This window comes from Sturnira hondurensis, unplaced genomic scaffold (genome assembly GCF_014824575.4).
Source record: "Sturnira hondurensis isolate 20B ecotype Veracruz unplaced genomic scaffold, ASM1482457v3 Scaffold0022215, whole genome shotgun sequence".
Taxonomy (NCBI): domain Eukaryota; kingdom Metazoa; phylum Chordata; class Mammalia; order Chiroptera; family Phyllostomidae; genus Sturnira; species Sturnira hondurensis.
This window is the reverse complement of record NW_028094846.1, coordinates 1654196-1790603: the sequence shown is the minus strand read 5'-3', so window position 1 is coordinate 1790603 and position 136408 is coordinate 1654196. Positions and strand designations below refer to the sequence as shown.

Below are 136408 nucleotides of genomic sequence, written 5' to 3'. Positions count from 1 at the left end.
GGATCGGCACTCGGTCGTCCTGCAGAATCGTGTCCGACGTGAGCAGATGTTTTAGCCTGGGGTCCGCGCTGAGCTCCAGGGGCCTGGGACGTGCGTGAGTGAGAGGCTGGGCTCACTCGATAGATTGGGGGGCAGCGGAATCCCGCTGGCGAGTGGGAGTCATTGTCCAGTGCTTCTTCCTGAGCATGTCCACCACACCGTGGACCGGATGCAAGACACGGAGGATGCCTTCGGGGGGTGTCTGGGGCACGTCCAGGCACGGCGGCCTCACAGCCAGTGGCTTCGTGTGAACGACGTGCAGACAGCCCCTGCAGCCCCGAAAGTTCTGCCCTCCTGCTCATGGTTCCAGGCTGTGTGCTGACAGATCGTCACAGCCTGAACCTCCAAATGACCGCCCCCCCCAGCCCCCTCCTTCTCCAGGGCCGTGGGAAACCCCGTTTCTGTGAGTGGCAGGACAGCAGCCTCGCCCAGGGGACGGGGACCGGCCCAGGCTGGAAGGCGGCGGTGCTCACGCAGAAATGGCCCGGTGGGGAGCCCGCCTGGGCCTCGCTGCACACAGATGCAGGTGACCGCGAGGCTGTCGTGGGGTGTGGCCCAGGCTGGATGAGAAGCAGCTCCATGCCGGGAAGGTCAGGGGCACACTTCACACAGATGTGCCTTGGACGGAGAGCTGGAAACTCACGCCAGCGGGTGCGGTGACCGCTGTCCCCCACACCCGGGCGAGGAGTTCGGCTAACCGGTGTAGGGAGACTCGAGCGGACCGCTCGGGAGTTTTGGGGGGCCGGGGACTGACTTACGGAGTCAGTGCAGTCCTGCCTTGCAGAACAGGGGCCCTGCCCTCACGGAGGGTCCCCACACTGATTCCCCCACGGGGATGGATGGGTGGGTCCTCCCCCTCAGCCACCTCCGTTTGCCATTGTCACATCCTTCGCTCGACGGACGGTGTGTTTCCAACGTCAGCTGTCATCTCGCCGCCTGCAGTTGGCGGAGCTCTCTAAACCGGGGCTCCTGACTTTGGTTTTGCCCTTCACGCTGTGCTCCCTGCACCCCAGGGCTCTCAGCTGTAAAATGGGGACACCCCTGGTTCCTCCCCGGCTGGGTCACTCGAGGGGTCACCTAGGTCAGGCACACGCGTCATGGAGGAAGTGCCCAGTGAATGCTGGTTGCTGACGCCGTGTGGTAGTATCACGGATATTATCACGAAAATGATCGTGCCCTCCTGCGCTTCCGAACGTGCCCTCCTGTGCTTCCGAACGTGGGGGCTGGCGGTCTGCCGCCTCTGGGCCTGGCTGTCTGTCTGCGTCCCACCGACTTTCGGTTGGCAAATAACTGGATCGCAGCACATTTCCTGCTTGGGGCTCTTCTGGCTACTTTCACTGCTGTCGACGCTTGAAGGACTCTGATTGCTCCCCAGTTTGCGGCCTTTCCTGGCAGGGGAGTGGAATTAAATTGAGCCAGGATTTTAAGTGTCTGAGTGCTGAGTTAGAAGGGCCCCCGGATCTGAAAATAATAAAAGCGCATTTGATGAACCATTTGAATAGCCCGGACTTCCCAGTAATTTCCTTTCGCCCGATTTCCACACAGTTGGGGTTGGAGGAGGCGTTTTACGCGCATTGGTGGTCTGTGTTTTTTGATGTTTGTGTGGATATTGTCCGTCTCCGTGTTTATATCAGGAAAACAAACGAGAATGTTTATGTTCATGATCAAGGTACGACGATGAACCTTGCTTGCCGGGACTGAGAATGTTGTGCGGGGAAGACACGCTGTCCACCTTCCATCACACGGCACTTGGTACAGAGCTGCTGGTTACTTTTCGGGGTGCAGACGAGCAGCCCCTTCCAGGTCCCTTCCTTGCTGGCCTTCCTTGTGTGGACGTGTCTGTCCGTTCCCAAAGTGCGTGTTCCTCGATGGCTCACTGTGGGCATTGTGGCAACAGCGATGAGCAGCGTAACCCCTGGTCTCACGGGCCTTTCCTTCTAGAAGGAAACAGGACATCAACTTGAAGATGACCAAAGAGCAGCCCCGACGGTGACAACGCTGTGAAGAAAAACCGGGCACAGGGGCAGAGCGGACGGCGAGGTAGAGGGAGCCGCTGTCTGGAGAGGGCCCGGCTGCCCCCCGGACGGAGAAATAGCAGCACAGAGGGACTGAAGACCCAGGTGGGAGGCGCAGACTCCTGGGGCCTGGGACAGGCAGAAGGGGCGCTGGTGCAAAGGCCCCGAGTTGTGATCCTGTGCTAGGGCCTGCTGAAGGACCCAGGACACCCACATTTTAAAAAGGGGGAGGCTTTGAGGCACTCAAATGGCAGTCAGTGACCGGGCACCGAGACCTGGAGCAGTGAGCATGCCCACGGGCGACTCACATCTGTGTTTTGTTTCAGACTAGCCCAGGCTCGGCAAGAAGGCTGGGCCTACTGTGTCCCATCCAGCTGATGTGAGCGGCTGCTTGGGGCTCGAGGCAGGGCAGGACGGAGCCGCATCTCGGTCCTTGGCTGGGGTTGGCGTGTACGGGTGTGTGGGGTGAGCACTAGTCTCACATTCAGTCCTCTGGGGAGCCCGCACTGGCACGGGGCTGGGGGAGCTCTGTCCCCCACTTCCCCCCGCCTGCCCCCCCCACCAGCCATGCCTGCGTGCACTGTGCGGGGGTCTGGCCTCCTCGCACACCTGCTGCCTGTGCTCTGACAGCTACAGTGAGCGAGGCGGGGGGGAGGGGGTGGGAGAGAAGGTTGGAGAGGTGCCGAGTGACTACCTGCACCTCCCCAAGTTCCTGGGAAGGAGACGACAGCAAGGACGTCAAATTCTTATTGTCCACTTGGAAACCAGATGAGTTCTTAAAACTGGGACCCAAACCTGAGCCAGCGTGGGCTGGGTTGGGGTGACCCAGCCTCGGTCCGCTGTCCCCGGGAAGAAAGTCGTTGACTGGTCGGCCTCTCTGGTCCCAGGGTCTGGTGGCGGAGGTCGGCGGCAGGACCCATGTTGTTTCGGGGTTCTGATCTCCAAGGGTGGCTCTCTTCTGACAGGCCTCTGACACCAGAAAGTCAGAGACTTGGAAGGGGCTCCCCTTCCTCATCTCCACTGCACCCTGGTAATAAATACTGTCACTCTGTCCATGACCTGAGTAGGCGAGCTGGAGGGAGAAATCAGGGAGCAGAGGGGCACGAGGATGTTGGCATTTGTTTAACCTTGTAGGAATGTGTGATGAAAACGAAGATTTGGGTAACCTTGAACTCAGGAAGGCGGGGAGGCTGGGAGATGGCCCCATCGTGCCTTTGCAGGCAGTGGCCACCAGGGGGTGCTCGAGTTCGCAGCACCGTTGGAACCTCCGGGTCGGTGGTCGTTGGTGGCGTTCTGGGCGAAGGGACCGAGGCTTCCTGAGTAGCAACCCCAGGGAAGTCATCAGGCGACTCGGTGCTCTCCAGGGATGACAGCTGTGGCCTCAACGCCAAAGATGGCACGCTGAGTCACTGCAGAGAGGGCCTTCACCGGGGGCTTCGTGTTAACCGGTGGCACGCAGGGATAGAGGGATCGCCCCCCCCCCACATCTGCCACCCAGCATTTGGCATTTCTACTTTCAAATTTCCCCCCCCGGGAATTAACGTCTGCTCCGGACACAGAGCGCCTTCTTCCCGGGCAGCTCCTTCCTCCAGCAGGACCGGCAGGTGCTCCCGTCACGGATCGGCACGTCTGGGCGTGGCCTCTCCCTCTTCTCCCGGGTGTGGTGCTCCTGGAAGGACTGGTGTCCCACAGGCAGGTTCCTGCTGGACCAGACGTGGCCGCACACTGGGAGTGTCCTCGTGGGGCTCTCTGGGTCCCTCTGTCTGGATGGTGGGGGGCTGGGGGAGCCAGGTGAGGTGGGCAAGGGGGACGGACGCTGGCCAGCCCACCATCTCCACAGGCACAGCCACGAGGCTGAACTGCTGAGCGGGGCCGGGGACTAGGGTGGGGCCCAGCAGGGGCCCAAGAGTCTGACACCTGAGGCAGGTGGGTACCCATCAGGCATTTGTGGACTTAAATTTTCAGGTGGGCGCCAGGAGGGCCTGGGGTCCAGCATTTCACAGCGAAGTCCTGTGGGAGTTTGAGAGCCGAGGAAGGTGACAGAGCAGCCAGAGCCGGGTTAGGAAAGAGCAAGACTGTCCTATAAGGAACGGTGAACGGGGCATGACCCCATTGTTCAGGCCACTGGGAGACAGGAGGTGGACAGTTGGTCATCATGAATGTAGCGGCAGCGGGCGGGCTCGGTATCGGAGGGCTCGGGGGTCCAAGGGAAGAGGTTGGAATTATCAGAATTGGGGCCTTGGAGGAGAGGCCTATGGACCTGGGAGCCAGGGCTCTGGGGATGGGGCACAGCCAGGGGGTGCATGTGTCCTAGGGTGGACCCCAGGCAGCCTGCTCTGCTGTGGGTGGGGTGCACACTGGGACAGCGGTGAGCAAAGAAAAGTGAGAGAGACCCAACCTGTGTTTTCTTCCCTTTCCTTTTTTTTTGTGGCTGATGCTTCCAGACAAACAGGTTTGATGACCAGCCCCCAAGATGGTGGATTGGCTTCCTGGGCTCCTGCACAGTGAGATGGCCCCATTCCTGACCTTGGAGCTGGAGACAGTTCTTTGTGGGTGGCAAGACAGATGTATCTGGGCTGCTCTCCTAAACTTGGAGGTCTGGGAGAAATACTGGGAATTGGGCGGGGGCTGCTGCCCCCTTGTGGACATCTGTGGTTCTGCATGAGGGTAATGTGACCTACTGTTGGCTGGCTAGTGACTTCGAGTGCCCTCAGCCTTGACCTCCAGGGATGACCAGTATGTTCCCTGATGCAGACAAGGGAGTGCTCAGCACCGGTTCCTGGGAACGATGTCTTTCTTCAGAAGGAATGACAGTCTCATCACTGAGCTCTCCACCCGCTGCATGGAGATCCTAATGACCTATGCGGCCAGCTACGGACACTGGCCTGGGGCCTCGGAGGACCCTTTTAAACTGGGGTCAGCACGCGTCTCCTGTGAAGAGTCAGGTAGTAAACACTTTGGGCTGTGACCGTACCGTCTCCCCCTCCGTCACTCAACCTGGCCACTGCAGCTGGGGAGTGGCCGCACATGGGAGCCAATCCAAAGAGCAGAGGGTGTTTTGATACGACCTTATAATCTGCATTTTGTATAATTTTCAGATGGTGCCACCAAACATCCTCCTTTTGACTTTATAAAATTATTTAAAAAGGTAAAAACTGTCCTTCGCTTGCCAGTGTCATAAAACCAGGCGACGAGCTAGGTTGGGCCCATGGCCGAGTCACTGGTTTATGGTTGAAGCCATTAGGTGGGTCTCACCGAGGGTTGAGACCGTTGGAGCGCCTCCGGCCCCACCTCGCTGTTCCCAGGAAGAAGCTGCACCCGAGGGACTGGGTTGTGGGGTCGGTCCGAGCTCTCGGACTGCACTTTTACAGGGGTCGGGACGTTTTGGGGGAGAGGCTGTTGCTCAAAATGTCACCCATTTTCTACTAGACAGGGAACCTCACTGTCGTTGAAATCTGCATGGCTGGCTCTCACAAACCGAGGCGCTCACAAGCCCGAGCCTACGATGCGGTTTGAAGGGCAGCCCCGCCTGCCAGCTCCTCGGAGAGAACCCCTCTGCACGCACCGAGGGCAGGCCGGGGGGTGGCGGTGGGGTTTTGGTGGGTGTCCCAGGAACTCGGTCCTTTTCAAAGCCAGCTGCGCCTATCCTGTGACTTCTCTGTTCCCTGGACACTTCAAGCCCGAAACTGGAGATTTATATAAAAACAGGGTGAATATGAGGAGCTATGAAGACTTCAGAAGGGCTTCCTGGTTAGAGCAGCGGTATTTTGGGGTTGCCACGTGGGAACTGAAGGCTTGGTCTTGGTGTTTTGTTAGATGTGGGTGAATAAGGACACCTGGTTGGTGTTGGGGGACTGGAACGGGGCAGGCCGAGGCCACTGCGTCTGTCTTTATTCCCTGGGTTCGAACCCTGTCGGCTTCTGCTCTTGCCTTCCTCCCCCGCCACTTACCGGCAGGTTTGACTTGGCCAGGCTGGAGGCCAGGGCCCCGTGCACAGGTGTGCGCACTGGAAGACAGGTGTGGAGAGGTAACATCCTGTGACCGAGGAAGGGACCCCCAGGAGGTCCCCAGGACCTGCCTGAGGGCGTAGGAGGCAGGCAGTCAGCAGGGTGGGGACAGGGCAGGGGGACACGCAGGGTATGCCAGGAGGGGTCTGGGTTGGTCCCCGCCGTGTGGGGGCAGGGATAGGGTTTGGGAGGAGTGGGCGAGGGGGAGGCTGGAGCAGCCCCTGCGGCCAGTGGTGAGGAGACATTTGGACTTTTGTGGGGACGGGGCTCTGACCCAGCGTGCACGTGTGGGAGCCAGCAGTGACTGAGTGGAGCAGCAGGGGCTGAGCCAGCTGAGCCCGTGGGGCCTCTGGCTGCCTTTCTGTTCTGGAGGCCAGGCTGGCCTGTCCAGGGAGGTCCAGCCCCGTGTCCACCCTGTCGCTGCAGGGAGAGGACACAGCCCGGCCCGGCGGGCGAGACCCTGCTTACGGCTGTGAGTGAGTCAGCGGGCTGGGGCCAGGCCGGAGCCAGCGCCCCTGTGGGGAGAAAGCTGAGCCTGAGGAACTCTGAGGGACGCCCTCCTCCCTCCCCACCCAGCCCAGATGTTCTGGGAGGTTCTGGCTGCAGTCTGGGGCACACCCGCCGTGCACGGGCCAGCAGGGCCGGGGCTGCTCCGCTACCTGGCTCTCAGCAGCTGTTGGCGCAGGACCAGGCCCGGTGGCCCCGTCGTGGTGGGGGCTCTGGGCTGCTGGCGGGGGCGCCCTGCGGTTGAGGGGACAGACCGGAGGCACAGCCTTGGCCGTGGGCACTTGGCAGCTCCAGCCAGGGGCAGAGCGCGTCCAGGCTGAGGCTCAGGGTGGACCTCACTCCACTGCGTGCGAAATCAATGAGGTAATGAGTGTGGAAACTTTTGGAGAAGTCGCTGAGCGTTCGCTGTACCCCATCCCTCTTCTCTTCCTGCTCTACCCTGTCCTGCCTTGTCCCTGAACTCCTCGGGGCCTTCCTCCTCCCTCACCACCCACAGGCACTGGGCCTTGATGACTGGGTTTCTGAGGTGACTTCCCTTCCTGCCCTGAGAATGCATGGCTGCTGTCCCCCCCACCCTCCGGGCCTGGAGGTTCTTGCTTATACTAGAGTGGTAATGTCTGTCTGCTCCACCACCTCCCCTTTCTTCTCTTGCCTTGTCACACACTGCGGCCAGGGGCGGTCACCCCAGACCACACGGCTGTTGTACCTTCCTCCCCAGCCCCGACCAGCAAAGGCTCTCTTGTTGCCTACAGACGAATGAACTCTGAGGCCCAGGATTCGAACTCCTGGCTTGCCCACCTCTCTGTGTTCACAGAGATCCTTGGCCCTGGGTGCGTTCACCTGGCCACCTGCCCAGCAAGCCTCATGATCAATAACGTCCCAGTGAATCCCCCCCATCCCCCGCTTTTCTTCAAGGTTCAAAAAGGGGTAATTATGGATGGGATAAGAAAGGTGGGAATGAATGGGCTTGCGAACCAGAAGATTGCGGTTCGATTCCCAGTCAGGGCACATGCCTGGGTTGCAGGCCAGTTCCCAGCAGGGGCCAGTTCCCAGCAGGGGATGCACCAAAAGCAACCATACATTGATATTTCTCTCCTTCTCTCCTTCCCTCCCCTTCTAAAGATAAATAAATAAATAAATTAAAAAAAAAAGAAAAGTGGGAATGATTATATTTTAGGTACAGCAAAGAATCCTTCTTTCTCCCTGTCCCCCGGTCTTCTTAATGTTGCAGGTGCTCATTTGGTGGCAGACACGGGGCTGAGGACCGGACGGAAGGTCCAGGACACCCACCTGGGCATAGGACTCTGGAACTACGGGGATTAAGGCCCCACTTTTTTTTTTTTTTTTGCTCACTCAACCAAATCCACCCTCATGACTCCAGTAAGTGGCCATTCTCCCTTTTTGCCCCATCTACCAGGAAGCTCAGAGGCAACTCTCACTCTCGGTCCTGGTGCACGCCTTCAGTTTGATGTCAAAGGAAACTCTTTCCAGAAGAGATGAGACGCTGTCATTATCCACAGGGCGGACCAAAGGGGGTTTACTGTGGTGAGTGCGTGAAACAGACCTTTTCCTCCTCCTCCTCCTCCTTGTTTTAATCCTCACCTGAGGACACGTTTTTCATTGATTGTAGAGAGAGAGGAAGGGAGAGAGAGCAACATTGGTCGGTTGCCTCCCGTACAAGCCTGGACTGGGAATCGAACCTGCAACCGTTTGGTGATGGGACTCCAACACTCCAAGCAGCTGGGCCACACGGGCCGGGCCACAGACTCTGTTCTCGTATTATTTTTATTAATCACTGTATTATGTTGCAGACCGACAGCTGTACGCCTACTTGTGCCCCACCCCTAAGAGCAGCCATGTCCCAACCCTGGTCGTGAGGTCACAGGCTTGCCCTCTGTGGTCACGAGGTAGGCATTCTTGTTCCTCCTTTGCAGGCTCGCCCCTAAAGCCGCTTGGACGTGCAAATGCAGCCGGTCCCGTGTGATGGGACCTGGCGGCTCTGCAGGGCTTCCCTTTTCTGTTCCACCCGGTAAACTCAGGCCGACGGTCAGCCTCCCGCCGCAATTACAATAGCAGCCTCGGGCCACTGTTCTGAGGGGTGACTTGCTTTCCCGTCCCCACTACGCAATTTTAACTTTAAAAATCCACAGCAGTGTTGACAGTCTTCGCATGTCGCCTGGACCCTTTTTGGGAAGTCGGCAAGCTGCCGCGTGTAAATGAGTTAACTGAGTGGACAGGGTCCACTCAGAGGAAGTGAGAGGGTGTGTGGGTTCAGGGCCGAGTGGTGTCCCCCAGTGTCCTTTCAGCAGCCACTGGTGTCTCACTGTCCCTGGTGGGACCCTTCCTTCCTGGAAATAGGAAGACCCCGTAAGTGGCCGGGGTCTCCATACAGGGCTGCTGGGACTGCTCTCTGCATGCGCTCAGCGGAATGCTGCCTCTGTGCTGGGCCCTGTCCGTGGTGGGGGGCTTGTGCAGAGCTGCTGAACCCCGGCCCTGGACACCCCAGTGCCGCCAAGGGCCCCAGACTGCTCCACGAGGCCTCGCCCACCGCCCCGAGGCACGGGGGGCGGGGCCAGTGGGTCAGTGCCTCAGGCCCAGGGCGGGAGACCTCACCTCTTCACACGCCCCTCTCTGTATGGGGGCCAGGGAGTGCGCTCTTCGGGGCCCCATGATTTCCAGGTTCCTGGCATCTGCTGTGAAATGTCACCTGTAGGCATCAAAGGCAGGGCCTATGGGAGTCCGGGAGGGAGAGGGTCACGGGGAAGCCAGCAGTTTGGGGACTTGCTACAGAACAGGTGGGGTTGTCCCAGAGAAACACCTTCCCAAGGAAAGATGGTCCTCAGTTCAGTCCGGCCTGATGCAGGTCCCGCCGACGCCCATGCCCCAGGGCTGGGGGCTGGGCGACACTTATCAATAAAACACGGCCTACAGGCACTCGTGGACCACGAGGAGGATGAAGATGTCGACAGCCAGACTCTGACTCTGTGCCCATTCCCGGGTGTGCTGGGTGTGTCGTTTGTATTATTTCCTCTGATACAGGCAGAGACATCCTCCGTCTCAGTGGGGCAACGGGCTTGGGAAGGTTAAGGAACAGCCAGGCCCGTGGGTGTGACCCAGGACCCCACCTCTACCCTGCAGGGCCTGGCCCAGCTGAGACGACTTTCCTGTGAAACCAGGTCCACTCACTTGTCGGGAGACCCCCGGAACCCCCCACCCCCGCCATGTATTTAAGCACTAACACACCCAGAGAGACTGCTGGGTGTTTCACGTCCTCACCTCTGTAAGCTCTTGAGGACAAGGGTCCTCTTCTCCTGGCACAGATAAGCAACCCAGGACCCCGAGTGGCTGAGCGGTTCAAGGTTAAACCCATCACAAACGTCACCACTGGGACTGGGACTCAGACCTCTGTCCTTCTGTCATAGCCCCTGACCTGGAACATGGACTCAAATCCAGGGCACTCTCTACTTAGTCGCCAAGAAGTCCTTGTGTCCCTGGTGTGCTGGGCACAGGGGAGACCCAGGGGGACGTAATGTGGGTTCTTCTCTCCGTCCCACAGAGGGATAAGTGGGTAGGTGGATGACTCTCTTACAAAACCCAAATAATACGGGACTTTAGATGGTGCCCCAAGTGGCTGGGACCAGTGTCCTCCGTGTCTGGGGCTGTCCTTGCCCTGCTGGTGGGAGAGCCACACTTGCGTGGCCCTTCCTTCCCTTCTGGAAGTCGCTGTGGGGGGCCCCTTCATCCCAGAAAGTGCGGTGGCACCTAGTCCCCAGCTCCCCGGAGCAACGTGACTGTCCCCAGGACCAGGGCTGTCCCTGAGAAGAATCCAGCAGCCAGGAAGTTCTGCAGCTCCTGTGTGCCCCCCGTGTGCCGGGCCAGGCTCTCGCCGCCCCCCTGGGAGGGCCACCTTCCCCGCCTGGGCAGTAACGTGTCTGCTTTTTCTCCTCTCTCTGGAAATGCACTTCGACTTTTTTTTTTTTTAACAAATAACACAATTTTCCCTTTGTGTTTCCCTTAATAAAACGCAGCAATGAAAGGGAAAGTAGAACAGCATGCTGCTGCCGTCTCCACTCTGCGGCGGGACGGCCCTCTCCCTGCCCCCACCCAGCCCGTGCCTCCCCCCAGAGCTCAGCTACAGTGATCCTCGATCCTCGGGTCTCCTCGTGCTGCTCCGTGTCTACCGCCCCAGAGAGGCTGCTCCAAGGTGGGCCTGCACGCCTCGCCCCGTCTTCCACCACTGAACTTGACTGAGGACGGGTGATAGGAGGGGATGGAATGCGATCCCCCCATCTCTGGAAGATGTTTGCTCAGGTCACAGGTCCATGCACGGCCTCTGGGACCCTATGGTGGCCCCTCGTGCGTTGGCCCTTGTCTCTCTTTTCCAAGTGATGACGTCTCCCGGGGCCGGCCTGGCAAGGACCCCCGTTCCTGCTCAGAGCAAAGCACTCAGCTTAAGACAGAGACGCCGGGTGTCTTGGAATCCTCTCGAAGTTGAGTGATTCCCGGTGTTTGGGTCAGCAGCCGGTCTCTCATCAGGGTTGTGTGCAAGTTGCCACGCGTGGGGCCAATGGTCCCCATGGAGACAAGGACACGGGCTCGGGAATAACACCTGCAGGACGTCAGCAGTGGCCGCGCTGACAGGAGGTGGGCCGTGAACGCACCATGGTGGGAAGCGACACAGGCCTGGGGGCCGCAGCGTGTGAGAGGCAGATGAGGAGCCGGTGGGAGCAGGTTCGGAGGAAGGGGAACGGGACGGGGCGGGCAGCTCTGCCCACTGGACCCTGGAAGGAGCAGCTGTTCCGGCGTGTGGCCGCCCCGAAAGTCAAGGGGCCAGAGGTGGAAGCTTCGAGAAAGGGCACCTTGACCTAATTTAAGCCGAAGTTGCACTGGAAGAGCTTCCAGGTTACGCCGAGCTCGACGCGTCCTCAGGGGTCGTGTCGTGTCTGGCTCTCGTCCTCCAACCCTCACGACTTCTTTCTGTGGAAAGCGGGGAATGTGGTGCGTGCTCTCATTAAGAAGAGAAAATGGTCGACCCTGAGTTTACGGTGGGGAACCACGGGGCCCAAGCAGGGGGGCCTAACGGGATGGTGCCTGTCCCCTCACCCACGTCACAGAGTCGGGCTGGCGGTACCCAGTGCCCCTAATGGGGCCTGGGAGGGGCCCAATGACCCACAGAAGAGAGATCCCCCACTACACAAGGTGACTCCTTACTGGCTCAGACGGCCCCAGCCAGCCCGCGCCTGGGCAGGTTCTGGGAAGCAGGTGACAAGGACCTGTGGGTTCCGCTGCCCCCCTCCCCCTCCCCCACCCCTCTGTCTCAGCCTGATTTCACCAGCTTCAGACGGCGAGGGCCTTTCCAACCATGACCATTGGGTGCAGCCCCTTCATTCCACGGAGGAGGGGCTGCTTGCTGCCCAGGTGACTCGATGGCCCCGCCCACTCAGGAGCAGAGCAGGGACGGCACCCAGGCCCTGGGAACGGGGACCCTGAGTGTTCTCGCCCCTTTGATGGATCCCACTGCAGACAACACAGCCTTCATCGTCAGCCCAGCAAACAGTGGGCGTCTGTCCATCCTGCCCACGTGCCTGGCTTGGGGTGAGGCCCTGGGGCTGATGCTGTGAGGAGGGGACATGGTCTTTCTCCTGAAGGTGCCCCAGAGCCCCCAGCAGGGGAGTGACATCACCACCAAGCACTCTCGAGACTCCACGAGGAACATTCTCTTGCTTGCTCTACATATTTCCCAAGTTCAAGGCCCTTAGTGAAACCCAGACTCTGCTGGGCATTGAAAAGTATTCCTTGATTCCCTGACAGGTGTGACTCAGTGGATTGAGCGCTGGCCTGCGAACCAAAGGGTCACCGGTTGGATTCCCAGTCAGGGCCCCTGGTGAGGGGCCCGCGAGAAGCAACTGCACGCGGATGTTTCTCTCCCTCTCCTCCTACCCCCTTCTCCTGTCTGTAAAACTAAATAAATAAAATCTTCAAGAACACTTTTCCTTGTGATGGTGTTTGTCCTACCCCATTTTCCCCCTGGTCTCACTTCTCATTTATGCACTCTCTGACGAGTGTTTGCAATTCATATTTTCCCCTACTCTTTTTGGGGTGGCAGGCCTCACCAAGGACAGGGGTCGGGAGACATGCCACTCGCCATGCGGGTGACCTCAGAGACCTCCCCCAGTGTCCTGCGCCCCAACGACTCACGGGAGAAGACGGCCAAACCTGTTTGTTCTGCCTGCCTCCTAGGCTCCTGGTAAAGACCGAGCAGAGCCAGGTCTGCGCAAGGGCCCAGCAGGACGAAGCGGCCTTCCAATGCCGAGCGTGGGACCCTTCACTCTTCCCCACGATTCCCGGAAGCCACAGGCAGAGTTTGGCTTGTGCCTGCTGGTGAGGCCACTGTCACCACCCCCGAGCCCAGTGGAGCGAGGGCTGCCTGCAACTTTCTCCTAGAAATAAGGACCTGGTCCCGTCCAGGGAGAAGGTGATAGCTCTTGCTCTGCGGCCTCTGGCCGGCTCAGGTGCAGTTTGCTGTGGCGCCTGGTGACTAATTCGGTCCCCTGCAGTCTGGTCACTAAGAGCAGAGGAGGGTCCCTGGGAACGGGGGCCTTCCTGGGGTGCTCAGGTGCACCCCAGGCTCTGCTTTCGTCACCTGTGGTTATTGGGGTGATGACTGTGCCTCCATCTCGTAGGGTTGTGGTAAAGAGGAAATGAGTTAACCAAGCCTGGCACAGAAGAGATGTTGGATAACTGTTAGCTGGCCTTGTGATTTATTGAGTGTCCACTTGGGGCCAGCCACAGAGCTGGCCTCCTGGTTACACTGCGGATTAAGACCCTGTCCCTGCTCCTGGAGGGGCCAAAAGTCTAGCGCTGCAAGCCAAGGTTCGGGTGCAGTGTGCTGACATTGCCCCCAGACACTTCGCTCCCCTGGGAATGCCCCCTCAGCAGGGGCTCTGGGTCTGGGGTCACACCCCACCAGGTCTGCAGCAGGACCCTGATTCAGGCATCGCCGGGGCAGGGGGTCCCGTTGAATCTGCACACCCCATCGATGAGCAGGTTTCGAGCCCAACATGGGAGCTCCGGGGGGCCTCTGGATGACCAGACGGGGCTTGGAGAACTCGGAGGTGCAGGGGCCTCACCCATTCGCCGCAGGCGGCCTTTGCGCGCGCCTCCCGGCCGGGCGAGGGCCGCCCGACTCCCTCACTTGCAGCGGCTTGCGGACGCCGCGGTCGGGGCCGCGCTGGGAGCGCGGTGCAGGCCCCTGCGCCCTGAGGTGGCGGTTACCCGTGGAGGGAGGAAGCTTGGCGCGTCCGGGAGGTCGCTGCGGCCGCGGGGCGCGCTCGGAACGGGAGCGCGGCGGCCCCTCCGCGGGACGCGCTCCAGCCCCCTCCCCGAGCTCTCCACCCCTCCCTGCGCCGCTCACGCAGCCGTCGCCCCGGCCCAGCTGCCGGACTCGCCCCGGCCCACAGGGCCCGACTCGCACCCAGGACCCCGGCCGCCGCCGTCCCTGTCTGCCTCGGAGAAGCGTCGGCCCTCCCCTCGCCCGGAGGAGCAACCCGGCGGGCAGGACGTCCCGAGAAGGCCGGCGCCCGCGGCCACGTCCGGGTCCGGCCCGCGCGCCGAGGAACCAGAGGAGCGGGCTCCTTCCCGAGCGCGCCGGAGCCGGGCGGGCGCTCCCTGCAGCCTCGGGGACCTACGCCTCCCGGGCCCCAGCTGGTCCGGCTCCGGCCGCGCAGCGAGCTCCTCCGTCAGGTAAGGGAGGCAGCCCGCTCTGGGCTCCGACTCGGCCGGCGCTTCTGAAAGTTGATTTGAAATGCAGCCAGGAGTGCGCAGGGCCGGCGCGGCTCCGCCCCGAGGCGACTCCGCTGCTCCCGCAGACCTTCCCGGCACCAGCGGGCGGCAGGAAGACGCCCGGCGCCCCGGGTCCGGAGGGCTCGCACTGCCCTCTCCGCGCGGGGCAGGTGAGGGATCGGCCGGGCGCGGGCTGCGGAGCTGGTGGTCCCGCGTGCCCGGGCCTTTCACCCCATCCCACCCGGGAGCTGGGTTCCAGTGGGGACGTCCCCAGGGCCCACCACAGTGGAGGTTGGGCGGAGCCAGGCCAGCACGGGAGCCCTGGGCTGGGACAGGGTGGGGACGTGGGGGCAGGGAAGGAGAAGCGCAGTTGGGGGGCGGAGGCCTAAGTACATAACGCGCTGACTTCGAGTGAAGTCAGATCAGTTGGAGCGGCTGGCGGTGACTCGTCTCTCCGCCCACCCCACGTTCCTCTTGGCTGGCCTCTACCCTGCGGCTCCTTCTGGTCACCCTGGCCACTCCCTCCGGCCTTTCTCAGGAGTGCGGCGGCCGCGTCCCGGAGGGCACGACGCCAGAAGCGTCGTTTCCTCTCCTCCGCAGGTCCTCGCGGCCCGGCCCAAACATGCTGGACGGGCTGAAGATGGAGGAAAACTTCCCAAGCGCCATCGAGACCTCGACCTCCTTCTCCTCGCTGCTGGGTGAGTCCTCCGGCCACACGCCCCCGGCGCCCGCCAGGTCCAGATCTGGAGCCCAGTTCGCTGGGACGCGCTGGGCAACAGGGGAGCTGGCGCCCCGCAGCCTGCACTCAGCTGAGACCCCGCCAGTCCCTCGGTCCCTCCTGCCCCAAACAGAGCAGCCGACAGGCCTCCTGCGCGGGGCATCGAATTCCCCAAAGCCATGAGGGCTGGGCAAGCTGGCTCGCAGGCGACCGATTTGCAAGTGATTAAAAACACCCACGGCAGGATTTTTAATCATAGAGCTGATCGACAGCTTTCAAATGCCTTCCTGTCTTCGGGGGCCCACAGGCGAGCGTGGAGGAGGCTCCTCGCGCCCACCGACCCCAGGCTTGTCTCAGCCGAGGGGCTTTTCCAGGCCGGTGGGCAGCGAAGCGCGAGGATTAGCCTGCGCGGCGGGGCCCTCGCCTAGGCTTAATTAACTGGAGCCCGAGCTCCGGCCGGAGGCCCTCCACCTCTCCAGCCTCTTCGCAGCGACCGCAGGGGAGCAACGAGCCCAGGGCCTCGACAGAACGTGCTCGCGCGGGCCCCCGGAGCCAGGCCAGGACCTCACCACACCCAGCTCGCCCTCGGCACCTTTCAAGTTTGGGGAGCGGGTGTTTCGATTGTTTTAACGGGAGGGGTTTTCGTTTTGTCCTTTACTGTGGCCTCCCTGCATCGCCAGAGCCGGTAGAGCGGGGTGAAGGCGGCGGGGAGACAGTTCGGAGGGAGAAACCGCGTGGAGAGAAGCCCCCGACTCCCCAACTGACGCGCAATCGCGTGCGCTGCGATCCCTTCTTCCAGCCGCGGTTCGGGAAACTCCCCGACTCCCCCGCCTGGGAGGAACTCGGGGCCCCGGGCTGGCCGCGTCCTGGCGCGCAGCGCGCGAGCACCTCCGCTTGAAGCGGGCATCTGGGTTCGTCCTGGGCTCCGAGGGGCAAGTCCCCACCAGGAGACGGGGCAGAGAGAGTAGAGAACCTGAGAAGCATCTTGCTGCTCTTCCTGGCCTCCATGCCTCTGCCCTATGTCGGTGACCGCCACCCTGGGGAGCTGGTGGCCAGGTCCCCGACGGAGTGTAACTGCGAAGCAACGGAGAGACAGGCCCTTTGGGGCTCCGGGCACAAGGCTACTGTTACCCCAGGGGCAAGGCTTCGTTTAAATAACTGTGAAATGTGCCAACAAAGGTGGCCAAGCGTCCCTCAGCCCCGCAAAAGCACTTCATCCCGCAAAGGGAAAAACCAGGGGTCAGGGGGTAGGGCCGAAAAGAGTGCCCCGTTTTGGGAATCGGTCTGGGGTCCGTGTGGCTCTCCCCCGCGGCAGCTGAGCCGAAGGCTTCCCGGAGTCCTGGCCAGACAGGGTGCAGGGTGTCTTCACCCCGGATTCTCCCCTATGTTTTCTTCTTCTCTTTATTTCGATGCCTGTTAATGATGAAAAGCACATTTGCAATTTGCAGCCGAGACTCAGCAAATGGGGGTTCGTTGGTTTGAGCACCCCGAGTTTGCCTGAGGCGAGATGGCATTTTCCTGTACACATGGGACTTTTTAGAAAGCAAAGAGAAAAAAAAATGTAGTCTTCCCTCAAAGAAATAAACATAAAAAATTCAGAACTTCGTTTTTAGCAAAAGACGAACCCAAACAAAATTCTTTGTACACACTCAGCTTTACCAAGGGTCAGCAGAGGTGAGCACAGTGAGCGGCTTCATGACTGCGGTAGACCCGGGAGAACGGATTTATTGGAAGTCTAATTTTGCAGGATGCGCGCGGGCCCGGGTAGGTTTGATAATTAAAGGCTACTTAGGGATTTCCTCTCCCTCCTCTGGTGGAATTTAAACCTTGCCTGTGTGTGGAAGCGCCGCTCAATTTGATTTTTCTCTGTCTCCAAACCTCGGCCGCCTGGTTGAGCCGGGGTTTTCCACTGGAGGGGACTCGGGGCGTCCGCGGTGCTGAGCGCCGGGAGCGGCGGCGGGTCGCGGACCGCCGTGGCTCACCCCCGCGCTTCTGTCGCTGCTGCAGGCCGAGCGGTGAGCCCCAAGTCCGTCTGCGAGGGCTGTCAGCGGGTCATCTCGGACAGGTTCTTGCTGCGGCTCAACGACAGCTTCTGGCACGAGCAGTGCGTGCAGTGCGCCTCCTGCAAAGAACCCCTGGAGACCACCTGCTTCTACCGGGACAAGAAGCTGTATTGCAAGTACGACTATGAGAAGTGAGTGTCCGCGCCCCCCCCCCACGCCCGCGATCGCCGGCGGCCCCCTTGCGGGCTTTCGTTCTGGGAGGCGCAGGGGCACCGGAATGCCCAGAGGCACATGGCGTCCTTTCCCCCAACCGGAGCACTTCTCTGGAGGCAGAGAAATGCCCGGCCCCGGGGACAGACGCGCGCCAGGGCTGCCCTCTGTAATCCGCTTGCCCGGTTTTCAGTCCTCTGGGGTCCCTATCCTGACTTGGGGTGTCCATCAAGTTTGCTCTCCCCAGCCCGCCTTCCCTGAGGTGCCCTGCGGGGTGCCGGTGGCCCCTGTCTCCTCGCTGGTCCCTAGCCCACCTTACCCACGTGTCTGTGCCGCTGGTTCCCTGCACCCTGCCCCTCGAGGAGGCCCAGCGGTGAGGCTGTAGGGGGAATCCCGAGGCGGCGGGTCCCCTGCGTGCTTTTCTCAGTCTGCTTTGTCTGCTGGGGTCCTGACAGACTGCGTGCGCTTAGAAATGGCGCTGCGGCCCCTCTGAGCTCAGGGCCCACACCCCCGGTTTGTCGTTTCTCTCCTTGTCCTCTGCCCCTCCCTTCCCCATTTCTACAAATGGGGTGCAGGGCCACCGGCCTGCATGGAGGCCGGCTGAAGCCCTGGGCCGCTGCCCCACGGGTGCCTCTTCGGAGACCCTCCGGGTGTGCGTTGGGGTGGCCACCGCGGGGGCGATCCCCCCGCCAACGTGAGCGCCGCCCGGAGTGTTTCGAGGAGCACTTGGGGGCAGGTAGTTCAGAAAGTGGATTACTTCGAATCTCGACTTCTTTGGTGCCTAAAGCCTCCCTCCGTGAGGCTGGGGAGTGGGTTAGGGTCCCCAGGGGGCTGGAGTGGCTTTGAGGAGCTGAGGAGAGGGGGCTGCTCTCCTTGTCAAAGTGGCTAATTAACGGGGACAGCGACTTTAGCAGAGCCCCAGAGGGCATTGAAGGACCGGAAGGTGGCTGAGAAAGAGGCCTCTGTTTTTTGTGCACTGGGACTGGTCTGCATGACCCAGCGGGCGAGCCCGCGGGTGAGGTCCGCATTTGTCACCGCTGAAGGGGGGGGGACAGCCCTCGGTGCCGAAAATCAAGGGCGGGTCAGTGTGCGTGCCAAGCGGTTTTCTCCCCGTTATCAAAGCCACACAATGACCGGGGCAGGGGTGTGTGCAGAAGTCTCCAGGTAACAAAAGCACCGAGGAAAAACAAACACGCGTGTATCCTTCTCCGCCTCTCCTAGTCGCCCTGTTTGCGGCGGCTGACACGGGTCAGGGCTCTGAGACGTGTGACCACAGGCAGAATATTCTTTCTGCCACTCAGTGCTGCTTTGCCAGGATATACTTGAACTTAACCCCCTGTGCGTAGCGTACTGGGCATTTTGTGATTTATTTTGAAATGCTGACTCCATTTTCAGCACAAAAAAAATATGCATGTTTGACTTGGGACGAGCTGGACACCACAGAGCGATAGAACGGAACACTCGCTGCCACTTCCCAGAGTGGCGATCGTGGCGAGTGTTGGAAGGCAAACAGACCTGCATCTGCCTGTTTATTGCCACCGTGTCTGGGTGGAGAGTGCAGTTTTGAGAAAATTCAGCCAGTCTTGCCCACACAGCCCCCAGTTCCACCGCTGGATCAAGCATCTGGTTGGTGGCTCCCACCCCCCGCCCCGGCTTGTGTGGGGGGGTGGTCTGTGCAGGCCCAGTCTTTATCTTGCTGCTTACAGACCATCGCTGCGATGCCCACCCCCCCTCGGGCAGAACACTGGCGAATTCACGAGGATTGGAGGATTTGGGTTGTGGATTTTCTGTTCTGTTTGTTAACGGCAACGACAAAAAAATCGCAACTCCGAACAGGCCGCAGGGTCAACACAGCTGTCCTGCCAGCCGAGCCCGCCCTAAGGAAGCCGGGCTGTGTCAAGAGGAGGAACAGTTGTCGGAGGCCCTTCCCACAACAATGCCCTTCCCACTCCAGCCCCTCCGATGAGCCCGCTTCCAGTCACTTCTCCCCCGACAAAGCTCTTTCTGTGGAGGGAAAATTGCAGGGATCAACTTCGCAGCTGTTGACCAGAACCCGGAGGGTTTTAGAGAGGCGTGTGAGCTGTGCCGTTCGGAGACGTGCGGACGGTGGTGCGGGGAGGGCTTCCCTTTCGATTTCAGCGAAGGTTCCGGAGACACAGATGTCCGAAATGGGGTTGCGGGGACTCCGAAGCTTGTGGCACGCTCTCGGCACTTGTCTGTGCCAGCCCATTGGTTGTCTTTTTTTTTTTTTTTTAGCTTACTTTTATTTCTTTCCCCCCTCCTCCTCAATCTCCCAGCCCAGTCCCCGCTCCTTCCAACAACACAGGGTTTGAATAGACTCGACTGACTGCGTGGTGTGAGGGGAGGCTTGTTTCTTTGTTTTAAAACTGGGCTCAGGACAAACTCCTTCATTCTTTATTATTGGCTGGAGCTGCTTCGGCACACCGGGCGAGGGCTGGGCGACAGGAGAGCACAGAGGAAGGGGCGCAGCCTGCCTTCAGGGGGCGTGTGGCCCGGCCCTGGCCCCGTCCGCGTGGTCCCGGCCAGCAAGCCTCTCTCACAAAGCCCCTTTGCTTAGAGTGGGGGGCTTGGGATGGGACAGAGGCTGTCCGGAGTGGCCAGGTGTCTGCCCCCTAGAGGGGCCCGATCCAGTTTCAGATAACACTTTCGACACAGACAGCACGCTCCCTCTTTAACAAGTGTGTTTGTGAACCTGAGCGTGCCTTTCTCGTGGGATCCGGTTAAGATGTGGGGCCCAGCGAAGGCATACGGAGAGGAAAATCCGGCTGAGTGCGGGGCGCTGGGACAGTGATGGTGGCAGAGTGCAGGGCGCTTATTTCCAAAGGCACTTACTGGTCACTCCGCCGAAACCCATGAAATTCAAACGCTGCTCCTGGGCACGAAAATGGAAGAGCAGGTAGCCCGTGCGCATTCTTTAGGGCAGGCCAGGAACTCCGCAGGAACGAGGCAGGTTTATCCTCTCTGTGTTGGCCGTCCATCCATCGTGTGTGCGGTCTGGCCGCTGGGCTGTTTTGCATGTGAATTATTAGCTGCCTGTTCACGGTGCCAGGCAGCCTGTGACAAAGCGGAATTTCTGCTCCATCAACTCATTGCGACACCTTCTCGATGTCAAGCCCTGAATTTGACTAATTAAAAAAAACCTGGGATTGACAAGAGAGGCATCGTAGGCACCCAGCCATCCATTTGACAGCCGCAGAATGTCTGGTTAAACATTTCTGTCCTGCACTATGACACCCTGAGGAGAAATTTATCTTCTGCTCATCCAAAACAAATAAGCATTTAAGGCCGGAGTGGAGAACGCTGATTTATGAAGGTCCAGACATGAGGAAGTGGACGTGACTTTTATTGCTCTCGACATGTCATCTGAGAAAAATGGTCGGTCAGGTGGGGTGATGTGTGTACAGGATCGCAGAAGGATGCTGGAGGTGGGGACGTTGGGAAAACTGGGCACAGCCCTCTTCCACGCTCCCGAAAGTCCGCAGGCAACCAAAATATTCTCCAGCCGAGGGGGCTTCTATTTATGTAACTGCTGGTCCCAATTTCACTGAGTCCCGTGATCTGTTTACTTGGGAGTTTTCCCTAAATTGGTTCCCAATAGATACTGCAGTTGGACGGCAGTCAGGGATGGAAGAGGCTGCTGAGTAACGGGAATGCGGTGACGGGGTAGAGGGGAGCCTGCCGGAAGTGCTCCCGCCGTTAACTCAAGTCGATGCTGTGTCCTTCTCGGGCCTGGAGGCTTCACCCAGGCAGGGCCCGCCCCCTCATATGGGAGGTTTATTATCGTCCCTCTGGTGGCTGTGGACAGCGTGGGGGCGGTCTGGGATCTGATGGCTGTCATCGGGGCCGCTGTCCTCACATCGTCACTCCCCGAATGACAGCAGGCCTCGGGAAACCTTTCTTCCAGGGCCCGGCCTTGGTTGCCCCCTTCCCCCCACCGCCGCCTTGCTTTTGGATCAGAAGGATTTCCTGCAGAGAAGGACCGACTGGGTCTCGGCGCACGGTGCTCTCAGAGCGTCCTCTGTGGCATCTTTTTTTTGACCTGCTGATTGGCAGCTCCTCGGAGAGAGAATGGCGGAGCTAATGGCCTCTGTCGGGACCCGTGATGAACCAATTCTGCATCCGGTCAAAGTCCTGCAGGAAGCGAGTGGAGGGAAGGCAGTTAGTTTGCTTTTGTTACTGGGAGATTAAAAGTGGGCACCCAGGTCCCCCAAAGAGCGGCCGCAGAGGACCTGACAGAGGCCATTGTCCCATTTTCGCTCCGCTTTGTGTTGCCGGCCCGGCTCCCGGCAGAACAAAAGGGACAGAACGTGAAAACTCAAACACAGCCGGGCAATAAACGGAGGTCGGTGCTCAGGTGCTGGGGGGCTTAGCCCGGAACACGCATCGCCGTCCGCAGCCGTGGCTGTGTGTTTTATTTGGGGGGCGATTGGAAATGGTCCTCGCTCAGGGGCGCTTTCTTTGTTATTATATGTGTTGGTCGCTGAGCGGGACTTTCTTGGGATCGAAGACTTAAAATTCTGCAACAAAACCAGATGGCGGGAGCGGAGAGTGACGGAATCCTGGGACTTGGAGACGGGCATCGCCTCCCAGAGCCGGCTCGTGGGGCTCCTTGGGTTCTTCCACAAACGGTGCACACACCGTGCCCATCTGGGACCCTTATCACTCACGGGGCTGGGGCTATTGGGGTCCCGATGTCTGTGGCCAGAGCGTTCCCGACAGTTCCTTGTTTGTCCTGCTTTGTAGTTGGGTGTTTCTTATGTGTGACTCTTGTGTTCCCCCAAACACTGTGAGTGGTGTGAGAGGGGGTTCTGGGGGATGTTTAGGCGACGCTGAAGAGGTGCGGAGTCTCCAAGGGGAGCAATTCCACTTATTAAATCATCAGCTAATTAGTGCGCCCGGCCAGAGGAACTTTGGGGGCCTAGTGTTCAGAAGTGAGAAAGTGAACAAGGATTTAGAATGCATGGCGGTCCCGGAACCTTATGAAAGCTTCTTAGTCGCCTACACAAAACGGCGCCGTTGAGTTATGTCAAGTTCCGACGACCCCCGACTGAATCACATTCACTGGGTTATTAAGCCCAGTTGTACGACCGAGGGACATGAATCGTGGGGGGTGGGGGACGTGCCGTCACTACCTGCCCAGAAAGACTTAAAAATGATTTCTGCCGTCACCACGGACTCTTGGCTGCACCAGCCCCTCAGGTTTTTTTTTTTTCCATCTCTCACATGGGTTTCTAAAGGCCTCTCACATCTTCGGAGGGGAGTTCCCGATGAGCAGGTGCGCTGAGAGGTGGGGGAGCCAGGCGGCAGCATGCCTGCCGCCCCCCCCCCCCCCCAGAGCCTTCTGGATCTGGTCTGGGGCACTCGGTAATCTCAGGAGCCAAGTGCAGAGAAGGTTCTGGAGGAAATACCACCGCAGGACAGAGGACAGAGGCCCCACCTCTGTGCCCTGCTTTTGGAACCACAGAGAGCCTGGCTGGGCGTTCTCCGGGTTGACGTCTGCCCCTTCTTGTCTTGGACACGTGGGACGCGGGACGCCTCCGTCAGGGGGCCACACGCAGAAGCAGCCGAGTCGCCAGCGACCACTGTCGGTCACGGCTTTGTGTCTCTGTTTCACAAGTGAGAGGAGCCTGGGCCACTGTCCTGCTGACGCAAAGTAAACGCCTTCCAAATGCCACAGTGTTATTTCAGGCCAGCACACTCATCCGTCTGTGTTTTTAGCCACGATGAAGTTAATGAAACAGCCCCGGCCCCGGCCCCGGCATTCATTAGGGGCAGAACTGGGGCTCTGCGGGCTGATGGAGGCATAAGTGCTCCAATCTTGTCTGCTTTCGCACTCTGGGAAAGAAAGAAAATGTGGCTTAGGGCAGGGACTGCCTTTTCTCCGGGGTCAGACTGCCGTCGGAGTGCCCCGGAAGCGCGGGGTGCTGGTGACGATGCTGCTCGAGTGATCGCCTGGGGTCCCTCCGGTGGGTGTCCCTGGCCCCATCGCAATTGGCCTCGTCAGGGCCGTTAAACACGGGTTTCTAAAACCCGCCTGTGTGCTGGGCTTGGCAGCGGTGACCCGCGGTGGCCCAGCCGTCCCCAGAGCTTGTCACCCGCTGCCAGGCGTGCTCGGCTGAGCTAGAATTTAGTGAAACCTCCGCCGCGGCTGCCGCCTCAGTGCACCGTCACGTCCTAACAGCTAAAAATGCCACAGGGGCCGAGCTGTTCCCGGGCAGCCCTTGGAAGTTGAGCGAAGGGGCGTGGTCTCTTCCAGCCGTGCAGGCAGCCGGTTGGGGGACCCTGCGTTTGGACCACAGGAAGCCTGCTCGCCTTTTCCGCCTCCCCAGGCTCCCTCGGCTCTGCACCCTCTTAGAGAGGTGTTTTGTCATCGTCCCCGTGGAACAGACGAGCCCCGGCAGACGCCGGCCACTGTGGGCCGGACGGCCTGGTCTGACCGGCCCAGTGAGCATCACCGGGCACATGCCACACCGGGTGGGGAGCAAGCAGCTTTATGGTCGTTCCTGTGGACAGTGATACAACAATCAATCAGTAATAATAATAATAATACGAGGACAAATTGTGTGTCTCCCGTACACACAGTGGTCGACCTACTGTGTGCCCGGCCTGTGTAGGCAGCGGTCGCATCTGGTCCCATCCCGTTCTGCCCCTGCCCCCACTGCACCCCTGTGTCTGCTGGAACTCTGTTTACGTGACTCACGCAGGCATCAGAGGTCACCAAGACCACGTCTGGGGGACTGCCTCATGTCCTGCCTCACCCGTCCTCACGGACTGCTGGTCATCCCGGTCGTTCTCTCCTGGAGGGAGCACATGAGGCTTTTCGACGCACAGAATGCTGGTACCTGGGCCCCGGAGCAGGGCTCAGCTCTGTGATGCTGAGCTGAGCGCCACCTTGTGGCTGTGACCCTGTGGGGGACCATTCGGGGCCCCTAGACATCTCTCTGAGCGCCCCCCTGCCCCCTGCACCTTGGAGGATAGGGGTTATGTGCTGCCCCTGGCGGTGGGTGATTTTTGGCGGGTCAGAGTGGTGCCGGGCCTTGATGCCGTCCCCAGAGAACCAAGGGGCCTCGTCTTTTGCTGCAAAGCCTGGCTGGTTTCCGATGATATGAAACCCATCCCTCGCTCCCGGCCTGTTGCTGCGTCTCTGGGCAAGTGCTTCTCCGGCCTGGGACGCACCATCCTCTCGAGCCCCAGGCCCGGCTGCCGCGAGGAGAGGCGGTCTCTGGAGCCGCCACCGCCTCCAGTGACCTGGCACTCAGGATCCCGCTGCTCCCCCTGCCCCCCCCACTGTCAGGCCTCAGGAGCCTTTAAAAGGATTGTTCAAAGCAAAGCAAAACAAAACACCCCTCCTGAACTCTGGATTAGCCTCTTAATCGCTTAAAAGTTCCTTTAAATGCCAGACGCTGGGCTCCTGGGGACTGTCCCCTGAACCATATTTTCGTTCTTTGCATTGTTCTCATGCACTGTGCAGCAGATGAAGGCCGGCCCCCCCTCCCCCGGCCTGGAACTGTCCCCTCTCTGTGAGCAGGAGGGTCCCCATGCATCATTGTTGGGGGGACCTTGCCAGCAGCTCCAGGTGAGGAGGGGTTGATGTCTTTGGGGACAGGATGGGGCCCAGACAACGGTGCAGGCAGTGGAGAGGGGATGGTGTGGCTTGCACAGTTTTGGGGAGTTTGGTTGTTACCAGCCCTCTTCCAGGTGCTGGGGAGAACCAGGTGTGGGGGGGAGGGGCCCCAATGGCCTGGATTTGAAGGCCCTTCCTTGCCCTGGGACTCAGGTGGTTTTGGGGGTCCTCTGTCTGGGACCCAGTTTTTATTCATGCCCTAGGCATCACTGTCCCATCACGGTCCAGAGGTGGATTTTACGGCCACTTGGGCCTTTTGCCTGGTGCTCTAACCTGTGTTTCAGCCTCCTCTGCAAACAGCCTTGTCCACGCATCCCACCCCTGGTCCTTTCAGGCTTCCTGCCCCCAGGCCAGCTCCTAGGGCGGCTTTCTGGTTTCCACCGTGGAACAAATCCTTTTTAACTGGCCCACGGAGCACTGCCGTGTCCTCTGCCGCCTCCCCTCACCCGCTTCCCTCCCGCCCCCCTCGCACCACGATGGTGTGACCCTGGTCATGGGGACACAGCACGGCGTGCCAGAGACACCTGCCACCGTCAGGACCATGGGGAGGGCTTTGGAAGCCCAGAGGTGGGAGCATCCCAGGAGGGCCTCCCCGCTCGTTTCCGGGTGGACTGTGCCGGGGTCCCCCCGTCCCTGTCTTCCCTGGGACTCTGAGCCCCTGCATCCTTGGGTTCCGCTGCAGCACAGGTCGTCCCACCCCACCCTGAGGACCCCCGCTCAGCCTCAGCTCTCATTGTCTTATGCTCTGACCCCCTTTTCTGAGCTTTTACATTTCAAAGTGCCCTGGGCGCAGACGGGAGCGTGCCCGCAGCAGCGCACCACAGGCCGCCCGGTTGGGGGCTCACGTCATGAAATGATTCGCACTGGGATGTCCGTGACTGTTTGGTTTTCTTCCAGGGACACTTCCAGCCGGGAGGGTGTTCACACGAAGGAATGGCTATCCTCCGAGAGAACTCTGGGCCCAGGAGTGGGCCCGTGAGGGAGGCACTTGGGGGCAGAATGCAGACAGCCCCGGGCAGGGTGCGTGCCCGATTGTGTGAGGCCGGCAGTTCCCCACCCTCATTATGTCTTTGGGTGTTATTTTGTTTCTGCTTTGTATTGCTTGAGATCTCCCATTTCTTTCCCTTTTCATTGATACTGATATTTTATTTATTATTGTTATTTTTAATCCTCACCCAAGGGTATATTTACTGATTTGAGAGAGAGGGGTGGGAGAAGGAGAGAGAAACATTGATTGGTTGCCTCCTGCACGCACCCTGACCAGGGATTGAACCTGCAACCTTTTGGTGGTAGGGAAATGCTTCAACCCACCTTGCCACCCAGCCAGGGCGGTATCTGCCATTTCAAACGTCAAGTCCATCGATGGAAGGGGGTTAGCCAGGTGGATGTGGGTAATGGGGGCCCTGCACTGCACTCTCTATTCCTAGAAAAATAATTTGAAATACATGCCCAGAGATGTCCAAGCCACAGTGTCCTCGTTTATACAGCGGAATAGAACAGTAATCCCCTTATAGGGTTCTGCCGAGAATTACGTGAGATAATGAAGGTAAGAAGCCTTCTGGGGAGATATGCAGAACTATGCAGAGTTGGGTATTCTCATTGTTTTTTTAAAAAAAGATTTTACTTATTTATTTTTAGAGAGAGGGCAAGGCCCAGAGAAAGAGAGGGAGAGAAACATCCGTGTGTGGTTGACTCTCGCACGACCCCTACTGGGGACCTGGCCCGCAACCCAGGCATGTGCCCTGACTGGGAATTGAACTGGTGACCCTTTGAGGGTTAATTTTCTAAGATCTATCACATGTAGTGTCTGTATGGGACCTCACGATAAAGTTACATATTATGCAGGAGCAGTTATTTCCTTGCGTTTTGTCGTGGGGGAGACCGCCACTCAGAGAGGTGACCGCCGCCCCCCCCTGCCCCGCGCCCCGCCCCACTGCTGGTGGTGGGAGGAGCCTCGGGCGGTCCCCAGCCGCGGGCTCTGGGCCCAGCGGCCTTCCCGCTAACTCACACCATCTGCTGCTCGAATTCTGGTGTCACACCCGGTGAGGTCACAGTTCTCGGTTTGTCCCGTTGAACCAGCTCTCGGAAAACACGTCCCCACACCTGCTGGATGCTCGAGCGGTCAGCGGCTCCCGCACGATGTGATTTTAAAGGACGCTTTTTGGATGTGGGGGTCACCTGTGTGTTTGTGTGTGAACCCTGCCCTGTGTGCGCATCTCTCCCACTTGTCCGGCCCCCTCTTGTCCCCGCCCGTTCCGTCCTCGCCTGTCCCCACGGTCCCTCCAGGGCGGCTGCTCTTCCCACCAGCAGACTGACAAGAAGGCCGCGAGAGCCGGCGTGCCTCCAGTCTGGCTCCCAGAGTTGCTAACGGTGACCTCTTTCCTGTGTGCGTCTTGGGCGGCAGGGCCGTTAAACCTCAGAGCCAAGCCTTCCGGCTGTAGCTCCCCTTGGGACCACCCGCAGCTGTTCATAGCCCCTCTCCAGGCACTACCCGGTGAAGGGGCCTATGTTTTCAGACGTCCGGGCCCAGCAAGAAAGCGTCCCACTGTGCCCGCGGGAGGCCCGTGGCCGGCACTGTCCCTTTCCTCGTGTTGATTGCTCGGCCAGCTGCCCTGGAAAAGGGACAATGGAATCTTGGTTTTTAAGGACATCAAGTATTCCTGAATGGTTTCTCTCCCCTGTACCAGCCCTGGGTTCTCTTCAGTGCGGTCGCTTTCAGAGAGAGGGAATGTCCGTCTGCCTTGAATCTCTACGGGAGGGGAGATTGGGGGTAACACGCCGGAAACCTGGGATGCCCTTGCCTGGCTGACTGTGGATCTCTCAAACCTATAATCCAGGGGAACCTCACAAACAGCGGGTTCCGTAGTTAAATCGCTCACTCGCCTGTGGCGTCGTCCCACAGACGTGGAATTCCTGTGTGTGCCGGGCGTGCGGAAATGCATCAAAGCGCATCGACGATCTCGGGGAGGCTGCGGAGAGACGCAACGAAGCAGGAACTCCAAAGTCGAGGGCGATTGTTTTGTGATGAGTGCGGCCTGCGGGGTGGAGGCCCGGGCCGGCTCCGTGTGGCGCTGCACCCGTTGTGGTTTGCACGGCACTTGCCAGGCTCTGAGGCGCACGTTTGCTTGTTGGGTCGTTGCCTGTGTGTGTCACCAGATCGCAAGCTCTGTGAGGACAGGGACTGGCCTGTTTTGGTAACATTCGGCTTTCTTTGCCTCTCTTACCCCTAGCATCTTGTACGGCACTTAATGCATGGTGGGCCTCAGGCGAAGGCATGCTGGTGCAATGGGTGAATTAACCAGAGAATGACAGGCCACAGAAACCGCCTGACAGAGGAGGCGGCAGACCATGAACCAACACACACGCGTGCATTTCAAATTGCGGTCCGTGCTGTGAAGATGAAGTACATGTAGCAAAGCAGAACCCAAGTCACTTGCTCCCTGGGACCTCAGGACAACTCTGAGAGGGGCTCCCGGACTGGGACGCTGTCTCCTTGTTCACCAGGCCACTCGGTTGGTGGCCACTCCGTTTTGCAGTCTCATCCACATGGTTGGCTCCTCTGTGTGCTCCTCCACGCTGGAGGCTAGAGTGACCTCGTGGGTAACCGTGGGCATCTGGAGCCCTTGACCTTCCCTCCCACCTTTCCCTCCACTTTGGCCGCTCAGACCTGGGCAGATTCTTTGACCTCGAAGATGATCCCATCTGCCCCTGGTGCCTTGATCTTGAGCCCCGGGATGTGGAGTGGAATCACAGTGGGTACAGGGAGCAGGGAGCACTTCCCTAGGTCAGGTCTGTGGCTGCCAGACCCAGGTGGCCCTGGGAGAGCCAGGGCCCCGTGGCAGGGGACAGGGTCACAAGGGGCCGGACCTCTTCACTGCGCAGGGAAGGAGCCTGGGGCTGGTGTTACCAAAGAAGCCGAATCCCAGTGGCCCTGCTGCTGTGACGATGGCTTATTCAGTACCATAGACAGACACCCGGCTGACTCGTGGAATGGATGTCTCTACTTGTGGACTGGTGTGGACCAAGTTCAAGGGCAGTAGGAGGGAGACCTAGCAGAAAAGCCGCAACACAAAGGGCAACACTGAGCACTGCGTTACCTTGAGGTCCCCTGTGGGTAGAGGGAAGAGTGAGGCCAAGCGGACTGCGCCCTTTCAAAGGGCAGCACGGCCACGGGGTCGGCTGGAAGGCGTCCGGAGCCACACTGAGTTCCTATCAGCTCAGTTAAACATCCATCCCTGGCCCCTGCCCCCACTTAATTATTAAGGGATTAGACAACTCCCCCAGGGAACGCCCTTAGAAATTTAATGATGTGCGTGTGGCAGCGGCCCAGCCCCTAGGACGGGGTGACTTCAGCTTCGCCTGGACGTGCTGCTTTGTCAGAGGGGGGCGCAGGTTTGAGGCTCCCTTGACCTGAAATAGGGGAGGGCCCCCCGTCTGCCAAGTCCCGGGCCAGGAATGCAGGGGCTCCCATTCCTGACGATGCTGAACCAGGTGGAGCTCGTGGCCGGGAAGAGATGCAGGGAGGACTTGCCCTGCCTGTGGCCCCACAGCTGGCTGTGGCTCTGTCCGGCGGTCCCACTCTTGGTCAGAATGGACAGTGTTTGCAGGAGGGGCGAGTGGACAGCCAGTCGCCCGGGGCCTTGCTTGGTCTCTAACTGTGTGTGAGGGGGTCAGTCCCTTACAGCTTCTGAAACCCGACACGTGGGCTTTTAATGGCCCCTTTTTGGGTGGAACACACACACACACACACACACACACACACACGGGCACGCTCTCTTTCCCCGGGAAAATGAGGGTATGTCCATGTGACGTCACCAAGAGAGGTCGGGGTGTAACCTGTGGCTGGAGAGCCAAGTCAGTGCCTCTTGGTTTCCATGGGGACCCAACCCCTGTCCTTGGACTCACCAGCACCAAGAAGGGGGCAGTAACTGTGCCGGTCAGCCACGACCAAGCTCAAAGGCCCAGGTCATCGTCCAGTGTTCCGGATGAGCAGGTCTGCACTGGGGACTGCAGTGGGTGGGGGTGGGGGCATCCATAGATTTTATCAGACCCTGGAAGCTGCCTGTGACCCCAAAGTGGCTAAGAGTTTGTGGCCCAGAAGAAAGGGAAAGGATTAGGTACCCGTGGCGTAGAGATGACAACAGCGTCTGAAAGAATGACAGAAGACAGGCCTGCCCCCCACTCCATCCCCCACACGGGTAGGGGTTCAAATCCCAGCCCCGTTCCTTGGCCGGTTATCCTCCGAGATGCCTGCCTCCCTATTTCAAAAGGGCAGAAACAGCACCTTTACGCACCGGACAGGGATGGGAGGTGGTGCGTGTTTCCACAGCATCGAGTGAAGATCCCCCATAGTCTCCAGCTAATTACACTGACCACTTACCCGCTAATGGGTAGCGATGCCCGCCAGTTGTCCTCGGTGCCCACGTGGGCAAGTGTGTTCTCGCACCAGCGGCTGGCTCCTCGCATTGCTTTTAAACCCCAGCACTAGCTTCGTGTGAGTTCTCAGTGGACGTCCCTGACGTGTGAGAAGGGCGTGGCAGCCGACAGATTGCCCTGGAAAGTGAGAACCCGTGTCAGACGCAAGAAAGGAAAATCCAGGCGCAGAAGTTCTTGCTCTGGGAAGGGGCTTGACGAAACAGGTGAGATCTACTGCGTCGTCGTTCATGCGAACGGACTGATAAACTCAAGCCGCGGGCCAGCGGTCTCGTTGCTTACGTGAATCCTAAACTGAAGAATAATTAGCAGATTTGTTAAGTAGGCTAATGTTTGGTCACCTTTCTTTGCCAACAATTGCGATCATTTGTCGGCAGCTGAAGGGCTCAGGTGAGTTCTTCCGACTTGATTCTCTCGATGCGGCTGTCGGGAGAAAATCACGCGATTCAGTGTCACGGAGACGTGAGCATCGCAGGTCTCGTGGTAGGTTTCGAGGAGGCTCCGCCTCCCACAGATGGTGCCCACGGCTTCAGTTGTGATCACAGAATGGCTCCTCGTTTATTGGTTTGCTCACAGTAATCTATGGGCGGGCACATGCACCGATTTTCAAATATATCCATTGTACTAATTAATGTATGCGTACCCTGTGTGAGTATGTTGGCTTTTATGAGAGTTCAAAGTCTTAGAGTTAGTGTTGTTTTAAAAAAAAAAAAAATCACGTATCGCTTCTCACCATGGCTGGGTAGCTCAGTTGGTTAGAGCATCACCCCCTGGTAGGCCAAGGTTGCGGTTTCGGTCCCCGGTCAGGGCACGCACACGAGCCAGCCAGTGGCCCTGGAGGATGTGGCTCAGTTGGTTGTATGTCGTCCCGCAAAGCCAAAGGTCGTGGGTTTGATTCCTGGTCAGGGCACATGCTGGGGTTGCGGGTTTGGCCCCTGGTTGGGGCACGTGCACGAGGTGACCAATCAGTGTTTCTCTCTTTCTTTCTCCCTCCCTTTCCCTCTCTCTTAGAAATAAATAAACAAAAATTTAAAAAAGTTATTAAGCGACAGATTCAACCAACGAATGTAAAAATAGGTGGAATAGAAAATTGCTGTCTCTCTTTCTCAATGTCTCTCTCTCTCCCTCCTTTTCCTCTCTCTGTCTAAAATCAATCAATAAAATATGTTAAAAAATCACGTACAGTTTCTCTGGATCCTTCTAACATTTCCTCTGAGGCCGCTGCACCATCACTGGCTGAGGGTGTGCAGAGCCTCCAGGAGCGTGTAGTCTGGAGAGTGGGTAAGGACAGAGGCTGCGTTAGGTGGTCACCCCCAGCCCCTCCCAGAGAGGAACTCGTGGCTCGAAGGGGCTGCCGGCTGGGCCCCATGTCACACAGCCCCTTAGTGTCATGGATAGGAACCATGCTCAGGCTCAAGTGTCAAAGCCGGTGTGCGTGCTCTGCGTCCCCATGGCCTTGTCTGGGCGGCAAAGCCGGGAGCTGCTGCCTGCCCTGGGCCCCGGGCTGCGTGGGGAGGCCCTGCCAGCAGCTTCCAAGAGAAAGTAAATTCAGGATGTTCCAGGGCCGTCCTGCTGCCGAGAAGGGGGGTGGAAGTCACTCTCCAAGATGCAATGACACAGCTGGGTCACTGGGGCCCGGTGAACCCGGCTGGAGAAGCTGAGTCGGCCTCGGCGGACGCGTCAGCTTCGTAAACTGGCCCCGCCAAGCCCATCTTGGGGTTTGAGCACACCTCGATCTGACCAGGAGTTACCATCATTGTACCACCATTGTACATATAACATGTAATCTTTACATATGTGTTTGTGTGTATATGCATATACATACATACAGGTGGAATCGTTAGATTTTAAAGAGGGAAGGTACTTCATGGGTCACGCATAGTATAATCATTAAAAACGGGAGGTGGGTTGCCTGATTTCTACCCCTTATTTTTAAAGTACGTGTCCTGTTGACGACGTATAGCTGAGTCTTGCTTTTCCTTCTTCTTCTTCAAGATTTTATTTATTTGTTTTTAGGTAGAGGGGAAATGAGGGAGAAAGAGAGGGAGGGAAGCATCAATGTGTGGTTGTCTCTCATGCGCCACCTACTGGGGACCTGGCCCACAACCCAGGCGTGTGCCCTGAGTGGGAATCGAACCCGTGACCCTTTGGTTCACAGGCCAGCACTCAACCCACTGAGCCACACCAGCCAGGCTTCGTCTTAATCCATCTGACAATCTCTTTCTTTTAATTGAAGTGTTTGGCCCATTAACATTTACTGTGATTACTGGTACACTTGCATTTCAGACTCCCATGTTGCCATTTTTATGCTGGTTTTATTTTTCCCTTCTATGACTGTGCTGTTTTCTGTTCTCCATTTTCCCTTTTATGCCTTTTTTTTGGCTAAGTGGGAACTTTTTTTAGCATTGAATATGTTTTTTGGCTTTTTAACTGTATCTCTTAGACTCTTAATGGTTTTAGTGGTTACCCCAGGGTAACTGTTTGAGTTAATATCGTGCCCCCACGTGTGACACGGGAGAACTTGGAGTAGACGCATCTTACTTGGTCTCTCCCTCTGTTCGTCCGTTCTTTCTTTCTTTCTTTCTTTCTTTCTTTCTTTCTTTCTTTCTTTCTTTCTTTCTTTCTTTCTTTCTTTCTTTCTTTCTTTCACTAGTTTCAGCTGTTTCCCCTTCTGTTCTTCAGATTGGATCATTTCTGTATTGAAAGTCATCGGTACTTTATCGCCTCCAAGCGGCTATTACACCAGTCCAGTGAATGTTTTCTTTTCTTTTTTCATTTCGTGATTGTATTTCTCAGTGCTAGTGTATGGAGTGGCCACTAGCCACCCGTGACCATTTAAACTGGAGTTAAAACCGACAACAATTCGACATCTGGGCCTTCAGGTGCAGTAGCCACACTGTGCTCGCCCGGTGGCCACGTGGGGCAGGTGGCCCTGCCTGCCCTGGGCAGCCAGCAGTGTGGCGTTTCCATCATCGCGGGGAGTCGTATCCGACGGGGCTGCCACGCAGTCTCCGTCGGATCCGGTTTCACAGTCTGAACGTCTCCGGCGGCGTCCCCATCTTTTCACTCCTTTGGAGCATGTTTTCCTTCACGTCGTTGAGCGTCGGTACCGTGGCTGCTTTGACATTTTGGCCAGCTCATTCCTGTATCTGGGTGACTGGGGGGGTGCCCTTCGCTGATTCCCTTTTCTCTCACGGACGGGTCATGCTAAGGTGTTATGATCGTATTCTGCACACGATCTGTTGTAGACAACCTGGATTCTTCTGTTTTTTTTCAAGGAATGCTCGTATTCTAAGAAACTTCCAGTGGCCAGTGAACTTGGCTGAACTCAAACTGTAGCTCTGCCTTCTCGGGGAGGGGGGGGCAGAGCTGGCGTCTGCATTTGATTCCCGGGTCCGTAATGGGTCTGTGGGACCCCTCTGCCCCCTGTGTGGGGTTGGGGCCCTTTCTCCCTGAGTTTTCCTGGGTTCCTGCGCTCACTTTAAAGTCTGTTGTCTGGTCCTCCCGGCCAGCGAGACTGTGGCTTTTTCCATCTGCGTTTCCTAGTTACTCGGTTTGAGCAAAAGCTGCAAAAGCAGGACAATCACCCACTTCTAGTCCTTTCTTCCACGTGCCGACTCGCCTCTCCCGTCTGCCCGCCCTTGGCCATCGTCTGGGATCTTCACCTGGGTGTCGTTCATGTTCCGCCTAGAGTTCTAGTTGTCCGCGGGAGGGTCGGTCGGGACTCGGGGGCTGCCGGCAGAGGGGCCTCGTCTCCGATCCCGACTCGGCCCCCGGCGGGCACCCAGCTGCTGCGTCCCGGGCCTCCGGCGCTTCCGCGGGGCGCTGGGCGCGATGTTGCCTCCCGTCCGCGTTCGTGGTGAGGAGGGCGTAGGCTCACTTCTGGCAGGGGCGTTGCGCGGTGTTCGGAGGTGGTGACACGACTGTGAACACCTCGTCTCACTTTGCACAAGTGGAAGTCACAAGGCTGATTGGTGGCGGAGCCAACGCTGGGTCCCTAGGCCCCAGCTGGGCTGCACACACACGCACGTGTGTGTGTGCACACACAAGAAATAGGCCTGTCTTCGAGATAGCCCTTGCTTCACTGACATTCTAGTTACTTGGTGTGACTCTGTAAGTTGTTTTGTGTGTCCGTAGGACAGGATTTGTCCGCGAGGTGGGGCAGAGGGCTGCCTGACAGATTCCACTGAGAACAGCCTCTCTGCCTGACTCTGCCAAAATGTTGGTTTCCGCCGTGGGTTCGCCGTTCTGCACCCCCTCACCTGTCGGGCTTCGGGGGGTATTTGAACTTGGGGGGATGGCTGCTTCCCCAGTGTTGCTGTTCTCTGGCCCCGCTCGGCGGGCCCCGCGGCCTCACTTCCTTTACTCAGCGGGCGAGGTGGCCCTCCGGCCCACGGCCTGCTGGTCGGTTGCCCTTTACTGAATGGCAGCCGTGTCCAGTTGTTGACACGGATGGGGGACGGGGAGGCCCAGCCTGGCCTAGAGATGAAGCCAGGTGCCTCAGCTCTTGCACCCCTCAGTCCAGGGTGTTCTAAGCGGGGGGCCAGTGTGCCCCAACGCACCGAGACGTGGTTGCGTGCGCTGTTCTGTGTTCGGGGATTTCTGCCCCAGGGAGACCGGTCGCTGCTTCTCTCCTGACCAGGGCATCGTGAGCCGGGATTGCCTCGGGAGCCCGTGTTCTCTCCACGTGGGTTTGAGATAGAATGGGAGCCCCGAGTGAGGGAGGGGGTGGGGCACCGGTTCCCCTGTGCTGTTCAGCAGGAAGCCCGGAGCCCACTTTTCCCAGTGGGTCTGCCTTCCTTGTCTACCTCCTTGTCTCTGGGAGCACGGCTGCACTGGCTGGAGCGGGGTCCCGTTGCCGGAGCACTTCACGGGGCTCGTCCGCACAGGATGGCTCCCCTAGGACGCTGGCCATCGTGGGCACAGGCGCACCAGCCCTGATGGTGGCCCTGCCGGGGGACCCATCTGTCTCAGCCTGGGCTGGGTGGCTGGCAGGTGACAGGAGCTCGGCAGAGGTATCTCGGGGGGTGGGGAGGGCTGGGTTTCTAGACCTGAGGGCTGTGTTGGGCTGGCTTGTACCCATGTGCCAACCGTGCACAGTGGGCATTACACTGTGCCTCTGCGCCCAGGGAGAATGAGAAACGTGTGCCCGGCCTCAGCCCCACGCCGACGGGCTGCTCTGGGACTGACGTACTGAGGGGTGTCCTCTGTCCCCAGGGCTAATTGCAGGAGCAGGCCCTTGGCCCAGGGGCTGCCGCCGCTCCAACACACCGGTGTCCGTGTGAAGTCATGGGAGCCAGGGGGACGAGGGCCCAGCGTGGGGCTCTGATTAATGAGTTTTCCTTTCTCCCGGTCTGCGTTGTGTTCTCCGCCTCTTCTCTCCCTCCGCACTCCCCGGGTCCCGACCCTGGAGCCGGAGGGAATGAGGCCTCACGGTGCCCAGGCTCCCGTCAGAGGGAAATATTTTCCCATTAAAGCCCCTTGCTGGGCTCCAGCGGTGGCGGTGGGGGCCTTTGAGAATTCCCAGGAAAGGCTCTTAGTGAGAAGGATTTAGGGCTGAGACAACGCCGCTTTCACAACCTTTAATTACACTTGACTCCTTCCAAAGGCTCCTGCTGGCAGGGGCCACCTTGTGGACAAGGGCCTGGCTTGGGGCTGAGAGCAAGGTGGGGGGCGGGAGGTGCTCCCCCTTCGTGTGGTGCCTCCAGACCCCAGGGCTCCCGTGGTCCAGCTGGTGTCCCTGCAGGAGGCAGGTGTAGGGACCAGGCTGCTCCCTGGGGCGGGGACCCCTCAGGGCGGACCTGGAGCACCAGAGGGAGGGCACCTGCCCAGGTCTGGTGTCTTTGCTGGTGGCTTCGGAGTTCAGCCTCGGCTCCAGGACTCTGCAGAGCCCGCCCTTGCCTCCAGTGGTCCGGTCCACTCCAGTGGCTCCTTCTCTGAAGTCAACCTTGACCCTGGTGAGGCCAGGGTGACCTGGGGCTCTTTCCAGTGCCCCAGCTGCTGCAGCCGCCCCTTGGAACACAGCCTGGGCCTGGGGTGGCTCTGGGTGGGGTGGAGGGTAGGGTTGGGCTTCTTCCCTCCTTGGGGACCCTTGATTGTCCTCCTGTTCGCCCCTCCATGGCCTTTTCCCACAGTCCTCTCCTTACCTCTCTGTTGCCTGCCATCTCCCACCAAGGAGGCGTCTGCTCCCCCAAATCCAGGGGCACCCCTAGACCGTGGCTTTTGGTCCCAAGCCTACCAAGCCCACTGTTACCCCCCTGTCTAAATCCGTGTCTCCTGCTGCCGGGCAAGGACATCTGAAGCCTGTGGAGTCCGTGACAGAGGGGGTGTCGTAGGGTTTTTCCGGCTCAGCATCGCCGGTAACGGGGAGAGGAACCACAAGGAACTGAGCGAGTTGGGGAGAAAACCGTCAAGTCAGGGTTTGGAGATTTGATCCCAGAGGAAACCGGGGGAGGAGGCGGGGAGGAGGCACAGCAGAGAGACCCAGAGGCCGAGGGCCCGTGCACAGTTCCCTCTGAACTCACCGGCCCACTCATGTGACTCGGCTGGGCCTCTGGGTCCGCATCCACGAAATGGGAAGCTGGCCCGGGTGGCTGGCTGGCCAAGCTCTGCTGTCTGGGGGCCGCCTTCCCCACCGGTTCCAGATCCAGACCAGTCCTGCAGGCCTCCTGCCCCCTTCCCCGCACAGGGGAGCCGCCCACTCCGGGAGAGGGTGTGGGAGGAGTCCGGGAAGCACTGTGAGTTGCCGCCCCAGCTCGAAGCTCCTTCCCCGCTAGCACCATGCCATGCCCAGAGGGCACGGGCCAGTCCGGAGCCTCAGCAGCCATGCTGTGGCCTGTGCAAGGCCAAACGTCCTCCTGCCCAGCTCGTCTGCGGCTCCCCGCCTCCCTCCCTCCAGCCCCTTGCAGCCTATTGGAAAGACCAGGGCGGGGGGTGTGTGTGTGTGATGGATTTGACTGAAGACTGTGTAATATAGAAGGGCAGAGCTGAGCCTGCGGGGACCGGGGGCTGCGTGAGCTCCAATATTGCTTCTTCCACCGGGGCTGGGCCGAGGGCCCCGTGGGACCCCTCTCAATATTGCTGCCACCGGAGGGGGGCAGGCAGGCGGGGAGGGGTGTCTCTGGACAGCTGCGCCGGGGCCTGGCAGGACAGTAACAACAGTGGCCGTGTTTTCATAATAGTAAAAACAGTCATCATTGCGCGGTCCAGGTTTATTAACTGGGGGCGGTCGGGTTTATTAACTCTCCGGCTTATTAAGTGGAGAAGTCTGCCTGTGGCAGCGTCTGCCTGAGGCTTGCTGCTGGGGCTGAGTCCCCCCGTCTCTGGCTTTCCGGCAGGAAGGGGGGGCAGGGAGGCGGCCGTGATATCCGAAGTAATTAGAGAGACTTTATTGAAATCAAACGCACAGGCAAGAAGTGGTAATTAACGGAGAGACGAGGACACTTCAGATGGCGAGTCTGTCACAGAGAGCCCTCGTCTGGGGGCGCCTGGAAGAGGCAGTGTCGGGAAGAACGTGTGTATTCTATATTATTTTTAAAAGATTCTATTCCTTTTTAGAAAGAGGGGAAAGGAGGGAGAAAGAGGGAGAGAAACATGGATGTGCGAGAGAAACAATCAGCTGTCTCTCACACACCCCCAACTGGGGACCTGCAACCCAGGCGTGGGCCCCGACTGGCGACCTTTCTGTTCGCTGGCTGGCGCTCAACCCACTGAGCCACACCAGCCAGGGCAGAATGTGGGGATTTGGAAATAGAGGTCTGAACTGAACAGTGAGGGAAGGAAGCAGCTCTCCCCTCCTCTCATCACCATTTCTGCACAATACAAAAGAGGAAACAATAAAGAAAAAAAACAGCAGACAGAACAGGCTCGTTGGAGATTGGAGTCCGTCCCTGAAGTTACTCCCGGGTATGGGTAGCCCCGGAATCTCCGGGCGGGGGGAGGACCGAACTGCGCCGACCACGCCCAGAACTCCGGACGAGAATCCCGGGGAGGGGCAGGCGCCTGGGAGAGAGTTCAGGGTTGTGAGGCTCACCTGGTGGTTTTGGGAATGTGGATTCGGAATTGCCTGGTTCCCTCACCTTCATTCTGAGGCCGTGCAGTCTCCTGGAAGCTTTCGGAGACGAAGGCTGGTGGCCACCTGGGCTGAGGAGGGGGACCCGGTGTGGAGGGACGGCCAGCTTGCTGCAACGTAGCAGGTTTTCTTCTAGGACTGCTCTGGACCGAGAGCGCGTCCTTTATTCGATGGTGGCCTGGGAGACATTTTAAAATCCTTCTGTGAAACATTTATTCGCTCTCTGCTGTGGTTCGGTACCGAGAAGAAAAGTGGCCTATGTAGCTGACTTTGCCGTTAAAAGAGCCTTGGATTTGGGGTCAGAAAACCCAGGTTTAAGACGCACGGACCTCCGTTTTTTGTGTGAGAAGGGGTCACGCGTGTGATGTCTTGGACCGGGGACTCTAAAGGGCCATGCACCTGAAGGTCACAGATGTCGTCATCATTAGTGACACTTATCGCCGCTCTATGAACCCGGGTTCTTTGAACTCGGCAGCTGCTCCCGGCTCCCCTGCTGGAGGGGCTTTCCGGTCTCCTCCTGGAGCTGGGTGTCAACACTGACACAGGGATTGCTCCGTGTCTGACGTGTCCAGTCAGTCACCTCGAAGGCGGCTTCTGTTCTCGGGGCCACGCTGTGCGGTGGCCAAGCCACAGCCCTCCGGGATCACAGGGATTTACTTCTGATTAGGAGAGCCGCGAGCTGGGCCCTCTTTGGGGGAGGGCCTCCTTCCGCCGGGCCCGGGGGGTCTGAGCCTGGGGCCCTGGGCCGAGCTGGGAGGCCCAGTCCCCACGCAGCCCACCTGTCTGCCTCAGGTGGCCTTCGTCCTTCTGCACCCGGTGCCGGGCACCTGTCTGTCACCTGTGGGGGCAGGGTATCTGGTCTGTTGGAGAAGCCAGTGCCTTCTGCGGAGTCTTCCATTATTCTCATCACTCATTCCCCCAAACCCACTGAACGCAGGCTCTGCGCCCCCAGGCCGAGTCTGATGTTACCAGAGCGCCCTTCTCACTGATTGGTGTCTGAAGCGTGTGTTGGTGGGGCCCCAGGATTGGGGAGGAGAGGCCTCCGGCGAACTTCTCTCCATCTTTCGAAGGGGCAGCTACGAACATGCAGTGGGCGCCTTCCGTCCCGTAAACTTTCACCCGCTCAGCAACTATTTGCTGCGTGGCGGTTGGGCCCGTGGCAGGGGATGAGGGTGACGAGAGGAGGCCCTTGCCTTCCGGGGTTTTGTGTAGGAGTTCGAAGCTCCTTGAGGGCAGTGAAGCCAATGAGTGCTGAGTGCTGGAGGGTCAATTTAACATCCCGGGCCTGTCCTGAAGGAGCAGAGGGGTCTCTCAAAAGGGCTGCTGGGGAAATCTGGGAAGGCTTCCTGGAGGAGGCAAGCTTTGCTTTGGGGGCACATGAGGCAGAGGTCAGTGTTGCCCAGGTGTGTAGCCAGGTGTGGTGCAGGTGGTGACGGCCCCGCGCGTAGGTGTGTGTCTTACATTGTGACAGTGGCATCTCTACTTCTAACACGTATCGAAAAATGGGAACATCAAACCCACATGGTCATGGTACCGATACAAAGTTTCTGTTTTAAAACAAATCTGTTGAAGTGGAGTGAGTCAGTCGCTACATGCAGCAAGGTCCCAGCTGCCCGGGTGGGGAGATGCAAGGCACAGGTGCGTTTGAGCCGTGGGAAGCCCCGCAGGTTAGGGGTGCGGGCCCAGTGATCTTCTTGCTTCACCTGGTTTGGGGCTGCGCAGTTCACAAGGTGTTGTCGTATAGTTTACGTGGTCGTGCGTTTTACTCGCTCCGAGGAGGAGTTGGGGAGGTATTCCAGGTACAGAGAATGGCACTTGAGGAAACGAAGTTAGAATTGGGAACCTGTTCCCGTGCAAGAGGCACAGCGTGACGCCGGCGTGCTGACTTGGGACACGGTTACCTGTGAGTTGAAAAACGAGGAAAGAACGAGGGTGGGCACCATCAGAGAAGGGCTTCCAAAGTCCAGATGTTAAGGACGCACAGTGGGTGATTATGTCGTCATCATCATTGTCACGTGACACCGCTTTTTACCATTTGAAAGCGTACCCTTCAGTGGCTTGCAGCCCATCTGCAATGCCGTGACACCCTGACCACCACTAATCCCAGAGCACTTTGTCATCCCCACAGGCGACCCTGTACCGGGGAAACAGGTGCTCCTCGTCCCGTTCCCCAGCCCCTGGGAAACACTTCTCTGCTTTCCGCCCCTGTGGAGATGCCTGTTCTGGGGACATTATGGAAACGGCCACACCATGTGTGGCTTCTGCGTTTGGCTCCTTTTCCGCGGCAGGGTGTTTTCAAGGCTCACACATTCTGTGGTAGATAGCAGCCCTCCCTCCCTTTTTATGGGTGCATACTCTTCTGCGCCACTTCCCGTTGGTTCCACATTTTGTTTTTGTTCATCCGTGGATGGACATTCGGGTCGTTTCCAGCTTTTGGCTGTTCGGAATAATGCTGCTTTGACTCTTCACGGGCATGGTTGGTCTCGACTCCTGTTTGTAATTCCCTTGGGCACACGCCTAGGAGCGGAACTGCTAGGTCACGTGGCGATTCCACGTTTCTCCTGGAGGAACTGTGAAGCTCCCCCCAGCAGCTGCAGCCCTGCTGCGCCCCACCAGCCGCAGGCGAAGGTGCCGATTTCCACCCCCCGCCCGCTCGCCCACGCGTGGTGCCCTGCTGTGTCTTTCGGGTGCAGCCAAACTCGCTGTGTTTTCATCTGCATTTTCCTGTCCAGGGACCCGGTTGGGAATCTTTTCACTTGCTTGGTGGCCACTTGTCTGTCTTCTCTGGAGAAATGTGGACTCCAGCTCTTTGCCAGTTTTTCACTGTGCGTTTTGCCTTTTGGGGGTTGAATCAGTTGTAAGAGCCTTTGTGTATTCTCGGGCAGTGTAGCCCTTTATCAATGATAGGATTGGCCGATATTCTCTCCCCTTCTGTAAGTTGTCTTTCTGTTTTCTCGATCCTGTCTTTTGATGCACAAAAGTTTTTAGTTTTGATGAAGTTCAAACCAGTTACCTGCTTTTTAACTTTAACACAAGGGGTCTCCGTGACCGAGTGTCAGGATGCTGTAATGGTCAGGGATACTGGATCGGGGGGTAATTAGGTGCTTGTTGGGGAACACTCAGAAGGTGTTAAAATACGAAGATGATGGGAGTTACCCAGGATGCCACTGCTCACGGATTACCCCCTCGGTGTTCTGCTGTCTTTCTGGACATTTTCCCCTTTATTCAGGCAAGTTTATGTCTGTCTGCCTGTGTAAGATTCCCTTTTGTCTGTTTATTTATGCTTTATTTATTCTCAGAGCTATTCTCATTGACATTATGTTGGGAACTTTGTTCCATATTAGAGTTTGAAAGTACATATGGTTTTGCCCTGACTGGGGTGGCTCAGTTGGTTGGGCGTCATCCCGCAGGCGGAAGGGTCTCTGGTTCGATTCCTGGTCGAGGCACACGCCTGGGTTGCAGGACCAGGTCCCCAGTTGGGGCGCCTGCAAGAGGCAACTGATCAATGTTTCTCTCGTACAAGGATGTTTCTCTCCCTCTCCTTCTCCTTTCCTTCCCCCTCTCTAAATAAATAAATAAAATCTTTTAAAAAAATTAAAAAAATAAAGTGTGTATGGGTTTTATTTGTTGTGAAACTTAATTATAGCCTACTTTATTTAACCATTTATATGATTGTAATTAACACTTAGGTGACTTTGCTGATAATACACACTTTATTACATCTTGGATTATATTCTTAGATTGTGGAAGGGCAGGATTATAGCACAAAACATATTAACATTTTTGGGGGTTCTCAAGCTTTCTTTTTTCTCTTTCTTCCCTCCCTCCCTCCCTCCCTCCTTTCTTCCCTCCCTCCCTCCCTCCCTCTCTCCTTTCTTTCTTTCTCTCTTTCTGGTTTTCACCTCGAAAGAGGCCCACACCGACTCTGGTATCAGTCAATTTCTGTTTGGAAATCGCCCTCGGCTGGGGCAGGGCCAGGGCATTGGGTAAGCCAGGGTAAGCATTCAGGTGCGTGGAAAGCGGCCATGGCTCTGACTCCCTTCTCCGCCCGACTCCTGCTGACCTGGCCCACTGCTTCTGACTGTTCTCTCTACTTCTTCCTGAACTTGACCTGTTCTGACTAGTTATAGCCTTGAAACTAGTCTGGTCTACCCACTGGTTCAACACCCCCGTCCTGCCTCTTGGCTGCTTTCCAGGTGAAGTGTCTTGTGCACAAGCAGATGTCACAGTCTGGTTTCTGTGGGCACTTCAGGGTAGAGTCTATATCACCGTATTTTGCCGCGTGTAATGCACAGTATTTTTGGCCCAAAACTTTGAGGGAAAAATAAGGATGCACGTTATACATGGGTATAATGATTACATTCCATCGGTACAATAATCCTGTGTATAATACACACAAAATCATGGGCGTGCATTATATATGCAAGATACAGTATATGTATTTCGATGTCGGGATGCCATGGATATTAAGTTACCTCATGGAATAAATGCAACTTTTTCAAGGAGAAACGATAAACAAAAAAGCAGGCTTTTGGGGGTTTTGTTTTGTTTTTGAAACAGATGTTTGTGAGTTCCTTTCCAGAGAAGGTCTCCCCGTATGCCCTGCATTCAGCGGTGAGGTCGGGATGTGCTCGTTGCCCCTCATTCACCTTTTAAAGAACATATTTCACGTTTTAGAGCAGTTTTAGGTTTCACTGGCAACTTGAGAGGGAGGTACAGAGATTTCCCATGTACCCCGGCCCCCCCTCGCTGCCAACACCCCCTGCTCCCCCGCAGAGGGGCCGTTTGTCAGAAGTGATGTGCCTACAAGGACACGCCATCAGCCCCCTGAGTCCGTGGTCTGCATGGGGTCTACTGTGGGTTGTACGTTCCGTGGGCTCAGGCACATGTGTGATGATGTGAGATGTGTGTGATGTGCATGATGACGTGTGATGATGTGATGACTGTAATATCACCCCCGAAAACCTGTGGTGTCCACTCCTGCCTCCGCCCCGAGAACCTCGGGCCACCACTGACCTTTCTACTGTCTCCACGGCTTTGCTTCGTCCCGAACGGCATCTCAGCGGAATGACACCGCGGGGAGTTTCTTCAGCTTGGCTCCTGTCACTTAGTCAAAGGCAGTGCGCTTTCTGCCGAGTCTCTTGGTGGCTCGAGGCCACATTTCTTTCTGGCTTCGGACACTGTGGTGTCATGTGGGTGGAGCCCAGTTTTTTCATCTGCTCACTGCCTGAGGTCCACCCTGCCGCTCCCAAGTTTCGGCGATTGGGGGTAAATCTGCTGTAACCATCTCTGCATTTATTCAAACCTCTGTATCTCTCAGGGAAGTCGCACTTTCATCCTCACGGTTCCACACGTTCCTTGTAAGGATATTCCTAGATACTGCAGGTTTTCCTGCTGCGGTGACTGAAATCCCTCTGAAATCTACCCTAAATTTTGTTTGTCGCTGACATCATAGAAAAACTGTTAATTTTTTACATATGGTTTTGTGGCTTGTACTTTATGGAACCTATTAATTTTAGATTTTTGTTGCTCTCTTGGTTTTATTCATTTTCAAATAATCACAGTTTGTGTCTCCTTCCCGACAGTTGAGTGTCTGCCTGTTATATCCGATTTTCTTTTCTTTCTTTCTTTTTTTTAGACAGGACTCTTCAGGATTTACAGAGTGGAAGTGACAGGGGTTCTCTTTACCTTCTTCCTGGATTTTAAGGAGAAATGGATGCCTTTGGATTTTTTAAGTATGGTGTTGGCTGTAGGTTTAAGGGTAACATTTTTTATCATGTGAAGCGATATTTCTATTTCCTCCTAAGAGGTTGGTGGGCACTGGTGTGTGTGTGTGTGTGTGTGTGTGAGCAAGAGAGAGCAAGAGAGATCTCAGTTGCTTTCCACTCAGCTTCCAAGAACAAAGCCCAGTGAACCTGCGTGAACGGTTAAACGGGAGGGCCTGTTTTTTCCACACTGCAGACGGCCGGGGTGGGCGGTAGGAATGGAGGGGGGCTCCTCGATGCCATCAGCTCTCTGTGTTCTTTCTCTGGCTCCTTGGGGGGCCCCCATCCTCCCTGCAGTTCCCCCTCTCCACCCTCAGCCCTGGGGGCTTGCATTCTCACGGCCCGAGCACGGTGCAGGCCAGCCTTCCAAGCCCATTCCAGTGGGAGGAAGCTGGCGGAGCCGACGGGTAAAAGGCCAGAGAGCCCCGGTGGTGGAGTGTGCTCTCTAGGGGGCTCCCAGTTCCACCTCATTAAAGGGCTGGGCAGCCCCGAGGGTGGAGGTGGTGGGGTCAGGGTCCTGCAGTGCTGTCTGGCCTGGGGAGGCAAAGGGCTCGGACCCCTGGGCAGGGAGACGGCGTAACGCCCAAGCCCACGCTCCCAGTGGGGAGGTGGCTGGTTTTCCGTGAGTCCGGACTCCCCTTCCCACCCTCGGAGCTGGCCGCCTGGCTCCCCGGAAGGGTGCCTGGCAGCAGGACCCCGAAAACGCTCTGGTTCCCACCGTGCGTTCTGCAACGGGATGCTTCTTCTTTTGGTTAATGAGTAAACTGCTCTTTTGCCCTGATTTTTATGGGGCTGTTATTAAATCACCTCTGCTTGAACGGGCCTGTCAGGTGGACAGGGTGTCGACAAGGCAGCGTGTGGACAGTGGGTTAGCAACAGGGAAGGTGCCTTGCGAGGAAGGAGAGGCAGGGGAATGAAGAGGAGAGGCGGGAAGTCACGGCCACCTCCCAGGGCGGGAGGGAGGACAGGGAGTGTGGGTTCAGGGCACCCCCAGTCCGCTTTGCTTATCCTCTCGGCCTTGAGAGAAATGTCTCATGTTGCAGTTTTACTGGGAAAAGCCCCCTCCATCACGCTGCTTTTGTGGCAACTATTAATTGCTTCCTGCATTTCTGCCCCGTAAATACAGCAGGTTGCCGGGGAGCGAATGCCCCGGCGGGTAAGCGGCAGGTCGTTAGCGTGGTGTTGACCCTGAACCCCGAGGATGACGTGAGGTCCACTAGAGTGCTCGGGAAATTTACCAGAACCCACTTCAGCTGGAGGTGATGTGTTTTAAATCCCCCATAATGTGCCGAGGGAATCAAATTAGATAATAGTTTGCAGAGATCTGGGCCTGGGGCCCCACTCGGCGGGACTGGATCCTGCGTGTTACCCTGTTCGTGCTTCAGGGAGACCCTGGGCCCCGTGGGGCCCAGATGGGTCTGTCTTCCCAGGTGGTGACCCAGCACACCTGTGACCCCGAGGTGCTTCGGGGTGCGGGTATTTCTCCGTGTCCCGATTGTTTGTAGTTCTTTTGTGTCAAGAAGTGAACTCCAAGTCCGCCTTGTTCTGAAGCCAGCGATTGTGGTCCTAAGAGAGGGATCCCCCTCATGGGCAGGCTCATGGCCACTGCCACCCCCTTTCCGGCTTTCCCCTCTGGGGCGTCATCCCCGGCCTCTCCCGGCGCCAAGGGCGGGAGTGTGTGTGCCCGCTGGTTTGTGGGTTGTTGCGTCTCTTTGGGGGTGGCATTTAGAGTTGGGAAATATTTGGGGGTGCATCTCCCCTCTGTCTCCGTCGGAGCGGATTCCACAGTTCAGAGCGGCTCTGGATGAACAGAATGAGGAGCTGGGTGAGGGCTCCCTGTGCATCGTGGGGGTGGGGGGCACTGTGGTGGGTGGGGGTCGGGGTGGCATTCTGAAATATACGAAAAGCCCACTTCTCCCCTGGCTCAGCACCGGTTTCACAAATGCTCCTATCAGGTTAGGTTTCCTCCCTCCCTTCCTCCCTCCCTCCCTCCCTTGCCCACCTGTCTCTCTTTCTCTCATGCCTATGACCTATGTTCTCACTCTTCTCACACTTGTGCACACACACATATACACTTGTATACACACAAATGGTTTGCACGTATACACATACAGACTTGTACACACACAAGACACAGAAACCACGGTAACTGACTGAGCCCCACAACTAGAAAAGAAAGACCTTCCTTCCTTCCGTGAAGAAATGAAAGGCCCCGGCCACCACGTCACCCACCGAGGGGGCGAGGGGTGTCTGTTCTCTGATGGCCGGACTCCGATCCTGCTGCCCTGCCGCAGGGGCGGCCAGTAGGTCCGCACCAGGCCTCGGCCATCTGCCTCCCAGGACAGTGTCCGAGGCCGTCTGTGGAGAGCAGGCCCTCGCGGCCTTCAGGACCGCAGTGCCCAGAACCCTGGATGGGTGTAAAGTGGGGGCTGCTGGGCGGCCCCCCCCCCCAGAGCCATGCTCTGAGAGACCACCGGGTGTGGAGGCCTCTCAGCCGTACAAGGTAAGGCGTTCCAGGGGATGGCGGGGTGTTTGGTCCTCTCACGTGTCAGGAGTGTGTCAGGCCGGTGGCCAGGCATGTGAGGGACCCTCCAGACCCGTCTCTACCTCTGCAGTGGCTTTGAGGTTCGGCCAAGGGCCTCCGTGGCGGGAGGGCTAGACCTCAGGGCTGCTGGTCCGCAGGAGCCCGGGGTTGAGCTGGACCGGCACGGAGTCAGGTGACAAGGATTTAGTTTTACTGGGTTGGATTAAGGACCAAATGCAAGATGACTTGGATAATTTTCTCTCTGCTGGCTCCTTAGCTACAGGCAATTTACCCCAACCTCCCCGGTAATGCCGGTTACACCGTTAGCACGCACTTCAAAGCCCGGGCTGCGGTTGGGGTTTCCCGTGCTGATGTCCCAGGGGCTTTGACCCGAGGTTGGAGCCGGGGAGACAGGAGGAAGTGGGGGTTTCCTGCGTGCTCTTGGCTAGTGTGGATGCTGGGGAGCTTGGGGAGGGCGGGTGGGGCCCGCCCAGAGCGGGGGGTGGGGGGACAGTCAGGAGTGGAGGAGGCGGCCCCTGGTGGTGTGGCCTTCATCGGCAGAAAGGCCGTGGCGTCCCAGACGTCCTTGAGTGGGGAGGGAGGAGGACAGAGGGAAGAAAACAGGCCAAAGAGATGGGACTATCTGAGGGATGATTCCGGCTGGACTTGTCCCGAACAGTGGGGCAAACAGCAGAATGCCAGAGTGGCCTCTCCCATGTGGGTATCTGATTCGTCACTTCACCAGGGGTGGGGGGACAGACCAGGGGCTGTGACCACAGCCCCACCAGCAGCCCCTGGGTGTGGACCTCTGAGGCATCTGCCTGTGGCCTTGAACCTCTAACTGGTGGGAAGCAGGTGCCCCCAACCATCACCCGTGGGCCGAGCCCTTAGCTGGTCTAGTAATTGTCACAGTTACGGGGAGCTGGCTGCCAGGACAGGTCACATGCGGGGCTACGGGAGGGGGGGGGGATGTGGCATTGCTTAGAGGAAGGTGCTCCCAGAAATCCGGTCCAAAACCACGGACCTGTGAGCTGTGTTTTCAAGCAGAGACTTAAGGAAAAGGGAGCGAGTCCTCAGAACGAGAGGCAGAGGAGGGCAGAGGCACTGGAGGAAGTAAGACGAGGAGAAGGCGACCCTGAGACGCAAGGCGGTGGGCAGCATTGCGGGGACCAGTGGGACAAGGGGGTGGCCCGCTCCCTAACACACAGTCCCTGCGCCCGCCTCCCATCAGAGCTGCAGACCAGAAGAGGGGGACACACAGAAATGCCCTGCGGGCCCACCCATGCCCCTACAAAACGCCAGCCTGAAACGAGGGCTCCTGAGTCCATGGGGGGCACCCGGGGGCCACTTAGAGGCCCTTTGCCCCCGGCCTCGGCTTCCCAGGGACGAGCTAGCTGTTCGGAGGCTCAGAGCCTCTTCCCCACCCTTGGTGACTGTCCCCTCACACCAGGCAGTTGCTTCACCAGGAGGTGTCATTTTGTGGAGGTGCCTGTCACCTCTTAGACGGATACTGAATCTGCTCTGTTTACTGTGAGCCCCCTGCTCTGTGGGGCCAGGGCTGGCCCTGGGTTCTGGCTCCTCCACTTGCTGCCTCTGTCCCCTCCGCTGCCCTGTCCTGTCCTAGTTTTCGAGGGCAGCTGGGACAGGGCCACCGAGGGATCCTCCTGAGAGGCTAGGCTTGTCTTCAACGGTTTCCAAAGACAGGTTTTCCAGGGTCCCCGCTGTGGGTGAGCCAAGGGCAGAAGGGGAGTGGGTCTGGGCGTTCGCATCCCCGGCTCCTTCTCCGCATGGTCCCCACCCGTGGGCTCTGCCCTTGCCTTGAAAGCCTTAGCTGCTGTCGGCTGTCCTTTCCACGGTGGTGGCTCTCTACCCCGTCTCCTCAGAGGGGACAGCTGCCCGAAGTCCCCAGCCCTGTTTGGGGCTTCTTCAGGCTCCTTTGTAAACACCTTTTAAAACTTAACCATCCAACCCAGCCCCAGCCACAGGAGAGGACATGAGTGTGGTCATTGATGGGAAGAGAGTCGAAGCATTTACTGTGAGATATGTTTAATCAGTCCCAATAAGCGTACCTGTCGTGTGCGTGAACAATCAAAGGCGAGAACGCAGGGAGGTCTTTCTCGGAACGACAGCTAGCGTGGCGCAGAGGCGGCCGCCCTCCCAGCCCGCGCTCTGTCCAGCGCCGCACAGTGTGGCTCTTGTTCTGCGTCGCCTGGCGAAGAGTGTGAGTCTTCTCTGTCCCCGCGGCCCTGGTTCTCGACCTCGAAGCACGTTAGAACCGCAGGAAGGGAGGTGCTCCGGTGCTTTCTATAAGGACCGCTGGCGTGGAGCCTGGGCACTTGGAACACGGAGGGCACACGCGTGCCCCGCAGCAGAAGCTGTGCTCGCTTGTCGGGCTGATTCGGAATGAGGGGGCGTAACAGAGCCTGCCGCCTCTTGTTCCAGAGGTCCAGTGGGCAGTGCGGGGCCATCTGCACGAATGGCCGCGACGGCCCCCGGAGTCCTCTCCTGGGTCTTTTGGGGGCTGTGAGTTGAGGGTGGAGGCTGTGGGGAGCTCTCAGCCCTCATGGTTGGCATGCACGCCCCGGGGTCCACGAGAAGCTCCGAGGGGACCTGGGTTTCGCAGCAACGGTGTCCCATCCTCCTTCCAGGAGCCCGAGGCCCGTGTGTGGAGAGTGAGCGGGGGTGGGGGGGCAGAGATGAAGGGTTCCTGCGGGTGGCATGCTCTTCTCTCCCTCCCTCAGTGCAGGGTCCATGGGAGGGAGTCGTCCAACACAGTGCGCCCGCCCTAGGGTGCTGGCCCTTACGCTGGGACACCGGTGCCGGGGAATAGGCTGGCTGGTCCTGAAGTCTGGGGCGTCCGGGTGTCCTGTCTCCAGGCCCGTCCGGGCCAGCGGACCTCCTACATGCCCGAGACGCCTGTCAGTCCCCTTGCCCCCTGAGGGGTTCTGAGGACAGGCACTCCTGGGCTTGGGGACGTCCTGCAGGTGGTCCCAGAATCCGATTCAGAGGAGACGTGTTGCTGCATGGACCCCTGTGAGGCTGGGGGTGTGCTCCAAAGGTGAGGGCACCCGAGACGGCTTTCACGCCCGGGACCTCACTTGTCACGGGATCGGGAACCTCTGACCATCGCGTGTGGCTTCCGGCCTGCGTGCTTGAGGTTCGGAGAACTCAGCTGAGCGGATGCAGTTTGTTCCGACCACTCAGGTCCCAGCCAGGCTTTCCCGGGACGGGGAAAAGGCCCCAGGGAAAGGGAAAAAAATGCAGATCTTGTGGACGAAAATGCTTAGCTTTTGGGATTCTGTTATATCTGCCAAATCAGCCCATCCCGTGAGAAAGCTGAGCGCCGGTGCTCTGGCTGTGTGGCTCGTCTGTCTGGAGTGTTGTCCATACACCAGAGGTTGCAGGTTCGATGCCCGGTCAGGGCACATGCCTGGGCTGTAGGTTCAGTCCTTGGTTGGGGTGCATGTCAGAGGCAATCCATCAGTGTGTCTCTCTCTTCTCCTTACTCTCTCTCTAAAATCACTGGAAATACGTCGTTGGTGAGGATTAAGCAAAACAAAACAAAACAAAACAAAAGAGAAACAACCAAAGTGAGAAAGGTGGGAAGAGCCCAAGCCCGGGTTGGTGGCAAGTGCCAGAGTCACCTGTGCCGGAGGGAGAACTCGGGTTCAGCCCGAGTGAAGCCAGGACGACTGGGAAGTGGGGTGTCAGGTGTCTCTGCCTTCAAGGAAGGGACAAGGGTCCAGAGTGCCCCACACCCAGAGACATGGGTCAGACAGCAGTCGCCGTAGGTCACCACCCTGGCTCCCCGTGAGGACTGGCACTTACGGGCAGCAGAGCATTGGGCAGCCTCTTGTCCTCGAGAGGCTTTGGTCGCCTGTCCCATGGGAGGGACCTGGCTGGGTAGGTGAGGGGCGTTTTTCTCATGTCCGTTTCCTCTCAGGGAGGCAGGTGGTGGGGTGGGAGAGTCCTTCGGGCTGGGCTCACCCACGAGGTGACTCTGCAAGGTGGCTTGTGTGTCTTTTTGAGCACCTACCTGTCCATGTCAGGTCCCCACCGGCTGGGGGCTCCTCTCTTGGGAAGCTGCTGAGAGCTGAGCAGGGGGCACACGTGACCCTGAGCGCCTGAGCTGGAAGGATGGGCTGGAGCTGGGCTGGAGGCAGTGGGGATCGGGGGGGAGGGACCCTTCGGGAAGAGGGGGGTGGCCCTGGAGCAGGCGGTGGCTGCTGCGGTGGGCGGCGGAGGCCTGGGGGCTGCAGGTGCCCCTGCCTCTCCAGTGAGAGGTAACAAATGAGCTGACAGCCTGCCCCACAGCCCCCGCCCCTCCCCAGGACGCCCTCGGTTTTGCCACTGGGGGCTCTTGCTAGACAGAGCTACCTTCCCCACCAGGTTTTTGTTATTAGAGTTGATCCCACGTATCAGAACACAACCCCTGGAATCGGCACCCGCGGGGGGTTCGGGGCTCCACGTGGAGGCCGGTGCCAAGGGCTGGGGGCGGGGCCGCGCAGCGGCGGGGCCCCGAGTCGGGCCCTGCACATCACTCAGGCTGTCGGGGCATTGCCGTGGTAATCACTTCCAAATGGCTCCCCACGGCGGCAGCGGGCGGGGAGGGGCCCCTCTCCGGTTGTCCGAGGAATGTCTTGCCTCACACGGAAAGGGGGGCTTTTCCACGGGCGGCTCCTCTTTCCAGAGGGGACCGATGGCAGAATGTGAAACGCGTGACCCTCTCTGGGCATCATCTATAATGACAGCCACGTCCACAGAGTGGGGGAGGGAGCAGGACTGGGGGGCTGCGTCCGGTCCCCTCAGCTGACCGGGAGGTGCTTCCGGGACCTGTCCCCCTCCAGAACTGACACGTGGCTTCTCTGGTGTGTTCTGAGGCCGTGGTGGCCGGAGAGTGCGCACGGGTGTAGATGTGGCTTCCACGCAGTGGACAGGCAGCGACCTCACCTTTCACGCCCACAGATCCACACTGTGTGCCACTGACATGCTACATGACTGTGATCGATCCTCCCCGGTCCCGTGGCGATCACAAGGAGCGCTTTGTAGAACTGCGGGGAGGACTCAGAGATACAGCTTTAGAGGGGGTGGGAACCACGTCCGCGGGGGCTTAGTGCAGTTCTTAGAAACAGCACTGAATCGACTCAGTGTCTTTCCTGATCTGTGACCTTGGAGGGAAGTCGGGTTTTCTCCGGTTCTGACCAGACGCAGGGCAGCCACCCAGGACCGCTGTGCCCACGCGTGCCCGCCCAAGCTTTGTGGCCTGTGTCACTGTTTCCCTGCTCCCCGCCATCCCTCTCACGCTGCCTTTGCTGTCGGGGGCCCTGGACGAGAGCGGAGGTGACGTGGCCATGGGGCCCGTGGGCCCGGCATCCTGGGCGTTCTCGGCTCTCAGCCTGGCGTCCAGTTCTCGGGTGCTGACTGCAGGTTCCCCACACCCTTCTCTGGCTGCTCAACCCCTGGAACTGGTTCTGCGTCCCGACCTTTACAGCGGGGACCGAGGTCGAGGGGCAGTAGCATTTGTAACCGCGGTTGGTGGCCTTCACCGTCTTTTCATTATGTGACAATGTGCTGTGCTCAGAGACCGTGTCCGTGGGACACCAAGTCCGCTGGTCAGTTCAGAGACAGGTGGGCCGGTCGGTCCCATGAGGGGCGTGTGCAGGAGTCAGGCTCCTTCTCTGTCCTGCTCCCATGGGCGGGCGTCCCTGGAGATGAGCAGAGTGTGGGGGCGGCGGCAGACTCAGGGGGCGGTGTTGTAAGGCCGTGGCGGCGGTCTGGGGGTTCCAGGAGAGGCAGCTGGCACCGGACAACATCTTTACTCCACGGGTGCGTACTGTGCGCCCCGAATTCCTCCTGGAAGAGTGGGTCCTGGGTGGGGGCGGCGCGAAGGTCCCGAAGGTCTTCTTTACATTATCTGGGGCTCAGGCACGTTGGTGACTAACGCCTGTCTCAAGTTGCACTCTGGTCTTGGGCTCGGCCAAGCCGCCCCTCCTCATTTTTTATTTCTGTCTGGCGCTTCGGCGATCCAGAATTCTTGTGGACTGGCAATCCGTCTTCTGGATCGCAGGAATCGCTAAGATTTGAGCTTTTCTGGAACCGGGTCTGGCCGGGTTTGGACATACGGGGCTGCGCGGCCCATGGTGGAGCCGGGAGGGATTTTCACGCGCCCGTCGGAACCCCTCTCTCATGCCCTTCGTCTCTTGCTCCCTCTTAGCGGTCCTCCCGCTCTCTCCCCGCTTCCAGAGCAGGGCCTGGCACCACTTCCCAAACGTCAGCAGAATGCATTTCCTGCCATTTGTTTCACTGCCGTTTCTGGAAGGAGGAGGGAAGTCTGGCCCGGTTCCCCCCCCACGAAGCCTCGGGGAGTTCTCATCAGCTCTGCCTGTATGCGCAGACATGACGTCCCGGCCCCGTGCGGGTGGACCCTGGCCGATCTGGGTCGGGCCCCTCTCCTGCTGACGGGTTCCCACGGGTGCTGCTCGGTCGGGGGAAGGGCGGGGGTGGCACACAGCTTCGGTTGGGGACTGGAGGGGAAGTCCTGCCGAGGGTGGCAAGTTCGGGCAAAGGCTGCCAAACCACCAGCCGTGTCCCGTGAGCTGGGTGCCATCACTGTTCCCATTCTGCAGACGAGGAGACTGAGGCCCAGAGTGACCCCGTCAGTAAAGAGAGTGGAACCTGTCTTCACTGACCAAGTGAAGGTCAGGTCTGACCAGGTCACCTCCATCCTGACCAAGCCTCAGCCCAGAGGGGAACGTGGCATCAGCCCATGGCCTCCACCCCCTCCAGGGTCTGCACACCTGGGAGGGGGGCAGGGGTGACCTCTGCATTTGAGGAAAAGGATGACATCTGGACGGGGGGAGTCCCTCCTGTACACCAGGCAGGGATCCCATGGAGGAGATATCACATGCATGGTTTCCTGCTCTCAAAATCTCCCTTGAGCTCCACAGCTCAGACCAGAGCTATGAGGATAACCGTGAGGTGGAGGGTCTTAGAATCTGGCGGGCCACGGAGCCCGGGAAGTGGCTTCCTTCTCGGTCCCACCCTGGCCCCTCCCATCCCCGTCCCTACCTGCCTGCTGCCCACCCTCTGCGGCCTCCGACCTGGAGGGCTGGTGGTCCGAGGGGAGTGAGGCCTGGGCACCGTCTGGGGGAACAAGTCCTCGGGCTGCTGAGGCTGAGGCTGGGGCTGAGGCTGAGGCTAGTAGGATCCCGGGAGGCCCGTGGCGTGTGGTCACGTGGCCACCCTTCTGGCCGAGGAGTACTGTCTTGTGCTTTTGTGAATTTTGTCGAGGATCCGTAAGCAGCCCAGAGCCCCAGAGGGAGCGCCTGGCGGGCCACCCACAGAGTCGGCCAAGGGCAAAGCGTCTGCAGCCCCGGCGCCCTGGGGGAAATTAGGTGCCAGCTGTGGCCACGAAGGAGTTGGTGGCTTTCGTGGATGAGGTGGCAGGACCATCATGGGCCGTGGGAAGGGCGCCTGTCCAAGGCCTGCCTTCACATCTGGGGCCACTGGGAGCTGTCTGTCTGTCTGTCTGTCTGGTGTCATAACTTTGGCACCAAAGGTGTGTTTGTGTTGTCTCTCTCCTCTCAACCCCCTTCCCTTGCCCTGGCCAAAATGAGCAAAATCTACCTATCACTTCCCAAAGCTGGAAAAGTTATCATCGTTATTATTTGCACTCTACCCTTCCAAGGAAGACCTGAGACCACTTACAATGACAACAAATGCTGTGGACTGAATTCTCTGTCCCCCAAGTTCCCATGTGGAATCCTACCCCCAGTGTGGTGGCAACTGGAGATAACATATTTTGGGGAGGTACCATCTTTTCCGATGTATAAAGTGCATCCTGATTTTTTCCTAAAAAGTTGAGCAAAAATGTGTGCACCGAACACAGCAAAATACGGTCGTTAGGGCTGGATGAGGTTATGAGGTTGGGGACCTAAGGATAGGGGTTAGTGCCCTGGTGGGAAGGGACCTGCGTGTGCCCTCTCTGTCATGGGAGGACACAGCAAAGAGTCGCCGTGATAAATCAGGAAGCAGGCCCTCACCAGGACCTCGACCTTGAACTTCCTGGCCTCCGGGACTGTAGGAAAGAACTGTTTGCTGGGCAAGCCACTGGGTCCGGGGTGTTCATTAGAGCAGCCGGACTGAGACCACCGGGGTGCGACACAGTGGTTGAAACAGGAATCAAGGAACGAGAGGACGGACGAAGGGGCCGTGTGGCGCAAGGGACTTTCTGGAAGCACGGGCTGGGAGGAGTCCCTGGGGGAGCACGGGGCGCCAGGGAAAGCGGCCTCGCTGGGGGGCGGGGGTGCCCAGCCGCAGGAGGGCCCTTTCCCGAAGGAGGAGGACTCACGGGGTGATTATCCACCCCAGTCGCGGGCGGTTGTTTTGTAAGAATGACGTTGCCAGAAACGCGGTGGCCCATCCTGCTCCTCCCCTTTGTGGACCCGTGCGAGGTCCAAAGCCACGGGACGTGGGTTCTTTGGACGGGCAGTGGAGGCAGCCGGGGGCGAGAACACGGGACGTGTCCCTCAGGGGTCACCAGGTCTGAGCAGCGTCGCTGGTCTCAGAGCACCGGCTCCCATCAAGTGCCGGGCGGGGCCCTGAGTTGGGATTGGTGGTTTCTTTCCTGTGGTCTCTGCCATTTCGAGGGCTGTCTGCGCAGCCTTGGAGAGGTCACTCCACTGTGGCTGAGCAAAGGTGGGCCTTGGCGCTCTGCCTCCGTCGCAGGAGAAGAGGGGCGGTGTTGGGAGATCTCTCGTCGCATCAGCTTTCTTCGACCTTGAGAGAGGAGGTGGCTCTCCCGGGGTGAACCGAGGGCTACCGTGGAGAACAAAGGAAACCGGCAAAAGGCAACTGAATCTGTCCTTTGTTGCTGGGCTCCTTCTGTCTTCCTTCTCCCGCGGCTTTTGATCCCAATTTTCTTTTCTTAAGTCTGGTCTTGGAAGCTGGCTGTCATTTTTAACACGGAAGGGCCATATTTAGCAAAGGATTCTCACTTTTTTTTTTAACGTGAATTCCATCGGCTTGCAAGCTGCTTGCCTGTGTCCACAGGGAGGAGGGACTGGGGGTGGTGAGTAAGCAGAGAACTGTTAGCAGACATGAGCCAGTGGGCTCCCCGCTCCTGTCCCCTGTGGGTGAGTTTTAAGTAAACGGCAGGTCTCACAGCCTGCGGAGCGCGCCTGCGTGCGTGTGGTCTGGCGTGGCGGTCTTCGGCCACACGGGCGCCAGGTGGGACGCAGGCAGGTGGGTGGAGCACCTGAGAGAAACAGAGCCGCAGAGAAGTCCCTCGTGAAAGGGGGAAGGATATTAACTCGGACCCTCGGCGGTGCCCACAGATGGCTGTCCCCCGGCTTCTCACCAGGTTTGGGATTGTGTTAAGCCGGTCCTGAGAGCTGGCGGTTTCGGTGCGATTGTGCCTGTTCGCACAGCGGGCAGCGAGGAGCGTCTCCGTCTGACCCCATATGTAAGGCAAACAGAAATCTGGACTGTAATTCATTGTTGATCAGAAGCTAGTGCCCCTCCAACTCTCTTGCCCTCGGACGCCACCCGAGAGCTTCTTGGGTTGAGCAGACAGGATGCTCAGTCCCTACAGTTTTCCTGGTCCAGTCAGGAAAAACTGATTGTGGGCCGATTCTGGGACTAGGAGGAGCCGGCGGGTGGCGGGGGGAGGGAGAGTTATGGGCATTTTTACAATATTAGTGTTGTGCAAATAAAATGCAGATTAGAACCGAGCGCTCCCACACTCAGCAAAGGTGACGCCAATTTGCTTTTAATTTCTCTTGCGTGCTGCTGCAGGCACTGCGGCCTCCAGGGAGTTGTGGTGGGTGTGGGGAGGGGGGACACAGGGAGAGGCGGGCTGCGTGGTGGTGGGATGTGGACGTGGACGTGGGTCCTCCTGTCTGGTGTGTGGGTGAAGCCGGGTGCTTCTAAGAAGGGCTGATGGGGTCTTTCTCTGCACTCGGAGATGAGGGAGGTCTGGGAGAAGGAGCCGAGGGCGTGTCCCGGGCCAGGACGGGCTGCTGATGGAGATGAGGGACCCGGCCGCTTTCTTGTGTGTCTGGGGAGCTCTGCTGAGAAGGCCCTTTGAGCTATCCCCACGCAAGGGGACAGTAGTGACAAGAAAGCCCCTTCTGGAAGGTCAAGGGGAGAGTTAGGTGGGCGGCTCTGCACCTGGCCGCAGGCTGCGGGCACTCGGTGGTTGAGGGCAGGCTCTGGGCAGCTCTGAGCTCAAAATGATCGGACGAGAGCTGAGCATGTCGGCTACCAATCGTACGGGCTCCAAAGCTTGGATCACCAGGGTGCTGGCCGGCCCCCTCCCACCTGTAGGTGGATGGGCAAGACTTCTGGTGACACAGAGTCACTGTGTGTCTCACTCTTCCCAAGGGTCCCAGGAGAGTCTTCTGACCCAGTGGCCCTTGTCCTGCAGAAGGGCCTTGGGCAGCCAGTCTTAGGTGACTGAACCAAGGACCCACAGCCATGCCAGGTCACAACACTGAGCCTAGAGGAGGTCGGGGGGCGGGGGTGGGGAGAAAGGATTGGGAGATGCCGTCGAGATTCAAGAAGAGCTAACCGCCACCTCTCAGAAGTGGTTAATGGTATAGTTCCAAAAAAACTTCCCTCCCCCCCCCAGTGTGTTTTTCGATGGCACCGTCATTGGTTCTACCTGCAGAAGCTTTGAGAGAAATGTTTTAACATCCTGAAACTGAATTATTAAATGGAGATTAACTCCGTGTTGACTTTTCCTCATGGCGGAGTTGCCGGATGAACTGGGTTTAAGGCATCTCCTGCTAAACCTGGTGGATTTCGGTCAATCGCAGCGGATGAGCCATTCATTAAAGATTTCACGCTGATGTTATTTGTTTAGGCTTTGATGCCCTTTCTCTGGCCTCCCTCCCCTTTTATTCGATGATGATATCTTTCAGGGAGAGAATACCGTGCCCATCCTGCGGCATTAAGGGCTCTCTGTGGTGGGGAACATGGTTCTGTAGCTGGCAGTCAGGCCGGGAATCGGGGGGCTGAGCTGGCCTCCCAGCCTGGTCCCCAGCAGCCCCACAGCCAGGGCTCCCTGGGTAGCCGACACCTGGTCCAGCTGCCCTTGGCGACCTCATTTTCATTCACAAGGGATCTCGCCTCTTCCTTTTGCTCTGAAACACCTGCCCCCCTCCCTACTGTCAGGGTGTAAGTTGGTGTTCATTGTCACATTTTCCCCAGCGAGCAGGTGTCCCAGGGCTACGTGTGGGGCCGAGATAGGCAGAAGGACCCTGGATGGGTTGCCGTCACAGGTCGGAAGACACTGCCCTTGGGCGAGCGAGTCAGCCTCTGGAACTCAGGGTTTCCACCCACAGAAGGAGCGAAAGGAAGGTGCCCCTTGGTAGTGCCGTGGGGGTGACATTGGATTGTTCCAGCTCAGCCTATCAGAGCTGCTCCCTGTCCCCTGCCCACCGGTGGACACGTGTCCCAGGGCGGAACTCCTGGCGTCGACATCATCTTAACCCATGAACCCGATGGAAGAGGCCACTCCCTCGGTCACTGTCGGTGGCTGCCCAGCAGCATGTGTGGTCGTGGCGATACTGAGGATTGAGGGTAATTTCGGCTGCTTCCAGAGGTGGCCGTCCCCTCTGTGGGCCCTGGACCCTCCTGTATCATGATCAGGGGGGTGTTGTGGGATCCGCGACAGAAGGCACTGCCTTGGTTTCTATTGGGACGTCGTGACGTGAGGTGATTTCAGAAGTGACGGGAGGTGATGGCAGAACCAGTTGCCTCGGCCCTGGCCAGAGGTCACCACCAAAGTCCAGAATGGCCCTTGGAACGTCATTCCCCCCCGTGAACCCAGGTCAATAGTGCGCCCTTGCAGCCAGGCCTCCCGACTGTCCGGTTCGAGGCCTGGCCTGTGGGACCTGGGCTGCAGGGCCCAGGCTGACCTCCATCTAGAACCTTCCACCCATGGTACTGAATTCCTCCTTGGACCCCTGACAGCACCTGCCGCCGCAGCCATGCTGTCCTCATGACTGGGCCATGCTGGCCTTTCAGCACCAGGTGACAGAGGTCCTCGTTGCATCAATCTACTCTCATCTCGCCAGCCAGGGGTGCATACCTAACCCGCCCAGAAGCTTCTGCCTGGGGCTCCCCCCAACATGTGTCTGACACTCACAGTTCCCCCATCTTTAGAAAAGCGTCTGAGGACAGACAGACTTGGGTAAGGGAGGGACAGACAGACTTGGGTAAGGGAGGCCGGGAAGCAGCATTCAGTGCAGGGGCGCGTGTAAACTGTACAGGGCAGAGTTCCCACCCCTGGAGGGCCCCCGGCAGGGCGCTGGTGCCGTATTTGCTTGGGGTGGCCTGTGAGGATGTCGGGGGGTGGTTCTGCAGGCTAAGTGTGGGCTGGGGGCTCTAGGGTGGGGCTTTCAGCAGTGCAGTCGGCCCTCGGTATCCATGGCTCCCCTATCTGTGGATTCTGCCACCAACCACGGATCGAAAACACTGGAAAAGCCCCTTGCGGTGTTGCTGGCCTGTGCCACGCAGTGAGGCCCCGGGTGGCTGTGTCTGCACGGAACGTGTGCAGGTTCCTTTTCTCGTCATCCCTTCCCAAACATCACTGTCTAACCAGTCTTCATGCAGCCTTGTGTCGGGGATTATAAATAATCCAGAGACGATGTAAGGCAGGGGTGTCCAACCTGCGGCCTGCGGGCCGCGTACAGCCCGGGATGGCTGTGAATGCGGCCCCACACGAAGTCCTAGATTCACGGAAAACAGGATGAGATTTTGTGTGTGATCACGTGTCACAATGTAGGTAGCGTGAGGCCCAAGACAGCTAGCTCTTCTCCAGGGTGGCCTGGAGACACCAACAGGTTGGACGCCCCCGAAAATAGAGGGGACCATACGCATCGGTCGCGTGCCTGTCCTACCCACTTTCCATGAGGAATTTGGGGCCCTCGGCTGGTGGTATCCATGGGCGTTCTGACCCGCCCCCCCGACACGGAGGGCCGACTGTGCGGTGATAGGATTGAAACTGTTTCAGGGGAAAACACGCTCGTTTGCGGCAGCATGGACCGTGTGCTGGTTCATCAGTCCCTGCAGATCGGAGAGACACTTCGGTGCTAATTTAGAAGCAAAGAGAGAGGCCATGCCTTACAGGTGCCCATCTTTTATAAAAGACATGTGTCTGTGTTTTTTTAAAATTTTATTTATTTATCTTTAGAGAGGAAGGGAAGGAGAGANAACGTGTGCAGGTTCCTTTTCTCGTCATCCCTTCCCAAACATCACTGTCTAACCAGTCTTCATGCAGCCTTGTGTCGGGGATTATAAATAATCCAGAGACGATGTAAGGCAGGGGTGTCCAACCTGCGGCCTGCGGGCCGCGTACAGCCCGGGATGGCTGTGAATGCGGCCCACGCGAAGTCCTAGATTCATGGAAAACAGGATGAGATTTTGTGTGTGATCACGTGTCACAATGTAGGTAGCGTGAGGCCCAAGACAGCTAGCTCTTCTCCAGGGTGGCCTGGAGACGCCAACAGGTTGGACGCCCCCGAAAATAGAGGGGACCATACGCATCGGTCGCGTGCCTGTCCTGCCCACTTTCCATGAGGAATTTGGGGCCCTCGGCTGGTGGTATCCATGGGCGTTCTGACCCGCCCCCCAGACACGGAGGGCCGACTGTGCGGTGATAGGATTGAAACTGTTTCAGGGGAAAACACGCTCGTTTGCGGCAGCGTGGACCGTGTGCTGGTTCCTCAGTCCCTGCAGATCGGAGAGACACTTCGGTGCTAATTTAGAAGCAAAGAGAGAGGCCATGCCTTACAGGTGCCCATCTTTTATAAATGCGTGTCTCTGCGTGTTTTTAAGTGACTTAAAAGAGCTGACAAGCAGCCGAGGTCCGCTCCTGCAGGTGTTCTGAGCGGGATTGCCGACTTGGATCTTTAGTCCGTTCTCCAAAGGTTACGACTCTTTCCCACCCACCTTTCCTGGGCAAAGAACTTTTTGAACGGGAGCGCAGTCAGCAGGACAGCAGTCCTGTCCCCTGTTCAGCGTGGCATCTGGATGGGAGCCACGTTCCAGCCCATCAGCTCGCTTTGCCCCTTACCGGCGACGGGACCCCATGCTCCTCAGGTCCTCTTGCCCCCGCCCGTCCACCTGGCCCGGGGGCTGGTTTCCTCCTGAGCGCCAGGAGGGGCCCCTCCCTTCCGGTTGCTCCCTCCTCCTCCACGCCCATCTGTGGAATTGCCACTTCCTAGTGATCCCGCACCTGGGTTGGGGTCAGGGGACGTGATCTCATCCGTGCCGGGGCCGGGGTCTTCTACCCAGGAGCCAGGGGGGAAAAGGAAACTTCCAGCTCGTTAAGGTGATGCCAATAGGTTATTTCTCTTTAAAACAGAATTCTGTGCGACTATAAAAGGTCTACGCATTTGTTATGACCCCCCGTGACATTTGGGGTCACAGGGAAGAAACTGGAATTGTCTGTCGTCCACTGTCCAGGGTTAGTCACTGTTGCCCGTGGGGTCTCCAGTTTCCCTGCCTGTACATTTTCCTGGGGTCCTTTACAAGCTGCTTTTGCGTTGTTTTGAGTTCAGGTGGCACTCTTGGCCACATGGAGGGTCACAGGTGATTAGTCGTTGCCCACTCCACTCACCTTGTTTTCTAGATGTGAGAGGGGCCCAGAACACACATGGGAAGAGGCCAGCCTGGTCCCGAACCCCCTCTTCACCTCCAAACCAGGGACAGAGCTGCTGCTACTGTACACACCTGAGATCGTTTCTGCCTTCTGATGTTCACGCCATCTGCGTGTGGTATCCCTCGGTGTCCCCTTGGTGCCCAGGACGGCGCCTGGCAGCCGTCCCTAGCTGCCGGGTGACCCGGGAGGGCTGCTAAGGTGGAGAGCATTGGTGAGGCCTGCAGTTTGCTGGGCGGTAGATGCCTGTCCTTGCTCCCCACATTGTTAACTCCATTTCTAACCATTCCCGCTGGGGGTCGTGGAAGGGCGGGTGTGCGGGGTGGAGGGGTGCAAGCAGGAGCTGGCTGTTGGTTTAACAAATACTGGGGAGAGAGGGCTGGGACGAGAAAACGCCAGCCCCCCTGGTCCGGCAGTTCGCAGATGTTCACGTGCATGAGAAACGCCTTGTTAAAACCGACTCTGAAACAGAGACTGGCCCTTGAGGTTCTGACTCCTAAGGTGGGGGGAAGGGGCAGGGATAAGTTCCTGGGGGACACTCCTGGCCGAGGGGGTGCAATAGTGTCTTTTGTCAGCTGTGTTCAGCTCTTAGCAATGTTGAGCTGAGACTGTCCCAGGTCCCTGACCCCTGCAACCTGTAAATGGGACCGTATTTGGAAGACGTGATTACGTTAGGGGTCTGAGATGAGGAGACCGTCGGGATTATCCAGGTGGCTCTAAATGCCACCGGAAGGGTCCTTGGGAGAGAGAGGCAGAGGGGGGTGTACACACACGCACACACACACACATACATGTGTGATGTGGAGACAGAGGCCGTGACGCAGTGATGCGGCTACGAGCTCAGGGTTGTCAGCAGCCACCAGAGGCTGGCGGAGGAGCAGGGTTGCCCCCGAAGACTCCGGAAGGGGGGCGGCCCTGCCCATGCCTTCCTTGGCGCCGAGAGAAACCGAGTTTGGACCAATCCATTCTCTCAGGGGTGAGGCTGGTCCCCACCCAGCTCTTCTGGCTGAAGAACTAACTATTCTGACCGGAGTCCAGTCGACGTGCCGTCCTCCCCTGCTGCTCGGGGCTGGCTTCAGGGGCTGCGAGAGGGTAAATTCTGTTGCTCTCAGGCACCAAGCTCGTGATACCGTGTTACAGGGGCGGCTGGGGGCAGGGGCGCACTGGCAGACCCCCAGGACGACTGCAGAGTTTGCAAAGCGCCCCTGTCAAATGTGGCCCCACAGCGGCCCCTGAGCAGGGGGTGGGCGCTGCCTCCCTCCTCCAGAGGAGCAGTCCGTCCCGGTTTGGGGCGGCCCCTCTGCGCCGCAGACTCTGCCCCTGATGCGTACCAGGTGATTCTTGCGCTGGGCGGCTCAGGCCCGGCCCTGAGCAGGTGACTTTGCCTGTGACACTGTCACAGACTCAGGCCCGGTCCTGAGGTCCTGGACACCGGGGCTGTGAGTGCTTTTGTTCGTGGAATCACCTAGTACGTGTGCAATGGGTGGTAGGAGAGACTTGCAGTTCCAGGACACTTTGCATGTGACTCTGTGGCCAGGCTCGGGTGACAAGGGCCCCAGGCTGGCGCTGGGGTGCTCCAAGCACACGAGAGCCGCTTCCGGGTGCCCCTGTGCTGGGGGGCGCGGCAGGGCCGCTGGGTTCCGTGGTTCATCACCAACCAGAGGAAAGGAGCCGAGTACACATCTGGGTGACTTTAGGTTGGTGTATTTAGTTTTACCCTCACCCGTGGATATGTTTATTGACTGTGAAGAGAGAGGAAGGGAAAGAGAGCGAAACGGTAGGTAGTGTGAGAGAAACATCGGTTGGGTGCCTCCCGTAAGCGCCCTGACTGGGGATGGGCCCCGCAGCCTTTTGGCTCACGGGACGACGCTCCAACCAGCTGAGCCACCTGGCCAGGGCTCAGGTGGGTGTATCAACAACATCCACCTCGCTCCCAGCTCCAGGTGGACACCTGGCCACCACCCCCCGATATGACCACAAAAGACTAGGAGAAGGCACAGATGAGGAGGCCAGAGTGTGTGGCATGGGCGTTTTTTAAGGCTCCCCGCTGGGGGCCAGACTCCTGTTTGCTCTGCCCACTGGGCCCAGCTGCTGGCCCCAGTCACGTGCTCTGCCCATCAGGTGTCACCTAGCGACTTTTATGGCACTCACTCTAAAGGAAATTTGAGGAGGGGATCGCTTCCTCCGTTTTAATTAGAGCCCGGAGACTGTTGGCCTGCCGTGCGGTCCCACCAGCGTAGCTCGGCGCAGCCCGGCGGCGGGGACCACCGCCAGCCACCGTGTGCTTTGCATGGCTGGAGAGGGCACAGGAAGAGCCAGGTCGTGATGGTCGCTGCTGCCCGCGTGTGTGTGAGCGCCAGCACACACACATGCACACCGTGCCTCGGACAGCTGTTTGAACAGTCCCTGGAGAACACGCATTTTCTGTTGTAATAAAGAGCACACGCTCCGCAGCTGTCACCTAGGAGACACGGGTCCCCCCAGAGCTGGAATCTGTAGCCACATCTTGGCTGCCCACTGGCTCGGCCCGGGGGGAGTGGGGCCTGTTCCAGGGCTGCCGCGCGCTGCCCCGAAGTTCCCGGTGGCAGCTATGGTGGAGGGGACCGTGCCTACTGTCCCTCACACGTCGGCCCCTGGGGAGGAATCAGAGCTAAGTGGCTATTGCAAAGGGGGCCAAGGCGCGGCTCCCACCGCCGGTCGCAGGAACACAACACTTCTGGTCTCCAGACATCCTTCTGCCTGTCATCTCTGCAGGTGCTTTGGAACCACAGGGCCGGGAGGGACTCGAGCGGGGGGGCGGGGGGCACCTACCTGTGCTCTCACTGCTTGTCACCTCTTCCTCCGCGTGCCCCCCTGGGTGGCCATAAATTTCCTTATCTCTGTTCAATAACCTGGGGCTCGGGCGAATTTGTTCCAGGAGAAATGACAGCAGTTGCTAGCCGAGTAACTCGCGGGTGATTTAAGCCGCTCATCTGGACGTGCTTAACACACTTCAGTTTTATTATCCGGGTTTTCATGCAGGGAGTTAATGAATAACTCGGTCTGTCTCCACAGTTCTCCAACTGAACAAGGACCCTGGCGGGGGGTGGTGCTCGGGCCCGGCATGCCCGGGTTTGCTCGGTGGCGGGGGTCCCTCCGGGGCCGTGGTCTGCAGCTCAGAATTCTGACGCGGAAGCAACTGGGGGGGAACCCAGTGGTTAGCCCGTTTATTGCCATCGTCCTCGGTTAGTGGGCTTTCTCTGTTCTTTTTTTTGGAATGCAGGTAGCTCCCCTCAATTGACTTCGCAGAGGTCGGTCGGGAACAGTGCATTTGTCCACAAGACTGTGTGTCACACTGTGGATGACGTCTCAGGGAGTGGGGCGGGGGGGCCTTGTGGGAGGTCGATAGCATAATTCTGGAAGATCCTGGAACATGCGCATGGGAGGCCTGGGCCGAGGGGCCGCCTTCACCCTTCCTGGGTGCACAGCTGGAGCGGGTGCCAGGCTCCGGCCCACCAGGCAACCAAGACATTCGCAGGTGCAGCCCCTCTGAGGGCCAGTCTCAGCCACGTCTTGCGACCACCTCCTTTTTGGCAAATTGCCTCCTGGACTTGGGCTTCTTTCTTGAAGGCTCCGCTTCACGGGGCTCGGAGCCCCTCAGAGGCATGGACTCTGGTGTGTGAAGAGGATTTGTGGTCATCGATCACGTTCTGCCCCGGAGCCACCTCTAGGGTTTGGCGAGGTTGGGCTGGCAGGATGGATTTTCTGGAAGCTCCCGTGCTTCCTGTCACACAGGCAAACGCGACGAGCGGCCTTGATTTATTTTTCCTCTTGCCTTCGCCCTGACATCACTGTCTGCGGTATTTGTCTCCTGGATTTTAACCTGGCCAGGTGGCAGGAGGGGTGGGGTGATGGGGACCTTCAGCTGGGTGTGCCTGGGATGCCGCAGCACTTACGGATTGTGGGTCCTTCCTGCACCAGACACCCTTTATTGGGTGACATCATCATTGACCCTTGGCTCTAATTGTTGCATTTGCAAGACCCAATCTTGCAAATGCTCAGAACACCTTTTTGAAGTATAAAAAAAATAAAAGAGGCGCTGGCTGGTGTGGCTCAGTGGACTGAGGTCCGGCCTTCGAACTGAACGGTGGCCAGTTCGAGTCCCAGTCAGGGCACGTGCTGGGGTTGCAGGCCAGGTCCCCAGTAGGGGGCGTGCGAGAGGCAACCACGCGCTGATGTCTCTCTCCCTCCCTTCTCCCTCCCTTCCTTCTCTACAAATAAAGAAATAAAATCTTTAAAAGGGCTTGACTTCCCAGCCGGGGGCGTTGAATTGGAGACCCAGTGCCTCGCGTGACCCTGCTGGTCCCAGACAGTGAGCTTTTCTAAACCTCGGTTTCCCGGTTTGTAAAGCGACTTGAGGGTAACGACCCTGTCGGATTCTCGGGAGAGTACGGGAAGTGCCCCTTTCGGTGCTCGGCACATAACGGCCACGCTCCCCTTCACCCTGGAGGCTCACCGTCCATCTGCGCTGGGTCAGGGGGAACTGAGGCACGAAGAGGTTCCAGGTAACTTGATCCGGGCAGAGCCAAGTGTGGGCCCCTCTGACGCGGGTTCCTGCCACTGTGCGCTCTGTGGCCCAGGCCAGGACGACTCGGGCGGCTGAGGGTCTATCGTGAAGTGAGGCGGAGACCTGGCACGCGGCCCCCTCCCTGCTCAAGTGCTCCAGGCCCCTCAGGGAGGAGGACGCTCACGCTCGCCGAGTGTCCACGTGCAGGTGTGTCCGTGTGAGTGAACGACTCTGAGCCGGGAGCCCCCCGCCCAGGGTCGGAATGATTGAGCCCGTTCACAGGGGGGCAAATCCAGGTTAGGGACGAGAGGTCCTTTGTCCAGCGTCACAGACAGCGTGAGAGCAGTGGACGCAGGAGTGGGCCTCGGCTCTGGGCCTCAGACTCCTGCCCACCCGCCAGGTGCCCCACCCCTGCAGCGACCGCTGGGGGTCCTGCCTCCTCTTGGATGCCAGCCTTTGCGTCTGGATGAACACCGTGCTTTCTTTCCAGGCCAAGAAGAGAGGCTGCCACTTTTCTAATTAGCTGGTCCACACTCTGCCCTACTCCAAGGGGCCAGGTCACCTGGCTGGCACAGGTGGGGTGTCTTAGAGCCCCTGCCCTTCCGCCCCATCCCAAGCCCAGACAGCCGAGTCCCCTCAGAGAGACAAGGGCTCATCGGGTTGACGGGGCATTTGGAAAAGAAGCTTACGCCACTTCTCCTGGTAACCGTCCTGGCTGGAGCAGTTCCCTGCTTCTAGCCTGAGCCCGGCCCCATCGGTTTGCTCCTGGTGGAGATGCGGACAGCTGGTCCTCATGGGCTTCACGCTAATCCCCCGCGAGGAAGCCCATATGCGTGCGTTCCCCGTGGAGACGTAAACCTTCTCTCGCCTCCTGGGCAGACGCATTGTGCTTCCAGGCAGCCCCAAGACACAGAGTGGCTCTCAGGCCACAAAAGGCTGGCAGAGCTGTCCTGGTTCCTTCCAGAATGGTCTCTGACTTTGCGGGTATGGTGGAAGAGACCAGAAGACCTACAGAGTCAGGGTTGGGGACTGGAGGGGCAGGAAATGTGGTCTCAGGGGCCCTCTCGTTCTGTAGATGAGAAGCACCCTGGTGTCCACGTTCCCCAGCCCCCGTGGGTGAAGAGGGGCTAGAGCTCCCACAGGACCCGCCGCCTGGGGACGCCTTCCAGGCACACGATGGGCCCTCACTGTGATGTGAAGGCACAAGTCCCGTTATTTCCTCGTGGGCCCTGCATCCAGGCTGGAGAGCCTGCTGCCCGGGCCTCATGCACTTGGATCCGGGAACCCCATTTGTTCTCCGTGCGAAGGACACCGGGGCATGTGGCTACGGCACCGACGGCGTTCTCCCCCGGGGGGCGTACCTCCTCTGCACCAGAACGTGGCAAGGTCGGCCCCTCATTTTCTGTCACCCATTTCTCAGATGGAGAGACCGGGGCACCTTGGCTGTCCATGCTGTGGCTCCTGGTTCTGGTGGCTGCATAGGCTGGTTAGAAATCGGAAGCCTCCCTGTGTCGCCCCCCTGCCCTCCACGTGGGACAGATGGGTGCAAGATGGGTGTGAGCGGAGGGACTCCGGGTGGGCTCCCCGGGCTGCTCTCGGCAGACGCCCCCGTAAATATCTCTGAGAACAAACGCCGTAACCAGAGGAGGGACGTTGAAGAAGCCCCTTGGGCACAGTCTGGTCTCTGCTCGCCGGGACAGCTCAGAGTCGGAGTGCGGCTCCCCGCCGAGGGCCAGGGCAGCACCACCACAGGAGTGCCGTGAGAACTGTTGACACGTGTGATACCTGACTCTTTAGTCAGGGCCCCTGACCGCTTTTCCCTTAGAGGGTCAAACAAGAAAAAAGACAACAGCTAACACGACAGTATCCATCTGGTGGGAATGAGTCAAAATTTTATCCATGCTTTTGTCAGATCGGCAAAAAGTAGATACGCTTTTTGGTGTGCCGCCGAATTTTAGTTATTAGCTTATGTGTCTCGCCCTGCGCTGAGGAAGGTTGGGAATCGCTGGGTCGGGCCATATCCTGGGGAACGGAGCTTCCTTTTCCGGGGGCAGTGCATTGTAGCTTCGCACACGTGTGCACCTGGGTGAGAGACACTGTTACCTGTGGGTACCTGTGGCTGCGTGGACGGTCCTTGGCAGGCTCCCTGCCCACTGTGGCACTGTTTGCAAAGCCTGCTTTCTGCTCTGTCCGAGGCCAGCCTGGCCCTCCCTCGAACACTCCTGGGGCGTCTTCTGGCTCCGGAGACAGAGCTGGGCTCCCTTGTCATGCTCTGTGCTCTGCATCTTCCCCAGCACCCCCTGCTCAAACCTGTCGGACCCCCGCCCGTGCACGGCTCACGTGTAACTCCAAACCTTGGCCTGCAGTGAGGGCTCGGGCGTGCCTTCCCCGCTGCGACGTGGCAGCGGAGACGCAGGTTCTGGGCAGCCACACAAGAGAATCTGTGAGCACGACTGGGTCTTGGAGAGTTTCTTCCAGAAAGCTGAGTACCTTGCATCTCCACATCATTCTTCTCGGCGATACCTCACCGAGTTTTCTGCCTCTCGCCCGAGTCACCCCGAGAGGCTTTGGGAATTCTGGGGTGTGGTCCGTCACAGAGCCGCCTCTCTGAGTCATGCAGATGGCACCTGTGTGCGGACCCCGGTCTCGGCTCTGTGCCAGGCGTTACGGCGCGAAGACCATCCGGGGAGTCTGGGTGAGGGGTAAGTGGGCCCCCCGGGGGTGCACAGGAATGCAAACTGCATTCACCAGCAGTGAAGTTCAAGAAGGTTCGTGCTCGACCTCACATACGGAAGCCTGCTTGCAGACCTCAGCCGTTTCTGCCAAACTCCATCCGTCCGCCGATAGAATGACAGACAGCACTGCCGGGGCACCCCTCCCCTCCCACCAAGCTGGCTTCCTAGATGCATAAGCACTAACAGCGTTTTAAATATGACAGTGCTGACGGCCTAGCCCGCCACCCCCCACCAACCTCCCCAATAACCTCAAGTTTGAACTTCCAGGATCTTGGTATTAAGCCGTCCAGCACAGCACCACGGAGTGATGTTGTTTGGGGAGGGGGGAGGGGGCCATGGAGGAGGACCCAGAACCCCACACCTTTCATCTTTAAATTCAGCCCGTGTCCCCCGAGGACCGGCCTGGGACGCTGGTGATTTGGTGTGGGGGTTGGAGGGGGCCACAGTTTGTCGGGGGTTGGGATCCCATTTAAAAGCACCACCCCCTTGCCTGGTTGCCAAGTGCCCCCGAGCCTGAGGTGAGGAATTCTGATTGGCAGGATCCGCAGGAATTCAGACAAGGGAGCAGCGCGGAAAAACGGGGCGCTTCGGGCGGGACCCGGGCCTCGGAGCCGCGCGGGGCTCCGGTGCGCCCGAATCTGCTGAGAACACACTTTCCGAACACGCCGCCAGGTCGGCCGCCTTTGTTCGGGGGTTTGTTCAGCATTATCTGAAGAATGCCGTGGTCCAGCCTGCTCCGTGTGAAGCCTAATTCTCCCCCTGTCTGGAGCCACAGCCTGGTGGGTTCAATTTTTCTCTCTCCGTAGGGCTGCGGGCTCTCTGCTACTCCAGCCAAAAAAACACTCATATTTTAGCCAGCTTAGTCCCAGTCTGGTTGCCAGGCAGTAAAGCGAGCACTTGCCTGCCCCGGGGAGAGGGGCCGCGGGATGGAAAGGGGTCACGTGGATGGCTCGCTTGCCCCACCCCCAGATCTGCACGGAGAGTCGTGGGGGCAGCCCCCACCTGGGGCCGAACCGTGGCCGTTTGTCGGAACGAACAGCACCGATTATTTTATTACTGCCAGGGTGGCCGCTGGTTGGGTCCCCTTGCCCTGGGTTGCTTTTGGAGGGTGTTAGGTATGTTCATTGGACGGGCGCTGTCCTGCACGGGCGGCACCGACCGGGTCACCAAAGGGGAAACTGAGACACGCCAGAGCTGAGCTTCACGCACGGAGAGAACAGAGGAGCCGGACAGGCACTGGGGAGGAGGGCAGGGTGACGGGGTGAGTCTCTCAGGTGTTCCCTCAGGTTCCGGCGGGAGGACAGCTGCGGGCCTGGTGGCGGTGGGGAGGGGGCTGAGCCGGGCACTCAGGTTCGGCTGGGACAGGCCTAGGGCTGGCGTTCCCACTGTGTGGAGGCTCCGCCGAGGTTTCTTGCAGACCCTGGGTCTCTGTCCGGGGCCGATGACTCCGCCTACACGTTTGCTGAGTTTGCCCCAGAGCGTGCCCCCTCCGATTCTGCTGTGGGACCCACCCGGGGCTCATAGGGGCCCCTCGGGTTTGGGTGGCCCCTCGCTAGCGCCCTCCGGTGCGCGTGTCCCTGTGGCTCATCTCGTAGGGCCACCTTCGGCCTGGGCTGCTTCCCTGAGCACTGGACGCCAGGCTGAAGCTCTGAGGCCACCCTGCGCTTTGGGCCTCAGCCCGAACCCGGCCTCTCCAGTGCAGCGACCGAGGGCCTGTGTGTGGATTCTGTCCAGGGCTGCCCCTTCCATCCCCTGCCAGGCAGACCGAGAGCTGGTCCCAGAGTGGGCCGTGTGGGCGCCTGGGTTCATGGAGCCAGCGAGGTGGGGAGACTGGGCGAGCAGAGAGGAGACGGCTGAGCATAGCCGGCAGGCGGCGGCAGCCAGAGTTTGATGAGGGACACGGTGTCCTCTTGGAGGAGGAGGGGAGGACAGGCCGCCGGCAGAGAGGAGGAGGCTGCTGGAGGGAGAGCCCGCACTGCCGGTGCCGGACCTTCTTGCACGGGGTAACTGCCGAGGGTCACCAGGCACCAGCCGGGTCCTTGGGCATAGATGGGAGCGGGTCACAGCCGTGTGTCGGACGTCGATACAAGGCTCCACGAGGTCATGGGCCTCGGTGGCCTGGGTGTGCCTCCTGCCCCTCCCGTGCTGACCCTGTCACCTTGGCCCGCCGTTCGGCCTCTCTGCTTCGTTTACCCATCGGAGGCGAGCACAGCCTGTGTCCCCCATGTGAGGGCCGCGTTGGCTGGGGAGTGTCAGCCCCCCGAGAGGACTGGCGGGGACTCACTGACGTGCCCGGCTCTCAGTTATTCCCTTGACGGGCGAGGCCAAGCACGCTCTGGGGTTCACAGACCCGGAGCAAACGCCACTTTATTTCTTTATGCTTTTATCCTTGTGCAAGGATGTTGTGTTGCTTTTAGAGAGAGAGGAAGGGAGGGAAAGAGGGAGAGAGAGAAGCATCAATATCAGTCCGTTGCCTCCTCTATGTGCCCTGACCGGGAATTGAACCCGCAACCTTTCAGCATAGGGGCTGACATTCCAACCGCCGGAGCCCCCAGGCCAGCGCCTTTATTCCTTCAGTTGGAAGAGGCTGGATTCCTGCCCAGACCCCCTTTCTCTGCCCCGCTGGCAGGAGCCATTTCAGTCCTGCCAGATGCCCGGGGGTGGAGGTGGTGTCGCCCACGAAGACCAGGTCTGCGGGTGGCCCCAGTGGATGCAGCAGGGTGTTCCAGAGCCCAGACAGGGCTTGGAGACCCAGGAAGGCTTGGGCTTTCCGTGGAGGGGTGACACCCTGGGACGCAGCCGCCTCTGAGGGGAGCACGGACCCCAGTGCGAGAGGGGGTCTGAGGAGGAAGCCGCAGCGAGCGGTGCCGCCCCAGGGCTGCGGCCCTGTCTGTGGCCCCTGGACGGTGTCCTGGACGTTGGCACGGCCCCAGAACGCCCCTGCCTGAGCGGACAACTTGGCAGAGATGGCCTCTGGAAGCCGGCGCTCCTGGTCTCAAGCCCTGGCGGAGAGCAGAGAGGCGGGCAGATGTCAAGACAACTTCATCGAGTGGATGTGCCACCCACAGAACCTCTGACCCCAGACCCCGCAGCTGCCGGCGTCCCCCATCCCGGCCCGCCCTGCACTCCACCCACCCCTGCCAGCCGGCCACACTTCCCCACCTCTGGCTTTTCCCAGTGAGCCCACACGGGTCTCTTCCTGGGCCTCTCCTTGCCTGTGCCCAGCGGTCATGCCCAAATCCCCAGGGCTGCTGCCCTCTGGCTCCCTGCTCCAGCTTCCAACGCCCATGCAGACCCTCTGTGCACATTGCTGCCAGTCACCGGCGAGGTGCAGCAGGCCCCCGTCTGCATGCATCGTAGACTTTAGAGCCCGCATCTTGGGCGCAGGGAGGCCCTTCCGTCTGCCTCTCAGGATCTCTTCACGGCTCGGGGCCCTGTTTCTTCCCCTTGGAAGTTGGAGTGACCCACAGGGATGGTTAAAGACCCACCTCCACAGCCGTGGAGTCCGGTGCTTTGTGAACTGCGTGCGTGGGCACTCTTATCTCACCCACACCACCCTCCCTCCCAACTTCCTGACCGAATTCTTTCTCCCAGCGACTCTCTGAAGAGCTGAGGAGTGTATTCCAACCAAGGGAGAGAGCTGTCGGCCACGCTTTGAAACAAGAGTTGCTTTCCTTTTCTGCATAATGGGCAGAATGACCTTGTCCGAGACGGTTCGGCGGCCCCACCAGGGCAGCATCACCCAGGTTCTGGGTGCTGTGTTCACCCCGGGTCAGAGCGTGAGGTTGGGGGCCTCTGGCTGTTCACGCTCATCCGGTGGTGCCCCCAGGTGCCGCGGGCTGATGCCTGCTGGGAGTCTCAGGTGCTGCCTGAGTGGGCGGGGCCTTGCCCGTGGCTGTGGGGCGAGGACGAAGGGTCAACCCTCTGGGGCAGGGCCGTCCGTCTGGCTGGAATCCTTTCACGCTCAGAGAGCTCTTCATGGGCGAGAGCCCCATCGCAAAGTCCCAGCAGGCTCCTGTTAGCAGAGCAGGCTGCGGCAGCGACCGGGACATGTGGATGGGCAGGGGCTTGGGCCCGGGCATCTGCGTGGATCGTGGAGAGTCAGAGCGCGTGCGTTCTCAGGGCTGTGCCTGAGCCTGGCTCTCCTCGACGCCCTTCTGGCTTTCCCTGCATCCTCCCCGGCTTCTCTCACGCCCCGCCCCTCCCCCGCCGCCCCCGGCCCTCTGCTGAGCGTCCCATCACTCACGCTCCGGCTGCCTTTGTGAAACCTCAGCGTCGGTCCCACTACGGCTGTGGTTATCTCCTTGCCTGGCCCGGCCTGCTCTTGTTCTCAGAGTTGGCTGGTGTTCAAACTCAGGGGGGGTAGACACACACACACACATGCACACATACGGCACCGGGAATGCTCTAGAAACCAGAGGGGTGGGGGCCCAGCTCCTCCGGGGCTTTCCCTCCTCGCCCCCTCTAGCCCCCATCCCGGGAGCCCAGCCCCCATCTTTTCCTTGGAGGACGATACGAGGCACCCAGTGTTTGGACTTGCTACGAAAGGCCCTGGTCATGGGGCAGGGGGTCGGGTGTGGAGGGCGCTGGCAGGGCGGAGGGGAAGGAGGCACAAGGTCCCTGGAAGTCACCGGGAGGTGAGGAGGCCTCTGTCGCCCCCGTCAGGACACGTGGGCGTCCTCGCGTTTTTATTGGGGTTCTTCCCACAGCTGCTAATGAGCGGGGGCACCGTGACGGAGCCCGGACCGGGCGTGTCGGGAGCATTGGTCACACCTGCTAATGAGTAACTGCCGCTTGTGCGCCCACAGCGCAGTTGGCTGTGACGGTGGCGTAGCCTGGGGCTCGGTGGAGAGAGCTGGGGAGGGCTCTTTCGGATGTTGTCAGCCTGGCGTGTCTGGTCAGCGAGGAGCCCCACTTATGGGGATTCATGGGGAATCTTCTNCCCCATCTTTTCCTTGGAGGACGATACGAGGCACCCAGTGTTTGGACTTGCTACGAAAGGCCCTGGTCATGGGGCAGGGGGTCGGGTGTGGAGGGCGCTGGCAGGGCGGAGGGGAAGGAGGCACAAGGTCCCTGGAAGTCACCGGGAGGTGAGGAGGCCTCTGTCGCCCCCGTCAGGACACGTGGGCGTCCTCGCGTTTTTATTGGGGTTCTTCCCACAGACGCTAATGAGCGGGGGCACCGTGACGGAGCCCGGACCGGGCGTGTCGGGAGCATTGGTCACACCTGCTAATGAGTAACTGCGGCTTGTGCGCTCACAGCGCAGTCGGCTGTGACGGCGGCGTAGCCTGGGGCTCGGTGGAGAGAGCTGGGGAGGGCTCTTTCGGACGTTGTCAGCCTGGCGTGTCTGGTCAGCGAGGAGTCCCACTTATGGGGACCCATGGGGAATCTTCCACTTTTGCCCCCAGAGTTCCTGCGAGGTGTGGTCTGCTGTGGTTAAACGTGCACACGAGACCCAAAACACTAGCTTCTGCTTGATGAAAGAATGTGAGGACAGGTAGCCCTACCCACTGCTCAGAGAATGGGACACACTGTCGATGGTGGAGGACCTGCGACACTCCACCGCTGTCCTCTCCATCTGCCACTGTGTTTCTTCTTCCCCACGCTGCACGTGGGGAGATCGAGGCTCAGAGAGGGTAAGCGACACATTCTTCCATGGGCCCCACCGGAGTTTCGCCTCCACGGTGGCTCATTGCCCTCTGACCTCCTGGGCAACACAGCCATGACGTTCCCAGGGGCTCAGCAGCCCCGAGGCCCTGGCTGGAGACTGTGTCCCACCTCTCTTTATGGGGCAGTGGCCGTCCATCAGCCAGTCCCTCAGCCCACTGCCTCTCCTCATCTCTGCGGCCAGGGCTCCTCCCGCCTACCCTGCCCCAGAGTCTGGTGCTGGGAAGGTGGACTAGCTGAGGGCGGTGTGGTCGTGCCTCGCTCTTCAGAGTCAGCAGTCAGCCCTGACGTCGGTGCTCCAACCCAGACCCCAAATTATTTCAGTTCAGGTCAAGTCAGTTGACTTTAATCCGACTAGCAGTTCTTTTTTCTTTAAAATGATTTTACTGATTTACTTTTAGAGAGGGGAAGGGAGGGAGAAAGAGAGGGAGAGAAACATCAAGGTGTGGTTGCCTCCCACGCACCCCCTGCTGGGGACCTGGCCCACAACCCAGGCACGTGTCCTGACTGGGAATCAAACCAATGACCCTTTGGTTCTTCACAGGCTGGCGCTCAGTCCCCTGAGCCACACCAGCCAGGGCTGACCAGCAGTTCTTAGTACCTGCTGCCCACGAGGGACTGAGTGTGCTCTGTGCTGGGGACACAAAGACTGAATGCTGTTCCTCTGGGGACACAATGTAATGAGAGAGACACATCGAAGCCCCAATATCTAAGTTCAGTGACATCCACCAAAGTTGACAGGCAAAGTGCTGTTGTAACACAGAGCTGAACGTGCAAATGCGTGTGTGCCTGGTGGAGGGTCCCGGTGGAGGGGATGCAGGGTGGCAGGGGGCTGGAGCTGGGCCTGGAAGGCAGAGGACAGAGCCATTCCTGCACCCAGGTGGGCGCGCTCGGCTGAGGACCTGCTGCAGACACGTCACCCTCAAACCAGGATGAGGCTCCCCGGCCACGTGACCTCCCCGACGTCCTAGTCAGTGAAATGGGGATGCCGACTGAGTCTGACTCGGGGCGTTTGGGAGGAGTCGATGATGTCACCCAGCGCCCAGAGGCTTCTGCGAGCCTGACGTGTGTCTTGTCGCCCGTGGGTGCTGCCCTTAGGGCCAGTTCGTGGTTGGCATGCCACGGAAGGTCCGTTCACGCCCTTGCCAGGACCCCTCTCCCCCTTAACTCGTTGCTTTGCCTCTCTCCTGCGTGCCTTCGGAACCTGTGCGGCTTCTCTGGTGGGGGACAGTCACCTTCTCTGGTGCCCGCCCCTGGGGTGACTCTGTGTGTGAGCCCTTAACAGACACTGGTTTATTGCAGACTAGACCTCATGTAACCTTGTGTCGCGATGTGTGGTGAGGGCCGCATTCGTGTCAAAGGGACGAGAGAGTTGGGGTGGGGAAACGTTGACGCAATGGAGCCCGGGCAGGAAGGTGGGAGCCTTGTCCGGGCTCCAAGGGACCCCCAATCAGCCGGTGTCTCCCCTTAGAGTCGATTGTTTGTTTGCGTCTGTCGGAAAGATGGGCCTTGTGAGGATGCGGACTTGTTCAGGTCTGCAGACCTGCTGTTGGGGGGCGCCTGCTGGGTGGTGTTGGGGTCCCCGTGAAGCTGGCACACAGCCTCCACTCTGCAGATTCTCCATGCTGTGCCCCCCCTGTGAAAAGGCCTGGGAACGAGCCCCTAAGACCTGGCAGGTGACTCCCTGGTGGGGATGGCTTCACATGGCCCCACTGCCCAGGCCGGCTCAGAGCTCCTTCTGACCCAGCCCGTGAGGACGGCCCAGGGGTCACTGCGGGAGCTGCCCTGTCCTCACAGCCCGCAGTCCTCACGGCCAGAGCATCCTCACGGCCCGCGGTCCTCGCAGCCTGTGGCTCCAGCTGGGCTGGTGCAGCGCCAAACCGCGGAATGCCTCTCCGGGGACCAGCAGGGATGTGGGCGCAGCGCGCGGCTGGGCCGCAGAAAGTCCCGCCGTTTCCTCCTCATGCCGCCGGGGTGGGGGGGTGCTTGCAAAGGCCTGTCTGTGGCCAGCAGAAGAATGTTCACGGACGATCTAAGCCCTGCCTCCTTCCCGGCCCCTCCCGCTGTTCGGGGACCTCCCCAGGCTGTGCTGCGAGCCGAGGGCCCTGTCAGCCCCAGGTTCACCCCCGCTGGCCCCTTCCTAACCACACCATCAATAACCATCGCTCGGAGAGCCCGTGCGAACCAGCCTGCCTGCTCCGGGCCTCTGGGGGGCTTTTCAGTTTCTCCGTGCCTCTGACTTCAGCCCTGACCGGACGGTGGAACAGGGCCAGCGGGCCTCCCGGCGCATCGCAGCCTCCCCGCATCGCGCCCGCCCCCCGTGGCCCGTCTTTCCGCTCCCCCCTGCCCTGCGGTTTCTGTCCCTGTCGATGGAGGGGTGCATGCTCTGGGACCCGGGGCGCGCCATTGGTGTGAGCCCGGGGGACGTGGGGACGGACTGGGTGACGGGGGTGCGAGGACGAAGGACGGTCCTTCCCACAGCTTGGTGGCACCCTCACGCTGGCCCTGCCGCTTCCAAGGAGCGAACGGGGCCAGTCGGTGCTTCAGCCGCCGGTGTAACCAGATCTCCGTGGACTCTTGAAAAATGGGGCTCTCTTTTCGGCGGCGAATGTTTGCAATTAGTGTTAACATGTGGTGGAGTTTGTTTTTGCGTCCGTTCGGCAGGATGGGCGGTGAGGCTCTGGCAGGGAAGCGCCCCGCTGGTCACGCCCTGGGCCTCCTGGGTGGGGGGTGGGCGGGATCTTCCCCCTCCATTTGCAGCGCGGCCACTGCCCTCGGTGGCCTGCGGTGGGGTCAGCCAGGGCCCAAGCCCTCCCTCGGGCTCGGCATGTCCGTCTGTCCGCTTCCTCCCAGGTGCTTCTACCTGCCCTGCAGCAGGGAATTGTGGGTGGGGTTCAGCGGCCTGTGCGGCCTTGGTGACCCTTGCCTCCAAGGTTGGCCGCTGCCCTTGGTGCCCTGTGATTCCACTTGTCCTACTGAAGCCACATGTGGGGATGGCCATTGCAATAGGGAACCAGGTCAGCTCTGCGACCCCAGCTCAGGGGAACGCCGTGACTCAGGAGATACGGGGCGGCAAGCTGTAAAACGGAGTGAACAGGGGTTTCCGCCAATAGGAGGGCAATTTTCACCCAGCCAGCCACAGGGAGGTACCTGCCACCGAGTCACTTTGGGAGGGAGATCCGGCCTCCCTCCCAGGGCGTCAGCTCCACCGTCCCGCTGGTCAGCCTGTGCCTGCCAGATGGCGTCCCACCCTCTAGGACGGGCTCTGTGACCGCGTCCCCCGTGAGCTGGAAAGAGCTGGGCTGTGGCTTTCTCCCTGCCTGCTTCTTCCCCGTGGAGTTTCCTCTTTCTCAGAAGCGCCCCCGCAGCCTCCCCCTGCATCTCTTTGGCCGTCACGGGGCCCCATGCCCACCCCAGGTTCGTCACTGGTTCAAAGGGGAGAGAGAGGGGCGACTGGCCGCGGTAAATCGTGATGTGTCCTGCGACAGGCACTCTGCTGCGTTGCCCTGTGCTGCCCAGGAAGGCAGTGGTCCCTGGGATGCTGGGTGGGGAGGAGTGCCTCCTGGGAAGCTGGGGGTGGGTGGGCCGCCGTGGTCCACGTCTCCCCCATGTGCCACCCCAAGTTCTGCCTCAGCTCAGAGGTGAGTCAGGACCCCTCATTGCCTATGCAGGACAGGTCACCTTCTAATGTTCCTGTGCAGGGCAGGTGGCAGGTAGCAGGCACACCGGTCTCCCTCCCACCCGTTGCGCTCTCTCCAGTCTCCACGTGGCCCATCGGGCCCCCTGGCTCAGCCATCTCAGCACCGATTTATTAGTGGGTGTTCTCACTTCCGTCGTCTCCTTGGAGGGTGCCTCCCTGACCACCCCACCTGGAAGCTCCCTGTCTCCTGTGGGTCTCGGGTGCCTTTGTTACCAGCGAGCCCCTATGAGCCACAGAGAATGCTGGGTGGGAACTAGGACACCCGGCAGGGGTACGAGGCTCAAGCAGCCCCTCGCAGACCCGGGAAGATTTGGGGCCCGGCCAGGGGGTGGGGTGGGACCATCTCTGAGAAGGCACAGGGTCCTCACACTCCTGTTTCTGCCTCACTTTCAAGCATCTCAGTTCTCCCCAGGAGCCGGTGAAGCTGGCTCCCGGGGACCATCCCGGACGGCGTGGGTGGAGGGGGTGTGTGTCCTCACAGAGGGTGCTGCTGGACAGTGCCCGTGGAGAGGGTCCCTAGGGAGGTGTCTGCCCCCATCTGCACACGTAACTTGTCACTGTGATTCCCAGCCAGGAATCCTGTTTCGCGGAGATTCTTGCGGTTCTGCAGCTCCTCCCGTCTGTCCCTGCTCAGTAATCCCCTGAACAGAGCTGGACGTGGGAAGCAGAGCCCTCTGAGAGGCATCCAAGATGAAAATTACATCCCAGACTTGCACGTGAAGGTTGTGGTCAGGGGCGGGGGTCTGCTGGCTGGCCCAGCTCATGGCCACCATCCCTGCTGGGCTTTCCGTCCCCTCCCCCCGTCCCCACGTGCCTGCCCCCACCCGAGTTCCAAGGCTGATGCTTCCCTGGGTTAGACCCAGCCTCTGTCCTTGGTCTCAAGAGTCAGGCGGTCATTCCAGAAGTGGGGGGCAAGCCCCGGCCTTCCCTTTCGAGGTGAAATATTTCGGTGTAACGGATAGCCTCTTTCACCTAGTTCTGCATTATCAGGAGCTTCAGCTGGTAATGGTGATAACGTTGCCTGGTGGTCACGTGGAACATGTCATTTGTTTAGGACGGTTCTTTGAGCTGCGTCAGACAGCGATGTACAGAGCTTTAGTGGGTTTGGGCCTTAACAGACTCGGTTCGAACCTCGGTGTCTCCAATTACTGGCTGTGTAAAGCCAAACAAATGACTTCAACCTTCACGTGCCTCTGTTTTTCTCATCTGTAAGATGGGTGACCGATGAGTGCCGCTATTTAATTTGGTTCTTGGTGGGCTCACCCTGGCTTCGGTGTTGAAAAGGAGCATGCCAGGAGGTGGGAAGGAGCAGGTGGTCCATCCGGAGGCCGTTGAGGATCCAGGGAAGAGGCGGTGGAAGCGGGCGGAGGTGGCGGGTTCTGGTCATCCCGGGACGATGGCGCAGACGTGGCTTGTAGACAGTTTGCACAGGAAGTGTGTGGAGACGGGAGCTGGAGGGACAGGAAATGGGGAGCACCGTCCGTCAACAGAGAGATGGGTGGGTGGTTGGGGCAGATCTGGGTCAGGGTCAGGGGGGGGATGAGATCAGGAATTCTGTTTTGGTTTAGTTGCGTTGGAGATTTTGATCAGAAATCCAAGTGACAATATTGAGTGAGTGGGCAGATTTCGGAGAGATGTCTGGGGTGGAGATAGACGTTTCAAAGTCATTGAAAGTAATTTAAAGTCGTGAGCCTGGATAAATCACCGAGGGTGATGAGTATTAGACAGAGGAGAGGAAGAGACATTTCAGGTTTGGGGAGGTGAGGGGGCCAGCAAGGAGACCAAGAAGTGACAAGTGAGGAAGGAGCCTGAGGGGTCCTGGGAGCCAAGTGACCACAATACCAGGTCCACTGGTGGTCTCAGTAGGATGATGGCTGAGTGGCATGGATGTCGTTATTGATAGTCACAAGACAGTTTTGTTAGAAAGAATAAGAAAGGTGCCTGATGGGATTGGCCTTAAGGGAGCAGAAGCAGAGGAACTGGAGGTAGAAAACAGAAATAGTTTATTTCTGAATTTCTCTACACAGGCTACCAAATCAGTGAGGAGATAGGACCGAGAGGGGGATAGTGTTTTCCCAACACGGGAAAAATAAGAAAAATATATGTGTAAAGATAGTAACAAATACATGTGATGTAGCTTAGGAGCGAGCATGAAGGGAGGAAGGCCCGTGCCCACGTGGAGGCGGTGGCCTGAGGGGAGTTCAGGACACACCAGACCTTGAATGGAAACAAGAGTTTTTATTTTTCCCACAGAAATAGAATCAAGAAGTAGGAAGTCCAGGGAGGGTGCAACTGCTCAGGAAAGTTTTCAAGGACCCAGGCTCCTCTCCTCCTGTTCTGTATCCTTAATAGGTGACTTTTATTCTCTTAGGGCCAAGATGGCTGATTTGTCATTAGGTGTTACATTTTAAATCCAGGCACAGAAATAAAGGAAAAGGTGAAGAGTGGAATGTGTGTGCCAGCTGAGCCTTCCTCATTTCATAAAGAGAACAATAACTTTTCAAAAACATTCCCCTCCCACCCCCATGCCCTGCATTACCTTATATGGTCACTCCTAGCTGCAAGGGAGTCTGGACAGGGGAGATTTTTTTAAGTGGGAACATACTCACTGAGATTTTAGTTACAGGAGGTAGAATATGAAAGCTCATTGTATCTTCCAGTTAAAAAATCTGATTTTTTTTAATTTGTAAAAAGTGTGGTAACATGTACATAACATAAAATTGACCTCCTCCACCATGGTTAAGTGTGATGTTCAGTGGCATTCAGTTTGTGCTGCGATCCATCCATCTCCACAACATTTTTCATCTTGCAAAATGGAAACTCCATCCCCATTAAACAACAGCTCCCGATTCCCACCTCCCCCAACTCCTGGCACCCGCCACTCTACTTCCTGCCTCTATGAACTTCACTACTCAAATTATCTCCTGGAAGTGGGGTCATACAGCATTTGTCCTTTTTGACTGCTGTAGCTCACTGAACGTAATGTCCTCAGTATGTTTAGCAGGTGTCAGCATCCCCTTCCTTGGTGAGGCTGGATAATATTCCATCACAGTGCGTGTCAACAGTATGCACCTCATCTGGTGTATCCATTCCCCTGTGGCGTTCTCCTCTCGGCTGTTGGAAGTAGGGCTGCTGTGACCGTGAGCGTACCAGCATCTCTTGGAGTCCCTGCTGTCCCTTATTTCGGATGTGTACCTGGGTGTAGAGATGCTGGATCATGCGGGCGGTCCTACTTTTAATTCCTTTGAGGCAGCTGTGTTGTACAGTTTTCTGTATCAGCTTTGCTATTGCGGCCAGGAGCGCACATGGGTTCTGATTTCCTCACCTCCTCACCGGATTTCTTCTTATAGTAGCCGTGCTGATGGGTATGATGTCTTTTAGTGCATAATGGGTGGGGAGAGTGTTGAGGGGTAAAAAGGGTTAAAAAAATGAAGAGTACAAATAAGGAGAACACGAGCTAAGCACTGTCTCGCTTCCCCTGGTCAGACTTGGCTGAAAGCTCTGGGGGTCCCTCGGGAGTCTGGAGTCTACCTTAAAGGTGACACCGTCTCAGGGGAAAGAGGCTGCATGGGTGGGTCAGGACACTGGCTTTTTTTTTGCTGGATTTGGGAAATGTGCAGAGGGCCGCTCCCTGCTGGCACACCAGTTTTTCCCCATGCGATGAGACTCGGAAAACTCGGAATCTGCTCCTGTCCCCGCCCACTTCAGGACTGAGATGCTTTTCAAGGTCACACAGGCTCTGAGATCTTTGCATGCAAGGCATTCTGGGCATTCAGACCATGCAGAATGTCTGTCCACCCTGCTCATGGGAAGGGCGAGCCCAACACGACCACCCCCTCCAGCTTCCCCCCTCCCCGCCACCCACAGCGGGGGGGTCTTCACTTGGATTGTCAGTCCACGTCTCCCTTTTTTTGTCACCCCGGATGACTGGGGGACCCCACAAACAGGCATTGTGTGTACAGGAGTTGGCATAAGTAGCTTTACAGTTGTGAATACGTGAAACACGGAGCTTATCCTTTTTTGATTTTAATCCTCACCTGGAGATATGTTTCACTGATTCTTTAGAGAGAGCAGGAGGGAGAGAGAGGGGGAGAAACATTGGCATCTGCCTCCCATCTGCGCCCTGACTGGGGATCAAACCTGCAGACTTTTGGTACGCAGGCCGACGCTCCGCACAACTGAGCCCCGGCGCCAGGGCCAGCGTTTATTCTTGCATCATTATTTGTTTACTAACGGTTGTCTTGTCCCTTGCGATCATTCCCATACTTTGCCCGCTGCGGCATGCGAGGAGAAGAGAGGACATCAGCCACCCCTAGGATTTTGAACACGGCCCCCGTGCAGACTGTTGGCGGCCCAGCTGACCGGGCACGTGGTCAGTGGTCTTCGGAACACGTCTACTTCCCGAAACTGTGCTGCTGGTGTCAGTGGGTTCTACCAGCAGCTCTCGTCAGGTTGTGACAATGCGGCCCCCACCTGCCCCCGCCCTGTACAATGGTAGAAATGAAAAGCCTGGCGACAAAGGCCAACGGGATTCGTGGAGAGCTCGGTGTCGCCCCCTGCTGAGCACTGAGAATCTTCCCATCGGAGCATCATTCATAATGCCCCCGGCCTCCTCTCTCTCTCTCTCTCTCACACACACACACACACACAGAGCCAGGAAACGTGCATTCTTTGTCAGCGTATACATTGTCTTGGCCGAGTGCCATCCAGCCAAGCCAAAAATCGCGGAACAATGGGAATCTGTGCCCAGAATATCAGCTAAAAATACCTCCTCCCTAGCTCTGCTGTGCGCTGGGTATGTTTAAGAGCGTCCCAGGAGGCTAATGAGGATGAAGGGAAAGGAAAACTGACATTTTCAAAGGAAACCAAACCTTTAACTCCCTAAAAAGGAAACATATATTTTCCGTGGGCCTGCTTTATGTTTCTTGCCATGTTTTCTTGTCAGCGTGACAATACGGGAAGACCATAATCAATGCCGAGCCACCTCGGCTGGGGTCATGGCGATCCCTGCTTTCGCCGCAGTCTTTCGCTCTGCGGCCCGCCTCCCAGACAGCTCTCCCAGTTGGGGCCAGAAAGAGGAGGGGGAGGCAACACAGAGAGCCAGAGAGCCTCGCTGTCTCCCACCCTCTCCACTCACTCAGCTGTCCAGGGTGCCGCCCAGACACCCAGGAACACATGTCTATCCTCTGCTGGGGCCACGTGTCACCTGTTCTCTTTCTTGACCATGGATTGAGCTGCAACCTCTCAGTGGCCTTGACATTCTCTGCGGGCTGGGATGGCACCCTGCCCCTTCCTGGGTGCTGGTTTCTTTCCAGTTATAAAATGCAGGGATCCTTTGCCGGGGTCTGACGGGTCGGTAGCAGGACGGGGAGACAGGCGCCTCAGGGCTGACCCACAGCCTGGAAGCAGCGGTCGTCTACGCCCAGCGGGGGTTTGGGGCAGCGGTCTGTCCGGATGTTTGCCTGCTACCGTCAGCGCTGACCAAATAAAATAGCAGCTGTTGGCTCTGCCCCGCTGGAGCTCACTGCCGACACGCTGGGTGGTAGGCAGTGACCTGGGCGTTGGTCAGCACTCGTTGGCTATGTCAACACTGACCTTGGGCTGGGGAGAGCAGAGCCGCAGTTGCCTGAATGATGAGCACCTTCTGTCTGCGGTCAAGTGTTTGTCCTTCCGTGCTTGCCCATTGGCCTCTTCTCCAGTAACCTGCGAAAGGCATGTTGGACTTGGGCTGAAGTTGTCAAACAGGGAGGGTTAGAGCCAGAGACATGTGTCAAGTTCTGTCTGTGCTCCGTCTCGCTATCGGTGACCTCATACCAGTGTCCGGGTGGGCGGGCCTGGTCAATCGGTCGCCGCGAGAATGTGCCAGCTACTTCCAACCCGTCACCTTGTTCAGCCTCCGTGACGTCTCGTCTGGTGGTCACGACGACCTAGTGGAGAAGCAGAGGCCTGCGCTCTCAGAGGTGGAACCAGACTCGAACCCGGGTCCCGTCAGACTCGAAGACGGTTCTGGCCCTGCTCTGCCTGACCCTGGACTGGTGCTGCACGGGGCCGAGGGAGGGATTCAGCCGCCCTTTCGAGCAGAAAACCCCCCATGGCCAGTGGCATTCGCAAGGGACGAGGAGATGAGTGACTCTTTGTGTGTCTTGGCGAAGTGCCTCTGGGCCGCGCCCACACCCCACTTCACTGTCCTCGTCCCTTTGTCCGGCCCTCCTCGCCACCCTCGGAGCCCCAGGGACACGGAGCCGAGGACCGGCCCTGCCAGACACCTATTGTTTCCCATTTTCTCCCCGCCGCAGAGCCTTGAGACGGCCTGCTATAGAAGGCCCTGCCGTGTCTATTGTCCCCGCAGACTTTCCCACCGCCCCGGGACCATGGGCTCCGGTGCCCATTGTGGCGCTGCTGGCTCAGCCTCAAGGACAGAGACCTGGAGCCAGCTGACAAGGTTGCTCATGTCACTACTTCTAAGGCCACAAGCCATGCTTTTGGTTCCCAATACTTTTGAATGCCCCCTTCAGTTGGGCCACACGCTCTCCCAGGCTCCCGGCAGCAGAGTCCCCGACAGACAGGCTTGGCTGGTGGCCAACGCCTGTCTCGGGCCTGGGTGACCTGTTTCCAAGTCAACGTGGCCTTAATGAGTGCCGCCGTGCTGCCCCCTGGTGGAGAGGGTGGAGACTGAGGGGCAGCCGCCCGGCCTTGCTAAGGGGCCCCACAGACCCCCTCTCTCCCGGGTTGCTACACCCAGGGGCTTAGAAATTCCCTGACGGAAGCGACCGCTCCGTGCGGGTGCAGAGGCATCTCACGTGCAGTCGCTTCCTGCCTGCCGCTGCCAGAGGCTCGGACCTCGTATGTGGATGGGACGACACCACTTGGCCTCAAGTTGGCGTTTTGTGTGTGTTTGTTTGGTCTTTCCTCCTTCCACGCCAGGTGGAGGCTTTGAGAGGCCGCCTTGGCGGCCTTCAGGGCTCTGGGTCAAGGTGAAGGAAGAGCTCAGTGTTTGCAGGCTTGCCCTTGGGTCAGGAGCTTTCTGGGGTGTTAGGAAGGGGGCTCCCCTCCTGTTTCCGCTCGGTTCTCACGTGTCTCAGAGCCCTGGCCCGGGATGTGGGAGGCGGCCGTGTGTTCCTGTGTGTCGGGGGCTGTGTCGTCAGCCCGGAGGGCACCGTCCCAGTCTAGAGGACGGTGGGGCAGGTGGTGGTGGAGACTTCAGGCAGCCTGGAAGTTTGTCGGGGGAGCGGTCAGGTGTGTCTGCTCTGACGAGAGAACGAAGGCTCAGCAACGCCGCGTTCTTGGCTGTGACTTTGACAGACAGGGTAGGGGAGCCGGAACTGTGAGTTGGGTAAACGCAGACGAATCCCGTGTGGGTGGACATGCCAACCCGAGGTTGAGGTCATTGCCGCAGGCGGGACCAGGCCTCCTTGACCTTGTCGGGGCTGGTCCCCAAGTGCACGGTCAGCACGTCTGGAAAGCGGACCTCTGACCTTGTTCATGCCCTTGGTCCTTGACAACCTGCCCCAATCCTCCTCTCTCCAGGCTCTTCCAGCTAACCTGGATTCTCCCGGTCTCTGGCATTGTAACTCATAGTCTCTGGTTTTTGCACTAATTTCTCTCCCAGATGTCATATTCAGCTTTGGTTACCTCCCCTTCCACCAACACTGCGCCACCATTGCATCGCGCACCATTTCCCTGAGGGTTCACCATGCCAAGCGCTGTGTTTGGTGGTCTTAATCCATCAGTCCAACCACTCCTTACTGGGGCCCTCCAGGACGTTCTGTCACTGTTCTCAGTGTGTTGACGTGTGAACGCATGCCACCGTCTCCTGACCACAGTCACAGAGCCAAGGGGTGGAGAGGGGACTTGGCTTTCAGATCGCTTGATCCCACCATGTAGCCCCCTGTCCTACTCCTTCCATGACTCTGTGTCTCCCTGGCTCTCAAGTGTCCCCTGGGTCTTCCTGGGTCCAGCCCTTTTGGCCTGCATGTCTGTGTGAACTGGAAACAGTGAGAGCTGCCTTATTTCCCAACATTTTTGGAGAGGAGACCCCTGTGTGGTGGTGTTGGGGGGCAGAGTGTGTCCCAGACACAGAGGGCAGGCCTCTCTCAGGGGTCCTTTTGGGTCCTTGGGGGTATGGAGCTGGGAGCCCCAAGGGAACAGCTTAGTTTCTACCTGTCACCTCCCCACGGCTGGAGAGGGTTGGGACCTCCTGCAGAGCCAGGGCCAGTCCGGAAACCCTCGCGTGAGCCAAGGAGGCCACCTCCGCTGCTGGGTCTTTCGATTTCTCCTGAGAACACAGTGCCAGGCGGGGCAGGAGAGAAAGGGAAGGACAACCCTGTGAGCCGACCCTGCGAGCTGGCCCTCCGAGCCTCCTGTCCTGCGCAAGGCGGGGCTGAAGCAGAGCGGATTCTCTCCGAGGTCACGCTCGTCCCACCTGCTCTCACCCGCAACGTCAGGGAGGCTGTGGGTGTGGAAACACCGTGTTCCTGGTACCACGTGCGCATTCGATGAAGATCGAGTCCCTTTTTTCTGTCTTCTGGATGCCTCGTCTCCTTTGAAGTAAAATGACGTGAGGGCTGAGCCAGGTTGTAATGACCAGGGACCCCAACACTCAGAACGGTGGAGCGGCTGCGCCCCAACTGGTCATGGGCAGCGACACGCAGGTGTCTGCACAGTGTCTCGCATGGCGTCCTCTGCATTCCTGCAGCTCGGGGGGGAGCGGTGGTCTGCCCGGGCTGTGCCCCTCCCCTGCTCACCTGAGCCTCGCGCCCTAGCACACCCTCAGGTGTCAGCCTCCGGCTCCGCTTGAGACATGCTGTCCCCATCTCTCAGAGCAGGGTTCCAACCTGCGGGAAAAGCGTGAGGCACAGACGTGGAGCAAGCTGAGGACCTGGCCAGGGAGTTTCAAAGGTGCTCAGGAGCACAACGCTCTCTTCACACGGCGTCTTTTCTGGGAAGCACTCATTCACTCACCTACGGGGCCGATTCTTTGTGGAAACGCATTTCCAAAGAGGGGGCCGCTACACGGGGAGCGCAGAGGGGGGTGTAGCCGGTGTGTGCTCTGTGTGTGTGTTTGTGCGGACGCACCTTGGCCTTCGCTGTGCGGTGTTTATGGAGGTGCGTCTGGGAAGGCTCTGTTCAGAGAACGATGGAGTGAGGTCGTGTCCTGCTGAAACAGGGTCTGGGGACCAGGTGCTGGCGCAGTGGGCGTCTCTGGGTGGAAGGTGTGGAGCGGGGACACCCAGGAAGTAGACACTCGTCCCTCCGGGCTCTCAGTTCTTGCTGTCACTCTGGCCTAGGCGGGGCCCCTGGGGGAAGGATGGACCTGGGACCCCAGGTCTTCCTGCCCCATGGGCGTCCTGTGCTCTGGTCCTGAATCGGGTGGCCTTCCATTTCCCCTTGGCCGTCCTCCAGGGCTCCTGGTATGGGCGGGGAGACTGTGGGTTGGCCCTGGCGTGGCATTGGCACCTGGGGGGAGGGCATGCTCATCAGAGGGGTGCTCCTGCCCGGCAGCCCCAGATCCTGCCTCTCACCTTCCCGTCCCATCTGGCTCAGCACCTCACGGAGGAAGTCACGCGTGTCCGAGCCGGAGGGGTCAGCAGGCCTCGTGCTGATAAGGAAGATGGTGTCTTAGAATAGAGAGAGCTCAGCGATCTCTTAAGCACGGAGAACCAACTTTGGGGCAAAAGATAAATAAAACCCAAACCCAACCCCACCCACAAGAGCCAGAAAACAAAGGCAGGGCCAATAAAAGTGACTCAAACTCAGGCTGTGCCGTGGGAGCCTTGAGGTCTCCTGTTCTGGTAGAATCTTCAGGAATCCGGGCACATGCGCACCATTACGGCCTTTCGTGTCTGAGCCCCCTCTGGCTGCAGAAGGTCCAGGGCTGGGCTGCGCCAAGGAGGGGTTCCCCCGAGAACTGGAACGTGGACGTCTCTCTATCTCCCAGCTCCCGGCTGCGCGGGGAGAGCAGTGAGCAGACACCGGGTGGGATTTCCACCAGCTGGTCCTCCCTGGCCTGGTGGGGGAGCCGGAAAGGGCAGAGGGGGCGGGGCAGAGGAAGGAGAGACCCACAGACTCTGAGGTGCCCCTAACACCCCCATTGTCCCGGGACGCTTCTGAGGTGACCACACCGAATAGGTGAAGACTCGGGGCCGTACCCTGCGCAGTGTCCGAGGGAGAAAGTGTCCTCGCAGACTGGCCATGGTGTCCTGTGCTCACTGGACGTTGCCGAGTCGTCCTTGTATTTCATCTCGTGCGGGGGCATCTCTGCGTGGACACTGTCTGTCTGCCTCTCTGTCTGCTATCTCTCTCACCAACAGGGGAGCCCCACGGCATTGGGGACTCTGCCATTCTGCGCCATGATCACAGTGGGACACGGGACAGACCCTCAGTGTGGGGGTGTGTGTGCATGACGACCTGTGCCGTGAACACACAGAGTGTGTGGTGTCGTGTGTGGAGGATGCTTCTGAACAGCGAAGGAATGAGCGAGAAAGGACACGGGAGCGGATGAACGGAAAGAGGAAGCGAGCGCCTGAATGTGTGGGCAAGGCTTCGAGGCGGGATTGGCCGAGTGCAGGTGACTGGGTGGCTCAGTGGCTTGGAGCGTTGGCCCTGCACCAAGATGTGAGTGTGTTCCCCGGTCGGAGAAAGTACAAGAGGCAACTGGTCGATGTCTCTCTCTCTTTCTCTCTCTCTCAAATCAATACACACATGCTCGGGTGAGGATGAAAAAAAAAACAATTCTTTGTTTAGGACACCGAGACCTGGATGCTCTAACGAGTGGACCAGAGATGTGTTTAGGGGACACATCTCTGCGCTTGTGCCATAGGTATAAGCCACAGGCCATGGGTGACATGGGCCATTGGTCAAGAAGACAGGGAGGGCCTTTCCTAGACGCCCCTGCGCACGACCAGGACGGGAGTTACTCTGTAGGGCGGGGCCTACTGCACCCCGGCTGCTCCGTGGCCTGGTTCTTGACGTCCCTTCTGCTGTTGGCTGGAGGGAAGGCCTGGTCGCAGCCAGAGCTCTGTCACAGACCCTCCCCCTTTGTCCCCACCCCCAGGCTGTTTGCTGTCAAGTGTGGGGGCTGCTTCGAGGCCATCGCCCCCAACGAGTTCGTGATGCGGGCGCAGAAGAGCGTGTACCACCTGGGCTGCTTCTGCTGCTGCGTGTGTGAGCGGCGACTGCAGAAGGGGGACGAGTTCGTCCTGAAGGAGGGCCAGCTGCTCTGCAGGGGGGACTACGAGAAGGAGCGCGAGCTGCTCAGCCTGGTGAGCCCGGCGGCCTCCGACTCGGGTGAGTGCTGTGTGGTGAGTAGGGGTGCTGGGGGGACTGTGGAGGGTGATGGTCTTCAGGGCCTTGTCTCCGGGGGGCCAGCCATCAGGGAAGCCTGGCTCCATGGATGGCAGCTCTATGTTTTCCAGAAACTTCCTTTGGAAGGTGGGAGTGATCTCGTATCAGTCAGCAAGGTCACAATGTGCTGTGTAACAAATGACCTAGAATCCCACGGCACACAACTGTCGACATGCACACACTCACAGCCTCTGGGTTGGCCGGAGTGACTCTACTACAGGCTGATGGTCTCCCGTCACCTGCAAGCTGCTGGGCTCGGCCCCAGGCTGTGGCCCCAGCTTCTGTCTGCCCCTTGGGCATCCCTCCAGGGTCCAGGGTGGGCTCTTTCCTGGGGAGAGCCAGTGCTCAGAAGGCACACTCAGCCCTACAAGCTCACATCAAGCCGCCTCCACTCCTTCCACAGTTGCTAAATCAACTTAAAAGTTTGAACATAATGTCTGGAACAGGGGAGCCCCCTGTGGGTCCTGCCGATGTGGGTGGAGGATACTCTTCGAGGGAGGAGATGAGAGGGGACACGGTCAGTCTGCCCGGTCTCTGATTGCTTGGCCTCACTTCCTCCTCTACACCAAGCTCCGCTTGGCATAAGAAGGCCAGCTGCCCCCACACCCCATCTTTCCCTGGGCATCTTGCTGAGCATCCCACTGGAGTCTCCCCCCGGGAATATTGCAAACCTCCTAATGCCCCACGGACTCAGATGCTGTGGCAATTAGCACGGCCGTGGGCCGACACCCAGAAGGACGCTCTCCGTCCCATGGAGACAAAGGCCGAGGTCCCGTCTTCCCTGCCGCACAGGCGTGTGGGGCTCGCTCACTGAGTGGCCCAGTTGCGGCTGTTCATTGGCTGCAAACTCTCTGTGGGGCACCTGTGTGTTTCGACCTCTGCCCCTGCCCCTCCCCGGCGCAGAGACAAAAAGAAAAGGCTGGGTCCATGCGGAGGTACGAGAAGTAGGATTTTCAGACCAAGTGGGTGACCACAGGCCCCCTTCCAGCCCTGGGCACGTCCTTCTGAGGCCGATACTGACACACCAGAGCTTCCCAGTCCTGAATAAATGCACGATGTGCTGTCTGGAGCACTCCCACAGTCCGTGATGCAAACCTCGCCTGTCTCACACCATACAATGCACCGTGCGCCGGAGCCCCTCACACACCCGCGGGCAGGCAGCGAGCAAGCAGGGCTGGAGCCGTTCATGCCTTTGTTCCCTTAGTGACGCAGGGAGAGGGGACGTGACCAGTGAGGACCCAGTGACGCTCCCTGTGTGTGGTCAGAGAGGCCACCTGATCGTGAGGGTTCAGAGAAACCGTTTGGGGTGCCGTCCCGACACAAATACAGTTTCTCCTCTCGCCTGTGTCCTGGGCGCCTCATCTGTGGGAGCTGCTTTGGTGAGTGTTTGTGGAGGGGACAGTGGGACGTTCGCTCTTGGATGTTTTGGTCGGCGCCTTGGAGGAAGATGCAGGAGGTGGGTGTCTTTGGTTTGTCAATGGCACAGACCTGGCAAGGTGGCTGTGGGGACGCCCGGAGTTCACAAAGACCTTGACAGCCTGGTAACAACAGAAGGGAATCCAAAAAACAGAAGGGAACCGCTGTGTTCCAAAATGCCACGGTCTCTAGCTGGGAGGTGGCTCGTAGGGGCAGAATGTCACCTGGGGTTCAGGGGACCTTAGAGCCGACGGGCACCAGAGGGGGCAGTGTGTTGCTAGAGCTACAACGTCCCTGACCCGGTGCTGCAGCTCTCCTGTTCTGGGGGGTCGTCTGGAGCACATTCAGGTATTTGGCCTCATTTTAAATGATGCATTTTAGGGGGTCATTAACAAGCTAGAGGGAGTCTGGAGGAGAGGGAACGGCTCGTTAAATGACAAATAACTCCGTGTGCGCAGCTCTGTGTAAATAAGATGGGGTTCCTTTGTGGAATGAGACCCCGCTTGCCATTCATGTTGTGGCTCAGCTGGTGGGGGACAGACTGGGTCGGGCCCTCCTGCTTCCACCTCGGATGCTGGAGTCCCCTCTTCCCAGAGCACGTGACACGTTCACAGCCCGATGGGACAGCAAACTCAGGAGGCGCCCCNACAAGCTAGAGGGAGTCTGGAGGAGAGGGAACGGCTCGTTAAATGACAAATAACTCCGTGTGCGCAGCTCTGTGTAAATAAGATGGGGTTCCTTTGTGGAATGAGACCCCGCTTGCCATTCATGTTGTGGCTCAGCTGGTGGGGGACAGACTGGGTCGGGCCCTCCTGCTTCCACCTCGGATGCTGGAGTCCCCTCTTCCCAGAGCACGTGACACATTCACAGCCCAATGGGACAGCAAACTCAGGAGGCGCCCCTTGGCTGGGTCTCTTTCCTGGTGTGGCCAGAGGCTCCGGTCCCTGCTGTGCCCATGGCCTTGGAGAGGCCAATCAGAGGACGGAACCCTGTAGCCAGAATCATATCACCGTCTTGTCGGGCCCCGCAGTGCCCAGGGCCTCCAGGACGAGCCCTCAACACTCACAGCCCCTGTCACCGGCTCCCACTGTGGAGGGTGTCCAGTCCTGATGCCCACCCTCTGAGCCGGGACAGATGCACATACTCCCTGAGTCTTCTCTCTCCACCCGTCCTTCCCACCACCCTTAGCAGGGGCTGCCGCAATCTCTTTAGAATGTACCACCCAGAGGGGACTCAGATTTTCCCTGTGTGGCCTGAGCTAGCACACGTGACCATTACTGCTTGTCATCTGTTGGTGGGGTCCGTGATTTTTCCCCTGCGTGGGGGCTGGAGCGTGGGGGCCCCCCGTGGTTCCTGCCCGGTCCACGGTCCGTTTCTCAGCGATCTACCCCTCTTGCTTGTGCATTTGTTTTTAAGCATCAGAGGTTCCTGAGGATGCCTTGGGGAGCGATTTTCAAAAAACGTTTTTTATTTCAAAATAAAGTTTTACACGCACAGAGCAATGTTGAAGTCGGAGAGAAGCACCCACGTGCCCTCCGTCTGGCCCCTCCCGGCGTTGTTACCACTTCCCAGTTACAGGTACTTTCTGATTTGTGCCCCGTGAAAGCTAAAAAGCCAGCGCCAGCTCAGCACTCGTCAGGGAGTGGCCGGCTGTGCGCGACGTCCAGAGACCCCCATGGATGTCTTTGTCCATTCCAGGACCCGAGGCAGGAGCCCAGGTCTCGTCTGTTTTATGTCATAGTCATGTTAAACTGTCTTTTCCCTCCTTCCGTTCTGAAATCGTTAGGCACACCTAGACAGAAGTTCGTTTTTGCCCCTCCCTCGGACGATGCCTTTTAGGGTTCATTGCCTTTTCCCGCTTTCTGCCATGGGATCGGCCTGTTTTTGCTGGTTGGTTTGGGGTTCACCTGCCTTTGGGAGGCTTTCTTACCTGAAGGAGAGAATGGGCGTCAGATTGCCCCCCGGGAAGTTATTCCTTCCCCTTTACCGCCCCCCAGGCTCAAGCCATTTCCCCCTCTTGGCTCCGTGGTCAGATCCACAGCCAAGGGTAGCTGGCCCAGCACCTCGTCCTTTGTCTGCCGAGAGTCTGGGTGTCCACGCGGGAAGGCGGGCCGTTCCGAAGCTCCACTGCTGTGGAAGGAACTCCCCAGGGGAAGTGTGGCAGCGAAGTTCCCGCCGTGAGGGTCGCTCTCCGCAGTGGAGGCTCTCCCTGCAGTGATCCAGGCCTCTGTTCCCTGGGGGGGTCGTCTGGGTGCCGGGGGGCCGCTCTGTCCTCAGGGTCTGTGTGCGCCTGGCGCTAGTGCAGGGCCTGGCACACAGTAGGCGCTCAGTCACACGTGCTGTCTGTCCCGTTAGCCTCTGAGCTCCTAGCACCGGGGCCCAGCGCACAGTGTGAATCTCTGCCTGTGGCTGCAGTGAGGGTTCCCCCCCCCCCAGAGGTGGTCAGCCCTATGCCCACCTGACTTGCTTTAGGGCACGTGAGATGGCCGCTTCGGAAGGTCCGGTGGCTCTCCTGTCCCTGTCATTGTGAAGTACCCCTAACGCTGCCTCTCCTCCGAGTCAGCTTCCTAGACCCTGGTTTTCATTTCCTTCCACAGCCTCCAGGCTGAATTTTTTTTTATTCATTACAGAAGTATTTCCTTGACCCTCTTGGAACTCTTCTCGTTCTCCAATAAATCAGAATAGAGAGCGGCCGCCGTGGCCTCTCGCGTCCTGGAAAATGCCTGCTGTCCGATGGGATTATCTTGTCAGTTCGCTGTCATGAATTTTTAAAATGCAAGACGGAGAAGGCGAAGTCCGCAGGAGGTGTGGGGGAGGGGTCTCGTTCTCGAGTGGCGGTGCCCAGGGCTCGGGGTCTCCAGCTCGGCGGGTCAGAGTTGGGGTCTCGCCCTCCACTCGCAAGCTGCGACCTGGGGAAGCTGACGCCCCTCCCCCAGGACCACGCTTCCCAAGCGGTTGGTGAGAAGAGGGAGACTTGCCTCCTCTGTGGGTTCTGGTGACACTGTGAAGAGGTCACGTGTGAGGACCTGGGGCTGGGCTGACACCCAGCAGATGGCGGCAGGTGTGACTTTTACCTGCTGGGTCGGGGCGGGCGTGTGTCCTTCTAGGGGGGGGTCTCAGCCTGTGAGCTTCGTCCCCGAAGATGCAGCGCTTCAAACATGTCTCATCTTCTTCTTTACTCGTCTAGAAAAGACCAGGGCACCTCAGGGTGGCACAGAAAACGGACTTGTCGCTGTGGGTGGCTGGGGTCCGGGAATCAGAGGGGGCGGGGGCACACCTGTGAGTCTCGGAGGAGGCCACCCGTCTCCACTCATCGCTGCCCCCGGAAGGCCCAGGTGGAGGAGACCCAGAGGAAAGGGCCCTGCCGTCCCTTCTTCGAGGAAATTTCACGCAGGAGTGGGGAGGGCGGGTGGAACTTAGCCACCCTTCCCTTATAGACTCAGAGACGGGGTCTCGGAGTGGTTTTGATCTGAGCTCGTCCCAATGCCCGAGTGTCTCCGAGTTCCTGAACAGAATGTGTTCTGGAACACAGTTTTCCGAGGGGGAGGATCTGGGGACCTGGCCTGCGCAACCCAGGCACGTGCCCTGACTGGGGATCGAACCGGTGACCTTTTGGTTCGCAGGCCGGCACTCAGTCCACCGAGCCACACCAGCCAGGGCAGTAACGGGTATTTTTTTTTAATCACTCCTACTTACCCACAGGTGTGTGTGTGTGTGAGACATAAAAGTTTCAGCACTTAGGTTGACTCCCTGCTTCCCGCTCGCGCCGATAGTTTCTGCTCCGTTTATTCTTCCAGTCCTGCCTTCGCCCCCATCAACTTCCCAACCCACTGACAGCTGCAGAGCCCAACGCCGCACAGGGGGTTTCTCGCAACACCAGCCCCGGGTTCGGAATTGGCATATACTCCTCAAATGTCCGGCAACAGGTAGACGTGTTGCTGTCTTCCCCGTGGTCCCTCACTGTGTCAGGTGCCGAGAAAAAGTCCAAAGGCGCAGAAGACCCTACTGCCCGCCCTCCGGGCCTTGGGGCAGGCCCCTGGGCAGGGTCAGCACACGGTGGCCGTTGTGTGTCTCCAGTCCTTGGTGTTGTCATGGAGACATGAAGGGCACACGTGTTTACGTCACGACCAGCCTTTTCGGATTTATCCATCTGGCACCTCTGGGTTGTCAGCGGAGGCAGCTGGAGCTGCCGGAGCCTTCCAGGGCGTTCTCACAACCGGCCTTGGTCCCCCGTCCGCGTCCAGGCCCTGACTCTGGCCACCACAGTTCTGTGTCGCCCTCCGTCCGAGGAAGAGCTCTCCTCTCCTGCTCTGAATCCCCATCTGCTGGTGCCTTTGTTTTGTCCTCCCTGGGATGGAGGGAGAAACAGGGACACAGGGCACCGGAGTCGGGGATAAGCCCGCGTAAGAACTTAATTCTGCCAATTACAGAGTCAGGACACCGGATACCCTGCCTGCCTGGTGCCCGGGCGTCAGGCAGTTTGTCTTTGGTGCTCGAAGCGGGACAGGCGGCCCACAGCTTCAGGTCAGGCGCTGCCTCTTTTCTCAGGACGGTCACGTCGTTTCGATGTGGGTCACACTTCCCGATGCTGCTGTGAGCCACCCCTGAAAATGCGGGCCATGGCTCCGGAGGTCAGTGACGCGGGAAGGGTGGCTGTGTGCATTCACGCCTCCTGCCCACAGTCCCGGTGAGGGAAGGAAGTCAGTCACGTGGACGGTCGGCCCCGGTGCGCTTTGCGTGGTGAGGACGGTGTCGACGGCCCTGGAGCCATGACTCTGCACAATGGGTTGCGGACAGCACTTGACACGCATGCACGAGCTTCCCAGAGAGCTGAGGGCGAGGGTGGTGTCGGGACGAGTCCCAGCCTAGAGGTCAGGGAGACGGGCCCTGACTAATGAGCCATTTGCTTCAGGTCCTCCAGCTGGTCACGGAAAGAGCCGGAATCTGCACTTGGGTGGTCCAGCGGGAGGGCAGCATCTACTCGCCCCCCACTGTGTTCCAGGTGCCCAGTGGGGGTGCCCTCCCGGTGGGGGTGCCCGTGTTCCCAGTACTGAGCTGGGCGTCACGCCTCCAGAGCCCAGTGAAGTCTCTTCTCACGGATAATTACGGCAGTGGAAGCGAGGTGGTTTGAACGGTGTCACACCCCCTTGTAGACCCCGCACCTGTTCGCCTTTTGCTCTAACGTCAGTTCCTCCTTGGTGACTCGTCACTGTCCCCAAGGTCCTCTTGAGTACCTCTTGTGAGGCTTTGATGGACCCAAGGACGGCGTGTGTGTGAATGTGGACGTACTTTCAAAGTGCTTCCGAAATGTGTGCAATGCACTGTCCCTGGTTTGGGGGCTTTGTTCTGTGTTTGTGGTCACTCAGCACATGTCCATGTCACTCCTGTGGTGTGTTCAACGGTGGCAAGAAACGCCGGTCCACCTGCTCTGTCCAGGCGCGCAGAACCAGCCCCACCGCCCACGGCCCTTGTTAGTGAAATGCACAGGTACAGCAGCGTGGAGCAGGGCCTCTGCTCCGCAGGCCGCCCCGCGGCGCCCGCCATCCATCCGCACCCCACTTTGGGCAGACCTGCCCCCGGGTCCTGTCTGGATGCGGTGGCAGGGCTCCGCAGCAGTGCTGGGGAACGTGAGGAGTGACGTCTCTGGCCGCACAGAGCCAGCCTGGGACCTCGACCTTTCAGCCCCTGGGCTCAGTGACGGGAAGCTCACCTGTGCGGTAATGGCGATGCGGCAGGCACAGTCGGGCTCCCTGTTCTTGCTCAGACGTTCCAGCCAAGCCCCTCAGCATTGAGAGTCCCTCCAACGGGCTCCACAGTGGCTCTGAAGGTGCTGGGGCTAGTCCACCGGGCAAGAGGAGCATTGCCTCCCACAATGCCCCGGGCCCAGTATCAGGGACCTGGGGCCACCCCACAGTCCAGTTCCGGAGGGCCGGGTGGCTTCCTCGGCACACTTCGGTGTTTTGTGCTGCAGAAGTGTGTGGAAAACCGGGTAATTTGAGAACTGTTGAAGTCTCAGAGGCCCAAACCCAGGCTTCCACGTGGAGGGTCCGGGCGGGGTCGGAGGTGTGTGTCCTCGAGTGCACTTGGCGGGGTTGGCGGGCCAAGCTGGCGTCCCAGGTGAGCGTGCAAGTCGCCTTCCCAGGAACTCGCAGGCGTGGGGAAAGAGTGGGAGCCAGCCCAGCCTCCATCCCTCATAGGGCTGTGCCGAGCAGCTGCTCCGTGCGAGGACCGGGTTTGGGGCGTGGGGACGAGTACAAGTGTTTCAGGCTTGGCTGACGAGCGAACATTTTCCAGCCCTCAGCGTGTGGCGGGGATGTCACAGGTGCCGGGGTGAGAGTTCTGCGCTCAGGAAGATGGTATTCCCATGGAGGGAGATGGTCAGCAACCAGCCACGCAGGTCAACAAGATTACACCCCACGTGGGGGCTACTCTTCAGAGCAGACGCCGGTTAAACTTGCTGTACTCCTGTCTTCAAAGAAAGACTCGGGACCCCTGCGGAAGGCACCTTGAGGACCGAATGGGTCTTGTGGGCAGTCAGGGCCGACAGCCATTGCTCGGGCAGCAGGTGGGGTCCCCGGAACAGAGGTGGGGGCCCCCCCGCCTGCTGTTCTTCACAACTGCACAGCCTTGGGGCCGAACCAGGAAGGCTCTGGAAGGAAAACGAAGGACGGCCTTTTGCTCAGAGCGAGCCGGGTGGTGAGGTTTAGCTAACAAAACTCTTGTTAAATTTGAATTTCCAATGAACGATGATAGTGTGTGTGTGTGTCATGTGGTATAAATAATATTGGTCCTCGGAAATTCAAACGTAGCTGTGGGCTCTGTGCCTTGATTGGCCGCTGTCGGTGTGAGACTCCGGTGGGGGGTGGGGGAGAGCAGAGGGGGGTGATGGGCTCCGGACTTTGCAAGGATGTACACAGGGAGGGAGACCGATCGATCGATCGATCCATTGATGAGAGGAATGTGAACGGGCGACCAGACACTCGGGTTTCTGTCCCCTCCATACCCAGCCGAGCTCAGAGTAGCTCTCTCTCTTGCCCTTAGAAAAAGGAAGGTGGCAGTGGGACTTCCTCTCCGGTTACCTTGGCAACCGCCTGCCTTTGCCTGGCGATTACACCTCAGCTAGGCAGTCTCCAGTGCCATTTCTTTTCTTTTTCACACTCACTTCCCTCTCAGGGAGCAGCCAGCGGGGCACCGGGTGCCATCGAGTCCGGGGGAGCTTCTGGGCCAGGTCAAGTGTGCCCCGCGGTGGGTGTGGGGCGTGTGGGGCGTGCGAGGCGGTGGGTATCCGGCGTGCAAGTGGGTGTCAAGGGCGCGCATGGCGAGGGCGGTGGGGCACGAGGCAGCAGGTGCCACGCATGTGCACGGTGGGGGCGGGGGCGCGCGCGCGGTGGGGGCGGGGCGCGCCAGGCGCCGGATGCCAAGCGCGCCCTGGAACAGAGCGCGCGTCCTCCGCACATTCTTCCCGCTCTTCAAAGGCCTTTGGAAATGGAAGAGGACGAGCGCAGAAAACACACACGGACGGCAGTTTTATGAGAAAATGCAGATAAAGAGCCCAGCGTTGCGGCCATATGTTCACCATAATCTCCAAAGCCGGCCCTTCAATTAAAGCCTCCCCCGAGTTCTAATGCCGGTCCTGAATAAACAAGCCGCTCTGAAAGGAGGACTTGGTTTCCAATTAAAAGTGTACTAACATTTCTCCTTCCCTTAATTCCCCTGGGCGCAGGGCCCGGGTCGCGCCGGGGTCGTCCTGTCCCCAGTCCTCTTTTTAGCCGGTCCTGTTCCCAAGTGACGTCAAGCGGAGGGATTAGGGCCCACCTTGTGTCCCCTGCGCCGCTGCAGAGTTAATTAAAGTAATGCCGCGTAAATCCGCCTGCTGGCTTCTGGCGGAGCCCCGCCTCGGGGCTGGGCTTGGGGAGCAGGGCTGTCGAAAGCAGGTGCTGGGGATGCGAGTGCGTACTGAGCTCCTCTTCCTCCTCACCCCCCATCCCGCGTTCCCACCTCTGCGCATGCTCAGAGAGGGACAGACACACAGACGTACCTCCTGAACCCAGCTCTTCTGGGTGCATCTGCGTCCAGGCCGGGGTTTCGCGTCCCAGCCGGGCGGCGCAGACGCTGCTCCCGGTAAAACTGCCCACTCCTCTCCTTCGCGCCCCAACCACGGGAATTCGAGAGCGTAAATAAATGGCCGCAGATGAGAGGCCGTTTTTTTAAACCGCAGGAAAGCAACCTCACACCTCCGCCTCGTCTAGGAGCCCTTAGAAGTGGGGTGTGACGACCGGCAGGCCCTTGAACTCCATGCCGCGGCGGCCGAAGCCGGGGGTTTCTGTGGCACTTTTGTCCTCAGAGCCGGTTGAAAGTGGCCTGGTTGCAGATGGGGGAGTGATTGACAGATTAACTTCCTGGCCTACTCTGCACACCCCGAAAAGAACCAAAGAATGGAAGCCATTATCTGAAAAAAAATTCCAGAAACATCAACAAGCAGCCAGTCCTCACCAGATCATTCAAATGCAAATGCTTGCCGTCTTCCAGGGATGAGCTCCCCGGAGTAATTACTTCAGTCTTCACTTTGGCCTTGGGAGGGGAGACTTCAGAGACCCCGGCGCGCTAAGTCCACGGCCATGTGTTTATCCCTTGCTCTCTGAGTGACGCTAAATTAAATTGAGGCCAGTTCGGCAAACACTTCTAAGGCCTGTCTGTCCGTCACTGCTGGGCAGGCACCAGCGACCCCGAGACGCAGGGAGATAACTTGTACGTCGTAGGGCGGGTTCCTCGGTGAATGGGGAAGGCCCGTGACAAAGCAGTTCCGACAGAACAGGACGTGCATGTGTGTGTGTTACTGGAGCCATGCACGGCGCTGAGGTCGCGGAGACGGGGCGGCGGGGCAGTAATTCCCCTTGGGGGGCGGAGGGAAGAGGTGCTGGTTGGAAAATGCTTCAGAGTGGATTCGACCTCCTCACCGAGTCTGGGCAGGGAGGTCATTTCGGATGGTGAGAGGCACACGAGTGTGTCCTTAGGGGAAAGGGCGAAGCTCCCAGTGAGCAGAGTCTCAGAGGCTGGGCTGTAGCGGGCGCAGGGGCGGGGCTGAGAGGGAGGGTCCCTCGGGGAAACTGGGGTCCCGGCTTTGGGGGGTGGCAGGATTGATGCCAGACGGGAAGCGCTTTGTGCGTCTCACTGGGGTCTGTGCTGATGGTGACGGGCAATCTGACCCACACTGTGTGCCTGCAGCTGTGGCGTAAGTTTGTCCTTGGAACGGAGGGGTGGGGAGGGTGGGCCGAAGGTTGGGGGCACGGTGTGGGCGTCAGATTCAAATCACAGCCGCGGGACCCCACCCGTAAGGGGTGGGCACCTGCAGTTGCTAGTGGCCACCGTCCACAGACACCACTGTCACGTCCATCCGGCGTGGGTCCCTCGGGTCCCACCCGTGCCCGTGGGGATGCAGACACTGATTAAGCTCTGGAGCACGCCACACTGATTCCCTCTTCATTCTAGAGTGACCCCGGGGCCGCGGGGGGCGGGGCACCTGCACCCTGTCCTGTCCGGCGCGGAGTCTGACTAGTGCGGCCTCTGTCTGCGCGCGTTCTTGTGAGCGGACAGGAGAGGACGCAGGAGGCGGAGCGGGCTCAGGCCGTGGCTTTCAGCTCTGACTGGGGGACGCGTAAATGACACAGGCTTTCCCCAGGTCCCCACCCATTCTGTGAGCAGCCTCTGGTGGCTCAGCCAGGGCACAGGCAGGGGAGAAATGACGCCACGTCTGCCACCCAGACTGACCCCGACACCCTCGAGTCTGTCGGGTAATTTACTATCTGCGGGCAANTCTGTCCGTCACCTGCTGGGCAGGCACCAGCGACCCCGAGACGCAGGGAGATAACTTGTATGTCGTAGGCACTCGGGTTCCTCGGTGAATGGGGAAGGCCCGTGACAAAGCAGTTCCGACAGAACAGGACGTGCATGTGTGTGTGTTACTGGAGCCATGCACGGCGCTGAGGTCGCGGAGACGGGGCGGCGGGGCAGTAATTCCCCTTGGGGGGCGGAGGGAAGAGGTGCTGGTTGGAAAATGCTTCAGAGTGGATTCGACCTCCTCACCGAGTCTGGGCAGGGAGGTCATTTCGGATGGTGAGAGGCACACGAGTGTGTCCTTAGGGGAAAGGGCGCAGCTCCCAGTGAGCAGAGTCTCAGAGGCTGGGCTGTAGCGGGCGCAGGGGCGGGGCTGAGAGGGAGGGTCCCTCCGGGAAACTGGGGTCCCGGCTTTGGGGGGTGGCAGGATTGATGCCAGATGGGAAGCGCTTTGTGCGTCTCACTGGGGTCTGTGCTGATGGTGACGGGCAGTCTGACCCACAATGTGTGCCTGCAGCTGTGGCGTAAGTTTGTCCTTGGAACGGAGGGGTGGGGAGGGTGGGCCGAAGGTTGGGGGCACGGTGCGGGGGTCAGATTCAAATCACAGCCGCGGGACCCCACCTGTAAGGGGTGGGCACCTGCAGTTGCTAGTGGCCACCGTCCACAGACACCACTGTCACGCCCATCCCGGCGTGGGTCCCTCGGGTCCCACCCGTGCCCGTGGGGATGCAGAGACTGATTAAGCTCTGGAGCGCGCCACACTGATTCCCTCTTCATTCTAGAGTGACCCCGGGGCCGCGGGGGGGGGGGGGGGGGGGCACCTGCACCCTGTCCCGTCTGGCGCGGAGTCTGACTAGTGCGGCCTCCTGTCGGCGCGCGTTCTTGTGAGCGGACAGGAGAGGACGCAGGAGGCGGAGCGGGCTCAGGCCATGGCCTTCAGCTCTGACTGGGGGACGCGTAAATGACACAGGCTTTCCCCAGGTCCCCACCCGTTCTGTGAGCAGCCTCTGGTGGCTCAGCCAGGGCACACGCAGGGGAGAAATAACGCCACGTCCACCACCCAGACCGACCCCGACACCCTCGAGTCTGTCGGGTAATTTACTATCTGCGGGCAAACTGACTCCGGGCTGCTGTCCCCGCTGAGTGTCTGAATGGTCGTGGAGAAGAGAGGAACTGAGGAGGTCGGTGGTTGTGACTTGGTACGTGTTTTAAAAGAAAGAGTGGCGGGTTGGATACTTGGGTTTCCCCCCGTTCTTCCGCCTGGTGGCCGTGGGGGACCTTGGGCCCCCCCTTCCCTACCTTGTGAGAGCGGCTGCTGTGAGGCTCGCGCAGGCTGACACGCAAAGCGCGCGTCACAGTGCGGGGAACTAAGTAAGTGCTCAGCAAAGGAAACGTGTTGTTAGACGTGTGCCCCACACGCCGGTCCTCGGGACACCCGTCGCACTCTGGCCAGGACAGCGAGGACACGAGGAGTGGCAGCACTCAAGGGCGTCTTCCCGGCTCGGCGGTGCCCTTGGCCATGGTGGGGAGGCTGTGCTTTCGGCTGCTTGACAGTCATGCGAGGAGCCGCAGCTGGCGTGGCTTTCCCAGCAGCTGGGCTGTGACGAGAGGGAATTCGGGCTCTTGAAGGAGGGACAGAGGACGCCAGACACAATCCCCGAGAAGGGGAACGTGCCAAAGGGAAGGTGACCTTGGCTCTAGCGCTTTCTCCAAGACTTCGTTCAGGTTCACGGAGCTGGGGCAGTCAGTCCGCTTACTCCGAACTGGGCCTGCTTTCTGGGTCGGCAGCGAACTACAGCTGGAGAAACTTCTCGCCTCTGCAGACGCCTGCCCCTCCCCCAAGGGCAGACGCAGCAAAGATGCCGGCTGCCTCGAGCTCTGAACAAAGCACAGAGTGGGTTCAGCCTCCACTGAGCCTTCCTCCACATTGGACAGTGCCCTGCTTCGGGCCTGCTCCGTGCTGGGGGCAGGGGGGTGGGGAGGGAGACCCACGGAGACCTGGCTGTGATCTCTTCAACAGGCTGGCAGGGCCTCGACAGGTACGTCCTGGCTCTCCTCTGAGGTTGACGAGAGGGATGGACGTACCTCATCCTCGTGGGCCAATCCGAGGTGTCTGAGCCCAGACTCAGTAACTCCCAGTGGGAAGGGGCCAGGGCAGGGCCGCACCTCTTTCCAAAATGTCACGGGCCCCTCCACGCCTCCCTTCTATAGCTTTCTCCATTAAATCATTATAATAACAAGGTGAAATTAGACAAAAAACATTGTGGCAACAGAGCCAAAGCTCAGAGATTTCTGTTCACTTTCGCAAACACCTTCTCCGAAGGTCTCAGGCCACAGTGTCCAGCGTGGGCACCGGTGGCATTGCGGGTGGGACAGTTAGTCATTGCACATCTGTGGCCTCTACCCACTAAGTGCCGGTGAGGCCACGGGTCGCTGGAACCACTAGAGAGAGTGCCCTGCTGTTCCGAACGTCCCCAAGGAGGGGGAGAACATGGCTGATGGAGAGCCGCTGGCCGACGCAGTGGTTGTGACCAGGCGGCAGCGTTGCTGGTACTCCCCCCTTTCTGTGGAGGTCATGCACGGGGGTGTTGAAGGGACTCCGAGCCGCCGTCCCTCCCAGCTCCCTCACGTCAAAGTGGAGGCCACTGGGGCCGCAGCGTGGTTCTGCGGAAGCACATAGAAGGTCACCGCCTCCCACCCACTGCAGGGCCCGTGCAGTGGCCCCTGTGGTGTCATTTCTATGGCCAGAGAGGTGTCTGGGGAAGTGGGAAATAGCTGGGACTATAATGAACACGACCGGAAGGCTGTCTCTATTGTCCGCCGATGGGTGCCATCCCCAAGGCCCCGAGCCTTGGCGTTTTCTGCAATGACCAGCCCCGTAAGCGGTTATCTTGTGTGGGAGGACTTCGGGGCCTGCAGCCGAGCCGTGTTTCACAGCCGAAGACACTTCCGTCCGTTGAACTTTGACATACCCAAAGCTGGGCTGCGACGCACCACTGATGCGATGAGGAAGCACCCGGTGAGACTGTAACTGGCCACATTTTGTTTCTCGGGGGCTCATAAAACAGTCACAGGTTTTGCAAGGAAAGGCAGCTGGACTCTGACGAAGGTAGTGACTGATTCCCAGGACCGGTCTTGGAGGTCGTTTCCGTTGGAACGGCTCCCCGGCTGCAGCCTGTGGCTGGACCGGTCTGTTTGGGACCCAGCGGGGCAGCTATTGGACACGCGTGGGGGGGAGGCTTCAGGGGCAGGAGTAGGCAGCTGTCCTGTTCTCTCTCCAGTCCCTGCCAGGGACTCCCTTTAACGCCCTTTCTGGCCCTACTCTCGCTCTGGGACTCTGCGGATCTGGCCGTGGTGCTGACGGCACATAGAACCCCAGGACCGTGTCCAGGGACTCCGTCCTGCGCCTGAAGTGTGAGCCCTGCGGCAAATGGCCGCCACCCTTGCCGCTCTGGAAGAACCTCAGGAAGGTGGTTCCAAGAAGTGAGAGAGGAAGTGAGAGGGGCTGGGAGCTGACTCAGGCTTCCGCAGGGTTATGGAGACGGGGCGTCCGAGAAGCTGCCCCGGGCAGGAAGGGACGTGAAGCCCCTGGTCAGCCGGGAGAGCTGTACCAGTCAGGGGCCGAGCAGGAGACAGAACCAAGCGCTGGCATTTGAAACGGCGAGGGTTTAATACTGGGAGTTGGTTACGCAGCCGATGAGGTTGTTGAAATGCACACACATCAGGTGCTGGGACCTGTCCCAACTCTGCGGGAGGAAGCCGCCGCCCGGCAGGTGATGTCACCTTTGGGGATACCAGGGGCAAGCTGAAACTTCAGTGGGCTTTTGAGGTGTGACTTGGAGACCCAGGGGAGTAGCAGCTGCGGCCACAGGGACCACCCAAGGCCGAGGGAGGTCAAGGGAATGTCTTGGTCTCTCCCTTCCCTCGGACTTCCTTGTGGACGCCTCCTATTGGCTGATCCCAGACAGATGCAGCCCCCAGGGGACACAGGGGACCCACAGACGGAATCTGAGTCCCAGGAAAGACACGTGAGCTAGGCAACCCGGGACCCTGGTGAGGAAGAAAATAGGGGCATCTAAAATGGTGGGTGGATAATTTAAAAATCAACGTGTTTCGGAAACGCTGGGAGCCTCCTTTTGAATTGGGGAGATAGCAGGCATCGTGGCCTAGTTTAGACGGGGAGCGAAGTGTAAAAGAAAGCCCTGAACTTGGGGGGAAGGGACAGGGACAGGGACCTGGTCCAGGCTGTGCTCCTGACACAGGTTTTCTGACATCCAGTGACGGCAGCATTTCCAGTCCACAACGCGCCTGTGCCTGGGGACAGTCGGCGTTTGCACCGTGCTTGTCAGTCTGAGTTGCATGTGGCTGTGTTGTCTTTGAAATGGGGAAGGAGGGAGTGGTAGGAAAACTCAGAGAGGAAGAGATATAGAGGGCCATGTGTGTTAGTGTGTGCAAGTGCATGGGCCTGCACGGGTGTGCATGTGTATGAGCTTGCGTGGGTGTGCATTATGCATGCATGTGCCTGCTAGCATGCAGCCCGTTTGCATGGGAAAAGGCCGAAGTCTGATTTGAATCCACAGTCATTTCACCTGTACCATCCGGTTCCCTGCCAACCTCCCCAGCACAAGTTCCTCTTCTGAGCGGCAGCCAAGCTGGGGACAGACAAGTGTCCCAGCTGTGGCGGGAAACCGGCACTCCTGAGTGGAGCCAGGTCCCTGGGGGCCTGACTGGACCGCTGAGCTGGCAGGCCCTGGCTTTGACCCACCGCCTCTCCCTCAGCTGGACACTGACCCCCCGGGCATGGTGGTCAAGGCTGAACAGAGGGGTCTTTCTCGGGACAGGCCCTGGGCCTGAGTCTGGAGTGTGCCGTGGTCTCCACGAGCTCAGGGGTTGGAGACTTTAATTAAAGACCGACACTGCCCCCCATTGGGCAGCCCCTGAAATTCTGGATCTTCACAACAACCCCACGGGACCGGGCAGGTCCAGTGGACAGGGGGTGGGGGAAGACAGAGCTCCCAGGTTTGTGCCCTGAGGCAAGAGGTTACCCCATCCCTGGGCCTCAGTTTACTCATCTGTGAAAAAAGGCTAGTGACCCATTTCCTGCCTCATCTCGTCATCATGGAAACAGTGCACCTGCGGAATGGTGCCGTGTCCAGTGTCAGGTGACCACGGGAATGTTCATGTCGCCTTGTAGAGGAACAGACTGTTCCCGTGTCCTTAGAAGCTCTTTGGTCTTCACACAAAATGCCCCTGAAGATGTTATTTGTTTATTTTTAGAGAGAGAGAAAGGGAGGGAGAAAGAGAAGGAGAAAAACATCAGTGGGTGGTTGTCTCTTGTGTGCCCCCTACTGGGGACCTGGCATGCAGCCCAGGCATGTGCCCTGACTGGGAATCGAACTGGCGACCCTTTGCTTTGCAGTCCGGTGCTCAATCCACTGAGCCACACCAGTCAGGGCTGTGTCATTCATTTTTAAATCTAGGGACACCTGCCCTGTGTCACCCTCCCCAGTGCCCTGCCCGATCCTCTAGTAGCTGGGACTCTGTGGGGGTGGAGGCAGACATGTCACCATCTCTCTGTCCCAGTCTGTGCTTGTGCCACAACTGGCCTGTGAGCCCCCCACACTGGCTTACTGAGCGAGTGACCAAATGAACACGTCCCTGTCACGTCAGAGGGACCTGGTTGGGGTCTGGCGGAGACCCCCCTGAAGGACCGAGTGCCAGGCCATTTCAGAACTGTGGCACTGGGCTTTCTGTGGTGTCTCACTCACTGCCCGCGGGCTGGAGACACGGCCTCACCCTGGGGCTGCCCACCGTGTCTGGGAGAGTGGACTCCCCACCGCGCTGCAGGGCAGGGACCCGAGCAGCCGCCTCCGCACCCCGTCTCCGAGCGTTCCCCCCAGCCCCCGCAGGAGCCCTGGCCCCTTCTTCGACTCCCCTGGCCTGCAGGATGTTCTCGGAGGGCGTGGGAGGCCTGCTCCGGCCTCTCCCGCGCCCACGCCTCCCTCAGATCTCTCTGGCCCGGTTTCTGGGCCGCTGGGAATCTTCCAGTCACCTGACGTGCATCTGCACGGCCCCACAGGTAGCGCAGCCCCTCTCGGCCATAAACCATGTCTGGGCTTTCATCGGTGGTTCTTGATGTCGTTCGGGGGTGGGAGGCCTGGGTGGGAGGCCCAGGGGGGGGCAGCAACAGCCTCGAACCGATCCAGGCTTTTTTTATTTTATTTTATTTTTTGCATGAAACAGGGAAAGAAAAGCCCTGAGAGCCATCTTTCCAAGTCTGGGCTGAGCAAATCCATTTCCTTCCAGCTGGCATCTCTGCACGTCACACGAGGAGTCGGAGGGAGGCTGCGTTTGTGTCCAAGTGGCCTCTGGGGACACTGACCTTTGTAGTGGGAGACGCGAGGGGTGCTTCGTCTTTGCAGAGGGTGTCAGCTTAAATTACGAGGGATTGCTGGGCTGCCTCCACCAGAGAGGGGCCGCCCCTCCTGCCCCGCCCGTCCCTGCCCTTGGAAGGCTCTCCTGTCTCTTCTCCCCCGTCCTCCTGCTGGTTCCCGGGGAATCTCCTGGTCTCTGCGGACTTTCCTCGTGGTGGGCAGAGGATTTGTGTGTTTGCGACACTGGCCGTTTTCCTGGAGAAGTGGGCATTGGAGTCAGACATGGAGAAGGCCACAGTCTGGGGGACATCCCCCGCAGCCTGGGAATTCCCGGGGCGGGCAGAGGGCGCTGCTGTGCCCTCAGTGTGTCCGGCACAGCAGACAGACGCCAGGAGGTAGCAACCAGTGGCCTGCCTTCCCCTCGGCAGCTGGGTCAGGCCACCACCACTAGCCTCTCGCTTGCTCAGATCAGCCAGGACCCCTGGCTTTCCACAGTGGGGGCTGTGGGGCCTGGGGCATCTTCTGTTCAACGTGTTACCGACTGTGGGGGCGAACGCCGAGTTCTCCAGCCGTTGACCCTCTGTGTCCATGATGAGTGGTGCTGCCCGGGAGAAGGGACCAGGGGTCAGCAGGGGTCAGCAGGGGTCTAGGGTAGCGCCCCGCCTCCTGCCCCTCCCCCACCCACCCTGAGAACAAATGTCACCTCTCTCTTCATGGGCAGGTGAGAGAGTGCATGAACAGCCACCGGTGGTCTCTCTGCACCCTCAAAATCCCACACTAAGGGCAAGCCCGGGACAGGGGCCCCCACCCAAGTTCCATCCTGGAGTGTCTCTCCCCGGCAGTCAGCCATCCTGCCTCTGGGCTCTGAGCAGACCCAGCCATGGCGTCTCCCTTCTGGAAGCGCCCCCGACCCCCCTCGCCTCTCTTCTTCTTCCTTCTCACAAGCCCTGCCCACGCACTCCCGTACTGCAAAGCAGCCCCCAGCATTGCCCAGGGCCATGTCCACCCCGGAGAGAAAAGTCTGAACTTGGACACGGGTCGCCGAGATGAACAGAAAACATGTCTCCGGGCGGGAGAACTTCATTATCTCTTTTATGTGGAAGTGGCGGTGGTGACGATGATGGTGGTGGCAATTCACGAGGCACCTCCCGCATTCCCACGGTGCCAAACCCTTTACACACGTCACCCTATTGATTCCAGCCACATCGTTACTTCCCCAGTGAGCACGTGGGGTCTCGAGAATTCGTCCACAGTCACACGTGATCACGGGCCGTTCCCGGGAGTGAGGCTGAGTCCGTGGGACTGCGGAGCCCGTGGCTGTAGGCACCACGCCAGGTCGCTTTCCGCCCGGGTGGTGTTTGCGCCGGCGAGCTGTGTCCTGGGGTCTGACATTCTTTTGGACTTCCCACCCTTGCTAGCGACCTGTGTACGCTTGCCTCAGGTCACAGGATGGGGGAAGGGCTGAGAGAACCGGCTGACTCTGGATCGCTGGCAGGTGCCGTGTTGTGGACAAAGCTGGGACAAGGCGTGAGGTTTCTGAACACAGACAGTTGCACATGAAACCCACTCTATGCTTCGGATGCCCACCTGTCTGTCTCACACGCAGCCCCTGTACCCCCTGCCTAGCAGGATCATTCGGTGTGGTGTCAGCCCCGTGGCCACAGACCTGCCACCGAAGGCATCCCTGGTACGCCAGGGGCATCCTTTCAACCCCGAGGAGCCCACCAGCAGAGAGAACCATTGTTCCCACCGAGGACGGGGCTCGGGGCTCTCCAGGCAGCAGGGCTCGGGGCGCAGAAAGGGTGCCTCTGTGAGTCAGTGGCTTCTGTGCCCTCTCCTCTTGTGGGTCCTCTTACATCCCGGCAGTTTTCAGTGCTTATTTTTTCCTTGCCGTTCTGAAAGGTCCTTCCAGAGAGACCCTGAAGGATTTTGTGTGTCTGTGTTTGCCGCCGTCCCACCCAGAGGATCACACCCTCAGGGACTCAAAGGTTAGGGTCTGTTCACGCTCAGACTGGACATCCAGGTTCCCGGAGACCAGCAGCCGTGTCCTTGTCGATAAAACGAGGTGGCTGCCCGCCCCTTACGTGGCTGCTGGGTGCCTGGCAATGGCTGGGGCATGCGACACTGTGGTCTCTGCTTCTTTCAGGCAAAAGCGACGATGAGGAGAGTCTCTGCAAGTCCGCCCACGGGGCGGCGAAGGGCGGCTCGGAGGACGGCAAGGACCACAAGCGCCCCAAGCGCCCCAGGACCATCCTGACCACCCAGCAGAGGAGAGCGTTCAAGGCCTCGTTCGAGGTGTCCTCCAAGCCATGCAGAAAGGTGGGGGCAGGGAGGAGGAGGGGAGGGCCCAGGCCCCTTCTGTGGGATCACTCAGCTCCTGGGGTGTCCACAGATGGCCCCCTGGGGTCAGGGTGCTGGGAGGTCTGCTCGTTGTGTGCAGGTGGCCTGGATCCGGGCGGGACGCTCCAGGGGCCTGCGGCCGTGGCCAGGGCTCCAGCAGAATCTCCCCAAGCTTCGTGTGGGTGTCCCCACTCCATTGGCCACAGGCTCACAGCGTCATTTCTGGAGAGCAGTGGGGACAGTACCCGGTGCCACTTGGGCGGGCTGTGGTGCTGTGACAGAGAGTCACACTGTGGTGGTTTGTGGCATGCACTCGTTTTTGGTCCTGTTTGTCCCTCTTGGGGAGGTGACCTGGGGGCTCGCCCAGGTGCATTGCCTTCATTTTGGCTGTTGAGTGGCATCCCGCCATCTGCGAGGGCCACACTGATTTGTTCAGCCGCCCGTCGTTGGGGCTGTGGGCTGTTCCCAACTTGGAGCTGCTACAGACCAGGCTTCTGTGAATTTTCGTGGAAGAAAATATGGCGGTTTGATGCTGTGGGTTTATTTCTCTGGTATGTCCTGGTCTGGAAGGGACAGTCCTGGACTGCCGGGTCCCTCTGTGGCCCCTCACATGGGCCCAGGGTGGCTTCGTTGTCACCGCTGCTTGCAGCCACCGAGGCAGAGAAAGAGGAAGAGCAAGGCAGGCAGCTGCCTCTTTAAGGGCAAACCCAGGATTCTTTGCATCAATCACTTTCATTCGTATGTTTTGGCCAAATTTTTTTCCCGCGACAGCCTCCTGCAGGGGGCAGGGAGGGGGGTCTGCCTGGGTGACCACGTGCCCCTCGGAAGCTTGGGGATTCAATGGCCGATGGGGGGGAAGCGGAGGATGGGTACGGGGAGCAATGAGCAGTCTCGGCCCCAGGTAGCTGCGTCTATTTATTAAGAACCTGCCACTTATCGACCGCTGGCCGTGTGTCCGCAGGGAGGGTGAGTGTTTGAACATGTCTCTTCATTGGGGGCCCCTGATCGAGGTCAATGAAGCAACCAGGAGACAGGGCAGGGGGACCCCCTGTCATTTTGCTTGGTGACCTTTACCCTGACTTTCCCTGAAAGGGGTCATACACTTGCACGGCGTTCGGCTAGCGCACGGTGGGTTTGCCAACGTCTGGGAGCTGACTGAAGGCCCCATTGCTAGAGTCAGGGGCGCCAGCCCCCCGCCTCCGGAGTTCGGGTGTAACGTGGCAGCTGTTCCCGGTCTGTTTGCCTGGCGGAGGGCCCTCTCCCTCCTGGCTGCTGTGACGTTCTCATGTCGGGGTTTTCCTGTGTGTGGGACCCAGGAAGCGGCCTGGGGGAGTCCCATGCTCTGGGGACATGGGGCTCTGCCTAGACACCGAGACATTCCCATTTCTAATGGCCCGTGTTTTTCAAGGTGCGGGAGACGCTGGCTGCGGAGACGGGGCTGAGCGTCCGTGTGGTGCAGGTGTGGTTCCAGAACCAGCGAGCGAAGGTAGGGTCCGCTGCTCACTTCTGTCCCCGTCTGGGCGGCTGGGTCCCTGAAACATGAGTGGGGGGACATCGTGGGTGCTGACGGACCCTCTGACCGGAGCTCACGTGACAGATCTCTCCCAATGCAGCAGTTCTGTTACCGACAGTCCCTTCCGGCACAGCGCCGTGCGGTTCTGGTGAAATCGCTCTTATTTTCCCAGTGGCCGTGACTGGGAACCTGGCCAGCCATCTGGTGAATAAAGGTGTTTCCTGGGCCTTCTGGTGAAAGCCGGAGCTTCAAGTCACATGGGTTTAACCCAGATCCCAAAGTTCTTTTAAAATTCCAAACATGCGTGACGGTGCTATGACAGTGCTGTGGCCCCAGGCACGCCTCCCTGGGGCCACATCTACCCGCCCCTGGGGGAGGGCCAGTCCTCCGAGTTGTCACCTGCCATCCCCTGCCGAGGGCCTCACCTTAGACCTCACCACGCACGTGTCCTGTGACCCACCGCTCAGAGCCTGATCTTCAGCGGGCGACAAAAGAATGCTCCCCGTTTGGTCACGCTCGTTTCGGGGAGCGTGTCCCTGACTGAAGTGCTCATTGCAGGGCCCTTGGTGTGCATCGGTGGTTCCTTCCGGGAAAGGGTTTCACCAGTTAGGGGGTGTGGGGGGAGCTGCGGCCCGTGGGGCGCATCCGGACCTCTGAGAAACCTCGCAGTAAAGGATTTCTTTAACCTGGTGTTGCCCACACCCTCGGCGTGCGTGCCTGTCGCCCTCTCGTGGCACCCCCAGCATTCCGAGGAACCCAGTTTGGAAACCGCTGGGTGACAAGGCCCCTCCCAGGAAGTATGTGGTGCTCATGTGGCCTTTGGGAGACAAACTCCAGACCCAGAGGCCTGACCCTCCCGGCGGGTCCTCAGACTCAGGGACCTGTGAGTGGGCAGGGGCGTGGGCACAGCCTCTGGGCTCGCCCCAGGTCACACCCTGCGGGCAGGCAGTCCCGTGCCCGGCCTGCAGGCCCCTCCCCACACTCGTGCCTCACGGGAAGCTGTCACACCAGAAGCAGCTTTATCCGTGGAGAGGAAATCCCCGCTCCTGCGGGACACCGTTGCTGCCCTTCCGGCCGTCCTTCCACGGCGGTGGCGAAGGCACGACGTGTGGGGCTCCGGGCGTGGCTGCCTCCGAGTCACTGCTGGAGACGCGGCCCCGCTGCCCGCCCACAAGGCCTGAGCCCGCGGAGGCCCCCCCTAACTGCGGTCCTCTCCCCGTCAGATGAAGAAGCTGGCCCGGCGGCAGCAGCAGCAGCAGGACCAGCAGTCTGGCCAGAGGCTGAGCTCCGGTGAGTCTGGCTCCTCCCGCCGGCCCCTCTGGCCGCAGCCTCCGCTGCCCAGCTCTCAGGTCGACACCCGCGTGGGATGGGGACCTTCTGGTGGCAACTGAGCCCCAGGAGCTGTGACACGGCTGCAGGCAGGCCTGGAGCCCCCTTCGGGGGGCAGGGGGCCCCCGACCCTGGGCAGTGTCAGGGGACAGCGGCAGGACCACCTGCTGTGCCTCCTTCTGCCTGATCCTCTGTCTTCTGGGCAAATCAACTCCCCAGAAGACGCCACTGTCACTTAGCCGAAATGACGTAAAATGGTGACAAGAGCAGTAGTACACAGTCTCCCGCTCTCACTCCTGCTGGCCCGTCCCCTCGGTCACCCGCCCCCGAGGCAAGGATTGTGACAGGCTCTGACGGGCAGACCCATGTCCCAGGCGGGGAGGGCACCGAGCTGGGCCCGAGAGGCCACTCTCTGATTGGCAAGCAGTTCCACGGGGCCACGCCGTGTGAGCGCACCCCACCCTCGTTGTCGGCAGAGGCGGTGTGAGGGCTGGGGAGGGAGGCAGGACAGGTGTCTTCAAGGAAGTTCCAAGGAAGGAAGCCAAGCACAGTGACATCAGAACGAGGTCGCTGTTGGGGCACCAGGCCCCACCTCAGCCACCCGCCTGGCAGATTCCCTGGAAGGGCCGTTCGCTCCTGAAACAGGGCTCCTCTGGTCATCACCAGCACGCGGGCCTCCTGGGCCACTGGGCTGCGCGTGGAGAGTGACCTGCCACCTCCTCTGTCCTGCAGCTCAGACGAACGGCGGTGGAGGCGCGGGGCTGGAGGCCATCATGAACCCCTACACGGCCCTGCCCACCCCACAGCAGCTGCTGGCCATCGAGCAGGGCGTCTACGGTGCAGATCCCTTCCGGCAGGGCCTCACCCCGCCCCAGATGCCGGGGGACCACATGCACCCCTATGGTAAGACGCCATCTGTGGTGGGACTCGGGCTGGCGCCCACACTGTCCCCTCATCCCTGTCCCTGTCCCTGTCGATCTGTAAATGAGGAAATAAGACCCAGTGAGTAAAATGTCCTGGCAGCAGCCGTGCACCAAAAACAGTCACCGCCCTGCAGGGTGACCCTCGGCGAGGCTCACCTGTGTTTTAGCAATACGTCCCAAGTTCGCCTGCTCGCTCCAGGCTCCCAGGAGGCCCCGCCGGCCCACCGGGACCTCTCCCAACTCGCTGGTGTGGTCTCTCTTTCCCCCCAAACACCTCAGCCAGTTCCCAGGTGCTCCAGGAGGCTAGCAGGACTGTGAGTGTCCACGAAATGCGATGGCACCCCCCGCCCCCACCGCTGGGGTTCACTGGGGGTGTGGCCGCGCTCACTCTGCTTTAGTTTGAGGCTGGAGGGAGGCGCTGCTCCTGCCGCTGGCCGCCTGCCTGCTGGGGCTGAATCCCTGTCTTCCCTTTCGGAGAGGTGCTCGGGCGGCACAGGCTGGGCAGACAGCCCGGCCCAGTGAGTGAGCCTCCGTGGGAGGGGAAGTACAGACGCCCAGAAAAGGGCGCTCCAACGGGACTGTTAGGGACGCCAGCCAGGGGCTCTTCAGGGCTGCGTCCTGAAGCCCACACGGACTGGTGAAGTGAAAAGGTCCCCCTCCCCACGCCCACCCACTGCCTTCAGCGCTGGCGCACGGGAAGCTGAGCCCCTCCATCTGCCAGCAGGCTGGGCCCGGCACCCTGCCAGGGTGGGCGAGTTCTGCAGCAGGCAGCCAAAGTGCCCCCTCGGGGCCAAGTGCAGGGTGCCCCGTGTTATACGGACTCCGAGAGCCTGAAGTAAGGCTTTATTCATTCTGCAGGCCTCACAGCATGTGCCCCCGAGACGTGTGCCTCCGTTCACAGATCAGGCCACACGGCTTCTTTTTTGTCTTGATGGACAGAATCCCCTTTGCTGCCCAAGCCAGCCTGGTCCTCCCCTGAGGGGCCGTCAGCGAAGCCCGGGGAAGACCTTCCCCCGGCCCCGGCAGGGCCTTGCTGACGTCCTGATCGCAGGTTCCTCTGCGGGCGCTTGCTGCCCTCGGGCACATGTCTCACAGCTGTGGGGACACAGGGCAGATGACTTATTTTTTTTTTGCAGATTCTTAGATTTTCAGTGTCCCAGGGGTCTTGTGACATAAAGGTCCCCACGAGGAATTCTTTAGTGAAAGGGATCATTAAAACCACGCAACATGCTGAGTAAACTGCAGTTTCCACCCGTCCCATGTCCCCGAAGCGGCAGTGAAGGGCACACACCCGAGGAGGACCTCAGTGGGTCCTCTGTCGGGAGTGCTGGGGAGTTGGGGGCGGGTGCCCCCCCCGCCGGCTGCAGGACAGGTTCAGGAAGCTGAGGCACTCGGTGCAGCTGAGTGCACCCGAGGTCACAGGATGGTGCCCGCTCCCGTTCCCAGAGCCCACCTTCGCTTCCTCGCCTGCCTCCTTCGAGGACCCTGTCGGCAGCAGAGTCCCCCGAGGGCCCGGTCTGCCTGGCTGGCCCCGACCGGCCACCTGCTGTCTCGACGCTCTGCCATCTACTCTGGCTGCTTTGTTGTGTTCGCGGCTGTTGGCACTGCAGACACAAGCCCCTGCGGAGACCAGAGCGCTCTCTGGACGGGGACTGTGTTCCCGCCTCCTGTGCCGTGCACCCTGCCCCCTGCGCTCCCGCCCCCACCCCCACCAGAAGGCCATCCTTGCTGGTGGCCACCAAGGCCCCAGCCCTGGGGCGCGTCCCCGTTTGCAGACCCTCACGCCCGTATTTCGTCTCGGTTCCAGGTGCTGAGCCCCTTTTCCACGACCTGGACAGCGACGATGCCTCCCTCAGTAACCTGGGTGACTGTTTCCTAGCAACCTCAGAAGCTGGGCCCCTGCAGCCCCGGGTGGGGAACCCCATTGACCACCTGTACTCCATGCAGAGTTCCTACTTCACCTCGTGAGCCGTCCCTGAGAGCTCGATGGCCAGGCCCCCACTGGAAGGCCCAGGACAGGAGTGGTCGGCGGGCTTTGGGACGGGGAGGCCGGGGAGAGGTGGGCGGGGCGGGGGGTGCGTCTTGTCGGGGTGCTGTTGTGTGATGCTCTGGGGTAGGTTGGCATTTCCAAAGACGGGCTACGTGTCGGGTCCCGTAGTGTAACGTTTCTCATAAGAGTCTTAGCGTTAGGTGTACAGGTTGTTTATCACTGAGGACAGGGGCGTGTGACACAGACAGTGTCACGCAGACGAGATACCTAGAGACCCTTAACACCTTCCCACCCCACGGGGGTGGCTCTGGGCCAGCGGTGCCTACGTCTCTTCGTGCGGACAGCCCACAGACAGACAGACAGACAGACCGGTAGATGTGTGTGTGAGTGTGGCCTTTCTTACTTTATCACCAGAGTCTATTCCTAATTATGACAGCCACTGTACAGCAAAGTAACTTTATTTTCAGTGTGAGCTATATTTAAGGAAATGCTTGATGTACTTAAGTTATAAAATGAGATGATTTACTTTTATAAACTTTATTTTGAGTCGGAAGAGACTCGTCGGCAGGGCGGGGGAGGCTGTTCCACCCTGGGCGTCACCGAGGGCCGGGCCGGCAGGGCACTGTCCTGGGCTTTCGCTCTCGCTAGGGTCGAAGCGCGGGGCCTGCGGGGCGGAATAATCCTCAATTATGCTCCTAGGAAGCGTCAAGCCTATAGACGCTTCGGATTTCTTTTAAACTCTGACACGTGGTCGCTGGTGGCCCCAGGCACGCCGGGTCGGCTTCTGAGCGTCACAGTTGGCAGGTCGGGGGGGTGAGGCTGAGAGTGTGCACTACCTCACCAGGGGGCGCGTTTGCCCCCAGGACGCGGGAGCAGGGCTGAGACGGGCACCTGAGGTGTGTGTAAACACAATCAGACCGGTCGCTCGGCAGAGCTGGCCTCACGGTCAGAGAGCTTCTGCCCCCGAGGCCCCTCTAAGAAGCCTGGGCCGCTGAGGGGACGCCGAGTCCTTCGGGGGCAGAGGCTGTGGCTGAGGGCGGAGGAGGGGTGGTGATGCTCCAGACCGGGGTGGTTGTCCATGCCCTGCCCTCTCAGAGGGTTTCCACAGTTTCAAACGGTTGTAAAAAGAAAAACTAAAAAGAGACGGAGCGGGCCCCGGCGCACGTGGCCAGGAAGCCTGAGGTCTGTGCTGTCTGTATCTTGTGTAATGAGGACACGGGCCCCTGTCCCTAGGGCCTATTTCTGGGGACAGAGGCATGGGGTGCAGGTGGGGGCCAGGGTCCTCTTTCTGGCTCCCTTCTCCCCGCTGAGCACAGACGACCCAGCTGTCACTGTGCCCGGAGACAGGTGCCCCCATCCCCATGTAGTGCCCAGACAGGGAGCTAATGGGTCTGGGGCCCAAGAACCCAGAAGGGGACGATGGGGAGGTCGGGGGTCAGCTGGGGCTCCTCCGAGAGGTACGGGGCGGGCCTGGCCTCCCTCCTGGGGACGTCACCAGTCACCGCAGCCTCGGCCTCAGTGGTTCGTCCCCACCCCGCTCTGCCAGGCCAGGGTCTATGTTGAGTGGCACTTGAGATCTAGTTAGTAATTTCTGGGAGCCACCAGGAAAGCCCACCCCACCTGGTGAGTGGACGTGGGGCAGCCACTGTGGGGCCCGCAGGCCTCGGTGGAAAGGCCCTGTGGGGCAGGGCACAGGTACCGTGTGGGTGGACTTCAGAGACGCCGACCCAGTCCTCAACCTCAGCAAACCAAGACGAAGTCGAAAACCTCTTACAAACGAGCGGCCGTTGACTCAGTGGTGTGGACAGTAGGCGGGAACCAGGGGACGCAGGGGTTTAGTCAACAGGGACATGGGGCTGAGACTGGACAGTGTGAGTGTGTGAGTGAGTGTATGTGTGTACGTCAGTATGTGTGTGCATGAGTGTGTGTGAGTGTGTGAGGTCCCTAGGACAACCCTCTGGATCCCACAGGGCAGGCTCGACGTCCTTCAGGTTGTAGAGGAGAAACCTGTCGCTCAGTGACGTCTAGGCCAGGTCCCGGAGGTGAGCTGCTCATGCGTTTGCGCTGGTGCTCCGCCTCCTGCCTGGCCCCCCTGACCCCNCCACCTGGTGAGTGGACGTGGGGCAGCCACTGTGGGGCCCGCAGGCCTCGGTGGAAAGGCCCTGTGGGGCAGGGCACAGGTACCGTGTGGGTGGACTTCAGAGACGCCGACCCAGTCCTCAACCTCAGCAAACCAAGACGAAGTCGAAAACCTCTTACAAACGAGCGGCCGTTGACTCAGTGGTGTGGACGGTGGGCGGGAACCAGGGGACGCAGGGGTTTAGTCAACAGGGACGTGGGGCTGAGACTGGACAGTGTGAGTGTGTGAGTGAGTGTATGTGTGTACGTCAGTATGTGTGTGCATGAGTGTGTGTGGGTGTGTGAGGTCCCTAGAACAACCCTCTGGATCCGACAGGGCAGGCTCGACGTCCTTCAGGTTGTAGAGGAGAAACCTGTCGCTCAGTGACGTCTAGGACAGGTCGCAGAGGTGAGCTGCTCATGCGTTTGCGCTGGTGCTCCGCCTCCTGCCTGGCCCCCCTGACCCCCGGCTTCGGAGTGGCCGGTGCGTAGACATCCGGGAACTCACACACGCCCGGGTACTGCTGTGAGGGGCACGGAGAAGTCACACCATCTTTCCTGCCCGCAAGGAGCTTACAGTCTAGATGAAAGTAAAGATGTGCGGATGAACTTGACCTACATGCCAGTGTCAGGTCGCTGGTGTAGACACTCTGCTCCGGGCGTCAGTAGAGAGCGTGCTCGTTGGGAAAAGGGCAGGAGGGGCTTCTCCAAGATGCAGGGCTGTGAGCTGAGACTTCGGAGATGTGCGGAGAGCAGGGAGGACCTCCCCAGGCAAAGGACCGGGCTGGGCGAAGTGCGGGGGAGAGCGCGCCGGGCACCGGCAAGCGCGTAGAGAGCCTTCTGGTGGGGGCAGAGCATTGCCTGATGGTGCTGGTGACAGGAGTGTGTCACCAGTGATTTGCTGCTGGTCAGTCCCCTTGATCTATTCTCTTCTTAAAACAACACCCTTCCGTTTTGGCCAGCACGAGGCTGCTCGGAATAAAGCGTACAGTCCTCAAGGTCCACGCAGCTCAGGGTGCTCCTCTGACTGAGCCCTGACCAATGAGAGAGCCGAAGTGTCTACGGCACGTTGGAGGGGCCCGCCCCTTCCTCCTTTCCTGGATCCCTTTTCCCTTCCTGGCTGGAATGTAGATATGATGGCTGGAGCTGGAGCAACTCTCTGAGGCCCTGAGGTGAACTTGTGAGCGGAGGCCGCACATGGTGGAACCAGGTGGAGGGAGCCGGGGTTCCCGAGGATTTCCGAGAGCTCAGCCGCCGCTCTAGCCCTGAACCATCTCTGTCCGAACATAACGTCTGAGAGAGAAATAAACGTGTTTTTTAAAGTTACCGTTCTCTTGTGTTTCTTTGACACCCAGGCCAATCAAATCCAGTTACACAAAGCCAATCGGGTTGCAGAGAAATCTAAGCCCCCTTCCCCCTCCAGCTACGAAGACGCAGGTGGAAGCCCCACGCAGGGTGCTGCTCGGTAGTGGGAGCGGACAGAGGCGGGACCAGCAGCAGGTGGGAGGGCCACCTGGCCGCTCTGGGGTCCACAGGTGGTCTGAGGCCGCAGACGCTGGAGCCAGGTCGTTTCCTCCCTCGGAGAGGGGGGTCAGGGTGGCTTATTTGTCCGCCTCCCCGCAACAGACTTCTCTGAAGGTCCCCATCTGTGCTTGGGCACCCCGACCCCTGTGGGGTGGGACACCAGTGCCCCGAGGGAGGGTAGTCCACGGTCTGCACACTGTTGCCTGCCTACCCCATGCCGAACCGCCGGGGAAACTTTAAATGTCCCGTTGTTCATCAGTACACACACGCGTGCACACGTCCTCGACGCACGAGGCGTGGGCACACACTCTGTAGACAAGCATAGACACACACACATCAGGGGAGGCTGGGCCACAAGTCCCACGCCCCTGGCTGGCCAGGTATCATCTCTTCATTCTGGGTCCAAGCTGTCACTTGGACAAAGTCTGACAGTGGTCACCAGTGTGTGGGGGACTCAGGCAAGATGGGGGTTAGAACCGAATGATCTCGTCTCCTACGATGGGAAGAAGGCTTCCTCCAGCCGTCCGCCACTTTTGGGGACAAAGCAGAACAGGGAGGAGGGAACAGTGCCCAAAGGAGGCTCACTCCTCTTCTGAAGAGAACATAACCCTTCCCAAAGCCTCAGGTCCAGCCCGTCCTACCTGGGGACAAATCTCGGTGGATGGTGTGTTCATTCATCTGCTCGATGGTCCAGACAAGCTTCCGGGGAACTAACTTTGGGCCAGTCTCCAGGCCAAAGGACTGAGCATACGTTTCGGTTTAGAGACGCAGCTCAGTCAGAAAGGTCCCTCTATTTTCTCAGTGGTGGCCTTCCGTCTAGTTTCTGTCCCCTCCCCACCTGCCTAGTTTCCCTCTTCAGCCCGTGGCCCATGGGTCTGGGAAAATGGCCAAGTGATGGGGTGTCAGAGGGAGGAGCCGTCGGGTGGGTACTGCCATCACCCCGAGGTGCCCACCGCCACAGTCAACACTGCCTCCCCGGGTGCCCACTGTCCCCTGGTCCGGGCACCCGCCCCATGTCTCTCTCCGGTGTTCCGGGGCATCGCCAATTGGGTAGCCCGTTCAGGCCCCTTCCTCCCTCTCCCTCGAATCAAGCCAGGAGCCCCGTTAGAATCCGGGAAGAAGCTTATCTTGCTTCTACTTCTGACCGAGACCATGTGTCCCTGAGTCCTCACTCTTCGCCCTCCAGTTCCCCCACCATGAAACAAAATAGGGTTTTAGTGGTGGGCGTTTTCCGGCCACACTGCATTCTGGAGAGACCGACCTTCCCCAGAGAGAGGGAGCCCAGCTGGTGAGAAGAGGCTGGCCAGCACTTGGGTGGGCGGGACGGGCTTCGGGGGAGGTGCATGCGGAGTCCGTAGAGGCCACGTGGAGGGGGAGGCGGCGTCCTGGCGGAGGTGACATTGAAGCTGAGCTTGGACAGGTGAGGATGCCAGCACACCAGTGGGGAGGACGGGCCAGAAGGAGGAAACCCTGAGTGGGAGCAGATCACCCTGTCTGGGGTGACGGCGTAGTGGCCGGAACCTGGTGGGGGGGGACACGGACTGTGAAAGGAGACCAGGGGCAGATGGACTGGGAAGGGCCTCACCGGCCTGTGTCACAGACCGGCCTTACTCACCGGGCAGGGTTGACTCAGTTCTGCAAACCCGTCCCGAGTCCCTCTGGGGGAGGGGCAGGCTACAGGTGCGAGCAAGATACAGACGCAGCTGTCACCCAACAAAGCCTAGAGGTTAGGAGGGGGAGAAGGCATGTTGTGAAACACTTTTAGTATATTTATTTACCACAGCACATACTTACATAGGACACACAGACAAAATACAACCGGCATTGTACACACGCGTACACACATGCCTGAGTAGAGACCCCGTGAGTCGGGACGCTGCCCCCCCCCGACGGTCAGATGGTGAACCCCCTGGGTGATGGACTGACCTTTCCACTTTCCACTGGGACACTGGCCCCTGGAGGACTGGGCATGGCGTGGACAGGAACGGCCTCGGTTCTTTACGGAGACGGGGAAACCAGCCTGGACGCGGACAGGCTCGCTTCACCCTGCCGCCCCTTCCTCTCCGTCCCCCCTCAGGAGCTGGGGCTAAGATGCCTGCCTGCCCACTGGGACGAGTTGTACAAGTGCAAGGTCAGTGGGTGCCTGGAATCAGGTGGCCTCCCTGTGGGCCCTCGGGATGCAGAGTCCTGGCCTGGCGTTGGGAGATATGGTTGGGGGGAGGGGGGCTAATTTGGGGGATGGTTTGGTGGCAGAAGTCCTAGGACTTGGTCACTGGCCAGACAGGGAGGAAGAGAGAGGGGGCAGTTAGAGACCTTTGGGGCCCGAGGAACTGGAGCCGCAGTGGGTGGGACGCTGGGTAAACCCTGCCCCATCCAGTCCTCCGTCCAGCGGGACCCTTCTGACAAACCCAAACACCGAACTCAGGATGGGTCTGGCCCCGCCCCTGCGAGGCCTCCGGCGTGTGTCCGGGATTCAGCCCGGCCAGGCGAACCAGTCAGGGAGTCTGGCGGAGGCTGCTCGGTGCCCGCGGGTCTGGAGGGGCTGCCGAGGATCCCGGCAGGGCAGGCAGCTGCAGGGCTCGGAGGCGAGTTGGCTGGGAGCGTGAAGGTCTCGGGTGCAGGCGGGTGAGGAGAGGAGAACGGGTAGATCGGGGGGTGACCTTCCCGCGGGGACGGGGACGTTCCATCAACAACCCCTCTTTGTCCTCCGATCTTGCCCGATGGCCTGAGATTTGCCGGTAGATCTCCTTTCAGGCGGGAGTTCCCCGCGATGCTATCGGAGAGGCCAGGCTGGCTGAGTGATCTCCCGTTAACGACCTCGCTCCGCAAAGGCGGGCAGAGGCGCAGCTGGGAGTTACATGGTGGGGTTCTGGCCAAGAGACCTGCCGGCGCAGGGCGGGGACACCACGGGGACCAGGTGCCCGTGGACCTGGCCCCAAAAGGTGGACAGAGGAGGTCGGTCATACGTGTGCACCACCTGTGCTGTTTAAAATCATCCATTAGCCATGGTGAGCGCGCCAGAAGCAATGCATCCCATTAAGTTTAAGAGTATATTTCAAGCCCTGGCTGGTGTAGCTCAGTGGATTGAGCGCGGACCTGCGAACCAGACGATCGCGGTTCGATTCCCAGTCAGGGCACATGCTTGGGTTGCAGGCCAGTTTCCGGCAGGGGCCAGTTCCCTGCAGGGGATGTACCAGAAGCAACCATACATTGATGTTTCCTTCCTCTCTCCTTCCCTTCCCCTCTAAAGATAAATAAATAAAATATTTAAAAAAAAGAGTATATTTCATATCGTCCTGGCTGGTGCGGTTCAGTGGATTGAGTGCCAGCCTGAGAACCCAAGGGTCGCTGGTTCAAATCCCAGTCAGGGCACATGCCTGGGTTTCAGGCCAGGTCCCCAGTAGGGGGCATGTGAGAGGCAACCACACATTGATGTTTTTCTCCCTCTCCTCCCTCCCTTCTCCTCTGTCTAGAAATAAATGAATAAAATATTTTTTTAAAGAATGTATCCTATAAACCCAATATATCGCTGATTTTCTGCTCAACATGTCCCACCAGCCGCATTTCAAGGACTCCACAGCCACATGCCCGGGGGCCCACAGCGCTGGACCTCTGGAGAACGTGGGCTCAGAGCGTGGGTCTTCCTGAGGGAAGGAGGGGGCGGCGGGGGCTTTGTGGTTCTCCTCAACGCTTCCGAGGGGAGGGCTGCATTGCAGCCGAAACTCGCTAGCCTTTGGTGGACGGACTGGGTCACACGGATGATTGTCCATGTCCCTGGGTCCCCCATGGCCCACCGCCGGCTGGCGGCTGCGAGGCGTTCCTGGACCTCGTTCCTTTTAGTCTGGGGGAGGGGGAGGGCTGACCCCATGGGCCCAGGTGAAGGCCTTTCTCCTGAGGTGAGGACAGTCCACATTCCAGCCCGCCCGCAGCCCCCAGGGCCCTCTCCATTTCTTGACCTCAGCCGGTTGGTGACCTGGCCCTGCCCCCGAGGGACGCAGGTGTCTTCACCCTGTCACCGTCCTCGTCACACTCACTCAGCAGCCTGGGCCCTGCCTGCTCCCGCGAGGCCGGTGGCGCTCAGTGTCAACACCTTTTCTCCATCCGTATCTTTGATTGGCAGGAAGGCCGCCTGCCATTCAAGGGGTTGAGACAGCAGCCAGCAGGCTGGGGCGGGGGCGCGGGGGCGCGGGGGCGCTGGCCCTCCAGAGACAAACGACCCAGAAGCTGGATTACAGGGAGGTCTGAGACCTTGGGGCCACTGTGCAGGGGACCCGCGAGCACTCGTACAAAGATCTAGTCGGTGGCGGCCACTTTCCCAGCCCAGCCGCCCTTGACCCTCCCTCCACCTCCTACGGGGCCGAGAAGACGATTCCCGCCCTTCATGGCCTGGCCTGAGGTTGTGAAGCTGGGAGCCCGGGCCAGGCTGGGAACACACATCTCTACAGGTTACACGGCAGTGAGTTCAGGCCCTAAATAGGCCCGCGCCCGGGACATGGAGTGCGCCCTCTGTCCCCTCCCCTGCCCTGTTTAATGAGCTAAGTGCCCCTGTGTGGGTGCTGAGTGTATCGCAGGAAACAGAGACCACTGGGTGTCCCACCTCGAGGGACTGACCTGCCGAGTCCTCCGTGTGGGCAGGGGACCCCTTGGGAGTTCCATCCGGGCATTTTCGTTCCTCATCACCTGCAATTTTGTCCCCTGCTGGTGGGTGACCTGAATGAGTTGAGGCCAGCAGGCCTGGCGTGGAACACGTCACACACAGGATGACGTTCACAGTTACCCCGAAACCTGCCTGCATAGGGGCTGCCATGCTCGGCTGCCCTTGTCTTCCTCTAAGACCCCCCCTCCAGGTTTGTCTCCCTGCGTCTCCGCCATCCTCGCCAGTGCCCACCGTCTTTTCCTTCCCGTGGCTGCAGCCCAGGGTTCGTAGCCATGCTCTTGGTGGGCACTCAGCTGTTTTCTTGTTTGGGGTTATGATGAAGCCACGCCGCTGTGAACATTTCTGCACGTTTCTTGGTGTGCGTGTGCAAGGTTGATGGGCAAACCGTGGACGGCGGCTCACTGCCGGACCAGTACCTTAACGTGATGGAACAGAATTAAGTTGAAGGTATCACAACACGCCCTGCATAGGGAGGATAATTTATTTTCAAAAAAGAGGGCAATGTTGTTTTCTGAAACATTTGTGTCACTCATAGATAGCTTTAGGTCCACACCCAGGCACAGCCCCGCCACACCTCACACGCTCTAGGGATGCAGCTGTGACTTCAGGGCCCTTCTTGGGGTCCCGGCCACACGGCACAATCAATGAGTGTGTGTGGGTGCGTGTGGGTGTGTGTGGGTGTGTGTGAGTGTGCACGGGGGCAGGGTGTTTGATTCCCACCATCGCAACGAAGATGCCGGAACCTGGAGGGCATAGGGTCACGGAGCTGCAGCTTTACCGTCTGTTTTCCGACGAGGATGCCTGCCATTCCCATCTCACGGCGGACACCGGTCCCATTCAGAGAGCTCGCTTCCCTTCCACCGGCTAACAGTGAGAAGTACTGTGGCTTTAGCGTGCGCTCCTCGGGTCACTGATGTGCTGGGGCGAGCCTTTCGCGTGCCATGCCTTGTCTCCTGTGAGGTCCCTGGGCCGCCTTTGGGTCCGAGGTTTGCGTGGTTTTCAATGAACTCCCAGGGTGCCGATCCTACCCTGGACACACGCCTATGTGAGCGCACAAACGTGTGGAACACCTTCTTCCCAGTCTCAGTTTGCACTCAGTTCTGTGGACGAACAGGAGATTTTACTCTCCGATTGCTTTCACAGATAAACTAACGTGCAGACCTGTACGTATGTAATGTACACAGTGTGATGGGTTTGGCGGTGGTATACACCATCACCCCATCACAACGATCGAAGTAACAAACACCCCTTCCCCTCCATGAGTTTCCTTGTGCCTCTTGGCCTGAGTGTGAACATGTGGTCTACCCTGTTAACCAGAGGGTAGGTGCCCGGCACTGGGTTGTCAGCTGGGGGCGCTGTGTTGCACAGCAGGCCTCTGCCTGGCTTTCTGGGGTCACTGCGGCTCAGTGCCCGCTGAACCCCTCCCCATCTGCCGCTCCCCGCCTCTGGAAGTGGAGTCCCATGGTGTGTTCCTTCTCTAACCGCCTTACTTCACTTCGCGTAGTGTCTTCCAGGCCCCTCCACGCTGTCCCACAGGCTAGAATTTCCTTCTCCTCTGAAGAGGGATGCCGTTCCATTTCACGTATGTAGCGCCTGCTCTCTGCCTGTGCATCGGCCGACGGACACTCCGGCCACTTCCCTGCCCTGGCCGTGAGGAACGATGGTGCAGCGAGCACGGAGTGCGGACACCTCTGCGAGATTATGTTCTGGGTGTTTTAGGATAAACGCCCAGAGGCGGGGTTGTCGCGTCACACGGTAACTCTAGCTTTCATTTTTTAAGGGAACCCATAGTGTTTTCATAGCAACTGCACAGACTCACATTCCCGCCCGCAGAGCATGAGGGCTCCGGTTCCTCCGTAACCGTTGGTTTCCCGACAGACCGTCTCCTACCATCACACGTGGGTGAGAGGTGGGCTTCCCGTGTGCTCCGGGGCTGCACGCCGACCAGCCCGCAGGTGCGTGGTCTCAGGTGGGGGCAGTTTCAGTGCAGATACAATCACCTCGGGAAACCTATGCTCTAGAGGCCATTGGTTTTCCGAGCGGAAAATAATTAATTCCCAAATGGAAGCCTATAGTTAGATTAATGTGATTTGGGCATACGCCGACGGGCTCTTCTCTCCGTCCTCGGGAGCTCGTGCCACTGAGTAACCGTTCCGGAGCGGTTTAGAGAAGGGGCCGAGATGAGTCGCACACAAAGTACTCCGTCTGCATCCTCTCCAAGCCCCATGGCCGGTTAAAATGCCTGAAGGCCGGCTAGGAACACTCAGAAATGGACTTCCACCAGCTGGCGCTTTTTATTTTATCTTTTAAGACTGTATTTACTTTATTTTTATTATTCTAATTTTTAATTCTATTTTGTTGATTGTGCTATTATCGCTGTCCTGAATGTCCTGCCTTTGATCCTCTCCACTGGCACCCCCACCATCGTCCTGTCCACGGGTTGGGAGTGTAAGTTCTTTGGCTGCTTCATTTCCTGTACGGTATTTCGCATCGCCCTGGCTATTCTGTAACTACCTGTTTGTACTTCTTAACCCCCTCACCTCTCACCCCTTCTCCCACACCCCCCTCCCGTCTCTTTAACCTTTGGCATTTTCATTATGACGTGTCTTGGGGTGCGCCTCCCTGCACCCATCTTGTTTGGGGCTCCCTGTGCTTCCTGGACTTGCTTGTCTATTTTGTTCCCCCAATTAGGAAACCTTGCTTTCATTATTCCTTCAAATAGTGTTCCAATTTCTTGCTCTTTCTCTTCTCCTTCTGGCACCCCTATGATGCAGGTGTTGGACCTCTTGAAGTTGTCCCAGAGGGTGCTTATACTATCTTCATTTTTTTGATTCTCTTTTTTTCTTGCCGTTCTGTTGGTTGTTTTTGCTTCCTTATGGTCCAAATCATTGATTTGGTTCTCGGCTTTATCCACTCCACTGTTGTTTCACTGTAAGTTTTTGTTTTTTCTCAATTAGTGTATTCATCATTCTGACTGGATCTTTTTTATGCTGCTGAGGCCCTCGCTGAGTTCCTTGAGCATCCTCATGAGCAGTGTTTTGAACTCCGCATCTGATAGATTGCTTATCTCCCTTTCGTTTAGTTTTTTTCTGGAGTTTTGATCTGTTCTTTCATTTGGGCCATGTTCCTTTGTCTCCTTGTTTTGGCAGCCTCCCTGGCTTTGTTTCTATGTATTATACAGAGCTGCTTTGACTCCCTGTCCCGGTGGCATGCCCTAATGTAGTAGGTGTCCTGTAGGGTCCAGTGGCACAGCCTCCCCATCACCCAAGCTGGGTACTCAAGGTGCGCCCTCTGTGTGGGCTGAGTGCACCCTCCTCTTGTAGTTGAGCCTTGGTTGCTGTTGGCAGGTCACTGGGAAGGATCCACCCAGGCCAGTCAGCTGTAGGGACTGTCTGTGACCACTGACCACTAACCTCCACCCTCCCTGGAGGATCAGCTGTGCAGGGGCAGGGTGGTGGTGCTCTGATGTGGTCTGTAGCTGTCCACTGGGGGCACTGGCCCTGGGGGTTCCCTGGTGTTGCAGGCCAAGGTCAGCCCTGACCTGCGTTTTGCCCGGGGTCATCCTGCCTGAGCTATGAAGCACTCGGAGATGGCTGCTGCTTGTGCTGGGCTCGGAGATTCCCAGACGAAGCCAAGCTGTGAATCTAGGCTGCCAGCTCTGGGCCTGGGGCTCACTGAGGCCAGCTGTTTCTTGTTTGAAAGAATGTGGGAAGTTGTGCAGAATGAGCCAAAACCAGCCATTCACATGGAGAAGCAGCTTGGGTGGGCCTGTACATTGGGTGGGGTGGAGTCTTTGGGGTCTCCAAACAGTGTTAGCTAGGTTGATAGAATCTTAGAGTCGGCACCAGTCTTTCAGTCTCTGTGGGAGGAGGGCCCAGGAAAGGAATAATGGCCTCTTCTCGGCTTGACGCCAGACACCTCAGCCTCCTGCTGCGTGCCCCTGGTGGCCCTCCAGCTGCCACCCTGCTGCTGGAGCCCAGAGGGAGTGCGTCTGAGTCGGTGAGTCGTGTGTGGGTTCTTTAAGGGGAACAGTTTGGGGCTCCAGCAGTTTCTTCCTCTGACTCAACCCCTGCTGGATTTTGTAGCCAGAAGTTGTGGGGACTTATCTTCCAGCACTGGAACCCTGGGCTGGGGGGCCTGGTGTGGGGCTCAGACTCTTTGCTCCCAAGATGTCCCTCCCAAATTTTTATCCACCACAAATGGATGTGAGACCAGCCTGTTCCATGTCCGCGCCCCTCCTATCAGTCTGGAGGGATGTGGTTTCTTTAATTCTATGGTTGTCAGACTTCCATTCAACTCGGTTTCTGTCAGTTCTGGGTGATGGTTGTTGTATATTTTAGCTGTAATTTTATCCTGGCTGTTCAGAGAGGGGAGCCACGTCTGTCTATGCTGTCATATTGACCGGAAGTCTAATTCGTGCAGTATAAAATGAACTGATTGGTAACGACAAAGCCTGGGCGGCTGATGGGTTGTTTCAATCAGTAAGAAATAAAATGAGGTCAAACTGACACACATGAACTCAGTGGGGAGTCCATCACGTCTGGGTCTCCCACAGAAGAGTGTTTACTTCTCACTTTCCGCCAAAGAATTGGGCGTCGTATTGCCCCAACCGTAGTAGGGCTCTGGGCTCTTCCTTGGAATTTGACCACATTCCCAGTTCACAGCTTTTCCACAATCCTCCACTTGTCTAGCTGAATGCAACAGGGCGCCGGCGCAGGGCACCGTGGGCTGCCCGGGTTGAGAGGGGGAGCTTTGGAGTCAGCCCCTGCTGGGTCTGAGTCCCAGCTCCATCCCATAGCATCGCTGGGCTGTGTTCCTCACACCCACTGACACAGCATAAGTCCCGGTTCACCAAACCAACCACCTCTGATGTGTTCTCTCTTCCAAACTATGGCGAGTGTGCTGCATTTAGTCCAAAGTTTATGAGTTTGGGCCGGGGTCAGAAAACTGAGACAGAACCTGCTCCTTTTGGCTTTTCACCAGGAAAGTGTCTCAGGCTCCCCGCCTCGTGTGTCTAGTTCCAGGAGGCAGGCGGGTTGAGAGGCTGTTTTCTTATTGACGTCCAGGAGATACTAGGTGCCAGGGAGTTCACGTCTCACCTTGGGTTCCTGGAAGGAGAGCCGAGTCAGGGGTTAATTCAGGGAGAAGGCGCGCGGAGAGCAGGAGTCGGACACAGGTGGAGCCGAGCTGGGGGACCGAGCTGGGCACCTGGGCGGTGGCGGCTGCCCGGGCCCAGCAGTCCGCGGAGCTGGGAAGGGCATCAGCAGACCGACCTCCTGTGTGGGGAGGAAGGGGCTGCCTTTACGGTCAGCCATTGGATGTGCAGGCTCGGGCTCCAGGTGGGTTCTGGGGGGTCCCGAGGCACAGGGCCAGCAGAGGTGGGGACGCAGGGGGAGGGTCTGAGACGAGGGCCTGTCTGTGTGAAGCCGCCCACAGGGATCAGGCCGAGAGGACTCGAGGATGTGCAGAGGCGTCAGCAGACAGTGTCACCACGCCCAGGACACAACGCGCCCGGGCAAGAAGGCGGGGATGTTTTCTCTCCGACCGTCTTTCTGACTCTGCCTCCTCGAGCTCTGTGAGAGGCTATGAGCCTGCTGTCGACCAATCCCTGTTTTTCCCACGAGTGGACTTGGGTTTGCAAGTGAACCAAGGCGGGTCTCGCCTCCATTGCTGTTCACAGGGCAGTTGTGTCTCGCAGCCGCATGCGGTTCGGTACCAGCTGATCTGAGCGCGGCTTCAAGCCGGGTTCGCATTAGCCGCTCCCTCGTATTAGTGCCGACCTGCTCATTCCAGCATCCAGTGCCCTGGGCCTCTGGGTCCCACTTGATGGGCACATGTGAGCGCCCCAGCCCCCACCCCATCTGGCGGGCGGCTGGGATCCACACAGATGCCTCCCTGCTGCCAGCCGTCCTCTCATAGCGGGGACGCGGCGCCCAGCACGGCCCTGCTCCAGGTGCGCACACACGCCGCCCTCCCTGCCCCCTCCACCGAAATCATCGGCGACACCCTCCCACTCGCTGCCCTAGTTCACAAGCCAGCTGGACTCTGGCGTGCACGGCACTGTCCCACGTGCCAAGGATCCTTCCTTTCCTCCGGCAGAAGTGTGTGCATAAACCTGTCTTGTACAAATACATTAAATAGTGTTTCACCAACACAAGCAACGTGGTGAAAACTTGAGGCCCAGAAGAGGGTGGAGGGGTAGCGGCCACGAGGGGCAGGATGGCCACCAGGTGGCTAATGTCATGCTTCTCTGTCATTCACCATGACCTGCTGGCTGCACACGAGGGCCCAGAATTGCCTCCCCTGTTGTTTCACCCAGCAAGACGTTTGGCACCATCAGATAAAGCAATGGGCTCTACCTTGGCGTCTCCCAATGGCACCTGGCGCACCTGGAGGCCACCTCGGGGCAGGTGGACAGGATGACACTCTGTGTGACGTCGGGGGTGCCATATGAGCACATGACCCATCGTGGTGCTGAGGCCACACTGTCCCTCCCCGCTCACCTCAACGTGCCTGTGCAGAACAGGTGCCTTTAGGAGGAGACATGACCTGGGACACCCTCCGGGGCAGCCTCGCCCAGGTTACGTGTTTGCGGAACGTCAGGCCCAGAGATGTTGATGAGAATCACTCGTAAAGGACATCGGTCACTCACGCCTCCTCCCTACCCAGCCCTCTCTCCCGAGCTCTCCTGTTCTGTAATCCTTCCCATCACCTCCTAGGCTGTGGATTCTTCTCTTCCTTGCGGTATCTCCACCACTAAGGTGTAGGTTCTGAGGGGAAGGCATTTCAGCACCATGCTCCCCACTGACTCCCCAGCTCCCAGAACTGTGCCTGGCACATAGTAGGTGCTTAATGAATTCTTGAATGGCCGATGCCATGGCAAGGGGAAGGACAGATGGGACAGGCTGAACGGGATTCTCTCCTTCTGAATCCTAGTGGCCTTCATTATAAGAATGCGTGTCTACCCCCTGCTCGCCAGAACGCCGTGCGCTGAACATTTACCTGTTCTTCTACCTGATTTTTCCAATGAGGAGACGGAGGCCCAGGGGTCGGTGACTTACTCAGGGTTCCCCACTCATTCTTGGAGCTGGTCCCTCAAGTCCCGTGACATTCAGCCCCCTGTTCTCTTCACGTTACTCTTCCTGGGGCACCATTAAATCAATTTCTCTGCCAGATAATAGTGAATGTTTTTAAAAGATGACCTGGGTCCAAAAATCTTTTATCGAGTAGGAGCGTGAAACTTGATACAGCAGTTTTCAACCAGAAGGAAGCACTCGAGATGCTTAAATGGACATATAGATCAAATCTCAGGGCTACGGAAACATGTCAGTCCTCCTCTGCATTCCTTCCCCTTAATGGAATTTAATTATGATTACACGCAACTGAAGTTGTATTTTCGAGAATTTGAAAAGAACCTATCAGGCATCTAACTTCTATGGTGAACTTGAAAATAGGAGAAAATGGGACGGACACAGGCAGGACAAGGGAGATCTCTCTCGTTCTCTCTGCTCTGTTTTTCTCTCTGTCACACACACACACACACACACACTTCCCTTTTAATATGCACCTGCAGACTCCAGAACCCTTGTGGGTTCTTTGCTTGGAAGTGTTGAGGGCATTTGGAGGGTCAGACCCAGATCCCGGGGTCTGTTCCAGCACGGTCTGGAATGTGTGGTCTTGACTTTGCTCAGGAAGACTTCACGACGTGAGTCCAGGTGACTCCGGGAGCACGTTCATTAAAGCTGCAGGTAGTGAAACAAAGGAAGGACCTAAGACAGAAGAGGTGAGATCACACCTCCTGCTCGCAGCAGGAGCGCGCCACACTGGGTTGCATGGACTCTGGATACAGGTCACCGAGGCGAAAGGTGACCGGTGCAGCGGTTGAGCCTGGGACAAGCTGCCACTGCCCACTGCGCCCCTGGCTGCAGGTCCCGTCAGAACCTTACAGTTCAGGGGACAGAAAACAGATACACGCCGAGGAAAGGAAGGCTGGGGGGGAGGCGCTGGCGTACTCAAGGGAGAGCGCATCCTGGGTCCTTTGTCTGACCGGTTTTTATCTGTTTTTCTAATGGTGGGAATTTTAGGGGAGGGTCTCAATCAGAATATTCAATATCATCAGCTTTCCAGGTGTGCCCTTTGATAGACTATTCATCAAAATGAGCATATAAGGTTGGGGTCATCTCTGGTCAGTTTCAGCTTCAAGGAATGTCACTGGAGAGGGGCTGGGACCCCAGCGTGGTCTGGAAGGAGTAAACCGTTAGCTCCCAAGTGTCCTTGGTTGGGGAAGATAAGACCCTGTGATTTGTTAGCGGGCTGTAACTGCTCGGCCATCTGTTCAGCAATCTGACCCAGTGTCCCCACGTACTTGCCTTAGAATTTTCCTAGATTCTTACTGACCTGCCTCAGGGCTGCACGGTGCAGAGGAGAGAGAGCTGAGCTGGGGAGCATTGAACTTGGGCTTCCTCTGTGTCTGTCGCCAACCAGGCATGAGCACTCAGGCAGGTCCTCTCCTCAGGTGTCACTAGCCAGTGACCAGTCACCAGGGCTGACAGTGCTTTCCTGTGTGCTGTGGCAAATAGTAGGCGCTGAGTTTGGGGGTCGGGTGGTGGGTCTCAGGCTTCAGGCAGGCAAACACTGGGGTCCAGGCTACATTCCCAGAGTTTTGGCGTGCACCTAGAGGTTTGGGCACAGCTGGCAGATCCCCGTATTTTGGGAGCATGGGGGGGATTTCCACTCAAATGGCTCAGAAGGAGCATCGGCATTTTCAGGGTCAGGCTGCCCTGTGGCAGACTCGGGGCAGCCGAACCTGAACGCCATCATGAGAGAAAGATTAATGCCAGGGAAAACCAGACAAGGTCAGACTGAATCCAGGGCAAGGGGTGTGGTCTCCAGTCAGTGGCTGAGTGAGACCTGCGAGTTCCCCGGGTGCTCAGGTCAGGCCCTGATGGAGGCCCAGGGGAGAGAGAAAGGGTTTGCCGTGCCCCAACCCCATGGCTTCTGGGCCAGTCTAACTCATTGTCCCCAGGTTCCAAAGCAGGACAGTTACAACTGGTGCCCTGTCCAAAGTCACATGACTGCTGAGTGGGGCAAGCAAGATGAGAAGCCAGACCTCTGACTTCGAGGCCTTCGTCCCCTTTGCCGTCCACACCCCTCACCCCTGTGATGGTCAAGAACACCCAGGAGCGAGACGGGCAGAAAATGCGGGGCAAGAAAAGCTGAAGAGTGTTCCCAATGAAGCGCATGATAGGACTGCTAATATTTAACGTTGGTGCCGCTCGGGGCAGGGCCAGACCACTTGGAAAAATTGGGCAGGAGGTGACAGTGACTTTGGGGGTTGACATCCTCTTCAGAGTCCTCCCAGCTCCCCTGACTCAGGGAGAGACGCTCCTAAGGTCACGAGGGGGTTATGTCCAGTAATGTAAAGTGACAATGACGGATACAGCTCAAAGCACAGGCTGCCAGGGGTGTTGGCACGTCCACAGGGAAGGAGATGCTGAGCCCAAGGCATGCACGTCTAACTGTGGAGTTTCAGGCCCCAGTGGACAAGTAGGGCTGAGTGAGGAGGCCCCCCCTCACCCCGAACAGGAAGTCCCTGCCCTGCACCTGCCTGCTGACCAGGAGAGTGGGGCCTTATTCACGCACAGGTCACACGCTTTTCCAGAAGAACTGCTGATTGGTGGGCTGTATCCCGGGCTTTAGAGGTGCCTGTGAGGGCGAAAGAGGGCTGACCTCGGGCGCTGTCTTCTGACTCAGGGCCCGTCCTTTCTCCCCGCTAGTCCCTGGGCACAGCCCTTGGGCAGGGCCCTCGCCCCTGCTCAGAGTGGCCTGGGGCTGGCTGACCTGTGGCGGGCACACCGCCCAGAGCCACCTGCCATTCCGTGTGGCTGGCCTCCGAGCCCCCGGCAGGACAGCTGTCCGTACCTGCACAAGCGCCCTTCACGGAGTCCAACAGCCTCTGCAAACCCTTCAGGGTCTGGGGTCAATGACTCCAGCAAACAGTGTCCAGGCCCCTGAAGAGGTGCCTTGGGAGGGCGCCTTTGACACCCTGCCACTCGACAGGGGAGAGTGTGTTTGCTCTGCTCTTGAGTGGCCACCTGCCCAGCATCCACCCCCGGGGATCCCCGCCAGCTGCCAGGGCCAGGAAGGGGCTGGGGGCGCCGCTCTCTGTGGTCCTCAGGGTTCCCTGAGCTGTGGGCCCCTCGAGTGCCCATCCTCGGACCACCTGGCCCATCTGCTCCGGCCACATGTCCGGTCTGCCCTCTGGGCTGCCGAGGTCTGGGGCACACGAAGCCGGTTTGGCTGAGGAGGTGTCATCCGAACTGGGCTTTGACAAAGAATGACGTGTCTCAAGCATCCTCAGCAGTTATGAACCCGCGACTTTTAGCCAAGGGGACATTTAATAGAATCCTAAGTGGCGACAACCAGAAGGACTCGTAAACCACTGGGAAGTTCATCACCGGCACGAGGAGACGGCGGTGTGCAGGCCGGGTTTGTTCACTCACAGAATGAAAGTGACTGCCCGTAATCCTTGTCACAGGAGGTTCCGTCCCTACTCTAAGGGCCACAGTGGCTGGAAGCTCATTGGAAATCAAACCCAAACCCGAACCAGCACGGGGCTCTCTTTCCTGACTCCACGCTGGCCCCCTGCGCCAAGCGTGGTTTGCGAAGCCACCCCTTAGTGGCACGCAATAGATGTTCAATAATCACTCGTTACTATGACTTAGTATGTGCGCAACTCAGTTTGCGTCGACACCCAAACCTCTCCTGGGCTCACCTGCCCTGCCAAGCTGCCCGTCGAGGCCTACTGCTCAGCCACGAGGCGTGCCTGTGTTTTGCGTCCTAATGCATTCCGTGTTCTGCCGGGCCCCAGGACTGAGGCCCAACAGGGCCTCCCACCCAACGTCACCTTCGTGGTCGAGCCACGGCCCCCAGACCCCGGACAGGGCTTGGCGCTGGAAGTCGGGCAAGAAAATAGTGCTCCGGCGACTTCGATGTTAATAAGGGCCGAGCCAGAAGTGATTTGTCCCTCACAAAGGCCACTCTGTCCTCTGTCGGCAGCAGGGGGGGTCCTGTTTCAGCCCCGGGCCGGCCACCCCGGCTCGGCTGCGGTCTTACCGCAGGGAGCAGGCCAGGCCCCCGATAACATCGCTTGAGGCACAGTGGGGCTTTGTGCGCCTGGGGGCTCCGGTTACCTGGGGCAGGTAGGAGGCAGGATCCGTGCAGGGGCCAGGAGGAAGGCGGTGGCTGAGGGAAAATAAGCACGAAAGGGAAGGGTTTGGGAAACCCCAAAGGAAGCTTTCTTCCCCCCCACCCCCGCCCGTGTCCCCTGCCCCACCCCTTTGTGTCCCCAAGGCGTTTCCAGAGGAAGCTGCTTCATCGTAGCCGTCAAACCAGCCAGGAAAAGGGACATGGGCCTGCTAGCCAGCCCCGACACTTCTCCTCTGTCCCCGGGGCCCTCTCTGTGTGACAGGTCACAGGCCAGGTGTCTTCCAAACCAGCCTTGGGCTGCCTGCAACTTCACTGGAAGCCGGTGGCCGGGGACTCGCCCTCCAGCGTGAGTCAGGGGGCTGCCCCGGCTTGCCCTGCCGAGCGAGGTGGCCACAGACGCCCAGCCCGTGCCAGCAGCCCGGGTACCGAGCTGCGTGGGTGGCTCCTCTGGGGAAGGCCGGAGTTCTTGCTGGGAACGATCCTGGTCCTCTGAGCCTTGGGCTGCAGGCCGTGGTGACGTAAAACTCCAAGGACATCAAGTGTGGGCTGTAGGGTTGGTTGCTGTGCCCTCGAGGGCCGGGCTCTGCCCCCTCCCTCCACACCACTCACCCCGGTGCCCACCCGTTCCTGTCCCTGTGGTATTCAGGTGTGACCCCCTGCCACCGTCTGTGCCCCAGCAGGTCACAATCCCCCTCAGTAGCCCTGCCCACTGCTCCTTCTCCCTGTGATAAGCCAGGTCCAGGAACACAGCAAAAGCCAGCAGAGGATCCCAATTCTAATGGGTGAAATCTATCTTCTGGGACCAAAACAAATGACCACGAATTCAGTGGATTCCAACAAAAAGGCGTTCCCTAATGGTTCTGGAGTTCGGGGTCCAAACCAAGGTGCTGGCGGGGCGGCAGCCTGAAGGCTCCAGGGGGGGGGGGTATCTCTTTCCTCTCCCAGCTTCCAGGGCACCAGGCATTCCGGGGGCTGTGGCTGCGTCACCCCTTGGCCGCCACCCAGACGCGTGGGCTCCTGTCTGCGTGTCTGCTCACCCTTACAAGGGCGTGTGTGCCACCCACAGGCCCCAGCACCAGGACAGGCACTAAGAGCGGATAGTGGTCTGAGGGGTGCCCGTCTGTACCATTACCACATTCCTAAAAATGGACCTTCCCTGTTCGAACTCGAAAGAAGGGCTCATGGTAGACACGGGGGCTCCTGGCTGGCAGCTTCCAGCAGCATTTGGAGCAAATTTCATTGCTTGTTTTTTTTTTTATCTCCTTCCAGCAGCACCCAGGGGCCCACCTTGCAAGTCCAGCTCGGGGAGATGGGGCTTGGGGGCCCCTGAACCAAGAGGGAAGGCGGCCGTTGGAAGTGTTTCTTCCTGAGTTGCCTTGGAAGGCATGTGGCCCTCCTCCAAGGAGCTGGAAGGGACGGCGGGGCTGTCCCCAGGGCTCTCTGCTCAAGAGATGATTTGCCGGAATTTAGCCGGCCCCTCTGAGGCTGGGCTCCTGAAAGACACCCCACTGCAGGTACGTGGCAGCCACATTGCAGCTGGTCCTGCAAGCAACGGGAAGAAAAATGGGGGCCCCGTTCCCCTCATTCTCCACGGCAGAGCTGGCTGGGCCGTGGCACCTTCAGGGAGTTTAAAAGGAACCAACCTAGGGCCTCCCCGCTTTGGAAAGGTGCACGGAGTGAAGTTTATAAGCTCAGAGGACGTTCTGCCTCTTGCTCCTGGGACTTTGTCCCTTGAGGGCAGCATCCTCTGTGTTCTCTCTCGGTGGTCTCTGTTCCCCTCGGGGACAAGGCTCCGGAGCCAGTGAGG

At 59.1% G+C, this 136408-nt stretch overlaps 1 protein-coding gene across 1 annotated transcript; it reads left to right on the top strand.

Moving 5' to 3' along the window:
* Positions 1–14758: 14758 nt before the first annotated feature.
* LMX1A (LIM homeobox transcription factor 1 alpha) lies at positions 14759–115153 on the top strand. Its single transcript, XM_037035189.1, has 8 exons — positions 14759–15048; positions 17076–17262; positions 89086–89318; positions 109146–109318; positions 110748–110825; positions 112076–112142; positions 112914–113084; positions 114912–115153. The coding sequence occupies exons 1-8, from the start codon at positions 14973–14975 to the stop codon at positions 115070–115072; spliced, it is 1146 nt and encodes a 381-aa protein (XP_036891084.1). The 5' UTR covers positions 14759–14972; the 3' UTR covers positions 115073–115153.
* The last annotated feature ends 21255 nt before the right edge of the window (positions 115154–136408 follow it).

Bases quoted from the DNA above. Each gene is read 5' to 3' on its own strand.
- LMX1A (XM_037035189.1), top strand. From the start codon at position 14,973: ATGCTGGACGGGCTGAAGATGGAGGAAAACTTCCCAAGCGCCATCGAG. The intron at 89,319-109,145 runs GTGAGTGCTGTG...TGCTTCTTTCAG, and splicing joins CCCGGCGGCCTCCGACTCGG to GCAAAAGCGACGATGAGGAG. The intron at 113,085-114,911 runs GTAAGACGCCAT...TCTCGGTTCCAG, and splicing joins GGACCACATGCACCCCTATG to GTGCTGAGCCCCTTTTCCAC.